Source organism: Notamacropus eugenii, chromosome 5, assembly GCF_028372415.1.
Source record: "Notamacropus eugenii isolate mMacEug1 chromosome 5, mMacEug1.pri_v2, whole genome shotgun sequence".
NCBI classification, from domain to species: domain Eukaryota; kingdom Metazoa; phylum Chordata; class Mammalia; order Diprotodontia; family Macropodidae; genus Notamacropus; species Notamacropus eugenii.
This window is the reverse complement of record NC_092876.1, coordinates 244486997-244631175: the sequence shown is the minus strand read 5'-3', so window position 1 is coordinate 244631175 and position 144179 is coordinate 244486997. Positions and strand designations below refer to the sequence as shown.

The 144179-nt window shown below is 37.2% G+C and overlaps 1 long non-coding RNA gene and 1 pseudogene across 1 annotated transcript; one reads left to right on the top strand and one right to left on the bottom strand.

Annotated features, from left to right (window-relative positions):
• Positions 1 to 23600: 23600 nt before the first annotated feature.
• LOC140507819 (neurofilament light polypeptide pseudogene) lies at positions 23601 to 26153 on the bottom strand (annotated as a pseudogene).
• A 6548-nt stretch (positions 26154 to 32701) lies between these two features.
• On the top strand, positions 32702 to 95607 carry LOC140509117 (uncharacterized). Its single transcript, XR_011968581.1, has 3 exons — positions 32702 to 32873; positions 41619 to 41652; positions 95523 to 95607. It is a non-coding gene; the product is annotated as an uncharacterized lncRNA (long non-coding RNA).
• Positions 95608 to 144179: the final 48572 nt, after the last annotated feature.

Sequence of the window (144179 nt, the reverse complement as noted above, 5' to 3'; positions counted from 1 at the left end):
AGTTAATAACCAACTGCTAGGTTATGTAGACTTCTTGTGTATATGTAATATCTCTGCTAAAAAGTTCTTAATTTTTTTGTGTATATGTTTCACAGTCTCCCTTGGCAGACTGATGAAACTTATGGTGAAGAATAATGTTTTAAAAATGTATAACATAAAATACATAGAATTACAAAGGAAACCAATTAAGGCACAAGCAAGTTGTACAAATATATAAAGGACATTTGAAGTGAACAAAAGGACATGCCATTTTTCCTTTGGTTTCCATGTTTGCTTATCCGGAGAATGGGGAAAAGTTAAGCTTGTTCATAAGATCGTGGACAAAGAGTTGGATAGCAACTCAGAGGTCATTTAATCTAACCTTCCTATTTTACAGATGATGAAAGTGAGACCAAAAAATTAAGTAATTTGTTAAAGCCACATTTGTAGTAAAAATTAGAGGCAGAAATTGAACCCATAACCTTGTTCAATGTCCAGAGCTCTGTTCCCAAACCACAGAACTTCTGAAGAATAATCCAAGAAGAAAAGGCTAACAAAAGAATTCGCTTCCATTTTCTTGTGGTTACCTTTCTGTGGGATTTTCCTTCAGAAGACTGCTTTCCTTTCTCCTTTTTTTCACCATTGTTCTCTTACTTTGTCGGATAACTTGTTGTTTTGAAATAAGGAAAATAGTGTTTGACTTAGAACTACCCACTCTGCCATCCTCCTGGAGTATCTTTCCTTGTCATTGTTATAGAGTTATAATATTAATAATAATCACAACAGCTAGCACTTAGCACCTACTATGTGCCAGGCACTGGGTTAAGTGCTTTAAACATATTATCTCCTTTGATCCTCACAACCCTGGAGGTTATCATCCCCATTTTATAGCTGAGGAAACTGAGGCAAACAGAAGTTAGCTGACAACTAAAGTTACATTGCTAGATATGTAAAAAAGGATTTGAACTCAGGTCTCCCTAACTTCAGGCCCAGCATTCTTTTGACTGTTCTACCTAGCTGCCTTACAAGGTATGTAATCATATTGGGGGCAACATAATCATGATTTTCTTACGAAATTCAATAGTTAAAAGCCCTAGAGCAAGGCCTCTAGCATGTGACATAGCTCTGTTATGAACAATTGTGGTTAAATACGGGCAAGTATTAGGATGAGAAGGTGTGTAGGAGTTGAGTGAATCCTTGTCATTGAAATCATACGCCATTAGACAAAGAGCCTAGAGCACCTTACATATATACATCTAGAATAAAGTTTTTTTCTTTTTTCTTTTTCTTTGAAGGGCATCAACCAATGGAGGAAAATTCCATTTGTCAATCAGTGTACAATTCAATTACTTACATATTTACCGTGTACAGCACACTGTGGGTCATCCTTCATCACAAATCCTTCCTTCCTCCAAAATTTCTTACTAATCTGTGTGAGGGTTAGAGAATGAGAAGAGAAGAGTAGAAGGAAGATTTATGAATAGTCACACATTGTTTTAACCCACAAAATATTTTAAAGCAAAGGCAGAGGATATTTTATGTGTGTATATTTTCATATAAATTATGTTCAGATCCAAGCAGAAGCCACGTTGAGGAGACCCATCATGCCCTTAAACTCAACCTTTTCCAGAATGCCCCAGAAGTTCAAGTGAGAATCTGAAAGGTCTGCTGGGACAAAACAAAAGTTATATTTGAGGAGAAAGACTTGTAGTCATTGGGTTGAAGCCCAGGTTCTGCCAGTTCCTAGCTGTATGCCCTTGAGCAAGTCACAGTGCTGCTTTGGTATCAGTTTCTTCATCTGTAACAAGAGGGGAGTGGATTAGGTGATCTCTAAAGCTCCTTCCAGCTCTGACAGTCTAAAATCCTGCTCCAAAGGCCACACGCATTTTTGTACTTTAAGCAAATGAGCAAAGATTTTTTATGGGTCATTACAAAGCTCTTTATTTTTGGAAGATATAATGCATTAAAAACAAATGGTGCATTTTATTTATTTTTCAGTTTTCCATAAAGCGAGTTTCCTATTGTCTTCTAAGCTATATAGCAGAATGAAGTGTCAGAATGGAAGGAAAATCTTGCTTTGTTCCTTCAAATTTTGCATTTTTCTTTGTTTTTTCCTCCCTCCCTTTCTTTTTTCCTTCTTTCCTTTCTAACTCCCTCCCTTTCTTTTTTCCTTTCCTTTCCTTTCCTTTCCTTTCCTTTCCTTTCCTTTCCTTTCCTTTCCTTTCCTTTCCTTTCCTTTCCTTTCCTTTCCTTTCCTTTCCTTTCCTTTCCTTTCCTTTCCTTTCCTTTCCTTTCCTCTCTCCCCCTCCCCCTCCCTCTCTCCTTCCTTCCTTTCTTCCTCTCTCTTTCCCTTTCTTTCTTTCTTCCTTTCTTCCTCTCTTTTTCCCTTTCTTCCTTTCTTTCTCTCTCTCTTTCTTTCTTTCTTTCCTCCTTCCTTCCTTCCTTCCTTTTTTCTCTCTTTCTTTCTCTTTCTTTCCTTCTTTCTTTCCTTCCTTCCTTCTTTCTTTCTTTCTTTCTTTCTTTCTTTCTTTCTTTCTTTCTTTCTTTCTTTCTTTCTTTCTTTCTTTCTTTCTTTCTTTCTTTCTTTTCCCTTCTGTCCACACATACTTTAACTACACACACACACACACACACAGACACAAATAACATCCACTTAAATAATTCATAATATCAAGGCATAATTAATATAGAAAGAAAAAGAATTAAATAGCAATTAAATTCTTTCAATTTGCTGACAGATTTGCATGGCTTTGTTAAATATTCCTGGATAGCTACTTAAAACATGAGTTAATACTGCTATTAGTTGTTGAAATGTAAAAATGATGTACTTGAGAATTATTTTTACTGGTATTTTCAAGGCAATATCACTAGAAAGAATGGCCCAAGTTCTCACAACAAGTTAGTTGCAGAACTGGGAATAGAACCAGGTCTTTTGCTTCTCTCAGTTCAGTGCTTTTCTCATTCTGCCACACTCATTACCATTATAAATAATATAACTGGGAAAGATAGCAAGATTTTATCTAATTCAGACCCTAAAACCCTCTCTATAGTTATGATGTATTTTTTTTCTGTTTTTCTGAAAAAATGATTAGATTCAAGGACATGAGGAGACTCAACAAAAGCCATATAGCTCATACAAGGTGAAAGGGGAATCATTGTAATACAGGATTCTTTCCATTATACCATACTCCCTCTCCCACTGTTCAGATGTTCTGAAATGAGAAACACAGGACAGCTGCTCCCATGCACAGGATGAAAGTATAGTCACCAGACTCAGACTCCTCTGTAGTCCATTCTGGTTGTGTTGACAAGTTGAGATCTGCTTTTATTTAGGGATAAGGGGGGACAATTATTATGTAACTTGGTTTCACTGATTCTAGAATAATGAAGTAGTCCAGGGCATTACAACAAATGATAATTCTATATGGGGGGAAACAGAGCAGTATAGAAAATCAAGTGTCAACAAGTAAATACTCTTGGGTTCCCATCCTAACTTAATACTATCTGGATGATTTGGAGAAAGTCACTTAGCTTCTTGGAATTCAGTTTCTTTACCTATAAAATGTGGTGGGGCAGCTGTATTTTACTTAGATACTTCAATATGAATGGTAGGATCCGAGAAGATCTCAATAGGCTAAATCACTGGGTTGAATCTAGGAATATGAATTGTATCAGTAATAAAGTAATATTTGGGTTTGAAAAGTAAAACTTACAAGAAAAAGATCCATCACATAGTAAATGGTTCATGGTTAAATATTAGTTTGTCTGAAAAAGATCAGGGGGTTTTAGTGAACTTCAAACTCAACATGAATCAATAATATGATTGTTTTATTTTATAAAGGTAATATGATTTTGGGATGTCCCGAGACACATAGCTTCTAGGAAAAACATGGTGATAATCTTACTATACATTGTCTTGGTCAGATATGTGTTTTGTTCTGGCTACCACTTCTTAGGATTAATAAGCTGAGGAATGTCCAGGGTAGGATATGAGGATGGTGAGTGATGTCAAATCTATGTCATATGAGGATCCCTTGAAGGAACTGGGTACATTTTGCCTATAGAAAAGGAACGTCAGGGGAAACACAATGACCATCTTGAAAAACTATCATGAGGAGGGGTTGACATTGTTCTCCTTGGTCCCAAAGGGCAGAAGTAAGAGCAGTGGGTGAATATTGCAAAGAAGCAAATTTGGGTTTGATATTAGGAATAAAACTTCTCCATCAGAGATATCCAAAAGTGGGAAATACTTCTTTAGGAGAGGGAGTGCCTCCTTACAGGAGGCCTTTAAGCAAAGCTTACATAACCACCTGTTGGATATGTGTCATAGGGCTCCTTTCAGGGTAAAATTTGGACTAGATGGTTTCTGGAATATCTTTGAGCATGGATTCTATGATTCAGTGAATAAATCTGTGATGTCATCATTATGGATATTCCCTTCAATGGTGCAGATTACAAACAGTGCATACTTTCTCATCCTGTGCAATCTGTGCAATTCATATCTGTGTTCTCCTGTAAATAAGCTTTTACATGACAACCTTTAAAGGTTTTAGGACAGCTATCATGCCCCTTTAAGTCTTCTCTGGAAGCTAAAATTACCAGTTCTTTTGACTACCTCTCTTATAGCATGAACCACAATTGTGCTTGTCTTCCTTGATATACTAAACTGCAGATATGGTCTGAGTAGAGTGTAGAGGATGATCATTTCCTTATTTCATTTACTTAGGCCCACTATTCATTGCTCCATTACCTTTTGTGTCACCAACAATTAATTCCTTGGAGATTGTGATGATCTGTGATTCAAAACCATACACCATTAATGGAAGAGTATTTATGTGAAAAATACAGTTATCAATTCAATTTAATTTAACAATTTTTAATTAAGTGCTTACTATATTCAAGGCTATGACTTGGACATTGTAGTTATGAAGAGACAAAACAGTCCTTGCCCTCAAAGAGTTTAATTTCTCCTGGGGAAGGAAAAAATTTAGGAAGCAGGGGTAGCTTTGGAGAAGACACAGAGGCAACATATGAAATATCAGATTCAGGACACAATTGAACCTATTTCCAGCCTTGTTGGAACATAGACTGAATGAACAAAGAATGTAGTTCAGGGTTTGAAATGTCAGATGTAGGAGTTCGTCTTCTTATCTCATAGGTACAGGGAATCACTGAAGGTTTTTGAAAAGGGGAGTGGCATGATCAGTTGTGCATTTAAAAATTATTTTTTATTGCCTCATGGTGGATGGATCAGAGAGTATAAACTGGAAATGAGGAGATCAGTCAGGAGTCTTACAATAGAAGAGGTGAAATGTGATAGGGGTCTGAATGAGGATGGTAGGTATGAGAATGGATGGAAGGGAATTTGATGATAGATAGTGTCAAAAGCAGTAGTGAGATCAAGGAGCATAAGGAGCACAAGAAGGTCATTGGATTTATTAGATAACAGATAACCAGTAACTTTTGATTAGTAGGGAGTAGCTTCAGTAGATTGATGCTACTAGAAGCTTAATTGAAAAGGACTCAGAAATGAAGAGTGGAGGCCTCAAGTGTAGATGAGTAGGAGTTTCACAGTGAACAGGATATATAGGATGTTAGCTTAAAGTGATGGCACAATCAAGTGAAGGTTTAATAAAAGTGTGTGTGTGTATGTGTGTGTGTGTGTGTGTGTGTGTGTGTGTGTGTGAGAGAGAGAGAGAGAGAGAGAGAGAGAGAGACAAAGAGACAGAGAAAGAGAGACAGAGAGAGAGACAGACAAACAGATGGAAAGACAGAGACAAAGAGAGACAGAGACACACAGAGACACAGAGACGTAGAGACAGGGAGAGACCGAGAGAGAGATATCTGAATTTGTTTATGGGAAAAAACAGGAAAAACAAATAGATAGAAGTTAAGATTAGTGAGGGAGAATAACTGGTGGGACAAGTTCTTAGACTAGTTGGAAGGAGATAAACTTGAAGGCACATGAATAAGGGTTGGTCTTGAGTTGGTCTTCAAAGAAAGAAAAAAGGAAGAACGTATGGATGAAGGCATAGAAAGATTTTAAATCATGGATTGGGGAGATGAGACAGTTAAAATGGACAGTCACTATTTTATCAGCAAAGTAGGAAGTGAGAGAGACTTGGGTAATGGTAAATTTAGAGGCTTTAGGAGAGAAAGAAGGTTTGGATCAAAAGTGCAAAGAGTCAATTGGGAAAAAAATAAAAATATTACCATTCTAGTAAAGCTGTTTCAATTGAGTAGGCTCTGTTGATATTGGACACCCTGATATTGGACACATCTTCATTGGTAACATGAAGATGGATGATTGCTGTGATTCAGTGATGAGAATTGGTTGAACATGAATGGAAGGAAGACAATGGGGCAAAGATTAGAATGAATAACCATGTGTAGTTGAACTGATTTACCATAGAATCAAGATTCTGAAGGTAGGGAAGTAAAGCCAGATTATGAACTTCTATTTGGCCTGGGAGATCAGGGAAAGATGGAGAAAGAGGAACTTGTGATGAGGATGAAAAACACATTTTTATTAGGGAGAAATTTAGGATTGTTAAATGTGTTGTTTCATTTCCCAAATGCCCTACAGCTTTCCATTTTCTTCTGATTCAGTTCTGAGCAAAACTCACATTTCATCTAAAGTCACTTTCCACATTACATTTGCTCATGGACTAGCTCAGTAGATTACTATCTGACTGTACTTCCCAGTCTTGATAGCAGACATTCTTCTATTCAATTTGTTCTGTGTAGATTGTTAAATTTATCTCATTTTAGTAGCTATGGGTCTTGCTGAGAAGCCTTTGGAGTGTTCTTGAGTTTGATGCAATTATGTCATCCCCAAAATACAGAGTAGAGGGAAACTTATCACCTATAGGGAATGTTCCATTTGGACTCCACATAGAACACTTCCCATTATTGTAATGAATACCTTTGGATTATCATAATCTATGTTTTTTATGCTTTATGTCATATTGATAATCAGACAATTATTGAAAAAAATTTTTGGTTGAATCTGTCAAAGAACTTTGGGTGATTTTAACATTTGGCTGAGTATACCTTGTTAGAAGAAAGTCTTATTTCTCCCCTGAATCAAATGCTCTGTTATATTAATACTAAGCTAAGCAATGGAATATTGTATTCTCTACGCTGGTCCTAAAATATATAATTTGAGTTAGTGGTCTGCTGTAGAAATTCATCTGGAAAGTCCATCTATTTCATGTTCATATTTTTTCAAAGATACTCTTGATAAATATATAAATCATCCCCTACCCTTCACGATCTAATTGATAAAATATTCACTCCTTTCATGTAGATGGAAAACCATCAATACTTCTCCATTTTGCATGATTGTTACCTATATTCTTCTACATATCCTAACTAGAGGGTCCAACTAATATGCTAGGAACCTTTGTCTAGGTATTTTCTTATTTTATGTATACCAGTAAGGAACTCAGTTTGCCCAGGCCTTATCTAGTGTGGATTTATTTATTTTTTTAATGTTCTACAATCACTACTATAAAACTTAGATTTTTATCCCCCCCATACCTACCGCCCACTACTCCCTTCCCTCCTCAAGATGGCATACAATTCTATATAGGATCTACATATACTTTCCTATTGAATACGTTTTCGCTATAGTCATGCTATGTAGATGAACTAAAATAAATGGAAGAAATCATATAACAAATCAAAATATAATACATACACACACACACACACACACACACACACACACACACACACACACACACACACACACACACACACACACACCCCAACATGATCTGCTACATTCTGCGAATGAATTCCATAGTTCTTTCTCTGAGTGTGGAAGGCATTTTGTCTTAGAAAACCATTGGGAATTTTTTTTTTTTAGGTTCTTGAGCTATTACGAAGTTCCAAGTCTACCAGAAAAAACTCTCGCACACTGGGGTCATTGCTGTGCACAAAGTTCTCCTGGTTCTGCTCTTTTCACTCAGCATCAGATCATTTAAGTCCTTCCAGGCCTCCCTGAAGTCTTCTTTTTCATCGACAACATCATATGGCAACATCATATGATCAAAAAAAGATCATTTTGTAAAATCTTAAACTATGGTTTTTAAAAACTCATTTCATAAATATAGAACACAGGAATGACTAGAATCTATAACCCCTCATGTGAAAAAAGGCAGGATTTTAATTGATTACAACTTCAGTATGAACTAAGTAAGAGTATGACAAACTGTTTAAATAGGCTAATTCCATCAGACCACATTAATAACAGTATAATCTCTATATAAGTATGGAAGCAATAGTTCTAATGATAATTGCATTGGTCAAAGAGGATATTGGCAAACTATGATATATGAGAAATTATTGAAAAAATGAAACTTGTTTTGCCTGTAGAAATTTGGAGGTGGGGTAAGGATAACTATCTTCAAATATTTTAATGTCTCTCATTTAGAAAAGAGATTGGATTCATTTGGTGTAGTTCCACAGGGCAGAAATAGGATTGATAAATGGAAGTTTCAGAGAGGTAGAATTTGACACAATGTAAGGAAGAACTTTCACATAATTAGAGGGTTAGAGCTTTTTGCAAATGAAATATGCAAAGTGATAAGTTCCCCATTCCTGCAAATGGTTAAGCAGGGATTAAATGTTGACCTATCATGGATGTTGTGGAGAAAATTACAGAATTGATTGGGGTGTGGGACAATATGACCTCTAACTTTGAATTCATTTCCAAGGTTTGATGGCTATGTGAATTCACTAACAAGGCACAGCAATTTCTTTGCAAGTACTTAAAAAAAAGTCTGATATGCCTTCATTGTAAACACTGAGGCATCTTGGCAAATAGCACACTTCAATATAGCTTTGTTGAAATAACCTAGATATTCTTAGGTTGTGTGTATAGAAACAGAGTCTATATAGAGAAGAGGTGGAACTTAAAAGCATTTGAGAGGAAAATTCAATAATTATAGAACACTAGGCTGCAAGTAACGTAAGAGACTATTAAGGTTTATAGGTTATTCCTATATTTGACTTTGATAGCCACTATAGGTTGTTATGACTTTGCTTAATGAGCCATTTCATTTTTCATAAGAAAGGAATTTTGAAACCTGTTTCATTTTACTTGGTTTCATTATTATAAAAGGAACATTCTTCTCTTCTTAAATGTTATTTTTTGATCATGACCAGATATTCATTAAGCTAAAATTTTGTCCTACAGGATTTTGAGGTTATACCGTTGGGCCAAGGTAGAAAGAAGTTTAGTGTGAGGTTGGGGCAGGGACGGGGAAGAGAACGACTGATGCTATATAATTGCTTTAATATATTCATATGCCATCATCTTTTACAATATGGGGGTTTAGAATTGGATGAGTTTCAAATAAGTTTGTGTAATGAATAATCTCAGGTGTAGGTCAGTTTCAATGTCTTTTTAAAGATGTTGGATTCAATATCTCAAAATATGTTAAGGTTGGAAGCTGACCAAAATGACTGGCCAAGCAAGCCATTTTCGCAGTTTAAAAGCCCTATTCGTCAATAACAGAGGAAGCACCGAATGACTGGAGATTTTTGGCATGGTGTTACAAAGGTAGTGCTTTGACAATGATTTTCATATATTAGACACCCAGGGGACTGCTGAGTCCCACTTCTGCTTCCAGTGAGAAACAACCCTATGACCTGGGCTGTCTGTGTGCAGGGTTGTGACTACGGCTCCCAGTGTATCTGTACCGGCTGCTTCATCACTTGCCTGTTGCCACAGGACTTTGAGGTATAATAGTACAATGGTATGGGTGATATCTTTTGATTTGTGAGTAAATTGGATTTCAGTGAGGCAGAGTTGCACTAAATCATCAGCCTCACTCTCTCTTCCAGAGTCATCATAGTCTGGTGGCAAGACGGAGTCAAGACAACTGGCAATTGGCTCAGGATGCAGTGGATGACCTTGGCATCTTTGGTGTCTAATTGAGCTCTAAGTGCTCCCCATTGCCTGCTTCAGCTGTCTTCGTGGTCATTGGAACAAATTATTCTCATCCACCCATTCTACCAGGGAAGCCTTCACAAGTTTGGGGTAGATACCCCCCAACTCATCAATGGGTTTGAGACACCTTGGTTACCCTCAAACTGGTTTGGCCCATCTGGTGAAATGGTTCACCAGAGTGTGGCTGCTGTACATGTTACAACTTCTTGGAGCCACAGGTGAGAATTGAGTGAAACAGGTGGACACCAAAGGTGGAAAGAGCCCTGAAAAGGATAGTGGACAATGCTCTCTTGCCTTCCTAGTCACCAATGGAGTGAAACAGGGCTGTGTGCTTGCTCCCATGCTTTTTAGCATGATGTTTTCAGCCATGGTGTCAAATGCTTTCAATGAGGATGAACATGGCATCAGGGTTAACTATCATACTTATGGTATGTTCTTCAATTTGAAAAGGCTACAAGTCAAGACTAAAGTGGAGGGAATGTTGGTGCATGATTTTCTGTTTTCAGGTTATTGTGTACTCAGTGCAGCCTCTGAAGTTGAGATGCAACAAAGTGTGGATCAATTCTCTGCTGCCTGTGCTAATTTTGCCCTAATAATCAACATAAAAAAACAAAGGTACTCCATCAGCTGCCACCACCACACCATCCATACATGGAACCATTAGTTACAACAAATGAAGAAGTTTTGAATGCTGTGGATTAGTTCACTCACCTTGGTGGTGTACTTTCCAGGAATGCATACGTTGACAATGAGGTTGACACTCACATTGCCAGAGCTAGCTCAGTGTTTGAGAGGCTCTGAAGAAAAGTTTGGGAGAGAAGAGGTATTAGACTCACTACCAAACTGAAGGTCTACAGAGCCTTTGTGCTGACCTCATTGCTGTATGGCTGTGAAACATGTACAGTCTACCAGTGCCATGCCTGGAAACTGAATTGCTTCCATTTGAACTACCTTAGGAAGATTCTGAGGATCACCTGGCAGGATAAGGTACCAGACACTGAGGTCCTTGCTTGAGCTAAACTGCCAAGCATTCAAACTATGATTCAGAGAGTGCAACTCTGAAGGGCTGGCCACATTGTTTGAATGCAAAGTGTACACTTGCCAAAAAGACTATTTTATGGAGAACTTGCATGGGGCAAGCAATCACATGGTGGCCAGAAGAAGTGATACAAGGATACTCTTCAAGTCTCTCTCAAGAACTTTGGATTTGATTGTGCAACATGGGAGACACTGGCACAAGACTGTTCAGCATGGCGTGCCCACATCAGAAAAAGTGCTGTGTTCTATGAGCAAAGCAGAATTGAAACAGCACAAAGGAAACATAGGATACACAAATTTGGAATAACCACCCCAAATGTTCACACGGACTATCTGTACCCAATCTGTCTGTGGTAGAGCATTCTGAGCTCATATTGGTCTGATCAGCCACAGTCAACACACTGAAATTTCACTTTATCATGGTAATGTCATTTTGGTCCTCTTTGAGAACAAAGGACAACGACCAACCAGTCATATATTAGAGCTTTCTCTCAAGCAATTAGGGAGGGTATCAGTACAAAAAATGTAGGAGATGGCATGTTTACCAATAGACAAGGGTGAAGTAGGCATAATTAAGAGTTGTCTTAAATGCACCAAAATCTGTAAGACTAAAAACATAGTCAAGAGATTTCACAACTAAAATCTTGCATTGTAGCTAAAAGAAATGACCATTTTCTAATATTTAGTCACTTCCAAACCAGTGGTTTATTTTTAGATCATCAACTTGTTAGAGAAAAAGTAAAAGTCAGTATCAAATTAAAAGAAAAGATATGGATGAAAAGAATATTCAGCTGGTAAATATGATAGTTCAAATGTGACATTTATTGAAACAAGCTAATGATGACAACAAATGGGAAATGGATAAAAGGAAGGACCTTGACTCTGATAATCACCATTTCCTATAGAAATTTAACTGATGTAAATTAATAGTGGATAAAATGCTAGAGTTGGTATTAGGAAAATGGGAGTTCAAATCCCAGCTCAGATACTTATTAGTTTCATTACCCTGGGCAAGTCATCTAATTTCTCACAAACATCTATAAAATGAAAGGGTTGAACTTTGTGTTTATTCAGTCATTTTTCAGTCATGTTACTCTTTGTGACCCCATTCGGGTTTTCTTGGCAAAGATAAGGGAGTGGTTTGCTATTTCTTTCTCATTAACCAATGGGGACACTGAGGAAAACAGGGCTAAGTGACTTGCCCAGTGTCTGAAGCCAAGTTTGAACTCAGATCTGCTTGTCTCCAGGCCTAGCATTTATTCACTGTGCTATCTAGCTGTGCTGAAGGCATTAGACCAGAGCTGGGAAACCTGCGGCCTCAAGGCCGCACATGCCCTCTAGATCCTCAAGTGCAACAGTTTGATTGAACCCAAACTTCACGGAATAAATCCCCTTAACAAAAGGATTTGTTCTGTAAAACTCGGACTCGGTCAAAAGTTTGCATCCAAGGACCTAGAAGGCCACATGTGGCCTCAAGGCTACAGGTTCCCCACTCCTAGGTTAGACTAATCTCGTCACTAGATGGCTTCTAAAGTTTTCTGATACTTCTGGAATAAAATCCTCAATCATTTAAAGTCCTTTATGACCCCAGCCCACTCCTATCTTTCCAGTCTTCTTATAAATTACTCTCCTCTACTCAGGGATCCAGTGACACTTACCCTTGCTCTTCCTCACACTCCACCTCCAGACAACGGGCATTTTCCACTGGCTGTTTCCTATATCTGGAATACTCTATCTCTTCATCTCTTTTCCCCGGCTTCCTTTAAGTCTCAGCTAAGATCCCATGCTCTATAAGAAGCCTTTCACTATCCTTCTTAATGCTAGTGCCATCCCTCTGTTGATTATCTCTGATTTATCCTGTAGATAGTTTGATAGCACATATCTTTCTGAATGCTGTCTCCTCCATGGGACCATGAGTTCTCTGAGAATAGAAAGAATTTTGCCTTTCTTTGTATCTTCAGTGATTAGCACAGTGACAAGAACATAGCAGATACTCAGTAAATGCTGATTTATTTGCTAACTGACTAAAACTGTGATCCTACAATAGGCCATAAGAGTCCAGAAATTACCTTAGCCTTTGACAAACAGAGAGAAATAACAGCTAAGATCAAGATCTGTTCAAGTTATAAACACAACTTGCAAAAACATTTTGGATTACAAATTGCACATCTTGGCTGTGTAGACCTGGACAAAATGCTTAATGTCTCAGCTCTCTGGGTAGCAAGCTCTTTAGGAAGAAACCTCAGAAGTCATGATAGAATAATCCCATCTATACTATCCACAAATTTGTACATTGGGCCTGGAGTTAGGAAGATCTGAATTCAAATCCAGCCTCAGACACTTACTAGCTGTGAAACTCAGGGCAAGTCACTCAATTTCTGTTTGACTCAGTTTCCTCAATTGTAAAATGGAGGTAATAATAACCGTTACCTTAGAGACTTGTTGTAAGGATCAAATGAAACATTTGTAAAGTGCTTAGTAAACTGACTGGTTCATAGTAGGTAATTAAATAAATATTTTAATCCTTTCCTTTCCCCTTCATCCAGACTTTATTGGAAGACATCTAATGATAAGAAAGCCATGACTTTGTGAGGTAGCCCATTCTTCTCCTAAGTTAAGGAGCTTTCTTTCCCTTCTATTAATTTGAATGTCCCCTCTGAAGTGTGTATTTATTGTCCCTCATTCTGCATTCTGGGGCCAAGAGTAACTTTAAATTCTCTTTCTTTATTATAACACTTAAAATGTCTGAAGACATATTTCCTTTTCTTCTTTCCTTTGTAATGAAATGAGATACTGACTGTTAGTGGGAAATGGCATCACACATCCTCAGTGCTCTATACTCTTTCCTCTCTATTAGGGTATATTTTTCTTTGGTTTGTTCTCATCACGTGAAAAATTTAGCACATTATCTGTTATTGCTGTTTATGTTGAAAGGGAGCCAATGAAAACTTAACCGGTTTTAAAGCTATAAAAGCCTGATTTTAGCCGCAGAAGTCAGTCACGGCTGTTGTTTAGGAGATCTGGGGTCTTTGATGATCCCAGCACTAAATTCTGTCTAGTAGCATTCTTCTAAAACCAGGTCCAATTACAGTTAATTATTGGGAGAAAAAAGCCCAGTACTTGAAAGGTGAAGTCTCTTGCCAAAGCAGATGAAGACCAAGTTTGACTACATCTCCAACCACCTCTACAATCTGTTTAACCATTTGGACTAAAATTATCAGGTCAGTTAAGCGAATGGTAAGGCTATTAAAATAACTGGGTTGACATATTTGGACTGAATTAATTTATCTAATTTGGTCAAAATTGTAATTATGGCTAAGAAATTAAATGGATTAAGGACTTGGGAGAGTTAGGTACACCTGGGCAAGGGTCAGTTCTGGTCCAAAGATAAAAAACACTTGCTTACTGTCCATTGTTCTCTCATCACCTCCCATCCCTTCCTTTGAAGTGTAACAATATCCATGTGTTGTGAGGGCCATCCTCAATATGTGGCATGGTAGGGGGAGTCTCATGTGTGTCTCAAAGGGAAACATAATAGTCACCTCCAGTCTCTTGGTCCCCTACCCTTCTCCAAGGAAGATCTTACGTCCTGTCGTGAGGGAAAGCAGGAAGTTGTGACCAGAAACTTGGCCAGTCTGCTCTCCTCTGATGGAGGTAGTACTGGGCTAGAATTACATTAATATGGTCCTTTAAATATTAATAATCTAGAGGATGTGATTTTCAAGTTCAAACTAAATTCTGATTGCTGTCCATTATTGGGGAGAAGCAAGGCCCCAAGACGACTCCCTTTCCACCAAATACTTGTTCATAATGAATACACGTAGCAGTTTTCAAAGAAGTCCATTTATCCAATTCAGTAGCAAAACAGAATTTAGAGAAAGTATACATTGGAGAATATATACCAGACAATACAGAATGAAAGCACTTTTTTACTGGAAATGAGTTAACTCAACTGAATCAGAAGAAAGAGTCCTAGATCTCACCCAAGGGGGTATTCCCGGAAGTCTCTAGTGTAGCAAACTAGTAATAGAGACTGCCAAAACCTCTTACATCTTCCCAGTCTTATCCTTCGGCAACCTGAAATGGGGTTGGCATCTTCCAAGTTCTCTCTGGAAGTCAGAAGTACTCAGTGGGAAGAGACCCAGTGACTCGAAGACAACTGAAATAAAGCTCTCTCTTGCCAATTCTATCCCACTCCTCACTCAAGCCGGGGCATTTATCTCCACCAGTCAGAAGAGAGTCCCATATGAATAGGTTGTGGCACTGAGGTTGCAGAAGTAAATATGGCAGCATTACGGAGATTCTAAACATCCCCTCTGCTAGTCTTTCACCACTTCTCTCTATCTTCCTCCTCCCCACCTCCCATGTGGGAAAAGAAGAGATAACCAAGGACTATGAGATGATTTGCATTTTTATTTGTTCCAGGAGTTGCAATGACCTCCAAATTTCATAGATAATGACCAGCTTTCTGGAGATAAGGCTGTTTGTACTTGGGTAGGTTGGTTTTCAGGAAGTAGATATTGTAGCTGAAAACATATATACTAGAAACCTATCCAAAACCTGCCAGATTTTGTGCTCTGTTGTATTATCTTAACCTCAAAATTCAACTCAACACATATGTGTCTCTGTTTCTATGTCACAGCTGAGCTACCTATCTATCTGTCTGTCTGTCTGTCATCTATCTATCTATCTATCTATCTATCTATCTATCTATCTATCTATCTATCTATCTATCTAGGGAGTTGCCCCTGTAGTATAGGAGGACTCTGCTAGCAGAGAGGTCCTGGGAAGCAGGATAGTCACATGGTATCAGAAAACCTGGATTGGATGATGCCTATTTGTATAATGAAAAAGAAATTAGAGAGGAATTATAATCTGTCACTGTTTGAGTTTTGGTTTCTGCTTGCATTGGTCAATGAGCTTTGGTTCATATGGAGGCACCCAGCAAAGTACTGATCTTACTATTGGGGTAGTATTCTGACTCTGCCTCAGTTACTATGTTGACAACAATCACATTGCTGTAGTTCATGGAAAGTGAACAATTTTTTATGTTGAAATGTTTAAAGACAAGTGATTTTTTTCCACCTACTTTATGTTCTTTAATTATATGATACCATTCAATCTCTCTTTAACCCCTTGCAGTATGGGTTCAGTCCTCATCATTCTGCTGAAAGTCTTTAGCCACTAACAACCATTTTTTTTTTTTGTTTAAATGTAATGAATTTTCTTCAGTGCTCCTTGAATTTTCTATAGCATTTTTCATTTTTGATCATCCTGTCCTTTGGATTCCATAACTCTGGACTCTTTCTTGGCTCACCTACTATTTCTTTCTCTTTTACTGTCCCCTTTGCGGGCTCCTCTTTTTTCTTGTGCCCCGTTCATATGAATATCCCCCAGAGTTTCTGTTTTGGGCCCTTTTCTTTCTCTATGCTTATTCACTGTCAACCTCATCATCCACTTTTGTTGTTCTAATGATCACTGCAGCATAGCTGACTGAGTGAATTCTAGTACTGTATCTCCAGATGCTTACTGGATGTCCTGCCATTATCTCAAGCCGAATTTGTCTAAAAATGACTTATAATTCCTACCCCAAAGACCTGTTCGTCCTCTCAGCTTTTCTGTTTTTGTTAATAGCTCCACTACCTGCTCAGCCATGACGATTAAAAAGTTCAAGGTCATATTTGATTCTTTTCTTGCTTTCTTTATTTCTGCCAACCTCACATTCCAACACTTGCCACTGATGCACCCTCAGAAAAATATGTTGTGTCCATTCCTTTTTCCATAAACTGCTTCAGCCCCAGTCCAGATGCTTATTATCTCTCATCAGGACTATTTTCATAGCCCCTTAACCTGTTCCTCTGTCTTTAGTCTCTAATACTTTTTCACATCATTGCCGGAGTTATCTTTCTAATGATCAGATCAGATCAGATCACTTTCTGCTTAAAACATTTATTGGTTCCCATTTGTTTATAAAATAAAATAAAACACTTTAGCCTTGCAAAGTTCCTTTACAATTAAGTTCAAACCTACCTTTCCTAGAGGCAGCTAGGCAGCATGGTGGACAGAGTGCTGCATCTGGAATTAGGAAGGTTTGAGTTCAAATTCAGCCTGACTCTTAATATCTGAGTGAGCTACTAAACTTCTGTTTTCTGAAACAGGGGTCAATAGCACCCACCTCCCAGGGGTGTTGTGAGGATCAGATAAGATAAATAACGTAAAATGCTTGACACAGTGCCTGGCACAAGGGTGTTTAACAAATACTTGTGTTCTACCTTTCTTTCCTTTGCAGAATTACTACACTTCTTTATAATTAATCTATGCATCAGGCAACCTGGAATGTTCTTTAAACTCCTCCAGTTTTCTTTCACTTCTAATCCATGCCTGGAATGACTTTCCTCAATATCTCCACTTATTGAAATTCTTTCTCTGCCTTGTTTCTAGATTCCCAGTCCCAGCCTCTGGAGCTGTCAAGAGTAATGTAGAGAAACGTGCATTTACCTGACTATTTCACTGAGCATGTGTGGCTCTGGCTAAAGCTTTGGGAATTAGGCTTGCCCACATGCATAGATCTAGTCCAATTCTTTCCTACATCCATGCCCTTATGTACATTAAGTCACCTCCCATTCTCTTCCTATATCAAGATGTTTGCACAGTCACCATTCTGCTCTCACTCCAAAAGTCTTTCAAATGTCAGCCTTCCATGTCCCACCTCAGTTGTTTACTGCAGTTTGCACAGCTTGCACATGCCCAGTCCAGGTCCAAGCTGTGTTGTCTTGGCAACCATCCTATTGCAATGGCTTAACATTGCTTCAGTTCATTCTTATCTCACTCTAGGTTCATTTTCTGGCTTTCTTGTCTTGGATTCTATTGATGTCACACTGTTGTCCTTCTTGTAACTATATACCCATCAATGTCCTATAGGTTAAACTCCTGTGTAAATTTCCAAGATAAAGGACCACATTTCACTTCTTAGCCTGTCTCTCCCAATATCCTTAATATACCATGTCTAAAATCACATATTCCTAGCATGAAACTTACTAGGTTAACACTCAATTGAAGGACCCATTTTCTTATATCCTGAGCCTGGACTATGCTTTTGCTCAGGCTTTTTCTTTACTTAGTTCTTGACTAATTTTGTTCTTTATTTACCATGATATCTTGCTTCAAGGTACAACTCAGGTACTATGTCCTTTAGGAAACTTTCTCTGATACTGTCCAGTAACTTCTCACTTCTCAAGTTTCTCCTTCTTCTGTCTGAACTTCTCCTTTATATTGGATTATACTTATTTGCATATTTGTCTTCTTTTTCGTAAGAGATTGTAAACTTTTTGAGTAAAGGAACTGTATATTCTTCCATGGAAATGTAGGATGGAAAACACTGAATTTGGAATCAGAGGACTTTAGGTTTAAATCCTGCTCCTGCTATGTATTACCTGTGGGAATTAGACAGGTCACTTAACCTTTTAGGACTTTCTAAAATTAAGTGTTAAAGGGGAGAGTTGGAGGAGATAACATTTAAAGTCCCTTCCAAAAATAAAAGCACTATCTCCACATCCACAGTTGAGAAGAGAGGTTGAAAAGGATACAAGCACTGTTAAGCATCTGCTTTGTGCCAGGCGCTGTGCTAATTGCTTTACACATTTGGTATCAAAGATGTTTTGGCCAAGTAGATACCTACCTAAAAGTTTTGTGTTTGAACTGAAGCCCAAGAGATCATCAGTGTGTCCAATTGAGGTGCGTGTTCCTTCCATTCTCAGGAAGGTTAAAATAATTATTATAAAATCACACTGGGCATGTTTGAAGTCCTTGATAACCTATCTAGGAACAATTATGTCAGTTAAAGGAACTGACATCAGAGAGAGCAAACTTGATTGTACCAAATATTGTAAGTGATCCATATTTGAGGCCATAATGTGTATTTTACAAAACACAGAATTTTAGAGATGAAAGTCTTAGGCCTTATAGCCCAACTCATGTCTGACCAAGATGTCCCTGAAAATCACCCCCAAATAAGTGATCAGCTAGTCTCTTGAAGACCTCAAGTAAAGAAAGTTCCATGACTTTCTGAGGAAGCCAATTAGATTTTTGGATAGTTACAGTTGCTAGGAAGTTTTTCTTTACGTTCAGACAAATTTTGCCTCTTGGCAACTTTGACCACTGTCTTCTACTTCTGTTTTCTGAGATCAGCAGAATATATCTAGCCATTTTTCTAATGCCATTGTCTTGCTCAGCAGTGACACAAACTCTCCTTTTACCTTTAAATTGTTCAGTTTGTGGTCTATGAAATTTTATTGTTGCTCTCCTTTTAACATTATTTTCACTTCCCAATCCCTCCCCTTTCCTCACCTGTTAGAACTCTTCCTTACAACAAAGAATTACAGGAAAGTGAGATGAATGAAACCCTCCAGAGACAAAGTTTCTGCGTAATTATAATCGATTTATTAATTCAGCTAGTTGGTAATCAATAAATTGATGGTCAGCGGTTTCTCTCAGTAACCAAAAGTAACCTTAAATCCCCTCTGAAAAGTAACTCCCCTGACAAAAGAAAAGTAATCCTGATTGGTGGACATTTAGTGAGGGGGTGAGCTAAAAGTCTTCAGCTCCTTCTGCTGAGAATGTGGCTTAATTATGTGACTGAACAGCTTTAAAGCATCCATCTCTGTCCTGACCTTTCTGGGGACAAAGGTCAAGGGGTTCCGCCTCCTGGCAAAGGTTTGCCTAGGCCAGGTTCTGTTTAAACTCTAAACAGAATTTAGGTATCCCAGTTGGGTGGTGTCCAATCTAGGAAAAGTTAATGAGCGTGTGCCTTGGGGGCTAGGAGCAAATCTCATCTAAGACCTTCATCAGCTGACTAACCTTTTCGGGAGTTAGGTTTTAACAGAAATAAAAAGGAAAAGGGAGGATCAGAAATTAATAATTAGTTATTAATATAATAGTATATTGTTAATTTCATTCATGAGATAGACAAATCAACACATTAGCCCTAACTCTGAATCTACAATCCACTCATTACCCTTTTTGCCAAGAGGCAGGATGCATGCTTTACCATCTGAAGTCACAATTAGTCGATGAATTAGTCAGAGTTCTGAAGTCCCTCTGTGTTGTTTTTATTTACATGATTATGATCACTATCAAAATAAGATCCTTGTTCTGCTTAATTCACTTCACATCAATTCGTACAAGTCTTATGTAAGTTTCTTCTGACTATATCATTTGTCCCTTTGTGAATCATCAGAAATTGATAGTAGTCATCAGGTCTGACAAGTCTTGAAAAGTTTTCTATCATATCTCAGTTATATATACTATTAACAAAGAAGATCTATATTATGAATTACAAATCAGTAAGCTGCTGCCTTGATAAACTTCATCAAGATGCCACAAACCATCATTTAAAAAATCTCTCTCCCCCTGATTCTTATTGGATGATCAAATCAATAAATCAATTCACCAATCTCTCCTGAAAGCAACTGGGATCTCCATCATTTCCTGATCCTGAAGCAACTGCTTTCTCCCAAGAGGGTACAACTGCCCTTTAAATGGGAAAAGTATTTATTATGTAGGTCTGAGGATTAATGGTCCTCTCTTTTCTTCTTTTTTAATCACATTATTCCACTCTCCAAGACTCTTTCATAGGTCAGTGTTCCCTTCTATCTCTTCAGACCCTTTCCTTTAATTTTTTAAAACTTTATTTAAAAAAACAACCTTATTTTTATTTATTTCATCACAGGTTGTATTTGTCCTTTGTTTTCAAAGAGGACCATGACATCAGGGAAATAATGACTTGACTTGCAGTTCAATTTGATTTGACTGAGGGAGGGCTGTGCAAGGTCATCAGCCTCACTTTTCCCCCCAGAGTCATCTGGGTCCAGTGGCCATCCCTTTACTCACTTCTTAAAGAGGCCTATTCACTGAATTAACTCACTCCCAAAGTGAGTTAACTCACTCAGAGTGAAAACCTGAAAAGGCCTTAGCCTAAAAGGGCCAAGGTCTCCCAGTGCATCCTGGGCTATCTCCAGTTTTCCTGATGAATATTTATTTCATATATACATACATACATATATATATATATATATATATATATATATATATATGCACACACACATATATGTACACATATATACATACATACACAATATACATACATACATGCATATATTTATTTTTGACTTTGAAATATTTTCTGTTTGACTAGGGAGCTTCAGAATTTGACAATAATATTCCTGGGAATTTTCATTTTGGGAATCTCTGGTGGTGATTGGTGGATTCTTTCTTTTAAAAAATTAAGTTATTTTAACCTACTTTTTAAAAAAAATTGAGTTCCAAATTCTCTACTTTCCTCTTAAACCCTAAGTTTTGCTGGGTAGGTTATCTATTTTGGAGGTGATTGGTAGATTCTTTCCATTTCTATTTTACCCTCTGGATCTAAGACATGAGAGCAGTTTTCTTTGATAATTTCTTGAAAGATGACATGGCTCTTTTTTTGATCATGGCTCTCAGGTAGTCCAATAATTCTTAAATTATCTTTCCTTGCTCTATTTTTTCAGGTCAATTGTTTTTCCAGTAAGATATTTCACATTTTCTTCCATCTCACCCTCCTTCTTTTGACTCCATTCTATTGTTTTTTTAACATCTCATAGAGTCATTAGCTTCCACTTGCCAATTCTAATTTTTTAAAAATTGTTTTCTTTAGTGAGCTTTTATACCTTTTTTTTCCATTTGACTTATTCTGATTTTTAAGGTATTATTTTCTTTAGTATTTTTTTGGTGCCTCTTTTACCAAACTGTTAATTCTCTTTTCATGATTTTCTTACAACACTTTCATTTCATTTCTCAATTTTTCCTCTACCAACTCTTATATGCTTCTTCCTCTTCTAGGAATTCTTTTTGGGTGTGGATCTCATTAGCATTTTTCTTTAATGCTTTTTTTGGGTAGCTGTTTTTACATTATTGTCTTCTTCTGATTTTATGTCTTAGTCTTCCCTACCACCACAGCAACTTTTTATGGTCAAATTATTTTTTTGGGTGGAGAGATGTTGTTGGTTGCTCATTTTCCCAGGCTATGTCTTACTTTGAACTTTATGTTAAAGTTGAGTTTTGCACCCCTGGGGGTGAGGAGGCTCTGTCCCAAGCTTTGAGTGTTTTCATGCTGCTGTTTTCAGAGCTAGTTTTGGGTGTCTCCAGGTTTTTGTTGCTTCCAAGGTATTGCAATCCTGGGAGAGATATGGTTAATTCTCTCTTGGGCTGTGCTCTGGTTTTCACTCAGCTAGGTAAATCACAGTCAAATGAACTAGCACTCTCTTTGCCTTTGAAAATGTAATTAGGGCTCCTGCTCCCTTGTGACTGACAAGTGCTCCTCTCTACCCTGTAACTTCAACCCAAAACTTCATATGGGCAATAGAGTTGCCAGTCAGTGCCAACTGTACCCAGTGCCAACAAAAGTCACCTGCAACCTCTTTCCGACCAGCTGTCTGACCACCTTGTTGTCTCTGGCTTGAGAGCTCTTGAAGCTACACCTGTGGCCACTGTTGCCACCATTACTACGTGGGTTTCAAACAGATTTCCATCTTGGTGTTACAGACTTCTGCCAATCTCTTAAGTTTAAGTTTTTTTCTTTAAGTTTTCTTAGGCAAGAAAAATGTTTCACCCCAACTTTTTGTTGGTTCTGTCACTTTAAAATTGGACTTGGGGCATTATTTTAGAGTTGTTTGGAGAAGAATATTGGGAGAGTTAAGCTAGGTGGCTACTCTTAATCTACTATCTAAACTCTAACCCCTTGGTAGATTCTTTCAGTTTCTATTTTACCCCCAGTTGAAGGATGTCTGGGCACTTTTCCTTGACACTTTTTTGAAATATGATATCTAGGTTTTTTCTTTCATTATGGCTTTCAGATAATCCAATAATTGTAAAATTATCTCTCCCTCATCTCCTTTCCAGGTCAGTTTTTTATCCTATGAGATATTTCACATTTTCTTCTATATTTTTCATTCTTTTGAGTTTGTTTTATTGTTTCTCAATATCTCATGGAGTCATTGGCTTCCACTTGCCTAATTCTAATTTTTAAGGAATGATTTTTTTCAGTCAGCTTTTGGCCAATTCTCCCATTTGGCCAGTTATACTTTTTAATAATTATTTTCACCAGTGAATTTTTGTATCTCTTTTTTTCCTTTTGACCAATTCTGTTTTTTAAGGTGCTCTTTTCTTTTTCTTTTATAATGTCATTTCAGGACACTTTATTTGAACATAAGTTGGGATCATTATTTTCTAACCACCAAAGATTTCCAAAGATTTAATTATGTTTTTCATCAAGTTTAACACTTATATCAATGACTTTGTTTATTCATGCTTTTTTTTTATTGTAAATGTCTGAATCATCCATACTACTGTCAACCCAGAATTCATAAGCATGTATCATGTGCAGTCTGGCAGCAAGCCACTAAAGCTATCAAGAAGCACACCAAATACTCTTGCATAGGGGAAGACATTTAGCACAACAACCACTTTTGATCTATGTCATCTCAGTTTTTTTTTTTTAATGTGGTTTCTTATTCTTTACAGCATTCAGTGCTCAACAGATTGCATAGTGGTAGAATTGTTGACCTCATTGGGGGGAAACCTGAAATAGTCAAGGAAAACGGAACTCAACCTTTCTTCTGTTCTCCAGCTTCTTCTGCAGCAGCTCCTTCCTTCTTCTCTCCCTCTTTTTGGGCTTCCTCCTTTCACCGCCCTCTTCTTTCTCACCTTCCTTGTCTTCAGGTTCATCCTTGGTATCTTCTTTCCCTTCACCTCCTTCCTCTTCTCCACTTTCTCGGCCTCCTCTCCTTCAGAGCGGGCTAGTCTTTGGCTTCTTCTGCCTTGGTTGCCTCAATGATCTCTTCCACTTCAATCTGTTCCTCTTGTGAAGGCAGGGGCAGACATCAGGTATGAGCTGGTCTGGAGAGCATTGTAAGGCAAAATGCCCAAAGACCTGGGAGCTCTGGGAGTAGCCTCTGGTGTGACGTCCAGCACTAGTGAAGCTCAGTCTGGTCACTTCACCTTCCAATAATTCCCTGTAGGCTGCACTTACAATATCCAGAACCATCTTCCCGTTGAGCAGATCTGGGTATTCTTTCAAGTATCTCGCCATTTCGCTCTTGGTGCTTCTCAGTTCATTTTACAGTTTGTTAATTGTGTCCTCATGGGCGCGATGTCAGAGATCTGCTTGTCCTCTCGCTCCTGCAGCTTTCTCCAGAGCCTAGTCCGTGCCTCCTCCATGCCTCGTCCAGGGCCTCGACCACGTCTCGATCTCCAGCATCTTGGCCGTGAGCAGGCGGCTGCTCTCCCACACTGCGTTCTTGGCTGCGCTCACAGCGTCGGTGTTCTTGGCAGCGCTCTCGGTGGGCACGGTGAGGCGGCTTTCGAACCAGTCCTCCGCATTTTGCAGGTTCTTGGCCACGTCTCGTACTGAGCCGCAGACAGGTCCATCTCCACGGAGATCAGCTGCTGGATCTGCGCCTGCAGCTCAGCGATCTCTTCCTCGAGCACTTTCTAGAGGAAGGCGATCTCGTCCAGCAGACTGTCGATGCGCAGCTCGAGCTCAGCGCGGGCCAGAGCAGCCGAGTCCGTGCCCTTGTGCGCCTCCATCAGGCGCCCCCCAGAGTCCTCGAGACCACCTCTCAGCACGCCTGCAGGGCGCGCAGGGTCTCCTCCAGGGCATCTCGCTCGCCCCACAGTGCCTGCTTCTGGGCGCTCGCGTCCTCGATGGCGAGCCGCCGGTCTCAGAGAGCGGATTCTGTAGCCGCAGCAGCTCGGCTTCCAGAACCTTGTCCTGCTGCTCCAGTTCGTGGACGTGCCCAAAGAAGCTGGCGAAGCGATCGTTGAACCTTCCCCTGCGTGCGGCTGGACTTGAGGTTGTGGCTGATGGCAGCCACCTGGCTCAGGTGCAAGCTTTCCAGGCTGGCCAGAAGCGACGAGCTGGACGAGTAACTGCGGTGAACGCAGGGCGTCGCAGAGGAGCCAGGAAGCAGAGTAGCTGGAGTAGACCGAGCACGCGGAGCTGCTGTAGCCCCGCGCACCGAGGCGATGCCGCGCTCGTGGGCTTTCGGCAGGGGGCCGGCATAGCGCCTCTTGTACCCCGTGGGGCAGTACGGCCCGTAGCCAGAGGGAGCTCATGCTGCAGGTAGATGAAGTCGGTGGGTCTGCCACCTGGCTGGCCGCCTGCCTGCTGCCAGCATGCCAGGCGGAGACGGAGGAAGGCGAGAGATAGGGAGGAGAGAGGAGGGGAGGAGGACCCGTGGCTGTGCGTGGCAAAGTGTTATTTGCTTCATTATTTTTCGTGCCTCTTCTTAACGAGCTGTTAATTGTCTTTTCATGATTTTCTTTCCTTGTTTTCATTTCTTTGCCTAATTTTCCCTCTATCACTCTTATTTGACTTTGAAGATACTTATAAAATCTCTTCCGGAATATTTGTTGGGCTTGTGTTCGATTCACCATTTTCTTTGAGGCTTTGTTTGTAGCTGTTTTGCCTTCATTGTCTTCTGAGTTTGTGTCTTCCATCTTCCGTGTCTCCATGGTAGCTTTTTATTGTCAGGTTTTTTGTTGTCATCGTTGCTTGCTCCTTTCCCCAACCTTATTTCTTGATTTGGAATTTTATGTTAATGTTGGGCCTCTGCTCCTAGCATGTGTGTGGGATGCGCAGAGGCACTGTCTCAGGCTTCAGGCTTTTTTGGTACTGCTATTTTCAGAGCTTTGTTTCTGAGAGTTTGGAAGTTTTCATTGCTTTCAACGCAGTGTGATGGGGGAGAGGTGTGGTCACTACTCTCCTGGTCTGCATTCTGGTCCTTTCCCAGGAAGGGTCCTCGTGCGCTTGGGACCAGAAATGATACTGTGCCTCAGGGCTTCCACTCCCTTTTGACTGAAAGAATCCCTCTCTGTTCTTGAAATATGATCCAGAAGTGGGAATAGGCAAAGGAGCTGCCAAACAGAGTCTGACCTTGCCTCCAGTGCTGGCACAGGGGCCCCGTATATTCTCTTTCTGATCACTTACCAGATCCCTTTACCACCTGTGGTGTGGCACCAAGAGCGAAATGGTAAGATACTTGAAAGAATATCCAGATCTGCTCAATGGGAACCACCAGATTCCGAAGCTGCAGCTGCTTCAGTTGCTATTACCTAGTTCCACCAGTGGTGTTACCTCCATGTGGACTCTGGGCCAATCTCTACACTCATGCCACAGATTCTGTTTCTGAACTCTAAAATTGCCTTAGGCTGGAAGAATGTTTCACTCTGACCTTTTATAGACTCTGCTACTCTAGAGTTCAATTTGAGGTGTTACCTCTGGAAGATTCCAAGGAGTCCTTGCATCTTGGCTTCACTCCTGGAAGCCACCTTCATCCATTTTTAAAAGAACATTTCACTCTGTCTGAGGTAGTGGTATTTCTCAAATCCCTTTTTCTTCTCTCCCAGGAGGCAGTACAGACTGCACTTTGAACACAGTTATTGAGCCATGAGGGAAATACACATAAACTACACACTTTGTAATGAACTGTGAAATTTTTCTTGCCCTCTGAACTTAAGCTGCAGAATATGGGAAATGATCCCACTACCTCTGTCATATGCAAGCTTTTTTGATTTACAATATTAACTAATTCTCCATCTACAATATCTCTTAGCATCTGAGAGACCTAAAGAATTAACACAGTTTGAAAATGTAATGCTTCCTTCTTTTTTCTTGAAAAAATTAGACATAGGTTGTTAATTTACAATATTTTTCAAAAATCACTTAAAATGGTTGATAGATATTGATACTAGAAGGATGTTCATGGAATACACACACATATGTATGTATACACACGTATACATAAATAATTCATGATAAAATGATAATGTCTCTTTTAGTTGTTCAGGTAATAGTCTTTCTGAAATAATATTTCTCTTTCATGTCAGCCTTTGCTTTTGAGACTCTAAGATCATAGGATCATATACTTGCAACTGGAAGGGACCTTGAAGACCATCCAGTTGAAATTTCTCATTTAACAGATAAGGAAGTGAACTCAAAGAACTTAAAGTGACTTGCCCAAATTCTGTAGACTTAAAGAGACAGAAGTAGACTTTGAAGTCTTCTGACTTCAAATTCAGCTCTCTTTCAAAGGTGTATGGGATATTCAGAGAGGACTAGCACCTCTGGTGTGTGGGCTTATTGAGTCATTTTCAGGGCTGTTCATCTACCTTTGTAAAAAATATATATTTATTTTATTTTATACTTGAGAAATAAAACAAGCATTTCCATAACATAGTAGAATTAAAAAAAAGATGATTGTAGATGAAATTGCAAATCTATTATGTACAACTTGCTCCTCTTTTTAAATATATAATAAAGTTACCATGTAACTTTCTTTTTTCTCTTTATTTTCTTCCCTCCCCCTGCCCCTCCCACAGAAATGGTTACTATTAGACAAATATATGTGTGTATGTATACATATATATGTATATATGTATACATATATAAAACCATTCTGTATATACATGTTTTATCAGTTCTTTCTCTGGATGCAGATGTTGTCTTCCTTCATTTGTTCTTTGTAGTCAATTTGGATATTTTTAAACTCAAAATGACCTTTTCATTCAAATATTGTTGTTACTGTATGCAATCTTTTCTTGGTTCTGCTCATTTCAGTTTTCATTATTTTGTGTAAGCCTATCCATGTTTTACTAAGCTCATCAAGCTCATCATTTCTTAAACCATAGTACTATTCCATTGCAAGCATACACAACTTGTTCAGCCATTCCCCAATTGATGGGCATCCCCACAATTTCCAGTTCTTTACCACCACACAAAGAGCTGTTAAAAGTATTTTTGAACATATGGGTTCTTTTCCTTTTTCCTTAATTATCTTGGGAAACAGACCTAGTAATGGTATTGCTAAGAGGTGCAGCTAACTAAGTTATAACTAGCCAACTAAGAGTTCATTTTATGAAAAAAAAAACACAATAAAATATATAAACCACTGGATAATTTGATTAAAAAAGAGAAGAAAATCAGATCGTTAGTATTAAAAATGAAAAGAGTGCGCAATGAAGATGAAATTAAAGCAAGTATAAGGAATTATTTTGCCTAATTATGTGCCAATAAGTTTAACAATTTAAATGAAGTGGAAGAATCTTTACAAAAATATGAATTGCCTAGATTAGCAGTAGAAGAAATAGAATCTCAAAAGACCTATTTTAGAAAAAAAATAAATTGAACAAGCCATAAATGAGCTTCCTCAGAAAAAAGCACCAGGACCAGATGGATTGACAAGTGAATTTTTATCATACACAACGTTGAACTAATTTCATTATTAAATACATTATTTGGAATGATGCAAAGAAGGATCCCCTCAAACCACTTTTATAAAACAGATATGATACTGGTACCTAAACCAGGAAGAGTAAAAACAGAGAAAAAAAATTATTGATCAACTGAATATGGATGAAAAAAATCCTAATTAGAACACTAGCTAAAAGATTACAACACATTATGACCAAATAGGGTTTATACCAGGAGTGCAGGGATGGTTAAACAGAAGAAAAGCTATTAATATAATTTATTATGTCAATAATAAAAGTCAAACAATCATATAATTATGTCAATAGATACAGAAAAAAGCATCTGATAAAATACAACACTTATTTCTATTAAAAACTTGAAAGTATAGTTGTAAATGGATTTTTACTTAAATTGAAAAAAAAGTATTTACCTAAAACCATCAGCAAATATTATTTATAATGGGGATAAGCTAGGAGCCTTCCCAGTAAGACTGGGTGTGAAATAAGGATTCCACACTGTCACCAATATTGAATTGGAAATTCTAGCAATAGCAATACAAGAAAAAAGAAAGAAATAGAAGGAATCAGAATAAGGAATGAGGTAATAAAACTATCTCTTTTTTTCAGATGCTATAATGATATACTTGGAAAATTGTAAAGACCATGTCCATCTTTCACCTCTCACCTGTGGCTCCAAGAAGCTGTGGCATGCACAATAACCACACTCTTATAAAACCCTCTTGGCAGAAGTTGAGAGGAGCTCGGATTGAGGGTAGCCAAAAGGCTTCAGATCTTTTGGTGAGTTAGGGGGATGTCTACCCCAAGGGTGTGAAGACTTCCCCTGGAAAAATGGAAGGATGACAACAATTTATTCAAATTGCCATGAAGGCGCCTGAAGTGCTTAGAGCTTGGGCAGACATCAAAGATGCCAAGGTCATTCACTGTACCCTGGGCCATTGCCAATACTCCTGACTTCTGTCTTGCCACTGGACTTTGATTGCTCTGGAAGAGAGAGTGAGACGGATGACGTTGTGCAACTCTGCCTTGTTTAAATCCAATTCATGCACAAGTCAAGACATCACCCCATGATGTCTTTGGCTGTCTTCAAAAATGAAGGATGAATAATAATAAATGCTGTCTGAGCAAATTTTTTAAAAATGACATAAAATAACTCTTTCATGTGTTCTCTCCCTTCTTCCCTCACCTTCTGTTTCTAACTGTCTTTTGAGAATTCCTTGGTAACAGTTCTATCTTTCTGACCTTCTGCCACTTTCTTTTCCTTTTCCATACTATCTTACCCTCTTTTATGCTTATCACCACCATTAATCACTGCCTCTGCCTATTCTCTGTTACTATCTGTGATTCTCATGCTTTCAGAAATTTCATTAGGTCTGTCTTGTTCTCTCTCTTCTACTACTTTCTGAGATGAACCACAACTTTCTTCATGATGGTCCTTCTTTCTATGTTGGAAAAACAAAACAACTCATGCATATGTTGTTGTACTATTAAATAGAATGATATTGATCAACTATTTAATGTAGCATTATATGATTTAGCAATTCACATAAATTTGAACCTAAAGATCATTTTAGAAAATAATCTATGCTTACCCACTATGCTGTAGAATCAAGCAACTAATGTACCCACAGATCAGATAGTCTGCTTTTTCATGAAACAACTACAGTTCTTGCTTTACATAAATTCACACTATGGAAATTTAACTGGGCAAAAAGTTCTTAAAGAAATCTCCCCCCAGAAACCTATGTTAACTCTCCTGCCCTTACTTGGAGCTCCACCTACCTCTTCCCCCATAAACAGAAAAACAGAAAAAGAAAAACAAACAAAAAACACCCTCCAAAAGAAAAGAAAAGAATTGAAGAGAGGAGAGGCCACAGCCACCATTGCTGTCAGTGCCCTTGTCAGCTCCCCTTTTCAATCCTCCTTTCCCTGCTTTTGTCTTCTTTCAAAACTCTGTTACTGTGTGTCTCTCTCTCTTCCTCCATCCCCCCCTGTCTGTGTCCATATCCACTTGTCTACCCCTTCTCCCCTTTGAACTATGCACCAGCCCCCTAACTCCATGGTCTGCCACCTCCTTCTTTTTTTCCGTCCTCCCTCCCCACATCTCTGGAGAAATTTGCATTACATAAAATTTGTTTTAGTAGAGGTCTTCAGAATGGTCCACTTATGTAAAGCAAGAACCGTCTGTACCAATAAATTAGGAAGTTGTATCGACAGCAGCTTTGCTTAGTGACAAAATGCAGTAAAAGGCAGAACAAAATAAACAAACATCTATCAGTGGAAGGAAAGTAAATGTGGAAATAGAAAGACGTTGAAGTAAGGTCGTTTTCTGAGTCACTGGAGTGGTTTCATGTCTGCTGCTTGCAAAGCCTTTAGAGTTAGAGAATGTAGTTTTTGGCCATGATTTGTAAAGACAGTACTTGGGAATACTTTCCATTATACTAGAGGATTTCCATACCAACAACAGAGTGCCAAGAGGGCCCAAGCTCTCATAATGAGTTTGTATAAGACCCACTTGAGTTTTACTCACAGTCACAGTAAAAATAAAAAGTCAGGTTACAATACGGTGAAAATGTTTTATCCTTGAGAGCTCAATACAAATACCGTTTTTAGCAAGAGCCATAGGTTAAAATGAATTTTGTCGAAATATCATGGCAATCCAAATGGTAATTGATTTTTAACTGGGTCATCTGTAAAGCAAAAAGTATGCTTTCTTATATAAATCTTATCAACCCTATGGGATACTATGAGCTAAACACTAAAAAAATGACAAAGAGAAGATCTACTTTTGAATTGCAACCAAAATAAACAGAGCAGAGAAATTGATCATTGTGCAGGGCAGACAAAAACAGAACTGCTCTGCTTTTACTTTTTCAATCACCATGGAAAGAAGTGTCATTTACATTTTCCTTCCTTTTATATGACCATAATCATATTTGATACTTCCTGGCATGGCCATTCCAAATTTCCCAACAAGTACCTTTTAAGTTTTCCAAGGTTATGATCATTTTTTCAGAACAGAAATAGAATGATAGCTATATGGAGTCTCACTGTACAGGACTCATCTGTGTTATACTGAATGGACTAGCTGTGTTTAGAGTGTTTCAGGTTCAATGTCAATTTAACAATGCAGTATTTTCAGGAGCTTAAGTATATCCAGAAATTGCTATTATTCAGAAGAAAAATGGGATCCAAGGAGACCATATTACCAGTCTTCAAAGAGTACTTGTTAAAGAATATTATTTTATTTTGGATATTCACTACCATACATGGAAAAAACTTGGGAAAATTTTCATCTACATTTTTATTTAGTGCATGAGGTCCTATTTGATTTAGTTCAACAAGCATTCATTGAGAATCTCTTACATGCCAGATACTATGCCAAGGGCTGAAGATACAAAGATAAAACCAAAGATCCCTGTTCTCAGGGAGCTTATACTCTACTTGAGGAGACTATACATATACAGATAAGGTAAGACAAAATACATACAAACGAAATGCAAAGTAATTCCAAGATGAAAGGTAAAGAACAGTAATAATAAGAAAAGATGAGGAAAGGCACTATGTGTAAGAGAGCCACTGAGCTGAGCTTTGGAAGAAATTAGGAATTCCAGTCAGCAGAGCTGAGAAAGGGGAATGTTTCAGTCATAAAAAGAAGGCTTATTAAAGTCTTAAAACATTGTCCTTAGCGTGAATGTCTGCAAAAATATAATTTCTTTATAAATACACATGTATCCCATAGTATCTTAAGCTGCAGAATAAAAAGAAATGGACTCAATGAAGTGGTTTCTTCCCCTCAAAGAATTAGAACCACTTAGAATTGAATTCCTTTAGATAACTGTTTGTGATTATTAGGGAATTCCCCAAAGTGATTTTTTTGTGAATAATTAATAAAGGTTAGAGAAGGAGATGTCATGAAATGATCAGAACCTAGATATGAAGACCTAGGATGACAAGCCATAGAAATTATTTTTAAAAACTCTCTCTCTAATCCAATTTGAGCTTATCCAGCCATAGCACACTTCACTGTAAAAGAGAGAGGAATGATAAAAGATCAAATCCTTCCACATTAAGTGCTATGACTTGCAATTTATCAGTAGACTTTTGAATTTTAGTTTCTCAGCCTAACATAGAACATAATTTAATCTTTGATTATTCCTTAAATTTAACTTAGAAGGAAAAATATTTTTATGATATGTGATTTTGGTTGTTACAAATGAGATTTAAGTCCTTAAAGGCATTTGGAGTTTTTCTCCTACTGGTGGAAGAAATATGTGGTATTTCTGTATCACAAAGTCATAAAAAAATGGTGATTATTATAGCAAGGTATGTCACAAAGCCATAAGTAGGAATTCTGGTGTCAGGGACAAATTCAGGTTGAGGGTGGAGATAGTATAAAGGTCAATCCACCCCAGACAATCTTGTCATGCTGGCAAATCTCCAGAAAGAGATGGGGTAGGATGCTGCAGATGGAGTCAGGGTGCTTCTGTGGAAGCATTGTGATGTCACATGGTACAAGATACCATGGAAGGCCATGAGGTATGGGAACAAAGAAGCAGAAGATTATCTCCAGTAAGAAGTGCATACCCCAGTGGTTGGTACCCTATAATAATACCCTAGATACTCTCTCTTGGGTTTGGCTCTGGTCTCTCTGTCCTGGTAGTAGCAAAGGGTGCTAGCTTCCTATCCAACGTAGTTGAATTATGCCACAACATTTTGCCATTCTTAAATTATCAACATTATTTATATAGATGTTAACATGACTTGTACTGTCTACTTGGTCTGAAATTCTTAGAATCATAACATTATTTATTGAGTTGGAAGAGAATGTGTGGAAATCATTTAGTCCTCAATCTTTTAAAAAATGAGGAATTTGAGGCCCATAGAACAATGTTCCATTCTTTTCAGAAATAGATCCAACATGCCAACGCTAAGGGATTTGCCTGAAAAAATGGTGGCAGGTCCAATCTTCCTGATATCAAATCCAGTGCCCTTGTTACCAAGCACATTGCTTCAACTTAGAGCCTTCTTTTTTTGGAGGGGGAGGGAGGGTAGGACATGGACAACACAAGTAAGACTTCTCAATTCTTAGGAACTTATATACTATGGAAGAATTACTTTCTAAGACATCCCTGGCAGAAGAAACAGCCAGCACAGAAATATTAATATTTAGAAAAGAATAAGTAACCTACAGTTAAGTGTTTTGCTTTTGACATTGTTATAAATATCAACATTACAATTTATAACATTAGAAAAGGTATCATTCTGATGGTCAGAGTTAATCAGTTCTTGGCAAAATTGGTTTTATTTCAATCTATGCAAAGTTATGAAATTGAATGTTACTTTTGCCTTAATAATTCATTTCTTGTAATCCAGTTGGATCCAATATGGACCCTCTTCTCTTGTCAGTTCAGCTTCATCTTTGTTCTGGAATATGCCCTATTCTTTCCTGCCTCCTCGTCTTTGTTCATATTGTTTGTACGAAAGGATAATGTATTTCATCCTCTTTGTCTAGTCAGAATCTGCCTGACCACTGAATCTTAACTTAGCCTGTATGAAACCTCCTCTTTCAATTATTTTATCTCACTTTCATTTTTCCTTTCTCTGTATTCTGGTAGCATCATACTATCTTGTGTCGTATTATGAGATGGATGTCTCATAGAAGGGTTATGGAAGAGAAAGGTAAGGAGGGAACAAACATATCTTAAGTGCTTACTCTCAGCCAAGTTATGTGCTTCACAAATATCTCATTTGAATCTTACCACAATCGTGTGAAGTAGGTACTATTATTAGCCCCATTTTACTGTTAAAGAAACAGACGCAGATAGAGTAGAAGTGACTTCTCCATGGTCAGACTGATATTAGGAGTTTGAATAGATTCAAATTCAGGTTTTCTTGACTCTAGGCTCAGAGCTCTATCTACTTTATTATCTAGCTATCTAAAAAGACATAAACATAGATACGAAAATAGCACAAGATGAGAAAATATGGATGGGTTGCAATATGCACCATTGGAGGGAGTGTATACATCAGTGAGATTATGGATGCATTGAAGTATTAATGTATTATTGTTTGTTTCATATGAGGCTGCTTTATTTTTCCCAATGAGATTATACATATCCAAAGGTGAAATAACTTTCTAGCTTTTTATTCCATTAAGGACTAGTACATAGTTCAATAATTAATTGTTAAATTAAGTTTAAAAGCAAGTAACAAGGAGGTCCATTCTAGGGGGTGCAGTTGTGCTGGGCAAACTGCCTGAGGAAGTGGAGGAAGGAGGGGGCAGCTGGAGTTGTGGTGGGAGGGAGGAGGGTAGAAAGAATATGGACAATAAGGACAAATTATTTAAGAAAGCAGTTCTGAAGATAACTTACAAGGTTTCAGATTTTTACAGAAAATTCAAAATTAAATTAGTGGAGAAGAAATTCAAGAGAATTTGAAGAAAAGTTGAAGGAGTACAATTTATTTTTTTAATTAACATATTTAATACTCTGTCAATCCAAATACCCAAGATATTTTTTTTAGTTTATTAATTTTATTTTCAGTGTTTGACAATCACTACCCTATAACTTAGATTTCTTTCTCCCTCCCTCTAGTCTACCTTTACCCTCCCTCCTCAAGATGGCATACAGTTTTACATAGGTTCTACACATACATTCCTATTAAATACATTTTCACCACAGTTGTGCTGCATAGAAGAATTGAAATGAATGGGAGAAATCATATAACAAATCAAAATATAATACAAAAGAAAATGATCTGCTACATTCTGGATTGAATTTCATAGTTCTTTCTCTGGATATGGAAGGCATTTTGCCTTAAAAGACCATTGAGAATTATTTTTTTTAAGTCCTTGCATTACAATGAAGTTCCAGAAAAAACTCTTGCACACTGTGGTCGTGGCTGTGCACAAGGTTCTCCTGGTTCTGCTCCTTTCACTCAGCATCAGATTATGTAAGTCTTTCCAGGCCTCCCTGGAGTCTTCCTGTTCATCATTTCTTATAGCGCAATAGTATGAAGGAGTACAATTTAAACTAAAATGGAGAAAGACACTTTGAAGAGGAAATAGGATTGAAGGAAAAGAACTTGGCAAGGTAAGTAAAGGCAAATGAATTGGTAAAGTAAACTGGTAAGTAAAACAAATGAGTGCATCTAGCCAGTGCAGGGCATAGAGCGCTATGCCTGAAGTCAGGAAGACCCATTTTAGCTGTGTGATCCTGGGCAAGTCAATTAACCTTGTTTGCCTCAGTTCCTTATCCATAAAACGAGTTGGAGAAGGAAATGGCAAACTATTCCAATAGTTCCAAAAACTATTCCAAAAGTTCCAAAAACTATTCCAAAAAAATTCCAAAGAAAACCCCTAATGCGGTCACAAAGAGTCAGACATAAATGAAGTGACTGAAAAACAAAAAAATTCAAATGCGCAAAATACAATTAGAAGACAGTCAGACAAGGGAAAAGAAATTTTTGGTGCTTATCCAGATGTTCAGAGACGAACAAAGGGTATAAAGGGCTTAATGGAATCCTTACAAGGTTCGGTGTAAACACACACAAATCATTAAAAAAGAAAAGGTTGAAAGTCTTCATTGGTGTGGAAAGCAGGAGGAATTTGTTTGTTTCTGCCACAAGCACATGATTTCTATGTTCAAAGTGCAAGCTAGTCTCCCTCCCCAAAACGATGGTGAGAGGGCTTGAGAAATGCCTCACCAAACTCTTCAGGGGTGGGGAACCTGTGTCCTTGAAGCCATATGTGGCCTTCTAGGTCCTCAAGTGCAACCCTTTGGATTCAGTCAGAGTTATCAGGGGTGCTTAATTTTTACTAGCAAATAAAACAAAATGAAAAAATGGGCTTCAGTGCAGAGGAGAAAGAATAGAAAAGTAAAGTGCTTTAGAAACCTGGAGAACAGAAGAGTATCTCACAGAAAAGGACAAAAAAATAGTACCATGTACTTAGAGCTGAAAAACAAATTCGAGGAACTTTCTGAAGAATGAGGGAGAGGATCGAAGTAGAAAGCAGCTGCTTGTCTTTCAAGATGAAAGTAGGTCTATTGGTGTTATCGGATAATTATCCAGCAACAGAAAAAGAAAGAAAAGAGCAGCAGAACTTATTGTTGTTCAGGGGGAAATAAGGCAGATATTTGTTGACCTGATTAATGATAATTGTAGCTGATATTTCTATAGAACTTAATATGTTCCAGTCACTGTGCTCAGTGTTTTACATACATACATAGGTATACAGAATATGCTTTATACAAAAGAAATTTGATAGGCAAAATAGACAGTAGAGTTGGCTAGCATATATTATGCAGGTAAATCTATGTAAGGAAATTCAGGAATGAGAGTCAGAGATCCTAGTACAGAGTATTTGGGAGAAGTTGAGTTGAAGGAGAAACAAAAAATTTTTTTTTTTTTAAAAATATATTTTATTGATAATTTTTCTTTTACATAATAAAAATTTCTTTCAGTATCCCTTCTCCTTCCAAAGAGCCATCCCATATAACAAATAATATTTTTTTAAAAAGAAAATTAACAGAAGAGAAAAAGTCAGTGATTAATGAATACATTATAAAACTCTGAGCCTTCCATACCTATGGACCTCTCACCTCTGCAAAAGAGTGGGGTGGAGGGTTTTCTCATATCTGTACTTTGGGGCCATGCTTGCAGAAATGATTTTCTTATGAGATTGTTCTATACACACCTGGAAAGAAATGGGAAATAGATAAAGATCTGAGGAAACAAACCACAAGTCTGGCACGAAATATGCTATATTGATGATATTGGGCATCCCTCCACCACAAGCAGAACAGCTATTACCTTCTTGGTATGACTTCAATAATTTTATCATTACAAAGCTTGAAATGACTAGCAATGGGAAATTCTAATCTGGATCCGCTTACTCCCACCAGGGAGAAACTATTTGCTGGGGGTAAAAATCATGGGAGCTCTGTGAGGGAGAGGGCTTGTTGCAGCAAAGGAGAAAAAAGCTGGGCATAGTCCAACCTGAACCCTAGATCTTAGTAAAACAGAATTCAAGGATTTTGAGGTAGAATAAATAGAATCCTATGGGCTAAAATTCTATATTTGCATCTCAGGAAATAAGCATTTTTATATAAAGTTTTGAATTCCAAATTCTATCCCTCCTACACTCTCTCTTTCCTCTGCCCTTTCCTCACTTCTTTTCTGAGACAGTGAGCAAACAGATATAGGTTATACTCTGGCAATTATTGAAAATATTTTTGGGAAACTCTTAACAATGAAACTCTGGAGACAAATGAGAAAAAATACTAGTAGAGAGAAAAGTTGCCTTTGATGAATTCAAATCCCTTGTCATATGAACTGTATCCCCAGTTACTGAATGCATTTATCAAATCATACTCTGATATTTGAAAGATGATGTACGATGGGAAGGAGACATTTCGATTGCGGGAGACCACGTGCGGTTCCAATTTTTAAACAAGGCAACACTCTAAGTAGAGAACTTTGAATCTGATTCCTGACACAATCTTAAAATTTATTGTTAAAGAGATTTGAGAAGTTGATGACACTTACAAAGAGTCACTATTGCTTCATGGAGACCAGTCCCTTCCAGACTCACCTTAGTTCTTTTTTTTGACAGAGCTAGTTAAGTTAGTGGTTTTGGGGAAGGTGGTAGATACTAGAGACAGTGTCTAGATTTTAGCAAAATGATTAAAAAAGTATTTCATACTATCTTCATGAGAAAGATGGAGACATATGGGCTGGATGGTAAAATAATTAGATGGATTTTGAAATAATTTAGTGACTGTCCTCCAAGTAGTCATTAATGATTTGACATAGACTTAGGAGGGTGTTTCCAGTAAATTGTTTCAGCAACCTGTGCTTCCCACCATGCTACTTAATATTGTTTCAAGCCTTGGATAAGGGCATAGATGGCAGGTTTATGAAATTTTCAGATGACTCAAAGTCAGGAAGAAGTGGATTATCTAAAATGTTCTTGATAGCTAGAATATTGAGCTAAATTTAATAAGATGAAATTTAATAGGGATAAATGTAAAACTTGGATCCAAGAATGGATTTCAAAAGCACAATATAAAAGAGGCTTGGTTAGAAGTTGTTTATTTAAAAGTTACTTAGGAATTTTAGTGGGTTGCAAATTCCATAAGAATTAAAAATAAGATGAGTTAGGAAGAGTGATAGCTGAGGGTATATCGTTAAATGTTTAATGCCAGCTCTCAAAAAAAATGTACAGAAGACACAGTTTTAAGTTTAATTTGCATTGTTGACATGTTTGTCATCACTTTCTTAAATGTAAGCAGTCAATAAAATAATAAAGCAAGCCCTGATTTGTAGTATTTGCTGATTTCTGAGATGTAAGTGCTCATGCTGAAAGTTTGACAGTCAGCTCTTGTGAGCCGGTATGGGCTGTCTCCAGGACATCCCTGGACAGCTTTCAGGAATGAGAATTTAAGAGCTCTTCTATACTTTCTATTATGTTCAGTTCTGGGTGCCACAGTTCATAAAGGACTTTTAGCATCTGGAGGATAACTGGAGTGGTAGAAGACCTGGAATCCAGGTCCTATGAGAATTTGTGGAAGAAACTGGGGATGTTCAACATTTCAAAAGATTATTATGTGGGAGAGAGATGAGATTTCTTCTCTTTGGCCCTGGGGGAAGAACTAGCTGCAATGGATAGAAATGGTAAAGAGGTCAATTTGAGCTTGATATTAGTAGAAATGTCCTTTAAGTCAGGGCCATCCTGTGGTAGAATGTGCTACCCTAGGAGGTTATAGGATCAGAGATCTAGAGATGAAGGGAATAGAAAATCATCTATTCTGACCCCTACATTACAGATGAAGAATATATGAGGCCTAAGGAAGTGAAGGGACTTACCTGAGTTCACACAGGTAGTGTATAGAAGAGATAGAATTTCCACTGGACAGCAATGCCTTTCCAAGGAAAGGACTCTCCTGCATTCAAATACACAAATAGCAGATAGATGATCACTTGTCATTTGCACTATAGTAGAAAGACTACAATATTTGGGGTCATGAAGATCCAGGAAGACTGGGGTTCAATCCTTGCTTCTGCTATGATGTCCTCTGATAAGTCACCTAACTCCTCTGAGTCTTGGTTTAAACATTTCTGAAATGAGTGAGTTGGACACTGGCTCTTCAGGCTTCTTCTAGTTAAAATCTATGATCTTGTGGATGTAATGAGGGGCAGCTAGATGATGCAGTAGATTAAACACAGGGCCTGGATTCAGGAAGACCTGAGTTCAAATATGGCCTCAGACACTTACTAGTTGTGTGAGCCTGGGCAAGTCACCTTAACCCTGTTTGCCTCAGTTTGTAAAATGAACTCAAGAAGGAAATGACAAATCATTCCAGTATCTTTGCCAAGAAAAACCCATGGGGTCACAAAGAGTTGGACATGACTAAAGTAACTGAGCAGCAAGAACCTAATGAACTTTCTTCGGATTGAAGAGTTCTGTGCTTCTGTGGTAAGGGAAGGAGAAAAGAAAGCCAAAGAAAGAACGAAAGAAAGAAATTTAATATCTTGTCTAAAAACAGGCCCATAGTTAAATGATACTGGTTAGATAGGTATCTATCTTTTATATTTTCTTCTTCAGAGACCACCTGAGAAATAGATTACATAATTCCGTTTAGTAATCTATTCCAGGATGTAATAATCCTTGCCTTCAGAAATCCGTTTTAAAATAAGACCCATATCTTTTATCCTCTAGTTTAAACCATTCTTTGTGTCCTTAGTAGAGATAGGAATGGTCGTCAGCCTTTGTTAAATAACTCCCTTCGTAATGAAAGTTTAAGAGGATCATTGTCTTTTATGGGGGAAATTGTTTCAGTTCTGTTATAACTTTTCAATATAGAGTCTGTTTTTAGACCCTTTTACTTAATTATGAACCACAATGACTTTTTCCTCCATTTTATTTTTATTAGGTATTTTGAATAAAATAAACAATAAAAATAAATAAAAGGTGAAAACTGACATGTCCTGCCTTGTAACTTTGGTTACACAAAGCCTCAAGCTCTTTTCTGTTAACAATGAGCGCTGAAAATCAGTATGTGATGTAGTGGGGAAACAGCTGAATTGGATTCAGATTCAGGAAAAGTAGATCTGGGTTCCAGTTTCTGCTCTGCCACTTATTAGCTTTGTGACTCTGGGCAAGTCAGCAGGTCAATCCATCAGCAAACACTAAGTATCCCTCCCATGTGCCGGGTACTCTTCTAAGTGTTGGTAGTCATTAAGGAGATGAGACTAAAGAATGAAAGAATACCTATTGCAAATGAATTTATCTTCTCTGAAGTAGGCTTTGTGGAGCACTTAGAGTGTGGCCAAACCTCGAAGCCACTAAGGTCATCTAGGGCATCCTGGGCCATCTCTACTCATGCTATCTTTTGTCTTGCCACTTGTAATGTTACAGGAATTTGAAGATCTTCCCTGACCCATAATGGGCCTGCTTTGTTTGAGCTTTGGCCCAGCCCACAGCCTGAGTCAATGGAGTAGATGGTGGGAGGATCTAGCTCAGTGGGTGGAACAGAAAGAGAGAGTGAGGCAGAACTGAGGCAGAGCAACTAGCATGAGTGAGAGAGGGTGGAATTTTGCCTAGGGGAGCTTGTTTGTGGGGAAGCTTAACTGAGCAAAGCTTGGGGATGTCAGTGCTCTCTGGATTGGTGAGGTATATTGACTTTCTGGTATCTGAATAAATATCTTGGTTTCATCTTTGAGGAAGAGCGTTTATATTTTGTGAATTTACCCTGGAAATATACATGCATATCCTTAGTGGCTGCTGTGGGTGTCGCATTGGCATTATACACCGGACTTTAATGATTCTGGAAGAGAGACTGAGCTGACAATTTTGTGCAAATCTTCTTAGCTTAAGTCTAATTCACTTGCAAGTCAAATTGGTCATCTTCAAAAATGAAGGATAAACAACAACATTCTAGCATGGAGACAAGTACACAAAACAATCTGTGTGGCATAAAGTTAACAAAAAAACCCAGAGTTGAAGTAATTAAATATAAGGTAGTTTGAGAGGGAGGGCACTAGCATTTGAGGGGAATGGGAAAGGATTCATGCATTAAAGGGTGACTGAGGTATGTCCTAAAGAAAGAGGGGAAATTGTGAGGCAGAAGAGGGGATGGGAATACCTTCCTAACAGGAGCAAAACCACAGAGATGGGAGATGGTGTATCACATCTAAGGAGCAGAGGGAAGGCCAGTTTGACTAAATCCCAAATTGTGGGAGGGAGAGTAATGTCCATGGATGCTGGAAAGAGAGACTGGAGCCAGGTTATGAAGGTCTTGAAAAGTTAACCAACATAGTTTATATTTTATTTTAGAAGCGATATGAAACTACTGGAGTTGACTGAATAGGTGAGTAACATGGTCAGATATGTGCTTAATACAATTTATTTTGGCAGCAGTATATAGGATTTAAATGGAAACTTAAGCCTGGGAGATCAATTAAGAGGCTGCTAAGATAATAATCTAGGCAAGAGATGATAAGGATCTATACAAATGAACATTTTCCAGGTTATTGTCACCCATAATTCTGTGCTGAATGGTTTAGCCAAGAATTGGGGATAAAATGGTCCTTGGGTATCCTTCTGCTGTCATGTGTGGCAGAATCCCTATTTAGTCTGTAGTTTATATGGGTAAAATATAGAAATAGGAACCAGGGAATGAGAGTTCTAATATAGGCCTCACTATTTATAGCTTTACTGGGTGACATTATGCAAGTTACAATCTCTTTTATCTCTCGGTGTCCCTAGTCAAGAGTGGTGCATAAAACATTTAACTTCTTTTAGACAATTTATAGACCTACATTAGAAAAATATACAGGGAAAAAACCTTACTAAACCAAATGATTTTATTTAACAAAATTAAAATCAAACACTCTTAGATATGTAGTAGACATATAAATCTGCAGCCCAGTCCTCATCAAAATATAGTGAGGAATACTGGAGAGATGGACCTGATAGAAAGAGCATACAGAGTGTCTTCCTATCAGAAAAAAGGAAATGCCAGAATTCCAAACTCCATATTATGCACACCATCTACATTGAATTGCAATACTCCCTTGTATCTACTTCAGACAAAAGTTGGGTAGAAAAGACCTGTGACAAAATCACAGAACAATGAGTAATCAACACCAGGTTGAACAATTAAGTCACAAAATAAGTTATCAATGAGAAGAAAGTTAACCTCCTTCCCAAACAGACAATCCTTACTTGATAATTTTGCACCTTTCTTCATAAGTGGAACCCTAGAATGGCAGCCTCAGGTACAGGACACTTGGGAGTCAGTGCCATATCAAAAATATAACTCATGAACCTGTCCCAGTGTGTTTACATTAAGCTAGTGAGAAAAGAAAACCTATATGGTTCAATGAAATAGAAGTTTAACACGATCATAGGAAATTAGGCTACAAGGAAAGATCTGAGTTACTCACAGGGGGATGCTGTCTCATAGTTATCAGCTACCAATGTCAGGGAATGCACAGCTGCAGGGAAATTTGCATGAAGGGACACATGTATGGAGACTACATGTGCCATGGATACACCTACCCAGGACACCCACATAAGGATGAATGTGGTTTGGGCAAGCACTTGACTGGAGTAATACACCTCTGATACTACAGAATACCCTGTGTCTTCTGATGTCTCCGTCTTTGTCTGGTGTAGTGTCTCCACTGTCTATTGTACATGACACCATCTTTGCTGAGGTATTGACCGAGATGTTCTCTGTTTCAATCTGCTGATCTTCCACTAAACAATCTCTTTAGGACTTTTGCTGCAAGTTGATTACTCCTACTCGAATTTGGCTCTTGGTGAGTCTTTTCCTTAGAAGAGACGACTTAGCTCTTATAACCTTACTAGCCTCAGAGTGGGTACTATGACAGCTTTACCTGTCCAGGAAACTGGAACATGTCAATAAAAATCCTCAGAGTAGGAGTAAGGAAATACTTTTGACCACTCCTTCTCTGGCTGCAGTTCTAAGTCCCTGAGCTGAGCCAAGTAACTGACTCATAGTTAAACAATTAATTTTACCTCCTGTCAAATTCTTGGTTATCATCCTGGGTCCTGACAAGCCTTTTCATGAAATCTACCTGATCAAATCACAAAGGATCAATGTAGGACTAGGGCAATGAGATTCTTCTCTTGTCTCCTTCCATCCACCCCATACCTTTTCTGGTTGGTATGCAAATGAAGTTGGAATCAAGAACAAAAGCTCTAGGATGAGATGATCAAGGTGGGCAGCTATGTGGTGCAATGGATAGAGTGTTGAGCCTGAAGTCAGATAGACTCAACTTCCTGAAATCTGGTCTCTGACACTTACTAGCTGTGTGACCCTAGGCAAGTCACTTAAATTTGTTTGCCTCAGTTTTTTTTTAATCCATAAAACGAACTGGAAAAGGAAATGGGAAACCACTCCATTATCTCTGCCAAGAAAATCCCAGATGGAGTCACAAAGAGTTGGACATGACTGAATAACATTAGCAAAAACAAAGATGGCCCAAGCTATCTGCCGCTGCTTTAGAACCTTTGCTCTAAATTTCTGGTTTCATTATGCATCCTTGCCAGTGACAAAATCTGGGGCCCTTGTTTAGTATTCTTGCCCATGGCAAACCTGATTGGTGCTACAACAGTCCTGAGACCACATAACAAAATGACAATATATGTTCTAGTGAGAAGGGGTTTACTTTTTACTTGATAATGTTTGTGAAAGTTTGGGGCTAAAAATGCCATTTACAACTTTGTTCTATGTTTTCGTGGGTAAATGGTTGAAGGGATTGAAGACTCAAGGCTGGCTGCAAAAGTGAAATCTACTTTAATCTACAAGCTGCTAAAAGTTTCTATTAATGACACTCTAATGACATTTTGACCTGTGAGATTTTCTTATTGCTGGCTTGTATAACTGAGAAATTTTTCCTTAATAGTGGCTGAGATTTTTGTTTGTGGGTCCCTAGTGAGAAGAAGCATAATGAACTAAATTTAATATGATTTATTTTTATATAAACCACTGAAACCACCTGGAGGATGCCAAATGTGAAGGTCTGAGACCAACTCAATCCTCCTGTAGAGCCAAATCCATCAGCCCCATTCTGGTTACAGTCTGGAGCTGCTGGAAACCACCTAAATTCTCCAGTTCAAAAATTCAGTAAATTTTTTTGAAGTTAAGTCCTACTTTGTGCTAAGTTCTGGGGACGCAAAGACAAAAATTCAACAACCCCTCTCTTTATATATTCGAGCTTAATCCATAAACTTTCTCCCTGCTAACTTTCTGCAATAAACTGTAAGGGTTTTGTACTTATTAAAAATAAAAATACAGCAAAAACAAGAGGAAACAAACCCAAGATCTAAGCAAAGCTGGACCGAGTCCAAGGCAGATTAAGAAAAAATCACAATCAATACATTTATAGGTCCCTAGAACTGAGAAATTATATTGTATTAAAGTGGAGCAGCTCCCCAGGAGGTGAAGATGAGGGGGAGTTTCTCTACTCTTTCTTCTCTACGGCTAGTAGATCATAGAATCATACACAATACCCTAATGGGTCACTGATACCATTGATTTGGAAATGCAAATCACAGCCCCTCCATCCCCATCCATCCTGTGTGACTCTCTGCCATATCTTCTCAAACCTGTACCACAGGAGGGCCATCCAATATGCTGGAGATCTTCATCTCTTTCTCCTAACATCCTCCTTCTGTTGTCTCTCCACTGATCAAGCCTATCTTTCCTTTCTGTCACAAAATTATTTGATGACATCCTTTATTCCTATTGGTACTCTACTCCTACTCTCTGTTGGTTATGTTTTGCAGCCTGCTCACAGTGATTCAGTGTCTTTTCATTGCCTTCTGTGTGATATTCATTTTCAGTTCTTCAGAGTCAGTGGTGTTCTAGATCTCACCATCAAAATGCAACATTGATAAAATATTGTTTTGGGAAGACTGGCCTTTGCTTTTATGGGAAGCTTGGCATCAATAGAAGTGTTTTCAATTTTCTAAAAACAGTCTGGGCTGTTTTCCTCTTCCTTTTCCACTCATTGTTTGTTTATATTATTCCGGATATACATAATATTGGACAAACTGTTGGGTGTCCATTCAGATTCATGTTGAAATCTGTGCAATAAACATTCTCTATCCATTTGTTCTTTCTTGTGTGGATGGATCATCTAAATTCCCTTGGGTGATTATAAATCTCTTCCAGGAAACTCTGCAATGTCTTGGAATCTGATGCAATAGACACAATGTCATCTGCAAACACAAGAGTCTGGAGAACCTTTTGTTGAGAATGAAACTCATTATTTTATACCTGACTTAATATTTATTGTCATTAGAGGGTCATTGAATAGAGATTTATCTCTATCTATATTTATCTGTCTCTATCTCTATCTATCAACAATTATGTGTCACAGAGAATGAAAAGCTGATCTTGACGTCCGGAAAATCAAAGTTCAAATCTTTCCTTAGACATTTACTACCTCTCTGACTCTGGGCAAGTCACTTAGTCCTGTTTTCCTCAGTTTCCTTAAATGAGCTGGAGAAGGAAATGGCCACCCACTCCAGTATCTTTTCTGAGAAAACCCCAAATGAGTTCACAAAGAATCAGAAATGGCTGAAAACGACTGAACAACTTAATATATGTATGTGTGTGTGTATATATATATATATATATATATATACATATATATATATATAATATTATTATATATGTGTGTATATATGCATATTTGACAATGGACCACAACTTTGTCATATCACAATTGACTCAAAGATGTAGAGGAACAAGAAACCTAATTGCGGTTCTTGTTTGTTGATTAAGGAAAAACATTTGACTTGGTAGAACAAAATGTCTCTTTATAGGAAGGTATAGTAACATCTTCCAAGGAATTCTGAAGTCTTATTTATGAATGGAAGGTACATCCTCTCACTTTGTGTGTAGATGACTCTTATAAATATTTTGTGGATGGGATTATAGGTATATAGTCACTAATTTCTAGGGTTCTTTTGGTCTCTCTCTGTCTCTTGTCTCTCTCTCTGTTTCTTTGTGTCTGTCTCTTTCTGTCTGTCTGTCTGTCTCTCTTTCTGTCTATCTCTCTGTACTATGAGGTGAAAGATTTTTTCCATGCCTTTTATATCTTCTTGTCTTCCAGATACCTTGTCTATTGGTCCCTTAATGCCTTCACAATTGTATCTCTTCCAGTATGAACACCTTTTCTCTATATTTGATCCAACCAGCTTCTTTTTCCATCTCCTTTCCATTTAAAGTCATCTTTACCTCCTCCATGAGCACCTCAGGGACTGTTGTTAATATACAAGTGATGGTTCCACTACCTGTAATAGAGATCTCATTTTGTTGAAATGGTTTTGATAAACCTTTTCCATTTTTTCTTCTGGTAGCAGACCTCCTTCTGTTTTCATCTTCAAATGCCTTTGGGATGATTATACTTAGTTGGGTACCTTGCCAAGTTTTCTTTAAATTAGTTTTGGTTTTCATGTTGTTTTCTGTTTTAGAAGGTGATATTACTTATAACTGTTCATTAACCTTCTTTGTAAAATTTTATAGACAATTTTATGTTCTATCCCAGTGTTTCCTCGGCAGCTAATACTTTTGCCATTTGACAAGCAAGTCAAATGTTTGTTGATAAGGAGCTTTCTGTGCCATTTTGGTCTCCTTGTTGTAGCAATGAATATACTTTTATTTAACTTCTGAATGAAATTATTATAATTGGTGTTGATGCTATTCTGTTAACCATGTCCCATTTTGTTTTTCAGTAGCTTATTTAAATAAGTCAGGGTTACTCTAAATTGCTAATAATTGGAGAAATACACATTGAAAACAACTCTTAGGTCCTACCTTATACCCTTCAGATTGGTAAAATTGACAAAAATTGAAAATGAAAATATTGAATGAGATGTAGGAAAACAGATGTATTAATGTACTATTGGTAGACTTGCAAATTGGTCCAACTATTCTGGAAAACAATTTGGAATTATTCTCCAAAAGCTATTAAGCAATAAATACCCTTTGACCCCATGATACCACTATTAGGTCTATACCCAAAAGACATCAAAGAAAGAGGAAAAGGACACATATGTACAAAATCATTCATAACAACTGTGTTTGTGGTGCCAAAGAATTAGAAACTGAGGGGGCATTCATTAATTGGAGAACAAATGAACAAGCTATGGTAGATGAATATGATGGGATATAAGAAATAATGAAGAGGATAGTTTCAGAGAAACCTGGGAAGACATATTAACTAATAAAGAGTAAAATAAGTAGAATCAGTAGAATAATGTATGCAACATTGTTGCTAAGACAATCAACTTTGAAAGATATAGAAGCTCAGATCAGCATAATTATATTATCTTATTGCCCACTTTCTGACTCCTTACCCTTGGCAGCAGTTTCCCTGGGTACTGGGTCATGAACTTTCTCAGTCTCTTCCCACTAACGGCAATTCATTTTTCAATGACCTCAATTCTCTGCTCCAAGTGAGGGAACAGAACTGGTTTCATATGGATACCAGTCCCTATTCTTTTAGGTCTTGCCAAGTACTCCATATATACACCAGCATGTTATTCCAGTTATCTTTATTCTTCAGTTTTCTTCTTGAATAATGTTGCAACATGGCAGGCTGAGCTTCTACTTTCCTGTCCCTGCATTTCTGAGGTACAGTGTATGTAGAGAGGTGGTAGAGTTGAGTTCTGTTGCAAACCCATGAGTTGGGTTTTGTCATCCTGTCATACTGTAAGGATTGGCGAGGTGAAGATGTTGAGTGAGAACATTATGGATTAGGAATCAGCCCTCTCTGATATTATTTCATTGGGCTATTAATATTTTAGAGTTCTTGAAAAGAGCTAAAATTGCTTTATCTCTTGTTCATTATTCCTATTTTGAAGAGATTGAGAGGTCATGAAGTTAGGAGAAAATGTCTAGTCTTCCATCTTGCTCCATTTCTCTGCCATTGTCACTGAAAAATCAGAAGGGTTCCTCAGAGTACTGAGGGCCATTTTTATTTTTCTTTGTTTAATTGATTGTTATGGCCAAAAAAATCTTCACCAGGTAGCCAGTAACAAAGTCATAGATTTAGAGCTGAAATAGGGCTTAGACTTTATCAAGTCTAACCTTGTCATTTTAGATATGAGGAAATTGAGGTCCATGAAGTGACAGAGGCCCATGGTCACAGAGCTTACAAGTATCTCAGGTGGTATATGAACCCAGTTCTTTCTCATAAGTCCAATACTCTATTGCACCATATTACCTGTCAATTATTCCTAACATCATTCACTCCTCACATCTGCCATACAAAAGCACCACTGTTTTTTGGCAAAAATCCTCCCAATTACTACTCTGTTCTCTCATCCTATCTCACCTGTACCTCTACCCAGTCTCTACCTCTGTCTGTCTATCCCTTCTATGGTCCTTTGGAAACACTTTCTAAAAGTCAATAAATTTACTTTTATCCTAAATCTTTTCTTCATCCTCTTTTTCTATCTTTGTATTAGCTGAAGTCTATTATCTTCTCTAAAGACAGAATGTCCTTATTCCTTTCTATCATGTGAACTGCTCCTCTCATGAGCACAATTCAAAGAACCACAGGAGATACAAAGTTAGAGATCATGGACCTGAGGGCTCTATGGATACTAGTCAGCTTATTCTTTTTAAGACTTAGAGATGTGACTGAATATTTGCTCCAGGTATGGGATATCTTTAGGGTTTGCCTTACTAAGTAGAATATAAACTTAATCTTTAAGTTTCTGCCTATTAAATTCCTTTTAACCAGGCATGATAAATAATTGATGTCCTGTGCCTGGTAAAAATAAAACAAGAACATCAAGAGACAAACTCTAAACATAAGGAAAGAATAAATTCTGAGTGGGATAGATAGACTTCAGAATAGATTTTTAAAATAATTATCATCATTTGATTTACTAGGTTTCCAGAGGTGGGGAAACTGCTGTCCCAGCGTGAAGATAGCCTGATCATTTTGGGAGCAGGAGGCTATGGAAGTGACACCAGGAATGAATTTAATCTGGCCCAGAGAGCTTGATATAGAGTTTTCTCGTTGGTAGTCTGGAGAATGAGGATCAGTGCTTGTGTTAGGAATTGACTTTGGAGTTTTTGCCCCTGAAGTTACCTCCTCTGAACTCACTCTGCTTTGTGTTCCCACAACAACGTTAGACATCTGTTAGCACTGACTGCTCCCACAGCCAGAGACGGTTGTTGATGCTAAGGCTTCTGCTCCACTCTTTATTCCTCCCTGGATCTTTTAATACTAGATCACTAGATCTGGAAAGATGAGCCTCATTCCATCTTCCAGATCTCCTCATTCTGGAGCCTAATTTCATAGCTTGTTATTACAAGAGCATGAACATCTTCCATCCATGTCCATGTCCTTGAGATTGCATCATTCCCAAGCTCTTAGAACCAGTCTATTATCTATGATTTTTCAGTATTGGACAATTTCTATTTCCTGTTCCTCCTCTTTTGACTTTTTATAGGTGGGAAGTGGCTATTACTACTATTATTAAAGAAATTCATGCTATGAGTAGGCTTCAAGTGAGACGCAAAACAATGGGAAAGATTTTTAGGATCTGGATAAATCTATTTGATATGTTACTATATTTAGATATTGGATGGCCTTGAAAAACTCTGAGCTACTCCCTGGAGGGCTTTAAAATTAGTAAGTGCATAGTCCAGGCAGACTTTTTCTCCTGAAAGCAGTAGGGAAGTATGTACTCTCAGTTGTTCTGTTGTTAAGTCTAATTCTGTTATTGTGCCAGGGGACTGCTGTGTTACCTGAAGCCTTTCCCCATTTTCCAGGATATCTGATGTACCTATGAAATATCAGGCATGAACATTAAGTGACCCCATATATGGGGACCTAGAAAAGGGAGTAACCAAGCACAAGTATGTTACATTTTAGCAAGAAAATTTAAACCTGGAAAATAAATAGTAATGATAATGGTTGTTACTTACACAGCACTCTAATGTTTGCAGTGTGTTTTATAGATATTATTTCTTTTAATTCTTTTTAAAAATATACATAATTTATTTATTTTTCAGTTTTCAACATTCATTTCCATAAGAATTAGAATTCCAAATTTTCTCCCCATCTCTCCTCTTCCCCCACCCCAGGACAGTGTGCACTCCAACTACCTCTTTCCCCAATCTGCTCTCCTTTCTATCACTCCCCTTCTTACATCCCCTTCCCCTCTGTTTTCCTGTAGGGCAAAATACATTTCTGCACCCCATTGCCTGTACATCTTATTTCCCAGTTGAATGCAAAAACAATTTTTAACATTCATCTTTAAAGCTCTGAGTTCCAGATTCTCTCCCTTCCTCCCTCCCCACCCATCCTCACTGAGAAAGCAAGCAATTCACTATAGGTTGTACATGTGCAGTCATGCAAAACATGTTGCAGAAGACTAATCACATTTCCCTCTGTATTGTCATGCCTTCCATTTTTTCTACCTTGATCTGTCCTCTAACAATAGTGTTTGTTTCTGATTATTCCTTTCCCTAATTTGCTGTCCCATCTATTATCTTCCCTCTCCTATCCTCTTTCCCCCTGCCTTCCTCAGGGTAAAATAGATTTTCATACCCAATCGAGTGTGTGTTATTCCCTCCTTAAGTCAAATCCCATGACAGTAAGACTCACTTATACCCTTTCATCTCCTCCCTCTTCCCCTTCATTGTAAAAGCTCTTTCTTGCCTCTTTTATGTGAGATGATTTGCTGACATTCTGCCTCTCCCATTTTCTTACTCCTAGTACATTCCACACACAGTAAATTTTGTTTTTTAGGCATTTTCCTTTCATATTCAATTCACCCTGTGCCCTGTCTATGTATGTATGTATATAATCTCTGTCTCTATCTATCAATCAATCTCTCTCTCTCTCTCTCTCTCTTTCTTCACACACACATACACACACATACCCCCATACAACCATATACATACCTACATACACACACACACACACACACACACACACACACACATATATATATACACACCAATACACATCTACATATTCCTTCTAACTATCCTAATACTGAAAAAAGTCTCATGAGTTACAGGTATCTTCTTTCTATGTAAGAATGTAAACACTTTAATGAGTTCCTTTTGGCTTCTCTTTCCTGTTTATATTTTCATGCTTCTCTTGACTCTTATATTTGAAAGTCAAATTTTCTCCTCAGCTCTGGTCTTTTCAACAAGAATGCTTGAAAGTCCTCTGTTTAATCGAAATTCCTTTTTTCCCCTGAAGTATTATACTTGGTTTTGCTGAAAAGGTGATTCTAGGTTTTAATCCTACCTCCTTTGACCTCTGGAATATCATATTCCAAGCCCTTTCATCCCTTAGTGTAGAAGCTGCTAAATCCCGTGTTATCCCGATTGTATTTCCACAATACGTGAATTGTTTCTTTCTGGCTGCTTGTAACATTTTCTGCTTGACCTGGGAACTCTGGAACTTGGTTACAATATTTCCAGGAGTTTTCCTTTTGGGATCTCTTTTAGGAGGTGATTGGTGAATTCTTTCCATTTGTATTTTACCCTCTAGTTCTAGAATATCAGGGCAGTGCTCTTTGATAATTTCTTAGAAGATGATGTCTTGGCTCTGTTTTTGGTCATGATTTTCAGGTAGACAAAGAATTTTAAAATTATCTCTGTTTTCCAGGTCAGTTATTTCTTTAATGAGATATTTCACATTGTCTTCTATTTTTTCATTCTTTTAGTTCTATTTTATATTTTCTTGATTTTTAATAAAGTCATTACCTTCCATCTGCTCCTTTCTAATTTTTAAAGAACTATCTTCTTCAGTGAGCTTTTGGACCTCCTTTTCCATTCGACCATTTCTGCTTTTTAAGGCATTTTTCTCTTCATTGACTTCTTTCACTTCTTTTGCCATTTGAGTTAGTCTGATTTATTTAGTCTTATAGTGTTATTTTCTTCAGCATTTTTGGGTCTCCTTTAGCAAGGTGTTGACACATTTTTCATGATTTTCTTGCATTTCTCTCATTTCTTTTCCCAATTTTTCCTCCACTTCTCTTATTTGATTTTCAAAATCCTTTTTGAGTTCTTCCATGACCTGAGACAATTTCATTTTTTGGGGGGAGGCTTTGGATATAGGAGCCTTGACCTTGATGTCTTCCTCTGAGTTTATGCTTTGATCTTCCCCATCTGAAAGGATGGAAGAAAATACCTTTTTACCAAGAAAGTAACCACCTATGGTCTTATTTTTTCCCTTTTTGCCCATTTTTCCAGCTGATTGCTTGAATTTTGAGTCTGTTGTCAGGTGGAAGGTATACTACCCCAGGCTCCAGAGGTTTTATGCAGCTATTTTCTGAGATATCTCTAGAGACCTGTAAGTTCTCAGCTCCTCCAAAGTGGCATAATCAAAGGAGAGGTGTTTACTCTTCTCCTGACCTGCATTCTTTTCTGCCTTGGAACTGTGAGTAGGATTCCTTCTCCATAGCCATCACTAGCTCTGCCACATCAGTGCTCTTCCTCACCCCAGGACTTCCGCTCAGGACTGAGACCCAGATCAGCAACTTGATTCCCCCACCATCTGTAGTTCAAGAGCTTCAGAAGCAGGCGCTGTGGCAGCAGTGATTGAAGCTACCTTGGAGCTGAGACTGTGGGTGGACCATGCTCCCCTCTCATTCAGGTAAAAGAGCTTTCTCACTGACTTTTGAAGTTGTCTTTGGCGTTTGTGGGTTGAGAAATCTAGAAACTGTAGCAGCTGCCTGTGATTCAGTGCCCTGAAGTGTACTCTGGTCCTATTGGCCAGCATGACCTATGTTGGGCTGGGTTACACTATGCTCAGAGCTGAGTGCAATAGACCCTTCCTATAAACCTTCTAGGTTGTCTTGGGCAGGATATCTGTTTCTTTCTGTCATTTTGTGCCTTCTGCTACTCTGGAATTTGCTTAGAGTCATTTTTTTTACAAGTATTTTAAGGCCTTTAGGGGCAGAGGTCAAGCAGGTCCATGTTTCTACTCTGCCATCTTGGTTCCACCCCTCTCATTTAATTCTTGCAGTAACCTAACGAGGTAGATTATTGTCCCATTTTACAGATGAAGACACTGAGGCTTAGAGAGGTAAATGACTTTCCTAAGGTCATATAATTAGAGTGAGGTGGAATTCCCCTTTTCACATTGACTCTAGTACCTTAGCTAATTATGCTGCAGATGTGAAATGCAGCCACACAGAAAATGTTTTAAATTGGATGCGTCTCTTCACTTGAACATCAACCTGAAGGTGGTTTGTTGCTGCAGGTAGCAACCAAGCAGCTAGTCTCTCTGTTTGTCCTTCCATAAATTTCTTCCTCATAAATCATAATCCCATTTTGCAATGAATGTAGTGGGAAATTTCAGATGCAGGAGAAGATGGTGTATTTGTGAAAAGTCATCTGGTAATGGAAGAAGTGGGGCAACCTGAGGAAGGCATCAGAGCCATTGTGAAATCTGTCAACAACTGGCCTTTAAGCATTGCAGAAGCTCACATGACTTTCACCAGCACACCAATAAGAAACTTTACATATGCCAAATCTGTTATTTTTTTTTATCATTTCATCTTCATAGCACTTTAAGGTTTGCAAAGTGTATTGGTGATAACATTCCTGTACAATTACAGGGGTAGGAGGGATAAGTTGTTTAAACATTCAGAGTCTCTGTTTCTTCTATTTGTCATATAGAGTTCAGAAAGGTTGGACTATCTTCACAAGAATGTCAGTGCTTAGTGCAATGCCTGACACATCATTGGAGCCTAATACTTGCTTGTTCATTTCCCCTTTCTTCCTATCCTCTATGACTTTAATTGGTCTCTTTTGCTGTGGGTGTATTCAATCTTTTGTCTATTTCCCCTGGACTCCAGATTAGCTTAGAATCATAAGATTATTCTTCTTATTTTTCAAGTGAGGAAACTGTTGGTTAAATGATTTGCACAAGACCATATAGGTTATAAGTAACAGGGTTAAAAATCTGAACTCAAGCACTCTGACTTGGATTCCAGTGTTTTTTAATTCCTATTATGCCATGACACCTCTCATGATGCTCCCACAACACCCCTTCTATGCATTAGGGGAATACACACAAAAATATTACAATGTACGTTTGCCCCAACTCTGCATCATTGCTACCCAGACTCATAGAATGAAAGTTGTTTCTGTTTTTTTCCTTCCATAGGTTCCTCTAAATCTATGCTCAGAGACAAGGTCATCCATTCAATTAAATTCAATGCATCAAATATGTATAAAGCATGCAAGGCTCTATGCTAGGTGCTCTGAATAAATATTTTTTTTAAATGGCTAGAATTTATATAGTTCTTTAAGTTTTTCAAAATGCTTTACAAGTATTATTTTATCCTCACAACAACCATGTGAGGTTGTGAGAGTAAAATTATCCTCATTTTGCAAATGAGGAAACTGAGGCAGACAATGATTAACTAGCTTATTTAGGATCACTTATTTAGGTCTGAGTTTGGATACAGATTCAAGTCTTCCTAATTTCAAGACCGATGTTCTCTTCACTGCCTCATCCTTGCTCTCAAGGTGTTTATATTATATTAAGGGATTTTTTTTGATTCCTCATCAATGAATATTTTTTTAATCCCCAGACACAAGAAAATAGAAACACTGATCCTGCAATAACTACATTTTTGTAGTATGGATCAAAAACCAAATTTCATGACCCTGCCAGGTAATTTTGTCAAGTCTCTGAGGAGACTTTGATGGCTGTTAACTCTCCACCCAGCACTCCATAGTTCTTTCTATTGGTCTTAACTGATACGTAGTCCAATAACATAATAGGTGAGAGACAGTCAAAGACATTCCAGATTTAAGCTTTCTTCTCACTCTATGATTATTTGTGGGAACAATGTTCCAGTGGCCATTCTCATGATGGCTATAGTGAAATAAGCATAAATGTGGGAGGCTCCTTCTTGCTCTGGTCCCCATACCTAGTTCTTTTGCATTTTTTGAATGGCTGGTTAGGTGCTACTTCAGTTATCAGTACTTCAGAATAAACTGTTGAATAGAATCTCACAGTTTTAAGAGAATGCTGCAAACCTTTCACTCTGGAGGATGCCACTTAGTCCCATATGGCTTGCACATAATCTGGATTCATTTGTAGTTTGTTTAGTCCTAAAATAAATCCCAAGCATGTTACCTGGAGCTGACAAAGAATGTTTTTCTCCAACTTACACTGCAAGCTGTTGCATTGCAACTGAATTAATGCCTTCCTTATGTAGACAACATATTCTTGTCCATGACATGAAAATCCAAAAATGTCATTAAGGTAAGTAGAGACAAATTGATACAGAAGGTTAAGGAGAACATCATTGAGTAAAGTAGAAATATGACTGGGGTGGTAGACAAACTCCAAAGACCTGATTGGTTATTCACTGAGTTCCCATCTAGGGAAGGAGATTCTTTTCTACTGCACCTCCTCCATAAGTCCATTTTAGTATAAATGCAGGTTCCATTTATTCTTCCCAATGTTTCTTAAATAAGAGATAGGAGAAAATGGTTATTTATTGTTATTGCATTGAGCTCTGTAATCAATACAGAGAAAATGACTTTCTTAGGCACATAAGAAAGATATTCCAGCTGGCAATCAGTATGATTAAATAAAGAAAGGTCTTCAATTTTCCTTGGACGTGTGTCTACAAGATATCACTCTCTTTCTCATTTGGTGCATCATTGATCTATATGATGAAAAATGAAGTGAACAGAGCCAGAAAAACTATATATACAATAACTGCATTAATGTAAATGAAAGAAAGATCAACTCTGAGTAATTATAGTGATCAGTTTTGGACCTGGAGGACAGATAATGAAACCTATATCCCTCCTTTTGACAGAGAAGTCAGAGTCTATGAGGGAAGAATGTTGCATGTATTGTCAAGTGTTATTATTGTTTTGGTTTTTTTGGCTTAACTTTTTCATTGTTTCAAGGGAGGGTTCAACCTGAGGGTTAGGAGGTTATTTGAGTATGGCTTTGATACAAACATGGAAGGCATGGACAAAATTTATTTATGAAAATAAAAATGAATCTGCTCATAGATGGTGTCCCAAGGAAGAGATTGTTTGGACAATAATAATCCTAATGAGGAAATAACTTGCTTTGCTAAATATATTCTGCAAGTTAAGAAACTTTAGAAATATCTCAGTCTTCTGCTTTTTCATTATTATTATTTTTGCCAGCTTCTGAAGAGATCCTTGAACTACTTCTGAATCCAAAAGAAATAGCTCCTACTTGGGTCTATGAAAGATGGAAAAAACGTATTAAACCAACCTATACTCCATTTAGTATGGGCAAGCTATTATAAACACTGCAACTCAAACACCACTATGAAACCATAACACTCATCTGCAGACAGAAGACAATAGGATAAAAGTTGTCCCAGCTACTTTGTTATTGATTATATGCAGGATAACTTTTTCCCTACTGTCTTATTTTTAAAATTATGTTTAATTAAAAATTTTTTAACATTCTTAATAAAAAAATTGAGTTCGAATTTTGCTCCCTCCTGTCTGTTCACCTACCGCACTCCACCACTGAGAAGGCAAACAATATATCTATTATACATGTGAAATTGTGCAAAGTATATTTCCATATTACCCATGTAACAAAAAAAACCCACAAGAAAAATAAAAGTGAGAAAATTATACTTCAATTTGCACTGAGTTCATCATTTCACTCTCTGAAGGTGGATAGAATTTTTTCATCATGAATTCTTTGGAATTGTCTTGGATTATTGCCTTGATCAGAGTAGCTAAGTATTTTACAGTTGATTGTCATTACAATATTGGTGTTACTGTAAACAGTGACCTGCTCACTTCACTTTGCATCAGTTCTCATAGGTCTTCCCATATTTTTTTGAACCACCACTCCAGTCCCATTCAATTCTTATAGCACAATGGTACTCTGTACATATGCCATAACTTGCTCAGCCATTCCCGAATTGAGGAGCATTCCCTCAATTTCCAGTTCTTTGCCACCATAAAAAGAGCTGATATAAATATTTTTGTACATATAGATCCTTTTTCTTTGATCTCCTTGGAGGTACTAGCATTTATCCAGAATAGTTGTACAACTTACAACTCCACCAACAGTTTATTTGTGTACTTATTTTTCCGATCCCCTCAAGCATTTTTCATTTCTGATAGATGTGAAGTGGTATCTCAGAGTTGTTTAACTTGCATTTCTCTAATCGATACTGATTTAGAGTATTTTTTCATATGCTTATAGATAGCTTAGATTTATTTTTTTCTGAATGTTGTCCGGATCCTTTAACCACTCATCAATTGGGGAATGGCTCTTATTTTTATAAACTTGACTCAGTATGCTATATATTTGGAGAATGAAAACTTCGTCAGAGAAACTTGATGTAAATTTTTTTTTTTAATATTTTAGCAAAACGTAGTTTACTTGATTATCCCTTTTAACCAGATCTAATCTGGTTTTTGCTTTTGCTTTGTCTGAAACCATGATTACCAGCCCTGGCATTATGCTTCAGCTGAAGCATAACAGATTCTGCTTCAGCCCCTTATTTTATCCCTGTGTGTATGTCTTTCTGTTTCAAATGTCTCTTATAAACAACATATTGTGGGATTCTAGTTTCTAATCCATGTTGCTGTCTGCTTCTGTTTTATGGGTGAGATTATCCCATTCATATACAGAGTTATTACTAACTGCGTATTTCTCTCCATCCCCTTTTATTTTGTTTATCATTCTCTCTCTCTTTTTAATCCTGTCTCTTCTCTTACCATGGTCTCTTTTAACTCATCCTTCTATCCTTTCTCTTTTCTTTCTCTTTCTACCTCCACAGTTAGGTAAGAAAATACCTCTGACCCATTGTGTATGTTTGTGTGCACATATGTATTCTTCCTTTTTTGAGGGAGTTCTGAAGAAAATGAAGTTCAATCATTGACTGCCACTCCCATTTTCTTGTCAACTGTAAAATCTCTTCCTTGCATTTCTCTTTTATGTAAGATAATTTTCCCCATTATTCCTTTCCCTTCCTTGTTCTTCCTGTACATCTTTCCTTCACATTCCTTCATTTTTTTTTTTTTTTGAGATCAGGCCAACATTATTCATACCCATGGTCTGTGCTTTGTTATTGTGACCAGAGCCTCTGCTCCCTTCTGACCAATCTCATTCACTTCTCTCCACCCTACAACTGTGATGTAGAACTCTGCATGGGCAGTAGAGTTGCAATCATTCTAGATTGTGCCAGTAAATAGTCCCTTATGATCAGTCTTCCATCAGAGTCATGTAACTTATCTTTCCCAGACTAACACTCTTAGTAATATAATCCTCTGATGCACTAGAACTGGAATTTTAACCTTTTTTTAGTGTGTATATTATATACCCCTTTTACCATCTATTAAAGCCTATGGGCCCTTTCTCAGAATAATATTTTTAAATGAATAAAAGAAAATATATAGGATTACAAGAGGAAATAATGTATTGGTACCGAAAATTTCTATCACATGATCCTCTAATATTTGATAGTCACCACCTTTCACAATGAAAATTCTTTTCCACTGTTAATTCTTTGCCACTCTCATTCCTGGGGACTTCATCCCAATCTTGTCCCAGTCCTTATATTTTTCTTCCATCTTCTCCCCCTACACTACTCAGAAACTTACACTTTATCGTGAAAAAAGTCCTTTTTATCCTATCAAGGATGAGGAACCTGAGGCCTTGAGACCACATGTGGCGTTCTAGGCCCTTGGGTGTGGCCTTTTGACTGAGTTAAAGTTTTGCAGAACAAATACTTTTATTAAGGGGATTTGTTCTGTGAAATTTGGATTCAGTTGAAGGGCTGCACTTGAGGACCTAGAGGGTCAAATGTGGCCTTAAGGCCACAGGTTCTTCACCCTTTTTCTCTCATGCTTTCCTTGTGTTCCAGTGCTTCCTATTTTATTGAGAAAGTTGAGGGTGTCACAAACTTTCTTACTCTGCACCTCACAATTACTCTTCATCTTCTTTCATTCACATGTCCTTTGCCCTGAGTCTCAGAGGAGGAAGTGCATCTTCTTTCTAAGTCTAACTTAGTATATATCTTCTTGGTTCCACACTCTCTTATCTCTCTGGTCAGTTTGCTTCATTAGCTTCCTTCTTTTCCTTTGCCCTGTTCTTTAATTTTTGGTACCAACTTCTGTTTACTGTTACATACAAGCTTCTAATTCCTTACAACTGTTTACATAGTACATGTAAACAACATGTTCCTTGATCTTGCCGTCCTCTCAAGCTATCATCCTACTTCTCTCTTCCTTTCTAGTGCTAATTTTCTAGAAGTAGCCTGCACTCATAACTTCTGTTTCTCACCATCCATTCAATCCTCAGCCTTTTGCAAACTTTCAACCCTGCTGCTCTATTAAAATGTTCTTCAAAAATTTCTTAAATTGATGCATTAGATGGCTTTTGCTCAGTCCTTAATCTTTCTACTGATATTCTTGAATACCTCCTATTCTGGATACCTTATCTTCCATTAATTTCCAAGGCACTACTATCTCCTGATTCTCTTCCATGCTGTCTGACTACTGTATCTGTTATCAGTTCATTATCCATCTCCTCCCTCTTAAACACAATTGCCCCATGGTCCTTCTAGGCCCTCTTCTCTCTTTACTTCTTTGATTACTTCCTTCACTACCACAGATTCAAATAGCACCTCTGCGCAGGTGCCTTTATACACACATACATCTATATAATCTATAAATCTCTACCTCATATATCTAAAAGTGGCCCACTAGGCACTCACATTCCATGCCCAGCTCCAAGCTGGGCTTCTTACCCATTTAAAGTTTGAGAACAGGTTGAGATTGTTTCAGCCCCAAGACCTCTAATCATTCACTTGACCAGATATTTTATTGATCTGTCTTTATATATTTCTACCTATCTATATAATTTATACATTTATACATTTAGTTCCAATCACTCTCCTAAGGTCCAGTTGTTCACAGTTAATAGAATGCTGGACATTTCCACCCAGATACCTCATCATTACTTCTAAAGCTGATCTTATCATCTTCTTTCCTCAAACCTAAAGTTTTCTGTTTATGTGGAGTTACCACATCCTCTTATCTTCCTAACCTTGTCACCACAGAATCATCCTTTATTATTCCCTATCATTTATTCCCGTATCCAATCCTTAGCCAAATTCTGTTGGCTAGCTAGTCTGTCAAGTACACTAAGCATAACATATACTCAATAAGTGTGTAAAGATGGGATGGTTCAAAATCCTAATCAGATAGAGTAAACAGGAATTTATTCCAAGTTTATTGAGTGATTCCATCCCAGGGGCAAGACAGGAGGAAAGAAAAGGAGTTGCCAGCAGGTGGCTAAGATTGGGAAAATCAACAAGGAGTCAGGGTAAAATATAACATGAAAGTCCCAGGCAATATCCCCTAAATCAGAGTGTTTTACTTAGTTGTGATGATTGTCTGTAAATTGTTTCAAAATTATGTGACTCTAAATAGGGCAGTTTTAGCAAATGTTCTATACATGTGGCACTCATACATTTTTCATGAATTATTTCTTGAGGTTCAGTATGTTTCCCTCATAGATAAATAGTGTGAGGAAATATCAGATGCACTCTGAACCACACTTATTTTCTCAGATTTCTGGTTTCATTCAATGATTGCTGCAATTAGGTAAGATTATGAGGCTTTCTCTGTTATATCAGTGATTTGAATATAAAATTGTTTTAATTTAAATGAAGATAATTTCCTTAAGAACATCTTTTAACTCTTTAGTTTGTTTTTCTTTTGTTACCATTTATTTTCAAATTACTTAATTATCCCTTTTTAAATAAAGTGCAACTAAGTTAAAATACTTAAATATAAAGCCATTTTACTATGTATTTTGGCTTCTAAAATAACATTTTTTTGGCTTCTAAAATAACATTTAAATGATCAAGATCTCTATGTTAATGGACAAATCAACCTCTTCCTTGCATAGTCTGCTGAAAAGCCAGTTTGCTGTGGGAGGAGTCAGACATGACTGTATAATTTCTTGAGTCAAAATATTTCTTGTTTATAGAAATGACACACAAACTTCATCTTGACAATATCAAACACTTTTGAAACTCAAAAAATTCACTTAGCCCTTTCCATGGTTGTCTAACCCAACAAGATTTTTGGAAAACTCTTGAAAATTGAATTTTTTAATTTTAATCCTATTTAGACTCATGTGTTGTTCATTTGTGTCAGACTCTTCATGACCTGTAGAACATAGCACCCCAATGATCTCCATAGAGTTTTCTTGGCAAAGATACTGGAGCAGTTTGTCATTTCCTTTTCCAGTGGATTAAGACAGAGATTAAATGGTTTGCCCAAGGTAATACAGCCCTGAGTTTGAATTCAGATCTTCCTGAATCCAAGTCCAGCTCTCACCTACTGGGCTACCTACCTGCTTTCATATAGACATAGCCAATCTGGGCCTCAGTGAAATGTTACTAAAAGTTCAAAAGCATATAACTGTGTATGTTTACAAATGAAGGATTTTTTAGGAAACTGTGAGAGAATTAAAATGAATATTTGCAATTCTCACATGAAGAAGACTCAAAGCAGAGTTCTGTCTCTCCCAAAATGAAGATTCTAATTGCATCAGATTTTAAGAGCTATGGATATCATGGAATATATGCTTGGATTGAAAAACTATTTAGATAAGATTCTATGTTATTTCCTCATTATCTCATAAATTATTAAGATATTTTCGAAGGTGTTTATTATTCTAGTTAAAGGAACCACAGACTCTATGCTTGGACAGTCTAGTAAAAAGATGGATAGAAATATCACTGGTTAAAAGGGTCATTGTTGCCTGAGTTGCATTGCTAGAGAATCTGGGTTAAATCATGACAGGTGTAAAGAACTCCAAATCTGGCAGAAGTGGAAAGCATATATATTAAAAGAAATGGATAAATATTTCCAGTCTGGAAACTGAAGCATAATCACACATCTCTTGTGCATCTATCTGTCTGTCTGTCTGTCGTCTGTCTATCCATTCATTCATTTGCTTATTTATTCATCCATTTATTTGTTTGTCTATTCATTTGTTTATTTATGCATCCATTCATCTATCTATTTATTTATCTATCTATCTGTCTATTTGATCAAGCTTTAGGTCTAAGGACAGTGAGTTTAAAATGGAGAGTTAACATTGACTTTATAATGCCTTCTGGTTTCTCTGGTGTTTTGATATTAGATACTAATCAAATTCCAGTCAATTCCTCTGATCAGTTCACCAAATCACAACCTGTAAGACAAATTCTTTACACGATGACCAAAATAATACATTGAGAATGAAATGTGCACTTAGAAAGGATAGGTAAGTGGGAAGAGAGATGAATTCCCTGCTCAATAAATCACAGGCTTTTTGGTTGCTTTCTTTTATAATGTCAGTGTCCAATCTCATACTGCTCCAGATGAGATCTAATTTATGTTCACACCTTTTATGGAAAGATACATGATCAAGAGGGCAGGAGAAAGAGGCTCAGAATCTTCATTCTTCCTGACTCTTCTAAAATATGCCCTCTGACATTAGACTTTTAACTCAACTCAGGCTCATGAAAAATGAGAATTAAGCTTGAAAGACTTTTTTTTTTTTTTTTTTAGGACTAATGATTATTCAGGTAAGTATACCCTACAGAGAGATTAGTTTAACCTTATAAATTACTGCTTATTTCAATCCAGAACTATTTTATTCAGTGTGAATAATGGAGAATGCTACCTTCTGTGATTTTACTGTTGGGCTATATATCTCTGGGGTGGAGGGAGAAAAAAGGAGGGCAGAAAAGAATTTATGTATCTGGCTGATACATCCTGAAACTAGCTTTCAAGGCTAGGTTAATTATTTGGACTACTGGAGATATTTGAAAGATGGCTAATTATAGTGTAATATATTACATATAAGGTAGCCTCCAAAACTATCAGTATATTCTAGTCGTAAAGGAAATGTAACAGCAAGTACATCTGTCTTTTTAAAGAAATGTTTTTGTTTGGCAGGGAGGTAGACTTTTGATTTCTTTTCACCTTAGTCTCTTCTGGTCTTAGAGAGGTTCCTGGTACTCTTAGAGTTTAAATAATTTGTTCATGGCTTTACAGCTAATGTGTGTCAAAAGCAGGTCTTCCTGACTATAAAGCCAGTCCTTTATACCATATTGCCTCTCATTTACTCTAAATAAAATTCTTCTTTAAGCCTAATTAGCAAAGAACTCAAATGATTAGAAAGATGGCAATATTTGCATCATATTAATTTCATGCAGATTTGAAGTCTTAACCCATGTCTGCACATTCAAAGGAAATTATTGTCCAATCAAATTCTTTATCTATGTATCATGTTAAAAATTTTATTAGTGAGAAAATAATAATAGGAGAATGCTTTATAAGAAAAAATGATTTATTTGATAGAAAAATTCCTTATGCAAACATTTTTTACAGCTATAATACTAACTTTGAATTTAAATTACGAAACAAAAGCAGATGATAGATTATGTTGCATTAATTTTTATTTGTGGCGTACGATATGGAGGGAACAAGAAACAATTTCTTTAGCATTTACGCCCATTCTACATTTTAGGTTTTCTAGATTAAATGATTATAATTTGGTTTCTCCTAGACCTTCTAACCAAAAAGAAATCTATCCACACTGCTCTACTTTTAACCAAAGCAGTCACTAAAGTATATCTAGTCCTTATTCCTCTTGTGAATGTTAGTCCTCAATCATCAACTCCCTGCTGGACTTTTCAACCTGATGGCCTCTCAACAGCTCAGCCTCAGCCTATCCCAAACAGAACTTGTTATATTTCTACCCTTACACTTCTCTTTTGATGACATCTCTAGTGCTATTGAGGGTACCACCATTTCTCCCATAACTCAGATTCCTCTTTCCCCCACCCCATCCTCAATTGCAATTGCCATCCCCTTGGAAATTAATAAACCCTTATTGAATTGAATTGAACTAGATCTGCACCAATATTTAAATCATTGATCTGGTTTTCTCTAGTACATCTTAAAATCTTCATGAGACTTAATTTTCTGAATATAGTTAATAAAAAATCTACTCTCCCAAATACTTTGATAGCCTTTATACTTACCTGCATAATTTGAGGACTAGCCATTTGTGGTTACAATTGTGGTTACACTTCTTCTGCCTGTGAAAATCAAAACCCTTTCACAATGTGATAAGATACCTTTTGAGAGTTACTTGGGCCAAAAAAAATTAGTTCTCCTATTGTAAACATGGTGATAGACTCTTTAAATGTATTTAACTGGTCTTTGGACAGCTGGCATATAGTCTACCTCTGACCCTGTGCTCAAAAGGATTTGGTAGGTGAATTTGCACTCCAAAGGAATAATCTTTAAGAATCCAAGTATGCCTTCAGGTCATGATAGGGACTTTGGAGTATGAGACAAGTAGTAGATCTGTTTTACTGAATTTCAACTGTTTCTTTTATATTTCTTTTTGTTATTTTACTGGATTAATGATCTTGTTGATATGGGTTCTCTCGTATGTGGATTCCAGCTTCTTTGTACTTGAGCTTATGTGGTTCTTACTGTCTATCATCAATCCTCATAACCCATCTATCCAATTCACTTTGAACATTGGGTGGGAGCCAGTAAAGCACCCTGGCTGCCCATTTGTTATCTGTCAATCTTATTACATTACAGGTCTGCCTCCTTTTCTGACCATACATTTTTTAAATGATGTTCCTTATTCCACTTCTTGCATATAAGTCATTGTTGGCAATATGGTCCAGCCTACTTCTGCCCTCCACAATATTGCTATTACTCTGAAGGTCATTGACAATTTTTGGAGCTTTTGGGGAAATTGTGGTGTTCCAAGATTGACAGTCTTATAGCATAGCCAAAAACATAGGGTTAAGAAAAGATTATATCATGAAGCAAACTGGGGTCATTGAAAACACTGTTTAATTTCCCAAATGCAATCTGGGCCACTTTCTCTTTTCTATTCAATTCTGAACCTTAACTGTTCATTTGCAATACCTTTCCCAAATACATTATTATGGACCCACTCATATTTGTTTTCTAGATCTATTTGTGCTTCTTTATTTATTCCCTTTTTTGCATGCAGAAACTACTTGGGGATCAGGATGATTCTGCTAGGACTCCTTCATATGGAATTCCTTTGTTAGGATTGAAATAGAATCCAGGGCATATGTACTATTGTTAGATGGACATAAAAGTTTGAAATGCTTGACTGCACACGAGCATTACATTCACTCTAGGGCTCAACATAATCCCCTCATGATTACACCTGGAATACATGAACCTGCCTTGGATCTATGACACTTATGACAAGCTAGAGTCTCTCTCACCTTCTGACTCACATCACTATTGTCCACAGCAAGTCCATCACTCCAACCACAACTTTAACTCTCCATCCATGCTCCATTCTCTAATCATTCAAAATCTACTCTCAATGTTATTGGCTACCCTTATTTCACCAATGATGAGCATCGGGAGATTATCTTGATGCTTCATTTATAGCCCAGGAATTGATCAATAACGTAGCTCAGTTATAAGTCTTCTTGTAGATGCACAGAGATAGACTCTACAGAGTCTATCATATATTTGCTGATAGGCTAACTCAGTGTTCTGATGATCAAGATTCATGTCACAGTCTAAACAAGTGGTATTTTCATCTATTTGTTTTTAAAAAAAACATAATTTATTTATTTTTTAGTTCTCAATATTCACTTCCACAAGAATTTGAAATAAAAAATTTCTCCCCATCTCCACCCCTGCTCCAGGACAGCACGCACCCCATCCACCCCTTCCTCCAGTCTGTCCTCCCTTCTATTACCCACACTTCTTCCATTCCCCATCCCCTCTATTTTCCTGTAGAGCAAAATAGATGTCTATATTCTTTTGCCTGTATATCTTAATTTCCAGTTGCATGTTAAAACAGTTTTTAACATTCATTATTGAAGCTTTGAGTTCCATATTCTCTCCCTTCCTCCCAACTCACTTTCATTGAGATAACAAGCAATTCAATATAGGTTATATATGTGTAACAATGCAAACCACTTCCATAATAGTTATATTGTAAAAGAGTAACCACATTACCCTCTGTCCTAGCCTGCCCTCCATTTATTCCATTCCCTCCCTTGACCTGTCCTTCCACAATAGTGTTTGCTTCTGATTATATTGTTCCCCATTTTGCTGTCCCTTCTATTACCTTACCTCTTCTATCCCCTTCCCCCTTGCCTTCCTGCAGGGTAAAATAGATTTCCATATTCTATTGAGTGTGTTATTCCCTCCTTAAGCCAAATTCCTTGAGAATAAGACTCACTTATTTCCTTTCATCTCCCCCCTCTTCCTCTCCATTGTAAAACCTTTCTTCCCTCTTTTATGTGAGATGATTTGCTACATTCTACCTCTCCCTTTCTTTTACTCCTAGTACATTCCATTCAACAGTAAATTTTATTTTTTTGGGCATTCACCCTTCATATTGAGCTCACTCTGTGCCCTCTGTCTATGTATGTGTATACACACACACCCATACCCCTGCCCTATAAAAAAAAATATATATATATATATATATTCATACACACATATACCCATGTACATATACAAATTTGACACATATATAATATACACATAAATACATACCCATACACACCTACATATATATGTATACATATGTGTATGTTTCTTTGTAGATATACATATATATATATATATATTCCCTCTAACTATGCTAATACTGAAAAAGGTTTTATGAGTTACAAATAACATCTTTCCATGTAAACAGTTCAACTTTAATGAATTTCTTAAGGCTTCTCTTTCCTGTTTACCTTTTCATGTTTCTCTTGATTCTTTTATTTGAGAGTCAAATTTTTTGTTCGGCTCTGGTCTTTTCAACAAGAATGCTTGGAAGTCCTCTATTTCATTGAAATTCCATTTTCTCCCCTGAAGTATTATACTCAGTTTTGCTGGGTAGGTGATTCTTGGTTTTAATCCTATCTCCTTTGACCTCTGGAATATCATATTCTAAGTCCTTTGATCCCTTAAAGTAGAAGCTGCTAAATTCTGTGTTATCCTGATTGTACTTCCACAATACTTGAATTGTTCCTTTCTGGTTGCTTGTAATATTTTCTCCTGGACCTGGGAACTCTGAAATTTGGCTATAATATTCCTAGGAGTTTTCCTTTTGGATCTCTTTCAGGAGGTGATCAGTGAATTCTTTCCATTTCTATTTTACCCTCTGGGTCTAGAATATCAGGGCAGTTTTCCTTGATAATTTCTTGGAAGATAATGTCTAGTCTCTCTTTTTTTTTGGATAATGGTTTTCAAGTAGACAAATAATTTTTAAATTATCTCTTCTGGTTCTATTTTCCAGGTCAGTTGTTTTTTCCAATGAGATATTTCACATTGTCTTCTATTTTTTCATTCTTTTGGTTTTGTTTTAAAATTTCTTGGTTTCTCATAAAGTCATTAACTTCCATCTGCACCATTCTAATTTTTAAAGAACCATTTTCTTCAGTGAGCTTTTGAACCTCCTTTTCCATTTGGCTAATTCTGCTTTTTAAAACATTCTTCTTCTCATTGGCTTTGTTGACCTCTTTTGCCATTTGGGTTAATCTAATTTTAAAGGTGTTGTTTTCTTCAGCATTTTTTTGGGATATCCTTTAGCAAGAAGTTGACTCATTTTTCATGATTTTCTTGCATCATTCTTATTTCTCTTCCCAATTTTTCCTCCACCTCTCTTACTTAATTTTCAAAATACTTTTTGAGCTCTTCCATGGCCTGAGACCATTGCATATTTTTTTGGAGGTTTTGGATGTAGATGCCTTACATTTGATGTCTTTCTCTGATAGTATACTTTGTTCTTCCTTATCAGAAAAGATGTAAGAAAATACCTTTTCACCAAGAAAGTAACCTTCTATAGTCTTATTTTTTCCCTCTTTTTTGGGCATTTTCCCAACCAGTTACTTGACTTTTGAGTTCTGCCTCAAGTGGAGGGTATACTGTAGGGACCTGTAAGTTCTCAGTTCCTCCAAGGTGGGACAATCAAGGGAGAGGAGTTTTCTCCTCTCCTGGTCTGTGCTCTGGTCTGGTAGCAGCCACAAGAATTCTTTTCTGCCCTGGATCTGAGGGTAGGATTTCCTCTCCAGATCCTCTACCAGTTCCCCCATGCCAGTGCTCCTCCTCACCCCAGGACTGCCACTCAGGACTGAGACCCAGATCAGTTGCTCGATTTCCCCAGGTGCAGAATCATGGATAGCAGCTGCAGTTCCCAGATTTCTCAACCCACAAATGCCAAAGACAGCTTTAAAGGTCAGTAAGAGAACTCTTTCACCTGGGTGAGAAACGTGCATGGTCTGCCCCTGCCTTGACCCCAGGCTGGCAGCAGCCACTGTGATAGCAGCATCCACTTTTGGAGAGCTCAACCAAGGCTGGACTGTGCTCTGCTCTGAGCTGGTTTTGATAGACCTTTTCTCAACCTTCCAGGCTGTCTTGGGCTGGAAATTTCACTCTGTTATTTTGTGGCTTCTGCTGCTCTAGAATTTGTTTAGAGTTATTATTTTTTTACAGGCATTTTATGGGCTATAGGGGGAGAGCTAGAGCACATCAGTCTTTTTACTCTGCTATCTTGGCTCCAACCCCCCATCCATTTGTTTTACCTGCATTGTTAAAATAATTTTTTGAGTGATGATAGATCTCATTGAGGAGGTCCTTTTAGTACTAAATAAATCAACCAATCAATCGACAAGTATTTAAGAGTCTTCATTGTGACAGTCTCTTTGCTAGGCACTAGGGATACAAAATAAAAAAATGAAATCATCCCTTTTCTCAAGGAATTTATGTTCTATCACAGCAGTGTTGCATTTATAAAGGTAATTTAGTCATTTTCATTAATAATGCCAGAATTTTCAATAAAATGATGGTCATTTTTTCTGTCTCTCTTAGAAGAAACACCCCTCATGGTGGTGGGCTCACAGTTCAAATACCCTTTGAACAATAGGTGTTCCTGAGGGGTGGCAATCAACTCAGATTGGTTAACAATTAATGAGAAAATGAATATTAAAATGAGAGAGTGGATCATATTACAATAAAGCTTTGGGTCACTAAAATCTTGGTGAAAGAGACATCCATTTTCATATCACCTCTCTGACAAAAGGGAGAATTAACTCTTTCCCAGATCTGTATGGGCAAACACAGTGAGTAGGAAAGCATCCATTAGCCCAAACTTAGAATTTCCTTTTCTCTCTGATTAGATCTTGGTCTGGAGAAATCTCTAGGAGCCATTTCCCACACTGGTTGGTTTCTGGATGAGGAAGTAGAAAATGAAAAAAACCTTTATCCTAATACAATAATTATTAAATACAAGGGAGAAACAATCAGTTCTCACAGCAGAAAATATCTACACATATCAATGTTCATGGAATACATATATAGAGAATGCACATAAAATAAATATTAGGTAGCTAAATAGAAGGTACTTAAAGAGTGAAACCATTAGCAGTTGGATGGAGGGGAGGAGGACCAGAAAAGGCACTGCGTAGAAAGTGGTGTTTGATGTGTATCTTGTAGGGAGTGAGGACTCTACAAAGTTGAGAGGGAGGAGGCAGAATATTCCAGCATGAAGAATGGCTAGGACAAAGGCACATAGATGTGAGGTGGAGTGTCCTCTGTGGGGACCAGAGAGTTCAGTTTGATTGGAGCAACATGTTAGGGAAAAGGGGAATATTCTGGGGATTGATGCAATCACGACACTATCATTTACCAAAAAGAGCTACTGGAACATACCATCCATATAAAATCCCTCTTCCATTTGGATTATGTGCAGAACACTCTGTATGACAGTGATGATTCTTTCTTTCTTTCTTTTTTTTGCAGCAACATCTTTCTGCTTTATTCATCTCTTTATATGCATGGAGCATCATTGAACAGAATAATCCCTTTGGTTGCATAGATCAAAGAACATTGTGCAATTTTAACATATGCCTGAAAAATTTGTTGTTGGAGGAGAACCTTTTGGCCTGTGTTTTGTTCTATGAAATCAAATGATATTTTTTTCTGGTAAACAGACAATAAATACAACAGAATCTTGTATTCTTTTCTTCTTCCAGTCAATTATGTAACAATAAAGATCTAGTCTGCTATTGAAAATCATTTAGGAAAATGTAACCTTTCCCTTCTTGTATTTACCTCAAGGTCACATTTGAAATGTATGAAGATCATTCTCACAAATATTCTTGTGGAGGTGAGAAATTAGAAAACATATTGTCAGTTATTGGTGTCTTCTCCATTTTTTAAACCATCCTTTATTTTTTTCAAATCATTTGATACATTCTCCTTTGACCTAAATATAGATTTCTTCTATTTCTACTTGTTCCAGACAAACTGCTCCCCTCAACTTCTTAATAATCACTAGCACATGCAGAACAATGAGGGACCAAGGTATGAGCATCAGGTGTTGTCTTTCTACTATCATCTCATCGTTGATTAAGATTTTGAGTTTGCAATTTTGAGTATGCAAGGAGAACATTTGAGTTCTATTTCCATTTAGCCACAACTTCCTTATGTCTTCTGGTCTGATATTTTAGTGAAAATGTCAAAATAGGTATGGTTCATTTCCTCAAGTAATATGCCTATTCCTTGGTCGTTGGAGAAAGATTTCACATGTAGAATACCAGCAGTTAAACTAATGTTTTCTAGGTGACCTAAAAACTATGTGATCCTTGGAACTTTTGTTCCCTTGTTCATCATTCTGCCATGATTGTTGAAGAATGGAAGGGGGCTGCACAAAATTGAGGGGACTTTTACATTTTTCTCTTTTTCAAGGATAGCCATGATCAAATAGTCCATCACTTAATAGTTAACCTACTTATGATAGACTGTTTTAAAACTAGTTCTGCTAGTTCTCGAACCCATAGGTTGTCACTTGGGATCTTTCCTGAAGCTTCTTCACCTCTATAGACCTACCTGCAAGAGTGGCTGGCACTAGAACCTAAGGTCACCTTATGAAGAATTATAGTAGGTCTACAATAAAGCCATTTCATTGGAAATATGGTATGGATTAGAAACATTTTAGATAAAACTGAGTGTGTGTGTTCATGCACATGTGTGTGCATGATTTTTTTCTTTGAATTTAGTGTTTCCTGTCAGAACACCGAAATACAAGAGAAAGTCTTAGATCATAATTTTCGTTGATATTTTGGGAGATGGCTACTTTATTTTATAGTTAATCCCCTAAGTTATCCCAGTTGTAAATTTGGTACTTATGAAAATAGCTTTCAGTCTGTGTCTAAACATATGGCAGAGTGTTGCCAAGAATAATTCCAACCATTTGCTTTTGATCAAACTGAACAGTGTGACATGTGTACATAGTGGTGTGACAAGAGTAGGTTATTTCCTGGTATTTGTTAATTGTGTTCCTGTACATCTTGAGAGCTGGTCAGTTTCAGTTTAAAAAAAAATCCAATTGGAAAAGTTCTTGTATCCAGGCTGTTGCTATTCATCAGACAAAGTCTCTCTGACAACTAAGATCTAACTTAGTCAATTACTGTTTCCTGAGGTACCTAATTTAAAGCCAGGAAGTAACTAAGGCACCAAGAGAATCCTTCTTATTGATTACTATTCTTTTTTAGAAAGTACATTGCGATTCCCAGCATTTGGTTTGCCTTGGCATTTAAAAAACAAACAAACAAAACAACTTTCCCAATTGCTTGCAGGAATTTAAAAAGTATTGACTTTGATCTTGTTATTCTAAATTAAAGGACAATAAAGGAAAAGTTATCATAAAAGGAGGCAAGTAAACAGGTCTTTTATGGGTAAAGAGGATGGATTGGAGAAAGATTACCTTATCATGTATGGCTACTTTACATCTTTTTCTCTTTTTCATCAAGGCAGATCTGTCAGAGAAACACATATTTTCAGTTCTGCTCTGGAAGCCATAGACTTTGCTTTAGTATTCATTATGCACAATGTATACAAAATGTAATGAGCCAACTGACTCACACTTTAGTGTCATGCAAATAAAACTTAAACACAAGATAGTCTAACATCCAGAAAAATGTGCATAAAACCACAAAGGCTAAGCATGAGAAAATGGGATGTCTAAGAAATACAATTAACACATGCACTGAGGGCAAGCCAGAGGATTTGGAGACGAGCCATATACAGTATGAAAGCTATATTTACTGGCAAAAAATAAACTAGTTTCAGATTCAGGGAGTGTTCTATTGGGCATCAGTAAATTCAGGAAAGAAGGAGCAGCCCTTTAACTTTATTACTGTAAAATCTCTTTATGCACACTTCATGATAAAATCTCTGGTGTGGGTCAGCCATAGGAGATCAAAAAGAATAAAAGCCCTAATACTGAACAGCAGCATCTCTTGATTTGGGAACACATATAAACTTCCATGAACCCAGGAGAGAATGAATAAGTGCCTAAGGACCTTCCTTCTGGGAAAATGAGACAAGATGATCTTTGAGGATTATTGTAGCTCTAATAGCCTCTAACTCTATGTGCAACCTTCCTCTAGGCTCACTCACCCATTTCACACTGTACTTGAAAGTTAGATTTCTATGGAGGAGAGTATAACTTCTCTTCTCCCAGGTTTCTAGAGTTAATACCGAGGGGATGCAGTTTCTAGTGCTGTCACTCAGAAACCTTCTGTCTAGTGTGCTTCTCAATATTTTTCAACCAATCAATATCAATTAATTTTTATGAAGGGGGTACTTAGTGGAGAGGTTTGGTAAGATTGCATGCTACAAAACACACCAAACTGTGTGTATACTCTCCCCTCTGCATTTATGCATGCAAAAATAAACACCGCCCCCCTTACCCTTCCACACACAAACGTGGTCTCTGGGAAAAGTAGAGTCCACTCTCCCCAGTAAAATACAACAGTTGCTAGTGCCCATGTAGGGAATATACAGGACTAGGGGTAATTCTTAAATCCTGACCCTGAGGATCCTTTTCTCTTTTCACGGAGTCCCAACCAGGCTAACTTTGCGTTGAGTCACTTTGTGATGTGGTACTTTTCAGGGTGGTGATGGTTGCTCCCTTGGCTGGTGGTCATTCCATTGTTGGGCTAGGAAAGCAGGTTGCTTTGCTGCTGTGCTCCTCATCAGTGGACTTGGATGATGCTGCTGGTGGGATCTTCTCTGTCTTTGTTGCATTTCCTGGTCTCACTGGTAATCTGGTCACTCCTCCCTTGGAATACTCATTCACCTAGGATTAGGAAAAAATAACAGAAACAGAGGCTTGGACAGCTTTCCTTTGAAGAATCTTTAACCTCAATATTCCCTGATTCTCCTTTGTTTGAAGTGGCTTGAAAATCCCATAGATTTTACAGAGATGGGGATACTTTTGATTGTGTCAACTATGAATAAAATCACATTGGTAATAATGATTTAATAATAGTCATAATCACATTAGTAATAATTACATAGCACTTTAAGGTTTACAAAATGTCTTACATGTATTATCTCAGCTGAGATTCTTAGCAGCTTTTTGAGGTAGATACTATTATTTAATGAAGTTTATAGATAAAACTGAGGCTGAGAGATTAAAATGATTTGTTCAGTTTTAATAAATGATAACTTCTTGACATCATCTTAGCAATAGAAAATTTTCTTAGTTTTTGCCTATATTTAACTAGGAGCAGCAGCAGTATATTGTAATGCATAGGGATACTAGGCCTGGACTCAGGAAGATATCAATGAAATTCTGCTTCAGATATTAGTTGTGTGACCTTAGGTAAGTCATTTAACTTTTCTTATCCTCAGTTTTCTTGTATGTTAAATACGGGGCTTGGATCCAGTGGCCTCTGAGGTCCTTTCTAGCTCTAAATCTACAACCCTACGATCCTGTATGAAGATTGTCTTTTGCATGCTAAGTCACTTGTGTGGTGTTATTTGATAGTATTAGGAAAGTCCTATATCCCACAATTTCCATGCTATGGAGCTTGCTACTGTACTTGAAATTCCCACATTTACTCACTCAGAATTGCATAATTTCAGAGGATCTCAATAGAAATCAAGTCCAACTGATATCTGAACAAGAATTCCTTCTACAATACATTTGATGAGTAGACCTCCTTTTTGCTTGAAGCTCCTTAGTAATGAGGAGCCCATCACCTCCTGAGGCAGCTCATTTTACTTTCAGATAGCTCTAATGTAGTGATTCTTCAGGTGTTTTGTGTGTGCATGTGTATGTGTGTGTGTTCGTGTGTGTGTGATAGATGAAGTCTATGGACCTCTTCTCAGAATAAGATTTCTAAATGTATAAAATACATAGGTTTACAAAGGAAAGCAATTATATATTTTTTAAAATTAATTTATTTGTTTTCAGTTTTCAACAATCACTTCCATAAGTTTTGAATTTTCTCCCCCTCCCTCTTTGCTCCCTCTCCCAAGATGGCATGCAATCTGATATGAGTTCTACATTCTTATTAAACATATTTTCACATTAGTCATGTTGCATAGAATAATTAAAATGAATGGGAGAAACCATGAGAAAAACCAAGCCAAAACAAAACATAACAAAAGAGAAAATAATCTGCTTCATTTTACATTCCAGCTCTCTATAGTTAGATCCTTGCATTGCTGTGAAGGGCTGTCTATCAGAAACAGTGCTAGAACACTGTGACTCTTACTATGTATGATGTTCTCCTGGTTCTGCTCACTTCACTCAGCATCAGTTCATACAAGTCTTTCCATGTTTTTCTGAAGTCCACCTGTTTGTCCTTTCTTATAGCACAGTAGTGTTCCACTACATTCATGTATCAGAACTTGCTCAGCCATTCCCCAATTGATGGTCATCCCCTCTGTTTCCAGTTCTTGACCATCACAAAAAGAGCTGCTATAAATATTTTTGTACATGTAGGTCCTTTTCACATTTTTATGATCTCTTTGGGATACAGTCCTAGAAGAGATATTGCTGGGTCAAAAGGTATGCACATTTTTATAGCCCTTTGGGCATAGTTCCAAATTAGGAGAGCAATTGTATTGAAATTAAGATCTCATATTTTCTCCCATCTAATTTCACAGATCCCCTGAAATCCATCTACCTAAACCCTGGGAGTCAAAGACTCCTACAATGATTTGTAAGTTTTCTTCCCCCTTATAAGAAGCCTACATTTGTCTCTTCTTTCACACATTGCTTCTGGCTTTCCCCTGCGGGGACAAAGAGAACTGGCATCCTGCTGAGATGAGGGAAATGCAAAGCCCATTCTTCTAAGTAATTCTCTTTCATTTTAATAATGAAAATACTGTAGGAAAAATTAATTTAATTAAGTTTTAAATAAAAATAATTGCAATGATATCTTTAACAGGTGGCTTTGAACTGAAATATGACATGTCAAGATGTTACCAGTCATTAATACTTCAGGTTAAATGACTTTCTCAGACTAGCCCTTCCTTGGTAAGAGATAATGATGGCAGGATAGGTATGTTGATACAAAGGTGGGGAGGGTACAGATAAGTGTATTTAGGGTGGTGAACCAGGGTGAAAAAGCCACACTGGGAGACCTTGGGCATCTGTGGGGCAATATGAGGCCATCAAAAAGAAGGGAGGTCATGCACATAGAGAAGTGGAGGATTACAGTTATGGCCAGCTCTGTTTTATAGGAAACTAAAATATTTGTTATTCACTCAATTTAGTCAAACAACTTGTAAATTCGATGGGAACAAAACATGATATTTTTGACTGAATTGACCAATCCATTTATTATCCATAAATGAACTAGTAACCCTTTGTGGACATAGGCTTAAAAAGCAAACTGCATTTGTGAAATCAAGATGTAATGAAATATAACTCCACATGAAAATACTCCTTTAGAGCTCTCCTACTCTTACTGCACTTTCTTCAAAATGATATTGCAGCATGTTTATGGGCATGAACGATGCATTCCATGAAGCACAAGAGAAATCATCTGTGAGAGCCAAGAGTAAAATGTGCTTTTGCCAATACTGGGCATGTATTTCTGGTTTCTTTAGCATATCTTTGAAATTATTGGTCTGTGACAAGTGAGATGCTGGATATAACTTTTTGGTTACTGAATCTAGGTTGCTGCCTCCACCATCATATCAAAGCACTAGAGTCACTGCAGTTTGACAAATTCAATTCAACAAATATTTACTGATCACCTACTATGTGCAAGGTACTGAAGGATGAAGGAGGCTCTGAAACCATAGCGACATAGTTTAAATGCCACATGATAAAGAGATTATATTAACAAGATTATAACGAGCAAAGGAGGGAGGAAATCATCTGACAAAGTGGGCAAAAACAGGAAAAACAACTTTATGTAAAGGACATCTATCACTTAATCTAGGACTGATGGGAACCCAGACAAAGAAAACTGATTCAACTGTTATTATTTGCAATGTTTCCATAAATTTTTAGAAATTGTGAAAAAAGTTGACCAGTGTTTAAGGTATTAGAACCCAGCAAGTCATCATGAAAAGAGTTTAGTACAAATCCTTTTTTGGAGTTAATTTGATTAAACCAAGGAGTGGTGATGCTGGGGATGTCTGGAGGACGTACTTGTGTTTGGTTGTTCTCTTTGGATCATGTTAGAAGTGGGCCTCAGAATTCAGGAGTTTCCTACTTTGCTATTATTGGTGATTGTGACATCAGAATCAAATCTTATTTCTCCAGCCACTGAAACACTATCTTAGATCCATCTTTTTTACTCAGACACTATGAGGGTCTATCAGTTTCAAAGTTTTTCCTTCTTTCATTTTTCTGGGAAAAGATTGAAGTCACAAAATAAAATGAACTCTATCCTCCTTAGATCTGTGACAGCACCTTTCAAAGAAGGAATTCTGGGGAGGATGGTGCCCCTGCTGCTGTGTTTGCAACTTCTTAAACATCTTGAATTTTTTTTTTCTTCAAATATGCTGAGGTCAGAGAAATAGAAAGCACTCTCTGCCAAATAGTTCTCCTTCATTTTAAAAATGAAAGTGTATTTTAGGGAAAATTGAACCCATATGTCTCTGACTCATTTACATAAAACTATGCAGAATGTTGCATGGTCAAACCATTTGATGTTCAAAAGTTTTTTGAGCCTTTTAATAATTCTGGTAACTTTTTTTCTTTTATAGCCCCCTTCTTTCTAGAATTAATCCAACCTGTTCTACACTAGCACCCCAGGAAGAGCCAAAACATATTTATCCTTAACAGGCAAACAGCAACCACAGGGCTTTGAGTATCTATCTTTCTCTCTCCCACAGCAATTTGCATCAATGGAGAGGAAATGTCTTCTAGGAGGGACTTTTAAAGACTTGTAGCTTTTTAGACACAATAACAAGCTACCTGTCTGGTCAATTAGAGTGGAGGATTAGATAATGGAAGAATAAAATGAAAACCTGTTATCTTACATTGGTTTAAACTAAAATAAGAATGTTTTTTTAAAAGTTATCTTTTGCATATTCTATGACAGGGATTCTCAGTCTAGGGTCCGTGAAAGGGGGTCTGTGAACTCGAGTGAGAAAAAAAGATCACATATTTTAGTGTATTTGATTTCTTTTGTTATTGTATACATTCAAAAACGTTATTCTAAGAAAGAGTCTATAAAGCTGAGCCAACTGCTAAAGGAGTCCTTAATGCACAAAAAACTTAAGGAACCCTATTCTAGAGGCATGTTCCATCCATTAAATTTTGTTTATGACTTGACATCATGGATGTTTAGAATCATGCCATCAAGGTAGGAGATAGGGGGCATAGAAAGGTACATATGCTATCAGATCCAATTAATGTTTAATTCGGTTTTGGTGAACTCTCTTTCAAAAAAATTGTGCGTGGTTTTTTTTTTTTTGTTATAGGGGATGATATACTGATTAGGGGGAAGGGGCATATCTGAAAATAAATGTGAGATAGCAACAAAAAGCATTAATAACTTGTTTTTAAATGAAGGAAAAAGGACATGGGAAAAAGGAAATGGGAAAAAAGAATTTAAATCATAGAGCCACTTTATTTTACAAATAAGGAAGGTGAGGACCAGAGAGTTGGGCCTTACATAGTTACTTAATATCAAAATTAGGCCTCTTAGTCATCTGGTTCTGTCTACTGCTCTTCCCCAACTGCCCCATCCTGCTATTGCTTATTTAGCTTGCAAACCTTTTTTATAAACGCTCCTAATATTTCTCAATAATTAGAAGTGAGATGTAGTCTGTTGAAATACAGACAATCCACTTATGAAGGAATTACTTGAACTTTAAAGGAACATTTCATACGAAGTATGAGAAGGGGACAGGAAAATTTCAGATGATTGTTCTGGCAGATAGTTGACTTCTCTTTTTACACTTGGCTATGTGAACTTATCCCAGCTTTGATGGCACAGAGTTTTCGAGAGCAGAATGCATTGTGTTGCCACATCACCAACGGTACGGGTAAATAGCTGGTTTTTTTTTTTTTTTTACCTTTTGTTTATCCTTAGGACCACTTTCAGCAACATAGATATCTCAACCAAGAGATGGATGGATCTCAATTGCTCATGTAACGTGAAAAATAAAACTGCCAAAAATACTTATCCTGTGCTATCGCAGCCCTAATTATCATACAAGCACATAACAGATTTTATATAGATACCCAAAACTAGGCAATTGCAATTTGGGGGTTGGAGTTGGGGAGGATTAAATGGTGTAGGAAACTCCCAGTGTGGTAATTCTTTCCACAAGTTCATAATAGCACCTCATCTATACATTACCATAAAATTTGCCAGGGGCATTGGAAAGTTAAACCGTTTGCTCATGTTCACATAACGAATACATGCCAGAAAGAGGACTTTAACCCAAGGTTGTCCAGCCTCTAGAGCTGAACCTTTGTCTGCTTGGTAAATCTACCTCTCAATTTAGGCTATAAACAATTGAGGTATCTCAATTCCAAAATCTGGATATTCACAATGGAGAACCACTCCCCAAAATTTTTTTAGTGATTTTCAGTCTATCTGATCATGCCATTTTCTGTGTTGGCTTAACTGGAAGACCTCTACAAACATTGTTGTGTACATACAATGTGTTATTTGATTGACTCAGAGTTAAGAACTGAACCCTTTTGAACCTATCTCATCCCAGTCTGAAGAGGCAAATGGGAACAATACCAAAGTTCAATTTTTGCAATTAGTTTTTTATATCACCCTATCCTTTAAAAGACATTTAACATTGGTGGGGTGTTTAATTGGGAAAATTAATCTGTTCTTGCACATTTAAAAAAGGTTGAATGCATCATGGCTGCTCACTTTGCCCTGGAATAATATTCAAATCAATTTCTGCTTATCTCCCTTCTACATGAGGCCTGTCCTCCTAATGATATTCAGTTTACCAAATATGGCAAGAATTCAGTCTCATCTCGTACATAGCTAGAAAAATCTCTGCAGTACCTGGGCAAATAATTCTTCCCCGTCTTCTCCAAGAGTACTCCTATTTGCAGTGCTCTGTCAATATGCCTGAGTTGTATATGTAAACATTCAAATGATCTGAAATCCCTCTGACACAGGGGGTTCTGCTGGTTGATAATTCATTTCTCATTGTATACTTTGCTACGTGAACTCATCTCTGCTTTGTCGGTCTATTAAGGCTTCGCCAAAAGCAGCCATTTAAGGCATTAATATACAGAATGTTTTGTGTATCTCTTTCATTATCTGTAAGGAATGCAGATAAAAAGCAGGCAGAATTCAAAAGACATAAGCAAATACAAAAGATTTCAAAGATGGAATGCCAGTAAAGGCTTTCCTGAAGTTCATTCATTCTCCAGCCCTCCTTCCCACCCCCACTCCTTAGAGTTAGAAATACTGAGCATTTTAGTTTGTGATCTATTTAAAAGTCTAGCTCCCGAGGCTAGTCTGAAAGGAGACACCTCTTCTCTTTGTGAGAAGCCCAGGAAAAAACAATGTTGGAGTGTATTTAGTCACAAAGCACACCTCTTCAAAAGGAAATGCTCTGAGAAATCCCAGGGAGTTCAACATTAGAGACAAGATAGTTGAAACTAAGAAGACAATCTACACAGACAGACAGACAGACAGACAGACACACACACACACACATACACACACACTATTACAGAATGCATGCCTTTAGCTGCTTGCAAACATCTTTGTTTTTCCGTTATTTCTGTGAAATGGCTAAATGAAGGTTGTGGTGATCCTCTGTGGGGGCTGGGAAGAGAAAAGGTACAACTCACATTAGAGTCTCCCAGAGGTTCCATGATGGAGTGGATCAGGCACTCTCGCTAATGAGACATAGGCTTAATCCAAGTCTTAAAAGGGATTTTTGAAATTTGTAATAACTCTCTCTAATGTCCACAACACTATCTTTTCTCATTTAGTTCCCTTTTCATTAAGCATGTCTATGATGAACACTAATACGTATCACCTAATTTTTATTTAGTTCTATCTCTGAGGAGCTCAGAACTCCCAATGGGTGTTTTTCACCCTTCTCTACCTTATTAATCACATTTATCATTCTGAGATAGGGAAAATAGCCAGGTAATATCATTCCCATTTTATAGACAAGAGCACAGATATTGAAAGTTAAATAACTGACTGAAGGTCATACAGGGAATCTGGGGTAAAGACCAGCATACAAACTGAATCCTTTGGTACATAATTCCCGCTGAATGGAGAGTTGGGGTAATAGGGAAGGGGGAGGAAAACATGTGAGTAAGGTGTCCTTTTTATCCCAGAAGGCACTGCATGTGGCAGTAAAAAAAAACAAAACAAAACAGAAACAAAAACAAAGAGAAACTGTCCCCTAAACATTCTCCTGGCCTCATCCCCCCCAAGCTGTTATTGCTGTGGTACGCGGTAGCTAGATGGTATAATGCACTGAGCGTTGGACCTGGTGTTTGAGAGACCTGAATTCAGATTTGATCTTGGACATCTACTAGTTGTGTGACCCTGGGCAAAGCATTTAACCTTTAGCTGCCTTAGTTCCCTCATCTGTAAAACGAGCATAATGCTACCCACAACCTCCCAGGATTGTTGTATGAATGTAATGAATGTAAGAATGAGAAATTTGTGAAAAGCTTTGCAAATCACAAAGCATTATGTAAATGCTATTGTTTATTATTTTATTTATCATTATTATCTCATCTATGGTCCTTGGGTTGTATATTTCCTTGGAGCAGGTTCCCAGATCCTAGTTGTTCTTCCAGCTGTGACAGGGCAAAGACAACACATGAGTAGATAGGATGTATTTTTTCCTTCTGCTCTCAGGGAAGGCATGAAATGGCAAAGAGAGCTATGAGATGTCAAGGGAAAACCTAAAATCATATTTTACAGTTCTGAAAAGCTGTTGTCATGAGTTTGTCCATAGAGGTAAGTTTTATCTCCTCCTCCCTTCCCACCCTCTGCTTCCATCCATGGTGAACGTTACTCAAGGTTGAATCTGAGGTGCAGCATCCAGTCACTCTTGGCATTATAAAAGTGCAAACTTTCTGCCCATTTCAGCCTGAGTGGATGCATTGCCATGTTTCTGACATCTGACTTCCTCTTTATCTCCTCATGGCAGTGAAAAAGTCCACGCTACAGAGAAGTCTAGATGTACTCAATCTGTACAAAGAAAGAAAGTCTCCCAGCCTATTAAAGTGTGTTTCCTCAAGTTTCCCTGTCTATAATATGCTTGTGACCTTTTTGGCACACATTGTAGGAATAGAAAGGAAAAAATGCATAATCTTTCACCCTGACACTGGGTTGTCTATATCCATCTATTGATACCACTCTATACTCCCAACCACAAAATACAGGGTGTCCTTATTCCCACACATTTTATCTTATTCCTCAACTTTTATATGATTTCTATACATCACACAAAAATCTTACCAAGTAAAGTAAACATCTTTACTCATGCTTTACAGATGTATATTCTTAGATAGTAAACTAGGTAAGGACAGAGGCAATGTCAAAATTGTCTTTGGATCTTTCCCAGAATCCTACACAATAGTTTATGCAAGGGTGACAGGGGCAGAGGGAGGAGGATTGGTCTAGACTTGTGATTTCAGCAATATGAGTCACTCTTAAAATGGAACTGTATTCACTGGGAAGGATCATCAACTCATTTAGAATGTATTGGGGAGATGGAGAGCTGAGAGATTAAGCAATTTGCCTATGATCACATAATTAGTATTTCAGAGTCAGGACTTGAACTGAGATCTCCCTGATTCAGCTTTCTCTCCATTACATAATGTGACTTCTTAGCTTATTAAAAGGAGTACTTAATAAAATGTTATTCGATGAGGAAATAGTTTCCCCAAGGTCACACAATGTATTTTAGTGGCAGAACTAAGATTATAGCACAATTCTAAGAACTACTACCCTGGCATTCTTTTTGTTATATCAGATACATACTCACAGAGGTATATTATATATGTATATGTATGTATATATACATATGTGTATATATTAATGAACACACATAATAACCATCTTCCTTTCCCTTTTTACCATGGTTACTATTACCTCCACTTTCTAGGCAGGTGAAAAATCCAGAATATTTTCAGGTTAAATGAGGCATTCTGGTACCTTGCCAGTACCTCTATGCTCAAATATAGCTTAATTTGTCTTCCCTTCCTGGGATGATACTGCCCAGGGGATGACTCTGAAAGGATATGCACATAGCAGTAGATTTCTTTTTTTAAAAGAACTCTGGAAAGAAGAAAAAGTGGGATGCAGGGACTAATCTGGCTGACAGCATGTGTACTCAAGCAATATTCTCATCCTTGGAGCTAGAGAGGAAGAGTAGTAATCTTTCTGATACTAGTGAGGTACTTGAATAGCCAGAGCTGCCAAGCAAGAAGAGTGTTGTTCCCAGCCTGATGAGCCAGAGCAATCAGTGCAGGACAAGGGGCTAATGGGAAGGACAGCCAAAGGTCCCACAATTGTTTGAGGCATGCAGAGTGATCAGCATACCCCTAGAACTACTGCTGTCTGCCCAAGTCACTCCCATGAGTTAATGCCTCCTTTCCTCTTGCATACCATGAAAGCAGCTTGGGGGATAGGGAAAGGTTTGATTCCAATATTAGGGAGAAGGAAGAGAGTGAGGAGGAATACCATACAGCAGATTGAGTGGGGATTGTGTTTGCTGCAGTTCATGTTACCTGTGTTTGCTTGTGCTTTGATATTACCTCACTTTCCCCAATTAACCTGTTTTGCTTTACTCAAATGAGAAGTCTAAGAAATTTGTTAAAAGTAACTAGATTTAAAACCAAATGAGATAACATGTCCAAGACTCTTTGACACTCTTAAAGTGCTATATGAACTATATAAGGTAACACATAAAACTATATAAATATGTTCTCCTCCTTTTCCTTCTCCTTCTGTTCCTCCTTCTTGTCCTTCTCATTCTCTTCTTCCTTCCTCTCCTCCTCCTCCTTCTTCCTTTTCTTCCTCTCCTCTTCCTCCTTCACAGTGTGATTTGCTAGTATATAGGTGGTATAGTGGATAGAACACCAGTGCAGGAGTCAGGAGGACCTGAGTTCAAATCTCCCCTCAGACACTTGACACTCACTAGCTGTGTGACCTTGGGCAAGTCACTTAACCCCAATCGCCTCATCCTGGGTCATCTCCAGTCACCCTGATGAATATCTGGTCACTGGATTCAGATACTCTGGAGGAGAAGTGAGGCTGGTGACCTGCACAGCCCTCCCTCACTCAAAAAAAAAGTCAACTGCAAGTCATGTCATTATTTCTCTGATGGCGTGGTCTTCTTTGTCAATGAAGGATGATCACACACATAGAGCTAGTATATACAACACAGCTAAGTACTGATCAATGAGAATAAAGAATGCCCCAAAGTGGTCTCCTTATTTGAATTCACAATACATATTTCCATTTGGTTTGAACCAATAGCCGTGCTTTGCATAATTATGGAATCAAACATAACAAATTTGAATATATGCAACAACTTCATGAAATTTATTATTTACACTAATCAGGATCCAGTGGTACAAAAAAAAGCCAATGTGGAATAGCTTGATTCTAGGACCCAAAATGAGATCCAAGGTGTCACAAAAAGTGTCTCCCAATCTCTCTAAGAACCTATCACATTACTACAGCAAGGATTCTGTTATCATACCAATATATTAACTCACTGTGGAGCAACACACTAGATGTTCTGTCTCTCTCTAACCAAAGTGAGGAACCAGAAGGTACCCCCATAAAAATGTGCTGAAACTACTTATAGGACCTAAATTAGTGCTTCTGCTCAAAGTCTAAAAATATAATATGCTCTTCCACTGTAAATAGATTCCCAAGCTTAGTGATTTTTTCTTAGACACCATTTTGATCATGACTGTTCTCGTGTTAACTTGATCCTGAAGAATACTCTAGTTTCCTAGTACTAACTTCAAGGACTGGAGGTCCAGGTTTTTCTTGATAAAATTCCACCTCACCCCATTACCAGAAAGTACTGCTTTTGCTCTGGAAAAGAGCAAATTAATTATTTCTTCATGCACACTTTTTTTGGTTTGCTTTCCTGCTTAAGTGATACTAGAGCCTAAGGATAAATTTGTCATATCAACTGAATACACATCAAATTACATAGAAAAGACTGTATGCAAATCTTTTGTCACTTAAATTGGTTGCTTTTAGAGTTAGATCAAGGAACAGGCTGCCAAAGGCAGGTGCAAAGAACTTGAGGTTAGAACCTATGTATAAAAAAGGTGTTTTAATTAATTTAAGTGAATGAGAAATACAGCCATGTGGTTCCTGGCTCTTTAATGGTATTAGCAAGAACTCCAAGTCAAAGACACCTGGAAAATGAGCTCTCCTTGCAACTTATAGAATTCATTTTTTTTGTTGAAAGTTGAAAACCTTAAGTCCTGTGTTCATATTGGTTTGGTATATCCATTTCCCCATGTAAACACAAATTTCCAAAGAATTTGCTCAGAACCAAGTATGAAATTAAACACAAGGTGGACTTGTTCATCTGTGGAGGAGTGGGGAGTATCAAAAGACTCTTTGGAATGTCTCAATAAAGAATAAGTAAATTTTCTCTCTCTTCACTGGGGAAAACAGCTCTGATCCCCACTTTACCCCATTCATGTAGATGAACTCCAATGGAAGATCTGAGAAAGCAGTAGAAGTGGCTAACGTATCACTTAGAGTTATTGCAAAAAAACACAAAACAATAACTGGAACACCTTTATTGATATACGTGCACACACACACACACACATACACACACACACACACACTCACACACACACACGTTACTATTGTTTACCAGAAGAATTTTCTTTATATCTTCTATTTCTCTACAAAGTATGCCACTTAATGATGCAAACCATTCTATAATTTCTGGAAACATTGGAGGGTTCTTGCAGACTATTTTCCTTTAATTGATGGCTTCTCTGTAAGCCAGAAGACAATGGGCGAGACATTATGCCATTACAGTTTCAACAATTGACCACCAAACTACACTGATACAGATTGTAAAATGGATTGGAGTTGACATATTGAAAAGAATGATACAATTTTGCAAAAGCCAACTCTTGTGGTTATGCCATGAGGAACTGTCCATTTCAGTGATACCTTAAAACAGTAAATTTCTGTTACTATAACTTTGTTGCTATACTTAGGTGCAAGATTATGAAAATACAAATGAGTGCATTTGACGGCTATGTTTACATTGATGGTCTTGTATTACTGGACTGGTGAGTGAGAGGATTTAGCTCTAATGAGGAGACTTACTAAGACAAGGCTTAGAATCTGCAAAATATTTCTTAAAAAGAAATCAAACTATGATCGCAGCATCTACATCTGGAAAAGACCTAAGAGATTAGCTAGGCCTCTCTCCCCACATTTTACAAATAAAGAAACGGAGGCTCTGGTGAATTAAGTAACTTTACTAAGTTTACATAGGCAGTGCGCAGTAGAGATGAGTTTAAAAAAGGTTTCTCTGGTGCTAAATCTAGTATCCTTTCCACTGTATCTCTCCACAAAATAGCGAGAGAGTTTGAGTGAGAAAATAAAGTTTTTAACTGGCCAAGTAAACTCAACCTCACATATATTTATTGAGCACTTGCTATGTATCCAGATATACTGTGTTTATTTACATTAAAATCAGCAATAATGGTAGCTAAACAGTCAGTCAGGGTCAGGAAACAGTATTTCTTCCTTGTCAAATGGGGTACTGGCCATAAGACAACTCAAAGACTACAGTTTATTCATGCTGTCCAGGAAGCTGTATTCTTTTTTAGAAAAAAGAATTAGCAGGAGCTGATGAGCACTTGCCAGGTGGCTAGCAACTCCTGAAGTTGTAGTTTCTAAGAAAATAATAGACAAAGGAGCAGCTAGGTAGTATAATGGACAAAGCATTCTCTTTGGAATCAGGGGAATCTGAGTTCAAATCCAGCCTCAGAAACTTACTGGTTATGTGACCCTGGACAAGTCACTTAACCTTCATTGTCTAAAAAATGCAAAAAAAATAATAGACCAGTACTTGATAGCTCGAAAATATTCTTTCCTCTTTTTACATATAAAAAGCCCTTGCATTCACAGAGATAGGGATTCAGATCCATTTGTGAATTTCCATAATAAAGATGTAGAATGAAAAAGGATAGAGACAGCTATTCACATGGAAGAATTTTTTCCCTTTTACCTCTTTTCTTTTTCCTACTAAAGACCTTACTTTTAATCAAAACTTCTTATCACCAGTACTAATCTTAGCTAGGTATTGATCTGGATAATATAAATGGCACTGAAGTATGAGTTTAACTAGGGTGAGGCAACAGGCACTTTGTCCCAGAAAGGTGGATTTTATAAGTGCTGACAATACTTACAGTCCTTCAGCATCTTAGAAAGAACAGCATTTAGCACCTAATTAACAGCTATGATTAGCTAAAATAGGAATTTATCAGATGCTTATTCTTATTCATCCTTCTCCTCTTCTGGCCTATACTCTAAGAAAGTTCCTCTCTGGTCCACCTCTTCCCCCAACCCCAGCTCGTGGCATCCAGACACATTTCATGACGCTTGTTCCAGTTGTATTTTTATTTTTCTGTACTTGCTCTAGGCCCCAAAATTGCTTCGAACAATTCTGGGGGATAACAAAATAGGCTTGAATCTCTCAGGGGGGTAGTCATATGCATTGAGAGGAATTTCAGGCAGACAATCACAGCTTTGAAGAGGGCAGCTAATGATGCTTCTTACCTACTTTAGGCAGCTGCTCCTTACCTCCAATCTATCTTGTCAAGGGATCAAATAAGCAGAAACAAAATTTTTTAGTAGAAAGCAATTAGTCATTTCCCATGCTTCTCCCACCCCCATTATTATTCAAGGCAGCTGGTGGCACAGTGAATAGATTTCTGCACCTGGAGTTAGGAATACCTGTGATCAAATCCTGCCTGAGACACTTCTTAACTGTGTAACTCCGAGTAAGTCTCTTACCCTCTTTTTCCCTCAGTTTCCTCAACTATACAATGGGGGTCATAATAGAATCTTCCTTCTGACATTGTTGTGAGGATAAAGATAATATTTATAAAACTACTTAGCATAGTGCCTGGTACACAGTAAGCCCTATATAAATGCTTTCCCTCTTTATCCCTTCCCTAGTGCTGTCATTTTTTTAAAAAACAGAATATTCTCCATTATTTTGCATAGGTTAGTGTAGTGAATATTTAAAATGGAGAATGGGGAATCTGAAAATGCAAAATTCTTGTGCATTTCAATATTGAAATCTACAATTATGTTCAATAAAAATGTAATATCTATCATTTCCCTAGAAAATATAATAAAATATCAATTAAAATAGAAGTGAAAAGGTTTTGCTGGCAAAAATGCTGAATGTGGAAAAATATGAATATTATTTCCTATTGTGATTACTATTTATAGTTCAAGAATTTATTATTTCATTGGTGTGAGCATTCCTTCCACTGATAAAATATTAACTCCTCCATATATGGGCAGATGGTATCTTTGAGTTGCTATGTCTGAAAAAAACATTGTTTTACCATTTGATGGCCAACTTCCATGAATTTAGCTAAGGACGCTGGTCCATGGATAATGCAGAGTTAGTCATTGGGTCCATTCCTGAAGTCTTCCTCTCTTGGTAGACCAAGTTTTAGTAAAGTGTGCATCAAATCAGTGTCACTTTTAAGAAACCAGGGAAACTGAGAAGAACCTTAGTGCATTACTTATTCCAGATGATGATCACAAGCTACTAGAATATAAGATTTTCAAGGAACCTCAGGGATTATCCAGCCCAATCCCCACTTTAGCAGGAATCTGCTCTAAAAAATCACAGCCAAGTAGTCATCTGGCCTTAGCTTAAAGACTTCTAGTAGGGATTATTCATCAGCCACATATACCCTCCTAGGCCATCACCAATCATCTCGATTTTTGTCTGCCATTGGACTTTGATGACTCTGGAGGCAAGAGCGAGGTTAATGACTTTGTACAACTTTTTCTCCCTTAAATCAAATTCCATGGCAAGTCAAGATATCATCCCATGATGACATTGATTCTGCTTGAGTAGGAAGGACAAAAACAACATTCCTTCAGCAGTTCATTCTAGTTCTAGATAACTAATTATTTGGAAGTTTTTTAAAAAAAATTCCATTGTCTAAATCTTCCCTTTAAAAGAACAAAACCAAAAAAACTTATACTTCCTCTTTCTAGAAGTAAAATTCCACTTCCACACACTAATAATCATAGCAACTGAAAGTCACATAGTACTTTAAGGTCCCAAAGACTTTACATATATTATCTCATTTAATCATCACAACAACCCTCATTTTGTTTACAACCACTGAAAAAATTTGTTTTCCTTCACTAATTTGTTACAAGAAATTTAATCTTTCCTTGTCTTTTCTTCTTTTTCTTTTCCTCCCCTCCCCTTCCCTATCCTTTTGTCTTCTCCTTCCCTGGGTGTAGAGGTAGAGAAGGACAGAAAATAGATTTCTATTATTATTATTTAAGGAGAGACGAGGAGAGTGCTATGGATATGAACTACTGAGTTGTCTTTCAGATGAGGTCACCGTAGTATTAATTTTACTTAGCTTCTTTGTTAAAATAGCCCTCTGCAAAGTGGGAATCATCTATAAATGTGTTTAATGTAAAAACGAAACACATCACTAATACTTAAAAAAAGAGTTTAAAGCCATATTTGAGCTCAGTTCTTCGTGATTCTAAGTCAGTCTGCTTGATCCTAACTGAAACATTGACTCTACATGTTAGTTCTTTTGGAATACTTAATGACTACTACCTGACTACCATGTACTCCTTAAACTTCTCATCTGTAGGATAAACAACCCAAGTTCCTTTGTCTAATTATATAGCATGATCTCAAAACTTTTCCTCTTGATGAGACATTCTTGACCCAACATCCTTGAATTAAAAAAATGATAACTATTTCAATATAGTTGTTTTCTTTTGTAATCCTACGTATCTTATTTAATGTATTTAAAAATATTATTCTGCGAAGAGTTCCTAGGTTTCATCAGACTGCAAAAGGGGTCCATAACAAAAATGGTTAAGAGTTACTAGAGATACTGTTTAGGTGATCTGTTTCCTTTGTAAACTATCATACTCAGAATTTTCAGTCAGTCAACAAATATTTAGCAAGCACTTACTTTGTGCCAGGAACTGTGTCCACAGCACCTTCTTATATTCTAACAGCAAAGGGAGGAAAAGGGGAAGCATTTTATAAGGCATTTACTATGTACCAAGAATTTTTGGAATCTGACTCTACTGGAAGTGTCAAGCATGAGCTTGCCCACAGCCCATGACACTTCCTAGTGCAACTGCAATCAGATTAAAATGAAATAGGAGAATATTTAGCAAAATAAATAAAAAATTCAATAAAATATAGATAATATCAATAAGTGGTTTTCTAAGTCAATATGTGGCTCATAGGGATCTTTATGCACAGGTTAGTGGTCCCCAATTCTATTTGAGTCTGACACCATTTCTGTAATCAATGAACTTTGTCCATCTGGGAATTGAACAGGCATGCTATCCATGCTATTATTAGTCATTCATAAAAACTGTTAAACAATATAGTGCTAAGGACAGATTTTTGCACTGCTCCCTCCTGCCAGCTATCTATAAATGGTTATTGGTACTCTTTGGGTCTAGTCTTTCAAATAGTTCTGAATACATACATACTAAATGAGCTAAGGTTTAGTATACATCTCTACAACTTGTCACTGGAATAACATGTGAGAGTTTTTAAAAATTTTTGCTGACATTTAACTAAATTATGTTTTCAGCATAGACTCCAATTTTTATTCTGACTCTTTTTTATGAGGCATCCTAACTCAAGTATTCTACCCCTGCAGACTCCCTTTCAGGATGTATTTCTAGGATTTTTGAGCTTTCAGAAATATCCCACTTCTGTCTGGTCATCTAGTGTCCTTCAAGTCAGTATAGTATAATGGATAGGGCAATGAACTTGGAGTCAGAAAAACCTGTGTTCAAAAAGTACCTTAGACACAATATCTGTGTGCTGCTGGGCAAATCACTTGAGTATTTTGTGCCCCAGACCTTGTCTGTAAAATAAAGTGTAGGATTCAGACATTTCTAACCTATGATCCTAAGTCACCCCATAAGAGTCCTGTCAAGTTTGTAATATCAAGTCTCTAAAGCGCAAAAACCGTATTTCATTCTTATACCATCCATAGTGCCTTACATAAAGTAGGTGCTCAATAATATTTATTAAAAGGATGAAAAAGTGGGTCATAGACTCATCCTCAGGGCATGAGAGCTATCTTTCCCTGCTCTGCCAAATTCCTTTATTCCATGAATGTGTCATCACTTCTGATCAAATCTCATGAGGATACTCATTAAAGATGCCCATAAATCATCAGGTATTCAGTGAACAGGGTGAAGAATGTTATGCAAGAAATACAGAAAGGGGTAAACTTCAGGGAAAATCATGAAATAGGTCATTTGTCTCTGGTGGATCTCCTGGAAACCTACCCAAGGCTTCCATTCTCTTTTGTCCTCTTCTCCTGGTACAGCGTCTTCATAATGTACCCTGTCACATTCTTTGAAATTTACCTGTCTGGTATCATCTTTAAAAAGAATAAGGATAGAGGGTGAACCCAAGATGATAAATGTACATTTTAGCAGTAATTTTCTGGACATAATTTCCTCATTATCTAAATCATTAGAAGTTCTAATGGTAGGAATTTTTGGCCTAATAGAAAAGGAGGAAAGAACCACAGTAGGACAATAGGAGAGACATTATGGGACAGTTGGGATCATTGGATCCCCTCAAATTGCACCAAGTTGGAAGCTGTCTACTCCATGATAAGGTAAACTATGCATACATTAATGAAAATTCAATTAATCAAAATAGCCAGCAAACACACCCACATATACATATATAGTAAATGTATACATATCCATAAATGTGCATATACACATATACACACACACACGCACACAGAACATGGTGTAGTGAATGTGTGACCCTGAGAAAGTCATTTAACCTCTCATGACTCTAGACAATTAAAGACTTTAAGTTGCAGAGAAGGTGCCTACCTGCATTGGTATAGGAAGTTCCCCACTGGTACCTCCTTGCACCAATGAAATGACAAGTCTATTAACTATCCTCTTTTTGGAGCACTGGTATGAGTGCGTGTATGTGTGTGTGTGTGTGTGTGTGTGTGTGTGTGTGTGTGTGTGTGTGTGTGTGTGTGTGTGTGTGTATACATGGTTAGGGAGTGCTATACTTATAAGATATAATCACTTTTCCTCAAGGAGTTTGTAATCTATTTGGTATTATAAAAGAAACACACAGAAAATAATTAAAGAGTAGTAAAAAGTTTATAATCAGGTAAAAAAATGCTGTGTCAGAGGCACTAAGTATTTAGCTTCTATGTCTAGGTGCCAGAGGCACAAAAGGCTCAAGTTACTGTTTGTGTGTGTTTTGTTTTTTTTTTTAATATTCTCCTTTATGCGGTTCAACCAGGCCATGCAGAAATCAGAGGAAATTCTCTAAACCAGTGATTCTTAACAATTTTTTTTGTTCCATAATCCTCTTTGGCAGTCTGGTGAAGTCTCTAGACCCCTTCTAAGAACAATGCTTTTAAATGTTTAAAATCAAATACATATAATTGCAAAGGAAACCAATTATACTGAAATACAGTTATTAAAATATTTTTTCAACAAAAGAAATCAGTTCATAGACCCCAGGTTAAGTATTCCCCTAGTATAGACTGTATACCTCAATGAATGGGCACCAGTTTCCCCCAAGGATCCCAACAGATGTAGCTCAGCACTCTTACAGAAGCTGAGGGCTATACTTAGAAAACACCCCCAGATATGAACACAAGCATCTCCCAGAATCATATTGCTAGTCTCAGTCCAACAGAGATACTCTGGTTTCACATTTCCTGACTGCTTGATTCACAGAGATTTGGTTGAGGAGTAAAAGTCATCCCTTCAACAGACATGCAGATGTGTGACAGATTGCTTACAGGTGATAAAAGCCACACCTACCACAGAAGTACAAACAGCACAGGTGGTTGCCATGGCAGCCAAAAAAAAAAAAGAAAAAATCAGCAGGATTGTAGAAGTCAGTACAATCCACTCCCACATAGCAAAGACAAATGCAAAGATAGTTGTTAAGTAGTGGCGATAGCAAGAACATGTGGAAATGCAGAAAAGAAGGAAGAACTAAAACTTCATAGATGGGGCCAGCCCTCTCATGCAAGAGTCCTCTCTTCTGTGAATGTGGGAAAATAAACTGTTACAGGCTAGCAACCTCAATGTTGTGATGTTAGTGAATCAATCTAGATGTCAGATTAAACTCACGTCTTAGTATCATTCCTAGGATGAGACATTGTTGTAGAGAATTTGAGATGATCTCTTAATGAAAAAGAACTGTGGCAATTTCCTCTGTTACTTTCCTGTAGTTAAAATGGCATTTGATAGAGATGAAGGTCAAGTGTGATACTTGAGTTCAAGCTGCAGAAGTACAATATGAGGGAGGAATATTAGCAAGCCACTGACCTAAAAAAATATCTGGACGTTACCTGAAACCAAAAACATTACAAAAAGACAAGTAAAGTCAAAAACTATTTAAAAATGATTAACAATCATTAGCTAAATTGATAAAAGAAAAAGAAAATCAAATGACTTAAATAAAAAATGAAAAAGAGGAAGTCACTTGAGAGAAAATAAAAGGAATAACTAGAACCTACTACATACAAGTATATGTTAGCAAAAGGAAGAACTTAAATGAAATAGGTGATTATTGAGAAAAATGAAAAATACTCAAATTAAAAAACATAATTGTTATCTGAAACATCTCAATTCAGAAGGAATTATGACCTACCAAAGGAAAAAAAAAGCAAGTTCATATGTATTTATAAATGAATTATGTAAATTTTCAAACATATAAAACTGTTGAATAATTAAGAAAAAAGTATTTTTATAGGCGGTTTTGGTCTTGATACTCAAACTAGGGAGAGATAAGTCAGAGAAAGATAATACCAATCTCATTAACGGATATTGATAGAGACTTTAAAAATAAAATCTTAGCAAAGAGACTACATATATATTCACCATGACCAAGTTAAACATTTATACTGAGTATGTGGAGATAGCACAGTACTTGGAAATGAGAAAGCTAAACATACAGAGAAGGAAAACATGTTGACATTAATAACCCCTGCCCACCCAAAAAAAATTCCTGACAAAAGGTAGTACTTATGACTTCTGATTAAGATGGTAATGTGAAAAAATATAGAGAAACTGAGATCTGCCATATAGACCCCAGCAAATATCTGAAAATGACCTCAGAAAGATCAGTGATTTTTTTCCTTTTTGTATTTATAGTTTATTGATTACAAAAGAACATTTGAACAAAATACAGCTTCTAAGATATTCTTTCAATAACAGATCTCCCATGTATACAATAGAAATTCAGCCAATGGTACACTTCTTCCATTGGCAACTGTGCATATCATCGTAAGGTATCTATTTTCAACCATGAAAATAATTAAAACTAAGTATCAAAACACAATGACCTTAAAATGAGTCCAGATCTCTGTATCACAAAACCTTGGCCCACGTTAAAAAACAAACAAACAAACAAAAAAACAATCCCGCAATAAAGTCTATTCAATCACACTGCTCTCACTAAAAATATTACTGATAATTTTGGTAAGAGAAATAAAATAAATTTTAAAAATATTGTTTAATCTTTGTCTCACTCTTTTAAAAATTGCTATTTTTTTGCATGTTTTATTATGTACCTAATACATTGCTATGGTAGTATATGGATTTAATTTATAAATGAGTAAATATATTCTGTCAATAATTACTGGAACTTTTTTTTCCTGATGGGGTAAACAATAAAAAAAAAATGTAGACTGCTTTACTAAAGTATAACTGTCAGTTGAAGCTATAGTCTGTTACCTGATGATAGTCAACTAGCTGAGCATAGCTCTTTAGGTTCAATATATTTTGTAGGAAACAGCATGATGTAGCAGAAAGAACAGTAGTTTTTCAGTCAGAGGACCTAGGCTCAAATTCCAGTTTTGCCAGTAAGTATAGCTAGTATCACTAAATAATTATATTCATTCATTATTCCCATACAAATTTTTCTTTTGGTTGAAATTCAGTTAGTAAATTTCCATTTTCTCCTGATGTCAATTGGCTATTCTTTCAAACTAATTAGAAGGTGTTGCATTTTTATATTTTTAACAATTGTGCTCATATCCTCCTGAAACTCTTATTTGAAAGATATTTAAACAGATTAGAAAAATTCTACTGATAACATTTTTAGATGTGAAGATATGAGAGTTTTTATAGGAGACATAAATTCTTTGGCAATGAAAGGTTAGCTTTTAAATGTCTCCTTAATCATGATAGTTGTATACTACTTAACAAGGCACAATCAACAATTTACAATTGTTTCATCTTTAAAGACAGTAGAGAAAAACCTACAGTTCAAATTATCTTGATTATTCCAAAATGTTTTGGTTAACTTTTGTGATCATTAATTTCCCTCATCATATGATGGATGAGGAACTTGTACATAGTGTGGCAAGAGTCCTCTCTGTCATTTTCCTCTTGTTTGCTTTTGCTGACATTATTAGTAATGTCTTTAGTGTGTGAGTTTTTGCAGTAACATTTTCAAGCCACTTGTATGTTTTATAATATTTAGTCTAGTTAACAGTTAATGTAATCTATAAAACCACTTAACCAGGCAAGTAAAATTGTAATACGTCATTATTCATGTTAAAGTGAATAAAAATGAAACTTCTCTGTCACCTCTCCCTCTTCTTTCAGGATATGTGACATGTAACCATCTGACGTACCGATGGAGTGAGAATAACAATTTCAACTTGTATATTGCTTATCAATAAAATTTAAATTTTTAAAATAATATAAATATGAATAAAATGTCTAGAAGTTTCTTCAGATGTCTCATTATATCATCTTGTTCACACCCTGGGGTACAGGTACCACACTTTAGAGCCTAGTGGCCTTGAAGGATTTGTATTAGACTTGTCTATGGGCTATATTCACTTTTTTTTCTTTATACTTAGGTATCAGTACCTGTACTTTGTCAAAACTCTTTTGATGCATGATTATCTGCAGCCAAGCATGCATAATCTTTGGCCACTTCTGCTGTAGCCTAGAAAATAAGTTCTCTGGTATATTGGTGTATCTATATGAGTTTGTGTGTAGTTCCACTCTTTTTTTATCTCTTTTCTCCTGAATTTCTAATTCAAAAGATCTCTGGCCTTTCATCAGGAATTTTAAGTTTGTTCCATCAAAGGCCAATTTCTCTCCTTGTAGGATTATGCTCAGTTATGTCTGATAGGTTATTCTTGGTTATGAGCTTCTATATTTTGCCTTTTGAAAGACTGATTGTATGGTTTCCTTTCCTTTGTTGTGGTAGCTGCTAACTCTCACGGGGTCCTGATTGTGGCTCCTTGACATTTGAACAATTTCTTTGTGGCTGCTTGCAGTATTTTTTCTTTGACTTGGAAATTCTGGATTCTGGTTATGTTACTGAGAATTTTCATTTTTGGTTTTCTTTTAGGAGGTTACTTGTGGATTCTTTCAGTTTTCATTTTGTCATCTTGTTCTCAGAGATTTGTGAAATTTTCATTTATGATTTCTTGAAATAGTGTATCTATATTTTTATATTTTTCAGACAATCTGATTATTATTAGGTTATTCCTCCTTGAGCTAATTTCCAAATCATTTGCTTTTGATAGAGTATGGCTTGTATTTTGTCTTATTTATTCAATCTTTTGATTTTGTTTTAACTTTTTGTCTCATGGAATAGTTGTTTTCTTTTGGAGTTCAATTTTGGAGTTCAATTCTTGAGTTAAGTTTGGCACCTTATGTTCTAAGGTATTATTCTTTCGCCACATTTTTCTTCCTAGATATTCCATTAGATCTCATGTTTCATTTCTTCCAGAAATTCTTGTGACAAGGACATTATGTTTTCTGAAGTTGTATTTGGACTTAGTGTGGTGTTACTTTCTTCTTCTGGGTTTACCCCTTGGACTTCTTTCAGGCCAAGACATTTCTTTTTGTGTTTCTGATTTTCTTCTCTTGACTCACATCTCCAACCTCTGTTTCTGAATTGCTTTTTGTTTGAATCAAAGTTCATTCCTGAACTCCCTCATGATGTGGATAGGCTGTGCTTGATCCTAAGTTTTGTGGTTCAGGATAGCCACATGTTCTGTAGGAATTGTCTGGCTTATTTGTGTGTTATTGTTTGGGCCTGGATAGCCTAGATGCTAAATTTGTCACAGACTTCCCTGATGGTGGTCTGGCCTTGTCTCATGCTGTGCTTGGGGACCCCATGTCACATAGATTTAGCCACTTCTTATACAAAGGCTTGGGTCAATGTGTTATCCTATGCTGGCCATTGTTGTGTGACTGTCTCCTACCTTGTATGGGGCCCTTAGGTCAAACTATATTGGATCTGGGCACTGATTTGGCCTTATCGCCTGCTATGGATGGTGCCCTTAGGTCAGTTCTCACCATCCAAGATATCAGTGATTCTCCCATCCTTTGGGTGAACTGACTCAAAATATCTGTGACTCCTGCTGAGTAAAATTCTCAGTTACCTCTCCAAACACTGTGTGGCCCCTTTGATTCTCCTGTTGTGCTTCTGCCTGAGAAGCCTTCCATGCTTTCTTTCTATTGTTACTTTTTTGCTTCTTTTGGTGAGCTAAACTACCAACAGCTTTCCCTACCACTTGAGATCCTCCAACTTGCTCTTCTAAAGGAGAGTTTGAATGCTGCAAAAACCAGCCAGCTTCCCTTCCATCTGAGCCTTCTCCTCCAGCAGTTTATCTCTCATTTTACATGTAGTTTGATAACTTGTTACCAAGTCCCAACCTCTCCTACACACCCCTGCCATTTCTTTCCCTTGCTGTATTGATATTCCCTACAAACATCTTTCTAAGACTCTGGGTTCTTCCTTCTGTAGCCTTGGTTCCCAGTTTTCACAAAGCCCTGTGCCTTTAACCCGTTTTCTTGCTAGGGAGGAAAAAAGCAAATCTTCCCACCCCTGGGACATCGATTTTTTCCTCTGTCTCCTCTGCCTTTCTGTCTTCAAATGGAGGTATGATACTTTGTGATCCCATTCCTGTAGCCATTTGTAGTGCCAACATGATAGTCATAGTGCCTATGAATGGCCTATGGCAGCCACACAATTCTGAATCATGAAATGCTGCAGACTCTCCACATAGGAGACAGAACCAAAACACTTATTCAGATACAAGAAAGCCAAATCCACCATAGCAACAAAAATCTATACACAGTAACAATACAGAGGACAACACCATCCCCAAACCTTCCCCCTGCTAGGCTTCCCACAAACCAGCTCCACTAAACAACACAAGCAGGCTCCCTTAAATAAAATCACAAACAAGCTCTTTCACTCATGCTAGCTAGCTGCCTGCTTGCCTGTATCCTTCCTAGCTCTGACTAGACTCTGACCAGTTTCCTCTCAGCTCTGCTCTAGCTCAGCCTTTTCCTATTCCACCCATTCAGCAAACTCCTCCCACTACAAGCTCCATGTGATTCTGGCTCATGTGACTCAGACTTCCATATGACCCAAGCAGGTTACATGAGCCTATTAATGAATGGGAAAGATCTTCCCATTTAAATTACCATTACAATCATTCTACACTAGGCTTGGCTGCAGCCTTGCCCTGTGTCCTATGTTAGATGGTTATAGTTCCCTGAATCTCCCTAAGCTGGGTGTTGATCTGATTTTGTCTCCTCCAGAAAGATCAATGATGGAGAAAATAGAAAAGAAATGGAAGAAGTTTCCCTATTTTATGTAGAACTACACAAAAAGGTGGTAAGAATTTTGTGGGAATAGGTAGAAAAATTTTACCTTGAAAGTCAATGCAAGTAGAAGTAAATGTGGAACCTGTTGAAGGCAGGAAGAAGGTTCAAGCTAGGGAAGGTAGCGAACTCATATTAAGGATCTGAAAGCCAACAACACTGAGGAGGGAAGTCATATAAGGGAAGCCATCAACTGGCTGGAAGCAGGGAATTGTGGGTGGGTTGGGGAAAGATCTTCATTAGGAGGATCTTCATCATGAGCCCCTACAAATGGAGCTACAGCCAGGTCTTCACTTGTAAGAAAAGAAATAGGGATAGAACCAGTGCCCACACATCCTCCTAAGAAGACCAGGCCTGACTGTGCATTCCCCAGAGGAGTAGGAAGCATAGCAGAATAGAGGGCCAGCTCAGGCCCTTGACATTTCCTTCAAGGGGACTATTCAGGATGCCTGAGAGCAACATGGTCTCCAGTATATCATTAGAGCCTACCAGGGCCACAGCAAGAGAAGGAACCAGATCTCAACTGAGAATCATACAAAAATAAGATAGAGGCTGAGTAAAGCCAGAAACCATAGTGGACCATTAGGAGACTGAGACAGAAGTCAGGGATTGAGGCACGATGTGAGCCCCAATACTAGCCATCTCATTGGAATTGACAGCAATGTCTGCAGCCACATTCAGACTACCCAGCAGACAAGTCCAAATAAGACCTACTCAACTCATTCAAGAAAGCCAGAAGTGACTATATCTGAAACCAAGAACTGAAACTGAAAATATCAGTCAATATAAGGAAATACTGAACACAATGAAGAAATGTTGTGTGTTAAGAGAAGCTGAAGAGGTGAAACCCAGAAGAAGAGAGTGACCCTCAGGTAGAGATCCTGAGGGAAAACATGACTTGGCCAGAAGGATGAAAAGAGTGGTCAGAAGAAATGAAATACGTGTTAACAAAGAAAAAAAGATAGCTTTTATTTACTAGCATTTCTATTTGTATTCGGGTACTGAAGAACTGAGCTCATTCTGCCATCTGATTGGAACTCTTTAGGAGAGGATTCTGGGTATAGTTAGGGGGCAAACAGCCTGACACATATAGAGGTGGAAAGTTTGCAGGTCTCAGATTCCAGTGACAATCACCATAATATGATAACAGCTTTTTAGAAGCTGTGATAACCAAGATCTGGCAGATGTAAATACGTTATCACTTCTATTCTGAACGTGAGTTGTCTGTGTAAGAATATAAAAATACTTGGGGAGAAACCAATGAACCCAAAGACTTGATGGCATCAGTGAAAATTGTACAACATTTGTGTGTTTCTGCGTGGGTTCCTGTCAATTAGAAAAGTGTAAAAGTGCTGTATGAGGTCTGAGGAAGAAGAATATTAGTGATAGGGAAGTATACATTAAGGAGGTAAAAACTAAGTTGGAATGGAAAGAAAATTTCACCTTATAAAATTCCACAGATTTGGCACAGTTCTATGCCTGTAGGAAAAGAGAAACTCTCAGAGAAGCCAATGGGTCCAGGATCTATACAAGAATATGAGTAGAAAGTGGAAAGTACTTGGAGTACATAAATCAGGTTCTGAGGAGGTAGGTAGCTAGAGAATCTCCTGCTTCTCTTATTACTGCTGATGAAAATAGATGTTAGCAGAGTTATTTCTTCTCACATTTATTTATTGGCCTTCTACTTTTATCTACCAATGATCTGGTTCAGTTGGGTTTTATATGAATCTCTCTTTGGACTTAGTTCTCCTAGATTTCTTTTTAAGCAATTTTCTGAGGCAATGTTAGCTGGAATCTCCTATAATGGTTTGGTCTTTTTTGGGGGGAATGAGTTATATTCAAAACCAGTGTCACCCTCACCTGTAATTTCTCCTTATTTGGCAAAAATATCCAGTTCTTGATGGCTGAAGTGGTGACTAGGATTTTTCAGATTTATTATTATAACTAGTTGGCATTGATTGAACTCAGTTGAACACAAGAAATTGTGATAATCAATGCTTCATATCCATTCAGTATCTATTGAAATGTAATTTCAATAGATTAAGAATTGTTGTAATCCAAAAGAAAACTCATATTCATCTTTGACATTCCTTTTTTTTTGGAGGCAATTGGAGTTAAGTGACTTGCCCAGCATCACACTTATAGTAAATGTCATGTGTCTGTGGTCAAATTTGAACTCAGGATCTCCTGACTCCAGGGTTGGTGTTCCATCCATTCTACCACCTAACTAACCCTGACATTGATTCTGATGTATTAATGATCTGATTATATGCAGAGATCTCATTCTGAAATAACTGAAATGTGAGTCATCTGTCACTTTTTCACATTAAGGTACAGCTAACTTCATATTTTATTATATTGTTCAGTGCTCAATACATTCAATGCCTTCAAGAGTTCTTCTCTTGAGGAAACCATTCATAATATGCCAGCATAATACATTCAAGTAAGCTATAAGCTTTTGGTCTATTTCAATTTTTGACCTGTAATCACATCGTCCAATATAGCTCTCACTTTTCTCCCTTTGTATTGAAGTCATATAAAATCAAGTTTCCAGTTGATTTACTTTTGGAATTTTTAAAGCTTGTTTTTGAAATGAACAGAAATTCATTTTCTCTCCCTCCCCCTCTCCTTTACCCTTGGAAATAAAAGGAAAGAAAGACAAATTCCTTTTAACAAATATACATAGTCAAGTAAAACAAATATCTTAATCAACTATGTGTGAAAACTATATGTCTCCTGCCAAATAAATCCATCATGTCTCTATCAGGAAATAGACAGCATAATAGAGTTTTTTTTTATTTTTTTCACCTTATGAAACTATTGTTAGTGCATGAACTACAAGTGTCTACATCACAGTTAGTTTATACTAATCATGAGAATTCCAAAGCAATGAGATCAGCGATGTTTCTTATTGTATTTTGCTTCGGCTGCATGGCATAACCAATAGAGCACTGGACTCAGAGTCAGGAAGGCCTGAATTCAAATTCTACCCAACAATTATTAGTTTTGTAACTTTAGGTAAGTCAATTAAGCATCCTGTTCCTTAGTTTCCACATATGCAAAGTATGGGGTTTGGCCTCAATGGCCTCTTAGGTTTTACCATCTCTAAATTATGTTCTTATAGTTCTATGTTAACTTCCTTATTTTCCTCTTGGATGAGACCTCATAGGTCATTGCACAGTTTACTTTCACACTTTTCATATCATCTGGTTTTACTTCTATGAATGTTAGCTGGTCTAATAGTGTGTCAATTCTTTGGTCACTGGAATAAAAATTCATATTGGGGTATTAATAGTAAATTAATATTTGTAGAAAATTTAAGTAGTAGAACACTCCTGGTACCTTCTGCATCTCCTTTTGCCATTTCTGTGGAAACAGTGGAGGCTTCACAAGATGGAAGGTTATTTCATATTTCTCTGAAGGTTGCTACAGCCCCAAATCCCACCATCAGTGTTTGTTTTTGTGGCAGAATTTGCTCATACCTATCAATGTAGTGCCTTGGCAGCAAAAATAGTCCATCATTGGGTCTGTGCTAAAAGCACCTCTCCAACTTGGCAGAACTTTTCAGAGTCTGCACACAATCTCCAATAACCACTTCCATTAAGACATTAAGGTAGGGCTTTTGTGAAAACACAAAATATTGGTGTCAAAGTGAAAGGTTTTTCTATTAATGAGGACTTTAGAATCTTTGAAAGCACTAGACAATTTCCCCAATGTCATCTAGCATGGTATTCTCTAAGTATTCAATCCTGAAAAGTGTCTGTAATATCATATTAAGTAGATTTGATCAATCAGGGCAACTAGATGATATAGTGGATAGAGTGTGGGGCCTGGAGTCAGGAAGACCTGGGATCAAATCTACCTTCAGACACTGACTATCTGTGAGACTCTGGGCAAGTCACTTAGTTTCTGCCTCAGTTTCCTCAACTATAAAATGGGGATAATAATAGCACTCACAGTTGCAGGTTTGTTATGAGAATCAAATCAGATAATATTTATAAAGTGGCACATAGTAGGCACTATCCAAATGCTTATTCCTGCCTCTCTCCCCCCAGCAGAGGGCTTCCTGTACAGTTTTATATCTTATACTGAATGACATGCATTTTTCTTCTGCTTTGTTTTTCTAATGTGAGTGATTAGACTAATTTCTTTTGCACTGCTGTGAATTGCACTGAGGAGGCTTTGTAATATTTATAATCATAATTATAGTATCAGAGCTAGAGAAGATCTTTGAGAGAATATAGTCAAAAGTCTTCATTTTGTAGAGGATAAAACCAAAACCTAGAGAAGCTAGGTCATCTCTCCAAGGTCACAAGAGTAAGAAGTAGAAAAATCAGAATTTGAACCCAGGTCACTTGACTCCAAATCTACTGTTGTTTTCTTTTTCCATTGCAACAAGTCATCTTTTTCATTTTAGTGTGCTGCTCAATTTTTTCAATATAATCTATAGCATGGTATATATGGGAACCATATCATCAATAGAGAATACTTCTTTTGTTTGGATTTTAATATTAGTGTCTTTTTTCTTTGCTTAAATTAAATTTTATTTATCAGTTATCAGGCATTTATTTTTCTTCATCTCACCTTTTCCTTCTTCTTTGAAAAGACAACCCTCCACTCCCTTACCCCCAGCAAATCCTTGTAACAAACAAGCATAGTCGAACAAAAACAAATTCCCATGTTAGCCATGTTCAAAAATGTGTCTCATTCTTCATATTTGTTTCATCCCTTCTTTGTCAGGAGGTGGGAAACATTCTTCATCATTTGTCCTTTGTTATGAAGATTTAAACATAACCTCTTACGTAAACTGATAAATATTATGCCCCAATATAGGCTAATCTTCCAGTACAAATACAAAGAGAAGATATAGCTAGCTTGAAGGCCACAACTAGAAGTTTTGGGCCTGATTAACAGCAGAGACTCTCTGGAAACCTAGGTTGCATGTTTCTTTACTTTGATTCATGCTGATGAATACACGCACATATTTATGTTTTTGGAAGGCTACAAAAATAAATTCCATTGGAAAAATAGCATTTTCTTTAAGGAAAGATACAGAGCTATTTCACATTTCATACTTCAATTTTCCTCACCCGCTGTTTCTGTTACATTAATGTACATAGCATGGTAGACTATGATACATCGTCTTTCAATCTATTGTTCAGTAAATTTTTTTGTGTGCATATTCAATTGCTTTTTTCCATTAAAAATAACAAATTGAATTAGATTGCACATAATCACCATATATTTAAGCATTCCATGGAGCATATGTTGGCTAAATATAGAGAGAAAAAACTTTAAGTTTATTCTGGGATGTCTATGATTATAAGTTATGCTAATAAAACATCACTTAGGTGGGACACCAGGGCTATGAGGAAATAGAGTAGCAGGCCAATAAAAATTTTCATTCGAAGAACAAAAGAAGTGATGACTTAAAATGAACTAGTCATGAATAGCTAATAAAAATGAAAAATATAGCCAAAATTGTTTATAGCAAATTAAGAAAATATGAATTAAAGTAGAGGTTCATCCTGAGTCAGATAGACTGGACAATGTTGTCTGAGAAGACTCATGCTTACCTGTTTCCTAACAAGAAATATAAATAAACAGCTTGTTAAGATAATGCTATCTGACAATGGGATTAGATTTCTGGACCAGAGTGTAAGATACAGGAATGATGGGCTCTTGACTAGGAATGGAATATATCTAAGTAGGACTGAATAAGACTATATCACGTCAGAGACTTGTGGATCTAGTCAGGTGTGCTTCAAACTGAAAATACAGATGGAGGGAGAAAAGTGCTCAGGTACAACTGCTAAGTGAAATACCAAAGGAAGTAGCAGGTGTAACACAGAAAAGTGAACTGTGGTCCATAGGACACAGTATCTGTGATGTGATCTGTAGATGTCTATTAACAAGGCAAAGATTATACTAGTAAACGAAGGGAACTAGAAGTTTGTATCTATTTATTTTTTTCCAATTTATTTATTTTTAGTTTTCAACATTCACTTCCATAGAGGTTTATGACTGAGACTTTGTGGGATGTGACGCTTGACTAGATGTTAGTGGAAGGGCATATATCCTTTGGAAGAAACTGATCAGACAAAAAAACCTGATAAAATAGTATTTTGTATATGAGAAGATGTATTCCCATGTGGAAATTCATAAATAAAACCATGGGGGAGACCATATAGAGAATATCAATGGAAGGAAAAATGGAAATATTGTCAGAATTGCCTGTGGATCACCCAAACAGAAGGAGAAAATGGATGATTAACTGCAAAGCACATCATAAAACTGGTGTGAAACCTGTGAATACTGGTGATGTAGAGATGGGAAGAAGGGGAGAAGACTCTAACTACCCACATATCTATTGGTGGTTTCTTTCTCCTGAAAGCAGAACCAACTTGGAGAATTTTGAATGGTCGTGCTGAATAATTTCAAACCACATGATCTGGACATGGCTCTTAGTAAAAAGATCAAAATGATTGCTGAATTAGAAGTGAGGGCTATCTTGGCAGATTTATTCTGTACCTTACTTTTAAGGTAGAGTTATTCTATAATACAGAATAGCACCAAAATTTGGAGGTCATATTTTCTCAACTGGCTATTTGTTTACCCTTCCTATTAAAGAACAGATACATGTGAATCTTGTAGGATAGAAAGCTCCCTCATTGCAGGTTTTGTCTAAGTGTAGTGCTGCAACATTTAAGAAAGAACCACATCATAGTAGGGCTCTAGTGCTTACCTGGGAACTACTTCCAGATATATGAATTACTAAAGTCATGTGTGAATTGATGGGGGTACGGGGAAGATGTTTTAGGTAGCTGTCAATGGTGGATGGATTAAGAGCCTACTATGTGCAAGGGACCATATATTAGACATGAGGGATATAAAGATAAAAACAGGAATGTTTGTTCTCAAATAGATTAGATTCTCCTAGAGGGATACAGTATATGCACAAATTAGTAAATATAACATAATATAAACAGCCCTAACAAATAGGGTTGGGGGAGGAATGGTAGATAGGAAAGAGATTACGTAAGATCTAGTTGCTAAGATAGACCTTGAGGAGAGCTAAGGTTCTAAATGGCAGAGGTAAGGAGGGAATGCATACTAGGCGTGAGAGACATTGTGTCAGAAGGCATAGAGGTAAGAGATAGAATGTTGGGTGGCAAGAAGGCCTAGAAGATCGTTTTGGTCAGAACACAGAACATGGAAAGAAGAATAAAATATTTAGAAAGATAACCTGGAGTCAGTGTGGGTACTTTTAATGTTAGATGGAGGAGTTTATATTTTTTTCCTGTAGGCAATAGGAAGGTCTTTGAGGTGAAGAGTAATGACCAAACCTGTGTGTTAGGAAGATTATTTTTGCAATTATATGAAGGATGAATTAGAGTGGAGGAAGAATGGAAGCAGGGAAACAGTGGAAACAATTAAGAGACTTTTTCAATAGTTCAAGTGAAAGATAACGAAAGCTGCAATTTGATGGCAGCCATGTGAGTCAAGAGAAAGAAATAGATACAAGAGATGCTAAAATAGAATGGACAAGGCTCGGCAACTTACTGGGGGGAGGGGTAAGGCAGAACGAAGGAGAAGAAACATAATGAATTCGTGGAAGGAATGTTTGAAATAGATTCTGAAGACCTGAATCTGATTCTCTGATCTTTTCTTTATAATCTATGTAGCCTCTGTAATCTTGGGTAACCATTTTATATTTCATTTTCCTTACTTATAAAATAGGGAGTTTAGCAAGATGATCCACAAGCTTCTTTCCTGCTTTAAAATTTTGATTGATTTTGAACCTAGGAAATTGGAAGGATGGTGGTACCCTCAGCTATAGTACTTTGTAACTTTCTTATTCAGTTTTCATATTGTACTCAGTATTAGTGTTTTTTAAGCATGGTTCATATCTCCTACAAAGCTCCTTGCCAGCAGGAACTGGGTCTTATTCATCTTAGCATTACTGCACAGTTCTAAGAGGTTACCAAATCCTTTCTGAGTCATCTATATGCTCTGAAGCTGTGTGACCAACTTACTTTATTTGTCCCCTGCTCCAAAATTTTCTGAAAGGGAATAAAAATCTCAATGAGTTTCAGGTTAGTAAATTCCTTATCATTCTGATCAATCCTTTGAAACTGAAGGAGGACCAAGGGAAGACTACATGTTCTGAAAGGTTGTTCATGAGCCCACAATCTGGTCCTGTTACTTGTGCCTTCTGACTGAGTAGAGGGCTCTAAAGCCTGGGAAACTTTTAAAAGCTTGGTGTGAGTCCTACATGATTTTATGTTGTGGGTAGGGAAAATATAGAGAGCAGGAACATGGGGAGAGTGCTGAAGAAAAAGGCAGCCTTGTAGAGAGAAATTAAATAGGAAGGACTTGGTCATGGCATCCTAAATACTAGTATGTATCTGGAGCATGATGATGGTTATGAGGACTGTGTGAAGAAGCTTCAGTGTGTGTCTGGTCTGAGAAGGGCAGGGGCCAAAGGGGAAGATGACTAAGCAGGGTGCCCTTCAACTCTAAATTTCAACACTGGTAGCATGAGTTTGATTGATTTGGTTACCTCTTTCTCCTGTTACTTTGTGGGGAGAGAAGAATTAGATGGGAGTTGTCTAGTGCTGCCTGAAGGTGTGGAAAAGAGGGATGATCTGTGTTTAGCTTCAGGGAGCATTTACAACCTGATTTAATTCCTTTTTACTTACATGGGTATTCTCTTTTAATTAAATACATTTTGCCTTGGAATTTATGTGTTGTTTATTATAGTCTGGCACAGAGATATATTGGTGGGGACTCAAGCTGTGGTTTTGAATCGTTATGGCTCTAAACCTAGATTCAGCTAGTCTACTACTACCTATTTAGAGATCGTCATAGAATCTTTGAAACCGCTAGAAAAAAAGGGTAGAAAAATAAGTAAAACAAAAACCCACTGAAGCAAAACTATGTGTACGTTACATTATTATGGCAACAAATCAATAATGGTATTACAACGAGTTCTTGTGTAATCAGCTTTTTCTTTCTTTGTTGTTACAGCATTAATCTTAGTGTCATAGAGGGAAACAGGATGGCTCGCAGGACAGGTAATGGGATGCAGAATAGTTTGCCTTCTAGAGGCCATGGGGTCAGCAATTACTGAAAGCTGTCACTCCCTAACAACTGCTTGCTGCTCGGTAGGAAGGAAGTTGATGGCTTCAGCCCATCTCTAACAGCTCAAGTATTCACATCACAGAGTGGCTCCCCAGTCTACTCTTATTGATATTATTCATCAGATCATTTTCTGTTTCCGCCACTGCTGTGCTGGAGGCTTGGAGCATCAGGCATATCTTAGAAACGGAAATCATAAAGCAAAACAAAAATTGGTCCTAACTGGCAGCTGAGACTGAGTGGCCAAAGCTTGGCAGGATGTCACTACCCTGGGTTATCCCAGTTAGAATGGAAACACAATAGTTCAGCGATACACACACTGCTGGTTTCCAAGTCCTGTTTCTTCCATATTGCTAATAATAAAAGGAATCTGCTCATTTAAAAGACTGTGAACTTGGCAGCTTTTGTAAAACTCAAAACTCATTGAAGTATGTATTTTACGCCATCAGAGAAATTGCAGAGTTGGAAGGAACCTCAGAGATATTCTAGTCCAATTCCCACCTAAAGCATGATTACTGGCTGTAGCATTCTGACCCTTCCCCCACAAAAATGCACACTCACAAGCGCTTACCACTTGCTCTCACATCCACACTCTGGGTCTGAAGCTCTCTTCTTAAATGCTCTTTTTTCCCATGAAGATATTACTTGGAAAGGGGGTAAAGGGGAAGCTATCACAACTATGCCAATCAGATATACAGGGTGTTCCAAAAGTCTTTGCTATTAGAGCTTAAAACTATTCCAAGACTTCTGGGACCCCCTGTATATGTCTGCCAGTGGTTTGTTTGTGTGGTCTCCAAAATCCTAAAATCCAAGCCATGGAAAAAAAGATGGTGTCTAAGAGCTTAAAGTGCCTCTGGAATGCATTGGCTCTTCATCAAGTTCAGTACTTCTCTTTCCATGTTCCCACAAATCTAGGCGTAGTCTCTCCACTTTGGGGCTACCAAACCATTGTGTTCCACATTGGCCATATTTTCATTCTGCTTATATATTCATTTGCTTTTTCTTACACACATGCACTTAATTATTCCTAATACTTCTCTCTTTCTCTTTCTCTCTCCCTTCTTCCTCTTTCTACCTTGTTTCCCCCTTCTCCTTTTCCCTTCCCCTGCCTCTCTCTTTCTCCGTTTCTCTGTCTCACTCTCTTTCTCACCCTCTCTCTTCCTCTCCCTCTCCCTTTCCCTCTGCCTGTTTCTGTTATTTACTCTAGAACTACTCCACTCTCCAACACAAACATTACCACTCCCTGCCTTCAACATGTCAAACCCTGATCAGCCTCCTGAAGACAACACTGAGATGCTCTTCTAAAGAGGGCTGCTATATTAGTTATTGTGGACAGCTGAGTGAGTATTGTGTGTTTTTGTCACTGTCTCTTTACACAAGGTTCTCAACGCTGGCTGGGCAAGCCCTCTTCTTTTTCCTAAGGGACAGAGTGAGGGTGTTGCCCTAGGATTCCCACAAGAGAGCTAGAAACCTCTTCCATATGTCCCTAATTAGCCTCATCATGGCTTGTTGGACATTTTCCCACAATTGATGTGTTCATCTATGTTCTTTTCTTCTATGACCTCAGTACCCTCAACTCCAGCTTGCGTCCATTTTTTTACTCTTCTCTTTGCCCTTGCTCTCTCTCAGTACTTCTTACATTTACTCCCTCTCATTCTCAACTCTTTCACTTTCTTTGGATGCTGTCTCTCCCACCATGATCCCAACTTCTACCTTTCAACCCAGACTTACTTCTGCTCTTCTGGTTCCTCATTTCCCCAATACATCTACTCCATTCTAACTAATATCCAATTTTGATTCCTCTTGCCACTATTCCTTAGCTGTTGCATCCCTAAAGTGTTTGAATACAACCAGAAAGGAGCCCCAGAAGTGGCCTCTCTCAGCCTAGACCTATAGGGCTCCATTAATATTCCCAAGTATGAGCCCCCCCATTCAGCTGGCAGCTGCTCAATTCACCCTTCGCTCTCTCTTCATCCCAACCAAATCCAACCTTGGACACAGTCAACCTATCTACTTTGATGATGATGAATCCAGTTTTATGGTAAGGTAGCATAATGGATGAAGCCTTGGGCTTAGAGTCAGAAAAGGTGGAGCTCAAATCTATAATTGGTGTGTGGAAGATCATTTAACCTCTGTGGGTCCTATCTTTAAGATGGAGATAATAATAGGACCTACCTACCAGAATGGTTGTGAATAATGTGATATTTATAAAGGCCTTTGCAAACCTTAAAGCATTACACAAATGCTAACTATTGTTACTATCTTGCTGTTACAGAGGTATTATAGGGGAGTGTCTTGAACCCACCCTTTCTGAGCCTGGTCCTAGATGGAAATATTGTCCATTGAATTTGGAAGTGGGGATGCTATCTACGTCAATGTGCACTACCTAAATTAAGTGCCCCAGTTTCCAAGTGACAAAAGGGGTCTAGGCCAACTAAAAATGGCTGTTTCTTAGGGATTTCATACCTTAGCCTGAACCCTCTTGACTACCCCCAGTGATGCCATACTTATTTGCAGTTTAGCTTCCAAAACACTATTGGGAGAGATGACCTGGGGTCATCTGGAGTGTCAACTGACACCACAAGGTCCCTAAGCTATACAGACCCTAGACTAGGGTCCTTGTTGACAGATACCTCTCAGGCCTTTGGGTCACGTATTCTCTGCCTTGTATAATGTTGTCAGTTATTGTACAATCATAGTTCCATGTTCGCCGGACCCATTGAATTGTTAAGGATAGAAAGTAGCCTTGAGATTCACTACTTCTCCCTTACATCAGTGATTGAATTAGAAATACCTCTTTCTATTTTCAACAACTCTCAAAAGCTTGAACTCACTAGATTACTCCAAATGGGCCCCCAAACTCTGCTGAATCCCTAGGATTGCCCTGACAATGCTGAGTCCTAGCAGGAATCCTGAATATTTCCTTGAATTCCCGTTTAAACTAAGAACATTTTTTAAGCAATGGACTGTTCCCCTTTGAAGGCATTGCCCAATGGAAGATAGTGCCTGTGGTCACCTATGGAGTCAAACTCAAATAAAAATGGGGGCCACCACACTATAAGTAAGAATCTCTGCAGGCACATATCAATCTAGAAAACATGCTAGTCGTTGTGTTCCTTTCCTAACAGTGCTTATATAGTATCAGAGGGGACAACATAACATAAGTCAAAGAAAAGTAAGTAAAACATAATTAGAGGGGCAAGTCCTAGAAGCCAGGGAATTAAAAGGGTCTAATATAGGAGAGGATACAAGCTGAGCTTGGAAGGCAGCTAGGGATTCTTGTATAGCATAGTCTCCATTCCCCTAGTATATAACCACTGTTAGGAAAGGAACAGTTTCTTTTTGTCTTGTAATCCCAATATCTGACACAATGACTAGCATGTAGTGTCTTAGCATCATAGATTGAGAGGTGGGAGGGATATCTTAGAGATGAGTGAGCCCAACATCCTCATTTTACAGATGAGAAAACTGAGCTACAAGGAGGTTAGGGGATCTTTCCAACATTACACAGCTCATCAGTGTCTGAGATAGAATTGGAACCCAACTCTTTCTGACTTCAAGTCAAGTGCCCTATCCACTAAGCTATAGTAAGAAATGCTTATTGACAGATGAAATATTTGTTAATATTAATGATGTGCCAGACATTATGCCAAGCACTGGAGAAATAAAACCAAGAAAATGAGACAGTCCTTACTCTCAAGTATCTTACATCTTGACAGGGGAAGACAAAACTTACAGGGAAGTGAGAAATGGTGGGAAGATCAAGTGCTTGGACAAGGCAGCTGAGCTGAATCTTCTCATAATGTGGTTGCTCCAAATCAATCCATTGACTGACTCCCTGAGCACATTCAGTCACTAGAGTTATGCTACTGTACCTTTAATCATGGTCATATACCACTGCCAGTATCTGGGAACTCTTTAGTACCCAGATTGGCACCAATTTTCGCTCATAAAAATTTATGTTGGTATTTTGCAGAAATAATGGCCACAAATGTGCAAAACTTCTTAGTAATGAACACTTCTTCAGACACAAATGACATGGATTGTATATTGGGCATATTGTGACTGAACATTATGCACACATACACACATTTATGTATTGTGAATGTATTGTGACCCAACATTAAAAAAATACATAAATGAGCTTGCACTATAATTGAAATAATTAATAATAGGCAGCAATAGCATTCATTGAAGGGGATATATAAAATGGTATCTTAAAAATATTAATATTCATGCTGAACATTGACAAATGGAGATTGACTCATACTTTGGAGGAAACATTGAGTCTCACCAATTAAAGAAAAGTGTGACCATAAGGAGGAGAAGGAATGTTTGCAGTAACATCAGGAGAGAATTAAAATGACCAATGACTCCATAGAACTGCCTAAGTAATAATATCTTATTTCTGGATATAATCAAGTCAGAGCAAAACAAGCAGTTAGTATAACATATACTTTCATTCTTCTGTAAATGATTTCTGCAGTCTTCCCTGGGTCTGCTTTTATAGTATTCATTAGTATTCTTTGTGGCAAGTTATTATATCCATTTACATTAGATGTTAAATATTCTAAACCAGAAGGACCCCACCAGTATTGGACAGACAAATGGGAATCTTCATTGTAAAGTTCAGGTTCTGATGAGTGACAAACCACAGCTACAGATGGGAGGACACCAGCTCTGGAAGGAGAGGTGTCTTTTCTACTCCATTCAAAACATATTGGCAGCAACTGCCACATTTCTCAGATACTGGGAGATCTTCTAAGAGATGATCCTAACTCTAGATGAGACTCTGAATCTATTATTATTGTAGACACAGAAGGTGCCTAATAGATACTGCTGCTTTTAGATGAGAGTGCACAATTTGAATGGATAAATGGAGACAGCTAGTCCACATCTTCTACTCATTTTGAGGGGCAACATGGTGTTTTGCAATGGCTCTCAAAGATTTTGGCCTCAGGACCCCTTTACATGCTTAAAAATAATAGAAGACCCTAAAAGAGCTTCTGTTTTTGTGAGTTATACCTATTGATATCATTAGAAATTAAAACATGAATTTTGAAATATTTGAAAATAGTAGACTCGTTATAAACTCATTATGTATTCATATAAATCTTTTGAACAAAAATGTGTATTCTAAAATGAAATTACATAATTTTGTAAATCTCTTTACTATCTTGTTTAGTAGAAGATAGCTGGACTCTCATCTATTTCTGCATTCATTTTGTTGCAATATATTGTTTTGGTTGAAGTATATAAAAAAATCTGGCCTCACACATATAATTGGAAAAGGAAGAAATATTCAATGGACAAATAATATCTCAGTATTATTATGAAAATGGTTTTGAACGTGTAGACATCTTGAAAAGATGTTGAAAATGCCTACGGGTCTGTAGACCACTCATTGAGAACCATTGGCATAGTGGATAGGGGACTGCTCTTGGAGTCAGGAAGATCTGGGATAAAATTCTACCTCAGACAGTTATTTGCTATGTGACCCAGGCAAATCTCTTAACTTGTCTGGGCTTCACTTCCCTCATCTGTCAAATGTTGGGGTTGGATTCAGTCTCTTAGGTCTTCCTATGGTACAGTGGAAGGATCACTGAATTTAATGCCAGAGGACCTAGATTCAGTTCTTGGCTCTTCCACTTAGTATCTATATGACCTTAAAAATCACTTTTTCTTTTTCTGGGTCTCAGTTTCTTTATTTGTAAAAAGAGGGGACTGACTAGATGACTATGATTTTTAATAGTTCTAAATCTATGAGTCTATCTTTCTGAGCATGTAGTTCTAAGTTCAAAGCCCTGTCCTAAGAACTAGGGCTATCAGGTTGAAAAAGACAGTTACTACCCTCAAGGAGTTCGCAATCTAGTATAATAAAGGGGCTCAGATAATGTTAGAAAAAAATCAAAATGTGCTAAGTACCTGAGAGAGGTACAAATTAAGTGCTATGAGAATACTAAAGAGGAAAGTTACTTCTGGTGAGTGTGAATGTATATGTGTGTGTGTGTGTGTGTGTGTGTGTGTGTGTGTGTGTGTATGTAAGAGACAAGAGAAAGAGAAAGAGACAGAGACAGAGAGACAGAGACAGTGACAGATAGAGATACAGAGAGACAGAGAGGAAGACAGAGACAGAGACAGACAGAGACACAGAGACAGAGAGAGACATACATAGAGAGACAGAGAGAGAGAGACAGAGAGAGAGAGAGACAGACAGACAGACACACACACACACACACACACACACACATGCACACACAAAAATAATCTTGGGTTAACTACTTACAAAGAGTACATGACAAAATTGCCAAACTAAACATATTTAGTTTAAGGTTACTTGAATCACGTCCTCCATACTGTGTGAAGTGAAACTGCTAAGATGTCCCAAGGACTGCTGGTAGTGGAGCCAGACATTTTTCTCCATGATTTTGAATGGAAGTAAATTCAAATCAGCTAGTGTCTCAGTCCTATTTAGAGATGATTTTATCAAGCCCATAGACAAAGCAGACTTTGTATTGCCTGCAACTGTTTTGACTTCTCAACTGAGATGGTAAACGCTTTGCCAAATGCATTTTTTTTAATGCGACACAAATGTGAGACACCATTATTGCTGTTGTGCTGGTTGCTATCTCCTCCCTGATTCAAACTTCTTTGTCTCTTTTGTTTTCCATTCTGGGAAGTTGATCCAAGTCTAAGCCCCTCTGCCGGACTGTCCAGCCCCTCCAAAACATGGCCACCATTCCCATCCAGGCTTTCTTTGGATTATCAGCCAATGAATCAATCAAAAATATTGACTCTGAGGCACCTAGGTGGTACAGTGGATAGAGAAATAGGACTAAAGTCAGGAAGATCTGGGTGAGCTCAAATCTGACATGGGATATTTATTAGCTATGTGATTCTGGGAAAATCTTTTAGCCTCTGTTTACCTCATCTGTAAAATGGGGATGATGATACTTACCTCTCAGGTTTGTTGTGAGAATCAAGTGAGATGATAATTGTAAAGTGCATAGGTACCTGACACCTAGTAGATGCTATTTACATGCTAGCTAGTTTTTAGCTACCATTTATTAACTGACTGTATGCTAGGCAATGGGGATACAAGGACAGAGATGAAACGACCTCCGCTTCCAAGGAATTTACATTCTTGGGGAACATATCCTATGGTTTGTTGGGGAATACTGTGCATACACAAATAAGTAAATACTGAAGATATAATAATAGCTAGCACTGGTAAAGCATTTTAAAGTTTGCAGAGCACTTTACATACATTATCTCATTTGATTCCCTTAGCCTTAGAAGTAAAATGCTATCAGTAAGTACCATTATTATCCCATTTTACAGATGAGGCTGAGAGTGGTTAAATGATTTGTCCAGGGCCACACAATTTATAAGTGTCTGAGTTAGGATTTAAACTGAGCTGTTAAGTCCCATATTATATCACCCAGTTGCAAAGAGATTTCAAGAGGAAGATAGTGCTAGTAACACAGGAAAGATTTTATACAGTGGGAACTGTATAAAACTGTATAAAGCCTGAATTGTTTTCTGGAAGAAGCCAGGGCTTTGAAGAGGTCAGCCAGGAAGGAGCGCATTCCAGATTAGTGAAGGCGTGAAGGTAGAAAAATGCAGTATCACCCAACAAGCTCAACAGTGAGGTCAGTTTCATTAGAATGGAGTGTGTGGCTAGATGAATAGTGTGATAAAAAATAGGAAAGGCAGGTGGTAGGTGGGAGCATTGTGGGTGGGTTTTAAATGATGGGTGGAATGGCTTATGTGTTACGTTAGGAATAATAGGGAACCATTCAAAGTGTTTGAGTGTGTGTGTTTGAGGGGTGGCAAAAATGGATGAGGGAGTTATAGCTGCATTTTAGGAGCGTTGATTTGGCAACTGTATAGAGTATGGAACAGGAATAGAGAGACTGGAGTCAGGGAAACCATTTATCAGGTTACTTCACTCACAATGATAAAAGATAGTACTCACTATGTGCCAGGCACTGTGCTAAGTGCTTTGTGATTATTTTTTTATTTGATCTTCACAGCTACCTGAGAGGTAGGTGCTATTATCATCTCCATTTTACAGGTGAGAAAACTGAGACAGGCAGAGGTTATGTGACTTGTCTAGGATGGGACAGATCATAAATGTTTGAGGTCAAATTTGATATCTGATCTCGCTGATTCTTCCCCTATCCATTGATCCCCCTTGGATGCCAGAGTTAGTACAGGTGAGAAGAGACGAGGGCCTGAGCTTGGATGTAGACTGTACGAGTGGAAAGAACAGAAGGGTCCCAGACATAGCATAAAATTAGGAGTGAGAAGATATGACAACTGAATGGATATGAGGGCTGAGGAACAGGTCAAGTAAAAAGTGACAGATAAAGTCATAGGTTTAGAGCTGGTAAGGACCTTAAAGCCCATTCATTCCAATTCCCTTGATTTACAAATGAAGAAACTGAGTCATTGAAAGGTTAGGTGACTTTACCTCGGAAATACTCATATCCTCCACTCATTAAGAGGCAGTAGAGTACAATAGGTGAGGCTCTGGATTTGACGTCAGGAAGGCCTGGGTTTCAATCCTACATCAGATGCTTTCTGTGTGACTCTAGGTAAATGACTCTTGCTGTCAGTTTTCTCTTGTGTGAAATGAAAGAGTTTTAAGATCTCTTCCAGATCTTTAAATCTATGACTAAGAAGCATCTGAAGTGGAAAATGAGTCCCAGCTTATGAAGCTGCATGTCTGGAGGCCTCCAGGTGGCAGAATGGATAGACACTAGGCTTGAAATCAGGAGGATCTGTGTTCAAATGTCACCTCAGATACTTACAAGATGTGTCTCTCCCTGTCAGTCACTTGAGCTCAGTTTGTCTCAGTTTTCTCAACTGTAAAATAATAATAGCACCTAATCCCCAGGATTGTTGTCAGGATCAATGAGATAATATTTGTAAAGTGCTTAGTACAATGCCTGGCACATAGTAAACCTTAAATAAGTGTTTATTTGTTTGCTTCCTGGATGGACAATGATGCCCTCAACTGAAATTAGAAAGTTGGGACAAGGGACAGGTTTGGGAAACAAATAAGACACATTTTCTTAGCATTTTTGAGGGACACTTTTGCTTTGTGATTCTATTATTTTTCTAAAATGGAAATATATACAATAACCTTTTGGGGAACTCTAGCTTGTACAATGAATCTAAGTATAGGTCACTGGGTTTTATACGCTAAATTAAATAAAATAAACGTTCATTAATAAAGACATACATACTTTGCAGTTTCATTACCTGCTTTTTACAGTAAATATTTACGCATCAGCAACTCATTAATTCTCAAGATTCCTGAGAAGCATGTAAGTAGAATTATTCCAGTTTTATATCCTGTTCACTTTGTCTCCTAATTGGTTCAATCGTATTATTTAAAAGTTAAGTTCTTTACTCATCATTTTTTTCTTTTTGGTTTTGTTTTAAGTGATTGTATGATAGGTTTGCATTTTTCCACCCAGGTCTATAACACCATCTTCATTTTACTCTTTGTTCTTCATGCTGTTTTTTGTTTAATCTCTCTCTCTCATTCTCCCTCTCATTCTCTCTCTCTCTCTCTCTCTCTCTCTCTCTCTCTCTCTCTCTCTCTCTCTGTCTCTCTCTCTCTCTCTGTCTCTCTCTCTCTCTCTCTCTCCCCTCTTCTCTCTCTCTTTCCCTCTCTCTCTCTCTCTCTCTCTCTCTGTCTTTCTCTGTCTCTCTCTCTGTCTCTCTGTCTCTGTCTCTGTCTCTGTCTCTCTCTCTCTCTCTCTCTCTCACCATTCTTACTTTCTTGAAGCCCATCTATCCAGCCAGATCACTGATGTGAAAGCAGGACACAGAGATTTTATACATGTTGTACATTTTACATATACAGCCTCAAGTGTTTCATTCTCTGTCATTGATCTGTCTGGTCCTCATTCATTATAATAGGTGACTCCCTCGTAACACTTATGTTTCTGTTTAGAACTAGTCTCTTTATACAATAATGTTGGTTTTGACTGCTCAGTAAATTATATTTGCAGTCTCTCTCTCCTTGATCTTTTTTATTAAAAAAATCTTTCAAATATTCTGGTAGTCTCTTTTCTCATAAACAGTTTCTCATCTGGAATAGAATGGTACTACAGCATAGGAGTACGGGAGACTTCCAAGCAAGGGTTCTGTCCAAGACACCACCAGAATGGGGATTTTGCTACCTTTCCTGTGGCTGCTGACTCACCAAACCAGGAATGGGAACCTTTTCACCCATTAATAGGACAGGAGTTTATAGAATCAGTAATTTAGAGCTAGAAGGGACCTTAGAGGCAAATTTGTCCTGTCCTACCTTTATTTTGTTAAGGGAACAGATGAGGAACTGTGTTTATGTGACTCACCCAAGGGTCACATATTCCCAAGTAGCAAGAATGGTCATTCAAACCCAGGTCCTTAATATTGGAATCCAGGATAATTTCCCTTATATATTTTTAAAAGGAGAAAACAAAAAATAAAAAGGAATGGTCCTACTGTACCTTGCACAAATGAGACTACGTGTGGAACATTATATACAATTTGGTGCTATATCTGTTTTTTATATTACAGGAATTTCCCCATATCTGTTTTTCCCTTATATCTTAGTCCCTAAACTAGCTGTAGGACAGAACTTCAGAGAATGGAAGGTGAGTCACTCCTCAGATCAGCCTGGTGGTCCTTCTCAGACCTCATAAAGTACTTTATTATGGAACTCTTGGAACAATGAAACTGTGTTATATGTTATAGCTGTTATAGTTCAGTCATTCCAGTTGAGTCTACTCTGCATGACCCCATTTGCAATTTTCTTGCACTGAAATGGTTTGCCATTTCCTTCTTCAGCTCAGTTTGCAGATAAGAAAACTGAGGCAAACACAGTTGAGTGACTTGCCCAGGGTCATATAGCTAGTAAGTGTCTGAGGTCAGACTTGAACTTCCTGACTCCTGATTGCCTAACTCCAAGCCTGGGGGCACCTAGCTGCCCTCTATATTACAGTTACCAGGTTTATTTCTTATCCCCCTTCTAGACCATAAACCCCATGTAGACAAAGACTGTCCTAGTGAAACACTGACGTTCCCCAGATCCTTTTATAGTGTTTGCTCAGAAATGTTTGCATTGGTTGTCTTGTTTTATTGAATAAAAGGCAGAGGTGTTTGAATTCACATAGTAGAAAATAGAGAACAACTGACATATTTTGAACAAAAGAGTGACACATCCAGCTAGATTTATGTATTAAAAAAGATGATTATTGTACTGAATTGGAATGCCCTCTCCTACAGCACATACAATAAAACAGAAATGATATGGAGATTAACAATAAGGATGGCATGCATATTTGTGAAGCATTCCATATATTTGTTTCATTACAAGGGAAGGATTTTTTGGGGGATAGGGGGAGACAGATATGGGGAAATTCCTGTTGTATAAAAAACAAATATAGCACCAAAGTGAATACAATGTTCCACATATAGTCTCATTTGTGCAAGGTACAGTGGGACCATTCCATTTTATTTTTTGTTTTCTTCTTTTAAAAATACTTGCCTGCTGTTTTTACATATGACTTGTTTTATTGTTGTAGACACTCATAGCAATGATACCTATTATGCAATCCCATTAACTTTCTTGGCAGCGACATCATGCTGTTGCCCCAGATAGAGCTCATGGTCAAATAATACGCCTGAACTACACGTCAACCAGAAGGACTTTTACCTATGGTGGAGCCAAGGAGATGAATGATGAAGGTATTGATCTATAGCTTGGGCTAGAAAAGGATGATTTAACAGAAGACAGAAGAAAAGCAGAACTGTTCCCCAATTCCTTCATTGTCTCAGCTTTTCTTTTACTAAAGAGACTGATTTTCAGATAGGAGTGTAGTATAAAATATGAGTGTAGTATAAAAATAGTTAAAAGGGAATTGAGACCTGAGCTAAGTATGGAGAAAATAAGAGAACACTTGGATAATATAAATGAGTTTAGTTAATCAGACTTGAATGAGTTATGTCTCAGGCTACTGAAAGAATTCATAGATATAGTTACTAAACCACTGTCTAGCATTTTGAATAATCATAGAGAAAAAGATGCAGCAGAAAGAGGGATCATAGAAGTAGACCTCTAATAAGGGACCTCAGAGGGTATATAGTGTAACCCTTTCATTTTACAGATGGTCAAACTGAAGGTCCAGGTAATTAAGGAACTTTTTCAAAGTATATAATATTGAAAGCAGGACTTGAACCTAGTTCCTCTGACTCTAAGACTAGTTGACTTTCCATAATACCTCAAAGGTTCCTTTATGGAGTGTTGCTATAGGACAGGAAGTGAGTAAATGACATTTTTGGAAATTTTGAAATTTCAAAAAGCAGGGAAGAGGTAAATCATGAATGAATGAGAAAGCATTTATTAAGTGCTTACTATGTGTCAGGAATTGAACTAAGTACTGGAGAAACAAATACAAGAATGTAAAATTGTCCTCATCCTCAAGGAGTTTACATTCTAATGGAGGAATCCAACACATGAAATTGCCCTAGAAAAACTGGAAGAAGAGAAACACTGTAGAGTGTGGTTGGGAAATAAGAAGAAGGCTTGGTTCCGGGCAACATAAGTTGAAATCTTATCTATATGAACCCAGGATGATCTCAAAGTCAGAATGCAAGATTCTGGTGGGAGAAGGGATGAGAAAATTGAAGATGATACATATTTACATACATACATATGCATATATTAGAGGAGAAGGCTCCATAGGAGAAGCAGCTTGACATAGTGGTTATAGTACCAGTTTTGAAGGTATGACAGACCTGGGTTCAAGTCCCACCTCTTACACACATTGACTATGGGACCCTGGGAAAACTATAACTCAGCACTTTGGACAGCTCTCTAAGGCTAGAAGTTACAGGGAAGGTACTGCTCTACATTGGTGATAGGAATAATGGCTAACATTTCCAAAGAACTTATGATGTATCAGGCCTTGTGCTAAGTGCTTTATACATAATATATCATTTGATCCTCCCAACAGTCTTACAATAGAGGGCAGCTAGGTGTCATAGTGGATAGAAAATTGGACTGGGAATCAGGAAGACTCATCTTCCTGATTTCAAATCCAGTAGTAGACACTTACTAGATGTGTGACCCTGAGCAAGTCAGTTAACCCTCAATTTCCTCATCTGCAAAATGAGCTGAAAAGGAAATGGTAAACCATTCTGGTATCTTTGCCAAGAAAACCTCAAATGGGGTCAGAAATAGTGGGACATGACTGAAAAATAGCAACAACCATTCTTACAATGTCCAGTGTGCAGTTGAAGAAACTGAGGCAAACAGAGGTGAAGTGACTTATTCAGGGCCACACAGATATTAAGTGTTTGAGTTCATCTTTAAACTCAAGTCCCCTAACTCTAGGTGTAGTGTTGCATTCATGGAGCCACCTAACTGCATCCTAGGCAGCTTTAACAATCTGTTGTTCTGAAATTGTTAGTAAAGAATGAAGGTATAGAAGGCATGGTTATCTAATTTTCCGATAACTCAAATTTTGGGGAAAAGGCTATTATCTTGGCTGAGGAAATCAACATTTAAAGAAAGATTGGTCAGACTAACAAGATGAAATTTAATAGAGATAAATTAAATATCCATTTAAGTCAAAATAATCAACTGTGCAAGTATTGGAGGGGGAATATGAATACATAGCAGTTCATGTGAAAAAGATCTGGAGGTCTTAGTTTATTTCCAGCTTATTTTGTCAATTCTGTTTCACAGTTTCCAGAAAACCATCATTTTAGGCTACTCCTGTTGTAATAGAATAATAAAGTCCAGAACAAAGGAGATAATAGTTGCATTGTGCTTAGACCACATCTGGAGTAGACATATCTGAAATGGTTCATTTTGCCTGACATATTTTGAAAGTGTCATTGACAAATTTAAGACTTGTATAGGCATGGATGCTAGGATGAAGAGGAGACTGAAAATGATGCCATAAGAAAGCAATTTGAATTAACTTGGAATTCTTAGTAAAAGAGAAAATTCATGGAAAACAATCACTGTTTCACAATGTTTGAAAGGTTGTCATGTTGTTCATAGAGAGGAAGAAATAGGGCCATTGAGTGGGGGCATATTTAGGTTCATTATAAAGAAGAATTTCTAAATAATTAGAGATTTGCAGAAATAGAATGATCCACCTTGGAAGGTTGGATCACTCAAGAGTGAATGGATTCTATCCAAAGCTGGTTGACTACCTTTTAGGAACATAGAAAAGATTTCTGTATTGGGAGCTTGAATAGGTGACCTCTGAAGTCCCATCCAATGGAAAAAAATTCTGTGATTATGGGACTTTTTGAGACAAGGCTCTTAGGAGATGTTGGGGGACCAGTGGTTTGGAAGCAGCAATGCAAACAAGGTGCATGCTAACTCATCTTCACCCTGAGAGTTGAGGGTGGAGTAAGGAAGAAGAGGATTTCCCTCTTCTAGAGTTTCCAGGAAAGTTTATGTTAGGTGAAACTAGGTCTCAATTAGAGGGGGTCAATAAAAGGCATACTAGTGAAAAGTGTAGTGCAGTGATGTCAGGTTTAAATAGAAAGAGGCCACTAAATCATACATAATGATTACTGCATGCCATATATTGATTCAGAAAATCACACATTAACATTATTTATGTTTTGTTGTATTTTTTAGTTAATTTGTTAGACTATTTCCTAAGTACATTTTAATTTCCTTCCAGAGCCCTTGGGAGTGTTATGGGCCTAGCGTTTGATACCTCTGGTGTAGAGATTGTAGAGGAGTTTGCTCACAATAGAACAGTGGTTTCCTAAGTTTAGTGGAAGAATCAGAAGGATGGACAGAATTGGGGTGGATCTGGGAGACTGAGCTAAATGGAAATGAGAGTGTAGAAGAGATAGGTAGCTAGGAAGGGGGAAGTGTGCCTTTGTTGGTAGTCACAAGTAAAAGCAGAGAAGGAAAGAATAGTTCAAGAGGTATGCTGAAGGAATATATTAAGGAAGTTTAAGTATTTTTGTCATTAGAGGTATTCTGATGTTAATTTCCAGGTCTCTGTAGTTTATAGACTCTTTTCTTTTTATGTGATCAGGTTCTAGGTTTCCAAATACTCTGATGGTATGTTTGTATATATGTATGTTAATGTATGTTAGTGTATAAATACATATGTATATTTTAATTTAATCTTCCAGATCCAAACCAAAGTGATGTACCCTCTGTCCCTTGAAAAGGGCAAGATCACTCCAATGCACATCTTTGCTCATACTGTTTCCCTGGTCTAGAAAGTCTTATGCATCAATCCCAAATTCAACCCTCCTTTCAAGGATCAGCTTTAATCCTACTTCTTTCCCCTCCACTCCCTATTTCCCAGCCTCCTCTCTCCTCTTACCCCACACCCCACAATCCAGCTGGCTATGACAATAATCTCTAATGCTTATATGATGCTTTAAGGTTTGTGAAGTGTTGTACCTGTTATCTCACTTAGTCTTCACAAAAACTCTATAACTCAAGTGCTGTTGTTATTTTCCATTCTAAAGATGAAAAAAATAAGTCTAGGATTTTAAGTGACTTGCCCAGGATTGCACAACTGACGAATATCTGAGGTCAAATTTGAACTTGGTTCTTCCTAACTCCAAGTCCAGGCCTCTTATACACTTCACCACCTAGCACTGCTTCTCATCTGCACCATTCGATAGATTTCTTTCTATTTCTTTGTATTGTTAGTTCTGTTTTCATGTAGACATCTAAGTTTTCACATATTGAACTCCTTCACAGATGGTGGGTATACTGTTTTATACAGTCTTTTATAACTTGTTTTGCTTTGCTACTTCTTATTTAGATAAATAAATATCAAAAGTTAAGTTCTATATCTGAAAAGCACTCATTAGGGTCTCATAAAACAAATACATGTGAGTGGGCTCAGGGGAAAACAAATATACAACTTATGTGCTGCTGGTAAGAAGTCATTAGTCCTATATACATGGAGTCTAGGTCATTTGTTATTAAGAAGATACAGCTTATGTAGTAGTATAAGACAGTGTCCTTGTGCATGCACCGATAGCCTCTTTCTCTGCAAAACCATCCAAGGTTCCAATTCAATTCCATTTAATAAGTATTAATTAACCACCTATGTGCCAAGCATTATGCTGAGTGTTGGGAATACAGTGATAAAAGTGAAACAGTCCCTGCTCTCAATGAACTTACATTCTTTTAATTTATACATATACTTGTATATATATATATAATATATATATGAAAGTAGACACAAAATATATGCGAAGTATCTATCTATCTATCTATCATCTATCTATCTATCTATCATCTATCTATCTATCTATCTATCTATCTATCTATCTATCTATCTATCTATCTATCTATCCACTATCGATGAGAGAAAGAAGCTGGGATCAGGAAATGCCTCATGTAGGAAATGGTGCTATAACTCAGCTTTGTGGGAAGTTAGAGATTCCAAGAGACAGACAAGAGGAGATTTCAGGCATGGGAGACATCCTATTCAAAGAAACAGAGATATGGAAGGTTGTATACAAGGAGTGGTAAGTAAGCCAGTTTGACTAAAATATAGAATATGTGAATGGAATATATAAAGTGCAAAAAACTTGGAAAGGTAGACTGGAGTCAAATTGTGAAGATTTTTGAATGCCAAATAGAGAAGATTGTATTTTATCCTAGAACTGAAAGGGAGATGCTGGAGTTTTTTGATCAGTGAAGAAACATGGTCAGACTTGTACATTAGGAAAATCATTTTGACAGTTATGTGGAGGATGGATTGGAGAGGAGAGGGACTATTCACCTCGACATACTCTTCTAGTCAAATTGGTTTCCTTTCTCATCCATGTCCATCTCCCCCCTCCATGCCTTTGCACCACCTGACCTCCATACTTCAAATGCACTTTCTCTTCATTTCTATCATCTCTTACATGAAGATTTTTATTTCCTGAGTCTTTACTTTCCAGTGTCTACCCATTACCTTATAGGTGGACATATTATCCCTCTATCATTATGCAGTGTAGGTTTCTTGACGATGCTGACTGGTTAATTTCTGGTTAACTATCCCCAGTGCCTAGCAAATGGAAAATTACTAAATATTTTTAATTGATAAATGCATGAGATGATGAAGACCTGATGTAGTGAATTGGCCATGTAAGTGGAGAAAATGGACAAATTCAAAAGATACTGCAGAGCTAGAATTAACTTGGTAACTGATTACATATGGAAAGTGAAGGAGATTGAAGAGTTACAGGTGTATGGTTGTTGTGCCATGGACACAAAAAAGGATTTCAGGAAAAGGATAAACTAGATGCAAAAGATAGACTGTAATGCATGTGATAGGTATGGATTATATTCTGGACCTAGTTAGTTTATCTACCTGATAAAATGTCTGACGGTACCTGGCATGGTGTCTTTCACATAGTGGTTTCTCAATAAATATTTGCAGATGGCTTCATGTACTGCTCTTTAAAGGTCTTGCCCCAGGTGTAACCTACCTTGCTCCTCTCTAGTATTCCATGAGTTTACATTGGGCCTTTATGAGCTTGGGCTCAGGAGGCAATTGTAGATTTAGTAGGTACCACTGGCTTTGAAAGGATGATGGGTATTGCGTATAAAGAACTTAGTCCTTTTTTTTATTGTACCACATGGGAAGACACCTGAGGAATATTGCCCAAAAACATGCTCAAACTTGCAAAATTTTTCCAAGTTTATACCAACAATGGACAAGTACTAATAGATATTGAATAAAAATGCTTATCTACAGGTAAATCCTCTAAATTTCTTCCTCTGGCCATTTATGTGATTCAACATTTGAAGGAAAATTATTTTAATGTCTTAATATATGTTGGGTATTAAGGTCAAATTGATTTTCAAAGCTTTCAAGCTAGAGGAAAAACATAATGAGTTGATTTTTTTCTCAATGTAGTTTATTTATAACTTGTCCTGGTGAATATGTTAAGTATCCCATGAACATAAGTAGAGATTGGAGGGATGCCCTCTCTAAAACAACTTTCAACATGAGCACCATTGTAGCAGTATTTGCCAGTGCAATCCAACATGTGCATGCTAGATTAGACTGGATGATGAATTTAAAACAAGTTGGTGCTCTCACTGTGGCCCAAATTAAGTCTTGTTCTAAAGTTGCCATAGCAACATTATCTGTACCAAATGTCCTGCACCAATGAATAACTGGAAATGTTTTCTGTTACTTAGAAAAAAATTACATTGATATTAATTTCTCATCCTCTATTGTATAGAATGCATGCTGCTTATGCAAATTTTTTAAAAAATCAGCAAAACTCCTGAATAGATGCACTTTGTAGATATTACATAATTACAAAGACAAATGCCAGAAGAATTCCAGGGAGAAATGACCTGAGTGGTAGTCAGACAAACAGAAAAGAATTGAAGGAGGAAACATTTTGTAGTAACTTCAAAGCATTAGGATTAGCTCTTGCCATCTTGGTATGTGCAAATTTCCAACTTCCTGTACCACTAGGTATTCTCCTCAATACTTTAGAAAGTTAAGCAATTCTTAATACTATTCTATTTAGAGATAAGGCAAAGCACAGCTATATCAAGGGGCAACTCTCTTTTAAACTTACAAACAACACAGCAGGACGCAGAGAAATGCTGCTATCCACTCCCCGTCAGGACCATAAGGCTTCCCTAAAGAGCCTCTCTTTATTTCACCTACAATAACCATCATGGTACAGTGAAACACCAGGCAGAGATGTCTTTATTTCTGGGAATTCTTTTAAATTGAGTCTATCAATAAATGATTCTCATAAGAAAACACTACTAAGTATTATGCCATTTAGGCAAAATAAAGATACATGTAAATTGGAAGAGAAAAATAATGAACAATATACTATATATTGGCTAATAACCTGTGAATTCATACTCTATGTAGTTTCATTCAACAATTTCAGTGCTAATTATTTTTTTGCATTTTGGAAATGCTTTTTCTCTCGATGTAAATTTAATTCCAAAACACCATTTCATGCTTCATTATCCCTGAATGAGAGTTGCCTTTGGCCCTTTCTTCATTTGTGAATCATGGGTTGTATCACTAAGTGTATTATTCTAAGCAGCTTGGGCAGGTAGGTACTCATTTTTTGGTTTATTTATTTTAAAAATTGACCCTTCCGTTTTCCATGAAGCAAATATAACACTGAACATTGAAACAGACACTGCAAACTTTGGTAGAGAAGATGAAAAACATGAAAAGTGTGACATAGTGGTATGTGTATGTGTGTATGCGTGCATGTGTGTATGTGTGTTTGTGTGTGTGCGTGTGTGATGCTCAGAAATGGACACATGCAAAATAGATACCCTTAGGTTGTGGTAGCATTCTTTCCACTTTTCTATCTACCATTGACTGGCCATGAGGACAATGACTAAAATGTACTATTTTTATAGAGGGAAGAGTGAAGTGAATAGGATAAGGGTTTTTAATAATTTATGTGGAAGAATAGGTAAAATGCAATAAATCTCTGTCTTCTCTTAGGCATGGAACATACTCATTATCAGACTGAGGGTAGCAATGCCATTCCTATGATGGCTTCCTGACATCTACAAGATCAAACCTAAATAGATGCTTCTATTTAGTATTCATTTTTCTCCACCAATAGCTTCAATTTTGATCTATCCTATCTCATCTTTCTCTAGGAACTAATAACATCTTCTTGCTCTAGTGACACTAGTCTTCTTATCATCATTTGCAATATTATTCTGATACCCAGTTATGAATGTTAGCTTATGCTTCATATGAGGTATGCCTTCTACCATTTTTCCCCATCATTCTAAATCATATCCTTCTCTTAGTTAGAAACATTCCCTGACTAACTTCATCCCATAGTAATCATTCTTTTCTTATGTGTTATCTTAACACACTCAATTTCCCCCCATTAAATCAGACATGTAGATATTTTATAACAAGTGGAAGAAACTTGATATTTTTCAGTAAATTATTAAAAGGTGCATCAAATCTAATATGTAAGAAATATCTAGAAATGAAAAAAGTCATCCGGATTAGAAAACCAAAATAATAAATATTGCTTAAACTATGACATAGAGCTGAACATAATAGTCCTTTGAATCAGCTTGTATATATCTACATACATGCTACAGTTTGTTCTTGTGAGAACTGGGTGACAGACAGGTGGACACCAAAAGTGGGTGAGCAGCCCTGAAAAGGGCTTGGCAACCCTCAAACCTCACACCAGAGGGGCTAGTCCTTTTTAGATACCCCATATAATGTTTCAGCAAATCCTCACACCAGAGGTACTTGTCCTCTCTAAGCACCCCATATGATGTTCTACCAGCCATCATACATCACTCTGAATCCTGAACCATCATGACTTTAAAAGAATCAAAATTATAAGTAATGTCCAAAAGACAAGATAAGTATATATACTGAACCTAACTTAGGCTGAATAATATTATGAAGTACAATAAAAAGACATTATTGAGGAAATGTATAATTAGAAAAGAAGATGAATCAAGTATATAGTGAGTATGAAAAGTAGGAGATGAAGAGCGGAAGGAGCACACTGACAACTCTGACAAATAGTAAAAGCAGCAGAGAAAGCTTCCAGTATATTGAGAATCCTTTAGGGACAAATATGAACATCAGTGGCATGAGAATGCATAGCAAAATCATAGCAACTTAGAATTTGAACTGAGGGGATGGGAACAATCCTATTTAGGAGATTGTCCAACCCCTTCATTTTACAGACAGGGATATAGAAGGAAAGAGGAGTCATGTGACCTTCCTAAGGTCACACAGGTAAGAGCTTGTGATCTGCATTACTCAGCTACCTTCCTTGTTATTTCCTGAATGTGACATTCTCTATGGCAGTTCCTAAGTTGCCCCTTATGCCTGAAATATACTTCTTCCTTGCTTCCTATTATCTTAGAATACCAGCTTTCTTCATCACTCTGTTCATGATAAAGAAATATATTGAAAGTTTAAAAGTAAAAAGAAATGAGAGAGGTCAAAGACTTACAGAGTACAGAGAAGTTTTATGTTCCTGTATCATGAATGTAGTCTTGGAGAAGGAATTACTGAGCATGGTTTCCCTTCCTTGCATACATGAGATTTCTAATCTACATACATACAAATATGTATACACGTGTATGTACACATGCATAGAGATAAACTTTTCCAGATCTCTGATTTCATCGGTACAGAGAATTCCCAGTAGGGAACAATATCTACCTACCTAGATCTACAACTGTTCTGCAACTTAAAGAGAGTTGCGTGGGTCATTAAAAGGTTAATAGACTTTCCCAGAGTCACACATCAAGTATATGTAAGAGATGGAAGTTTGAACAATGGTCTTCCTGACGCTGAGGCCAGCACTTTATCCATGGTGATTATATTGTTATGGACAGAAAACTAGTTCCTGAAATAAGAACTCCTGAATCCATCATCTATGTAGAGTTAGAGAAACTGATCAAAATCAATATTAAATAAGAAAACACAAAAAAGATGTATCCATCTGAGGTGACTCCAACTTTCTAAATAAAATATTGAAGCTGCAAATATGAGAAATGGATAAAAGAACCGATATAGGTGCACATTATTGCAATTTCGCAAGAAATTTGCACTGTAATCATCTCATTATGCATGATAAAGATGTTTGTCACTGTCTTGGAAGATGTCCATTACAGAAGCCAAAGTGAGGAGGAACTCCCTGAGAATAGATAAGTCCTCCCAGTGTTCCTCTTAGCAGATGGCGCTGTGTTAATTTTAAAAACCAAGAGAACACTTAAATATGAAAAACAAACAGGTATATGAGGGAATCCCAGGGTCATAATTACACAAATGAGTTCAACCTGACTATCCCTACAGGGAGATAAAATAGATAAAGAAGGCCTATTACGCAGACTATATGTATATCTAGTCCAGTATCTTGGACTACACTACTCATAAATGATAAATTGACTCCAGAACCGAACAGGAGGTATAGAACAGGCTGCAATTTCCTTTGATAAATTGCACAGTACTTTTTTAATGGCCCCCCCAATCTGTTTCCTAGAGTAAAAGTCCATTTATAAACAGTATTTTTTTTCCTGGTGATTCTGTATTATTGTGAGTGAAGGAAAAGCACTATCTATTAGAAAAAAATCCAATACCAGACACTTTTGACAATAAGTTTGGTAATATAGATTGAAAATTGGTAACATCAAATCCATTTTCTTCCTATATGACATAAATATGCATACACACATATATAGAAACATATGCACACACATATATGTATGTATGTAAGTATGTCTGTTCCCTATTGTCTTTGAGCTTTTATGCCTCCAAATTAATTTTATCATTTTCATAGGACCAAAAATTTAGGTGCTATAAATGCCATCTATCCAATCCTTTCATTTTATAGATGAGGGAACTTAAACTCAATGAGTTTATATAACTTGCCCATAGTCACACAGCTAATTAAATGTTAGCAAACGGTTCTGACCACAGGTCTTTCTGACTTCAAGGCCAGTAATTTATCCACTATATTATGCCTCCCCCATTCTTCCCCCCTTCTGTCTAGTTCTATAAAATATCTGGAAGGAGATTAAATTTTTTTCTGGTCAAAATAAAAACATTAATATATTCAGAATTTGCTACTGAAAGATATGTAAAATAAAGATATGTAAAATACCAATCCTGGTATACAGAGTACATAAATCCTGCCTTTTTAGTTTAATTTTTACTGTGGTTCAAATTCATCTGCATACTAAGTCAGAGTGGATCTTGGGAGTGTCAGAGTATCTGAGGTCCAAGCTGGATCAGGAGCCTTTGATCTCTAACCTCAAATTTTAATTTCTTTCCATTTTTATTATTAGCAACAGTTTGTAATTTAATTGGTTTAGGGAACTTCTCATGAGGAAATGTGACTGTTCTGCAATTTACAGTTTTTGAGATTTGAGTGAGGTGGATTGTCCCCAAGATGTTGTGATTTGGTCACAGTCACATAACCAGAACATATCAGGTCTTTCAAACTGTAAATATGTCTTTCATCCACAGTACTGTGGCTTCTCTCTCTTTGCTAAGTTCCTTAATATCCTTCTAATGAGAATTTCAGTTTGTGTTCAATGTGATCTTATTTTTAAAATAAATTTTTAAAGTCATCAAGCTTGCTATGGTCATTCACACATTAGGGTGAATTATTCACTCAGATTGTTTTCTTCTTACTAACTAATTGAGATTTGCTGAAATCACTGGGGGTGTAGGGATAGGAGGTTTTTTCCACTGAAGATCACTTTTGTCAGTACAAGCATGCTTGGTCTTGCTACTGTAGTGGGGGATCTGGCCAGCATGCAAGCGGTGGATGTCTAGGGAGTCTGGAGATAGCTACATTAAAAGTTGGAAAATCGCCAAAGTAAAACTGCCTTCTTCAAATTTTTGCTTAGGGTTGGCCCAGTGCTAAATAAAATAAAATAAATTTATTCTTCACCATCTGGGGGAGGGAGAATTACCATAAGGGAAGACAGATACGTTGTCTGTATTACTCTATCCTGCCCTTGATAATATATTGTCTTAGAGCTATTGTCTAGTTGTTTCTTGGATAGAATATCTCATTTCAACTTCCTTTGTATTCCCTGAGGTACCAAGTACAAGACAATGCATGTACTTAATAAATGCTTGTAGGATTGAACTAAACCAAACTGAGAAAAGACATGGGATTCAGTGGGCACAAAAAGTACCAATTTTCTCCAAATTACAATATAATGTGTAAAAGAAAAGGCCTTTGGATATATTTGGGGATGTATTGATGTGTTTGACACCTGATGGCTTTCAGAATGAGACATATAAGAAAGACATTTATATAAAATCTGAGTTTTAAGCAGAGATTTTATTAGATTTCCTTAATGAGAGTGTGTCTTGCTTTAGCAGAGAATTTCAGAAGCTTTATTCTTAGGCATTAGAAACATTCTTGACTTTTATTCAAAACAATATGTTTAAGTTATTAGAGAATCCATTACATTCACATAGCTGGTGGATTGGATTCCTGGTCAAGAAAAAAGAATGGCTACTCCACTGATATGTTTAAAATGTGACATTTTTGTGATTATCGTAATTACTGCTTCTCGGTATTTAGACTTCTTTTTTCAGTATAGTAAGATTTTCAATGGTTTTATCATTTAAGATTCTTTCTTGTTCAAAAAACTTATCCTTTATTCTAGAGTTTCTAGCGTTATAGATTCAAGTATATCTACATAATTGTAATTTTATAGGGAAAGAACATTCGGGTGTATCTCAACACTGAGCAGTCTTTCTAGGTTCCCTTTCTTAAAAAAAAAACATATCATTTTTATTGATGCTTTCTGTTTTTCTATCATTCATTTCCAAATTCATCCCTATTCATTGAGTGCCCCTTAGTAAAAAAGATTTAAAAAGAGGAAAACTAGGAGCTCCACATAACAAACCAACATAATTACCTTACCTGACAGAATGCAGACGTGTGTAATTTCCTACCTCTTCAATGAAATGAGATAATACATGTAAAATGTTCTGTAAACTTTATAAGAATATGTGACACTATTTATTATCTCAATTTTTTCCAGGTCCAAACTTGATCATTATTATTACATAGAATTCAGTTTACATAGAATTCAGTTGTAGGGTTTTTGTTTTGTTTTCATTTGCATTCATAATCATGTACATTATTTTCCTGGTTCAGTTTTCATTGTACATCAGTGAATGGGTCCTCACATTCTTCTCTGAATTCTTCATGTTTGCCATTTCTCAAGGTGAGATAATATTCCATTGCATGTAGTTAGTATAATTTGGTTAATTATTTTCCAATTAATGTGGGCACCTATTTGTTTCCAGTTCTTTTCTGCCACAAAAGTGAGTTTACATCCTTTTACACCTTCCTAACAGACTTCGCTATCCCACTCACCACAATGACTTTTCCATTCCAAATAATTTCAACCTTTCTCAAACCTCCCCATGGCTCCCTCTTTCCAACTTCCTCATGTGTGAACTTTACTTCATATTTCACTAAAAAAATTGAGGGCATTCACAGAAAGCTCTTTCTTCTTCCCTGTTCCTCATCTCACATCACTCAGATGCCTTCTGCCAATATCTCCCCTTCCATCTTGTTTTGCATGAAGAGATACCTTTTTACTTGCCAAAGTGGCCTTCTCTACATCCTTCCTTCCTTCCTTCCTTCCTTCCTTCCTTCCTTCCTTCCTTCCTTCCTTCCTTCCTTCCTTCCTTCCTTCCTTCCTTCCTTCCTTCCTTCCTTTCTCTCTCTTTGCACTTATTCATATGTTTTCCAGTGAAGCTGGAGAAAATTACGAAACTATGCTAATTGGATATTCTACAACTTTATCTTATGTGATTGCAACTGGGAATTCACTGCTACAAGGCAATCACTTCACACTTTCCTAATTGACTCCTAGTTCAACTCGCTACAGTGACTTTTCTATTCCAAACAATTTCATCCCTTCTCAAACCTTCCATGCCTCTGCCTCCCTGACACCTTCATTCTCTCATGTGAGAACTTCAATTCATATTTCACTTAAAAAAATTGAGGCCATTCCCAAAGAGCTAGCTCCTTTCCCCCACTTGTACTTTGTTTCACATCACTCAGATGCCTTCTGCCACTATTTTCCTTTTCACCACTGTTTCATATGAAGAGGTGCCCTTTCTCCCTTCCAAGGCTAACCCCTCTATATGGTCAAGTGATCCATTCCATCTTATCTTCTCCAACATCTCCTCTAACACTTCCATTTTCTCACTTGTCTTCATTCTGTCTACTGGCTCTTTTCCTACTACCAACAAACATCTATGTTTCCCCCATCCTCAAAAACCCTTGCTTGATCTGACTATCCCCACTGGCTATGGTCCCATATCTCTCCTTACTTTTTAAGCTAAACTTCTTATAAAGGCCACCTACAATTGATGTCTTTACTTCCTTTTCTCTCACTGTCTTTACAATCTGGCTTCATCATTTAATCAAACTTACTCTCTCCAAAGTAACTAAACAACATCTTAGTTGTCAAATCTGTTCTCATATTTCTTGACTTCTCTCTATCCTTTGACACTGTCAGCCATCATTTTTTCCTTGACACTCTCTTCTCTTGAAGTCTGTGTGACATTAATCTCTCTTGGTTCTCCTCTTGCCTGTCAGACCACTCCTCACTCTGCACACAGGGCTCTTTCCTGGGTATTCTCCTCTTCTTTCTCTGTACTACTTCAGATGATGATGATCTCAACATCTCCATGAATTCAACTACTATCTCTATGCTACTCTCTCAAATACATTTATCCAGTTCTAATCTCCTTGCTGAGCTCCAGTCTCAAATTCCCAATTGACTATTGGAAATGTTTAGCTTGATATCCTGTAGCCATCTTAAACTTAACATGTTGAAAATTGTATTCATTATCTTTCCTCTCAACCACCTGTCTTTAAATTTACTTTATTTTTAACTTATGGAATAAAACAATTATTTCTATAACACAATACAATAAGAAAATAATTGCACATGAAACTGTAAATCTACTATGCACAACTTGTTATTTCTTTCAAATATGCAACATGATTATCATGTAAATTTTTTTCTTTCCTCTCTTTCCCCTGCCCTAGAGATGGCTAACATTAGACACAAATAGGTATATATATATATGTGTGTGTGTGTGTGTGTGTGTGTGTGTGTGTGTGTGTGCAGTGTGCATATATATGTATGTATACATACACACATATACACATATATATATATGTAAAATTATTCTGTACATACTTCTATTTATCAGTTCTTTCTCTGGATGCAGATAATGTCTTTCTTCATATGTCCTTAATAGTTTACCTGGATGTTTATAATAGTCAAAATAACGTATTCACTCAAAGTCATTCTTAGAGCAATATTGCTGTTACTGAACACAAAGTTCTCTTGGTTCTGTTCATTTTGCTCTTCTTTATTATGTGTAAGTCTTTCCATGTTTTTCTAAGGTCACTGAGATAATTTCTTATAGCACAACAGTATTCCAACACCATCATATACCATCATATACCCCAACTTAACTTCCATATTGCTTCTATATTCCTCCCAGTCACTTGCAACCTAGGCATCATGCTTGATTCCTTACTCTCACTCCCCAGATCCAATTTGTTGTCAAGTCTTTTACATTTTACCTTCAAAATATCTCTTGTATCTTCTTTCCCTTGTGTCTTCTGACATTGCCACCACCCTGATACCGGCCCTCTTACCTTATGCTTGGACTATTGCAATAGACTGCTGGCTTGCCTCCCTGCCACAAATCTCTTCACATCCTATTTAATCGTCCTCTCAGCTGTCAAAGTGGTCTTACTAAAGCGAAGGTCTGACCATGTTGCCGTCCTCAATAAACTTCAATGGCCTTCTCTCACCTATAAGATCAAATATAACATTCTTTGTCTGGTGTTTAAAACTCCCCACAACCTCCCCCCTCCTCTCTACTTTCCAGATTCCTATACCTTATGCCACTACCGACCCATCATCAAGTATTTGGCATTCCAATGACACCAACCTCCTTGTTGTTCTTTGCAGAAAATGCTCCATTTCCTGACTCTGAACATTTGCACCAACTTTTCCCCTTGTCCAGAACTCTCTCCCTTCTCATCTCCACCTCCCAGCTTCCCTGGTTTCCTTGATGTCCCTGTTAAAAATCTGACCTTTTATAATAAGAAGAACAGCTAGCACTTATATAGTATAGTATCTACTCCGCAGCCTCCACCGTGCTATGTGCTTTACACATGTTATCTCATCTGATTTTCACAACATCCTTGGGATGTAGGTCTGTTATTATCCCATCTTGTAGCTGAGGGAAACTGAGCTTAAGTGTCTTTGTTCACACAGTTTGTAAGTGTCTGAGTGATTGGAACTCAGACCTTCTGATTCCAGGCCCGACACTATTCACTGCACCACCTAGCTGCCTGTTTTACAGAAAACCTTGCCTGATTCCCCTTCATTCTGGTGCTTTCCCTCTGTTGATTATCTCCAACTTGTCCTGTATACAGCTTCTTTATACCTAATTCTTTGCATGCCATCTTCCCCCTTTAGACTATAATCTCTTTGAGTACAAGGACTGCCTTTTGCCTTTCTTTATATATTTCTAGCACTGGGATCTGGAGCTTAGTAGGCACTTAGTAAATATTTACTTACTGATTAACTGAGGAAAGAGTAGCCTAACCCATGTTGTGAGGGAAGGGATCAACCCTGACCTGTCACAAACTGTTGGCCAAGTTGGCTGAATAGAGGCCCTTACTCCCTTTCTCAAACTATTGGAACTTTTACCTTCCCAGGCTTCCCTGTACCCCTCCCAGACCTGAGTCTCTTCTCACTGCTACAGTTTGTCATCTCTGCCTTTGGCTCTGATAAGACAATTTACTTTCATTAATAACTTGTTAAAGGGGTTTCTCAGCACACTAACACTTTCTTTATGAACAATTATACATTATTGTTCATCCCCAGGCAAGTCGGTGAATTGCCCCAGTGCACGTGACTCTATGCTGTCTCTTCTACTGGCATCTAGGTTAAATGACTTTATATACGTCCCAAAGTAAAACTAACTGTGAATGTTAATTAAATATGGATAAACAAGATCTGTGTCTAGCCCATTAGGAGAGATAGATGGGCCCTGGATCCCACATTCAAACTGGGACCCTTGGCATTCTTGGCTGTTCTATTTACTTATTATCTGTGTGACTATGGGACTCAGAGCCTAGGTTTCCTCACCTGCAAAACTGATAGGATTAAACTATATGACCTACCTTTATTGTCCCTTCCATTCTATATTTCTCATCAATATGATTTGGGTTGGAGGTCAAAGGTTTAATTCTTTTTTATTCAATTCAATTCAATTCGGTCAAAGAGTTATAGGTCCTATCATGAATCTCATATTTGGCTATAGTAATCAACATTTTTATTCAAGTGAAGTTAGGTTAAAAGGAATAATAATACATTTACATAACATTTTAAAGTTCTCAAAACACTTTACCTGAAAACTTTGTGAAGTAATGTAAATGTTTTGTCAGTTTTATAAATGAGAAAACTGAGGCTCAAAAGGCTGTGACTTTTTCCACAGTTGTACAGCTAGTAAAAAGATAACCAGACACTGGTGATTTAGCTCCAATTTTGGTGTCTGCTTTGCTATTCCATATGCCTCATTAACAATAACAAACTTTACTAATTTCCTAATATGTGTAGAACAGCTTGCCAGATGTTAACGAAGAAATACAAATACTTAGTACCTGCACTCAATAATCAATCAATCAATTAAACAGCAAGTATTTATTAAATACTTACTATATGCCAGTGCCCTAAGACCTGTGGATAGAAAGCAAAAGTAAAGCCTGGAACTTACAGTTTAGGAGAGGAATGAGGACCAACTTGGAAGAGGAAAGAAGTTGATAAATTAAACTAAATTCAACAATCATTTATTAAGTATCTATTACGTATAAGGCATTGAGTTAAATTAAAGTCAAATAGTTCTTGTCCTCAAGAAGCTTAGATTCTACTACTACTACTACTACTATGCTACTAAAACTGCTACTACTACTACTACTATGCTAGTACTACTACCACTGCTGCTGCTACTGCAAATTCAGCTGAAGGGTGAGGAGAAAATGAAAAGAAAAAAAAGCCCACCTACTTTGCCTTGGTGACAGTTGGGGACTTCAGTGGGGTTGACCCTGCTAGTGAACCTTGGGTCCTCTGTAACACTAGATGTCACTTTTCAGCACTGACAGCCCAAGAACTGCACAGTTACTCAGAAAATGTTAAATGACCCAGAGAGATGCTTCTAAAACTTCAGCTACAAACTCAACAGGATTTATATGAGTTTATGGACAATAACTTCATGGGATAGGAAGGCAGGGATGATTTACCATCTATACCGCTAGGAAGAACATACCTACAGCATGAAGTCCCATATCCATTATAGTATTTGAAAGGGTCAAATTTGTATCTAGTTTAAAAGCAACCTGTTTATGGTGTCCTGAAACCAAAGCCACAAGAGTCTACGCATCAACAAGGATTTAATAGCTATCTGCTATGTGTCAGATATTAGGTATAAAAAGACAAAAGTAAAACTGACCCTGAGTTCAAGGAGCTTACATTCTATCAAAGGAGACAACATGAGTGTGTGCACACGTGTGCATAAATAAATATATATATAATGTATGTTGTATGGCATAGCTTAACATATACATACATGTACATATTAGGTAATACAGTGGATAGGGTCATGGGCCTGGAGTCAGGAAGACTCATCTTCCATGATACAAATCTGGCCGCAGATATTTACTAGCTCTATGTGACCCTGGGCAAGTCACTTAACCTTCTTTGCCTCCATTTCTTCATCTGTAAAATGACTTTGAGAAGGAAATGACAAACTACTTTAGGATTTTTGCCAAGAAAACCCCAAATGAGATATGAAGAGCCAAACGCAACTGAAAAATGACTCCACAACAAAAATATGTAGGTACAAAATTTCTCTTCCCTACATCTCTGTTCCTCCATTTTTTCCAGGCCCGCACCAGTTGCTTCATCGAAGCCTTCCCTGATCTATTGTCCTACTTCTTATCATCCAAGCCCAGTGAAACTGATTGCTCCCTCTTCAGATTTTTCGTAATGCTTTGTCTGGACTTATACTTTTTGTTTATCTTATTCCCCACCCCATTCATCATAGTTACTTGTGTAAGTCTTCTCCCTACTAGATTATAAGATCCTTCAGAGCAGAGCGTGTGTCATAAACAGCTTAGCACAAAGTTTTGTAAATAGCTGGTACTTAATAAGTGCTGGCGAATTAAATTAAATTGAACTTTCACCAAAACCTGCGTTGTAAGTTGGGATATTTTTTTTCCTATCCTTTATGTCAGAATTTTTTTTTCCTATCATTTAATGATCCCCTGATATCCCATTTATTCTGAAAAGTTTTCATTGATCAGAGATGAGCTAACAACCAGCAGAGAAATCCTTGTAGAGTGTTCTGCAAATAATAAGTGCTCAACATATGTTTGGTTACAGGCCTTTCACCCTATTTTGCTTGGATGTGGAACTCTAGACTATTCTACCTGTCCTCCCCTCAATTGCATAATTAATCTTTCCTCCCACTCCTACAGTGTACTTACTCTTGACCTTTGTAGACTATAAATGCTATTAAAATCTAATTTTTAATACCATTTTAAAAAGAGATACCATTAAAAAAAGATTTAAAAAACTTAAGTGTTATAGTGGAAGGAGCACTGGATATAGTGTGAAAAAGAAAGATAATCTTTTAAATGGTAGAAGAAACAGTGAGGAAAATGTCATTCTGGATTTGATTTTGACCAAAAAGAGAAATTAGTTTTGAAGTGTATATACTAGCTCTATGTGTGTGTTCATCCTTCGCTGCTGAAGAAGACCATGCCATCAGAGAAATAATGACATAACTTGCACTTGACTTTGTTTTGAGTGAGAGAGGGCTGTGCAGGTCACCAACTTCACTTCTCCTCCAGAGCCATCTGAATCCTGTGACCAGATATTCATCAGGATGACTGGAGATGACCCAGGATGAGGCAATTGGGGTTAAGTGACTTGCCCAAGGTCACACAGCTAGTGAGTGTCAAGTGGCTGAGATGAGATGTGAACTCAGGTCCTCCTGACTCCTGCACTGGTGCTCTATCCACTGCACCATCTAGCTGCCCTATAGGATCATGTATTTAAAACGGGAAGTCATTTCAGAGCTTACTTAGTCCATCTCCCACATTTTATAGATGAGGAAACTAAGGTCCAAAAAGATTCAGTAATTTGCCCAAAGTCATACACATCATGACAAAACCAGGATTTGAATCCAGGTCATCTGATCTGTCTACCACTCTGAAAAACAATGGAAATCCTGGGGTAAAGGAATGGTTTCATCTTAGTATTCAGGGTGGAGAAAGATCAAAACACAGTGCTGAGGTTGGCATTTAGTGACAGTGAATATCTAAGGAAGGAGAAGGCAAAGTTCTATGGCCTAAAATTGTACAAGAGGAATCAGCTCATGAAGGAAGGGAAGGTAAAAAGAATAAAATTCTTAATATGCAAATAAAATAGCTCCAATGAAGAAGAACAGAAGAATCTGTCCAAAGAGAACTGCCAAAACAAAGGAAAACAACACAGAAAGATTTCAAATGTCTGATCAAGGTGACACCTAATTGTAACTTCAGAGGGGTAATGGTAAAGAATGTCTCTTATCTCTAGACAAATGAGTTATAGACTATTGGTGTAGCATGAGATGTATCTTTCTAGATACTGCAAAAGTACTGATCTATTTTCCTTAGCTGTACATATTAAAAGGGAAGGTTCTATGGTAAAGGTGAGTGAACCATCAGGAAGCTCCAATAAAAAAGAAGAAAACCAAAAAACATAAAAAGATCAAGTAATATGGAATTCATTGAACAACTTGGATTTTTAGAAAGACTTGAGGATGATAAAATAAGGGAAAGACTTGAATGTATACACAAAATATGTTAAGATTCTTGCTATAAAATGTTAGGATTACTGAAGTTAGGATTACAGAATGAATGAAGGGTAGAGATGACTGCTTAGGACAACAAAAAGGATTTTTAACTATGCTGTGGAGAAGAGGAGGAGCACAAAGGTTGTATAACTGATGCTCAGGATGATTGGGAAAATAGTAGATGAAGAAAATGAAGAACTACTCAGTTCTTCCATTTTCTCTGGAAAGGAGAATGATCATTGGGCTAGAAAGGACATAACAAAAATAGTTAGTAGGAAACTGAAACCAATAGTAAGGCTGTAACAAGAAAACATGTAGTTAGTTACATTCTGGGAGTTCAAGTCAAATAGCTACATCTGGGAATAACAAATGTATTATCAGATGTGATTTCTGAGAGAATAGAGGCAAAAATACTGGAGCATCTGAGACTCAGACGCTAGCTCTGTCGCTTACATGACCTTGGGCAAGTTATTTAAAATCTCTGGGTCTCATTTTCCTAATCTGTAAAATGAGGATTGGTTTAGAGTACTTCTAAGGTTCTTTACATTTATAATTTTATGATCCGTTATCAATAATCTTTGAAAGTTTGTGGAAAATGAGGTTCTACTACAGGACTGAATAAAGGCATACATTGTCCCAATTTTCAAAGGAGATAATAGCTAAGTTAAGGGAACATGGTTTCACTTCTTGACAAAACTCAAGATCATATTATTTAAAATTAAATTTGATTTTTTTTAAATGAAGATCTGCCTTTTCTCCCTCTTACCTCCTCCATTTTTCCTGAGAAAGTAAGAAAAACAAATGCCTGTTACAAACATGTATAATCAAATAAAATAAATTCCTTCATTGGCCATGCCTAAAAAGATCATATTTCAATCAAAACTCATCAAACTCTGAGTCTGTTACTTCTCTATCAAGGGATGAATATCTTGTTTTATCACAATTCCTCTGGAATTGTTATTGGTCATTAAATTATCAGAGTTCCTAGATTGTTGTTATCTATATCATTCTCTTGGTTCTGCTTACTTTACTTTGGATCAATCTATGCACATCTCAAGTTTCTCTAAATCTATCTCCTTCATGGTTTCTTATAGTGCAGTTATATTTTATCACACTCACACATTCACATACCATACTATAATTTACCCAGCCATTTTCACAATTTTGGCATTACTATTCTAATTCTTTGCCACCACAAAAAGAACTGCTGTAAATATTTGTGTACATATTAGTGAGTCCCTTTCCTCTTTTTTTGATCTCTTTAGAGTATAGATCTGGTAGTGATATCCCTGGGTCAAAGGGCATGTGTAGTTTAGTAGTTATTTGTAGTTCTAAATTCCTTTCCAGAATGGCTGGACCAGTTCACAGCTATACCAGTTGTGCTTTTATGTATCTGTTTTTTCATAGACCCGCCAGAATTTGACATTTTTCTTTCTTTCAGCTTTACCAATGTGATGGGTGTAAGTTGGAACCTCAGGGATGTTTTATATACATTTCTTTGGTTATTATTCAGAACATTTCTTCCTCTGACCACTACTTGCTCTTATCATTTATCAACCAGGTAATGACTGACTCTAATAAATTTGAATCAATTCCTTCATCAGAAAAACTTGCAGCAAAACAGATTCACCTGTTTCTCTTTTAATTTTAGTTGCATGGATTTTGTTTGTATGTAAGGGAAAGGAAGGGAGAGAAAGGTATAAAAGAAAATAGGGGAGGAGTGAAAAAAGGGAGGGAAGATTAAGTGAGTCAATGGCCAGAAACAAAACAGAATTTTGAAAAGGGACAGGGTAAAATGAGAAAAAGAGAAGGAAAGACAACTTTTTGATTGTATGTAAGTAAAATCGTCTATTTTATCTTTTGTTACTCTGTGTTTGTTCTTTGACCCACTGATTCTTTAGAATTATATTATTTAGTTTCCAATTAATTTTTAATCTATGTTTCCATGGCCCTTTATTGAATGAAATTTTTTATTTTCATTACAGTCTGAAAGGGAGGCACTTAATAGTTCTGCTTTTCTTCACTTGGTGAGTTTTTTATGCCCTAATACCTGGTCAATTTTGTGAAGGTGTCATGTACAGCTGGAAGAAAGGTATTCCTTTACAATCTTTTAAAATTTTCTCCAGATGTCTGATATATTCAACTCTTTAAAAATCCTACTCATTTCCTTAACTTCTTTCTCATTCATCTGATGTTTAGATGTATCTAGTTCTGAGAGTAGAAAGTTGAGATCCCCTGCTAGCATAGCTTCCTATAATTCATTTAACATTTTCTTAAAGAATTTGGATGCTATGTTATTTGATGTCTCTGTGTTTATTATTAGATCAATAATAAGATATAGCAAATTTACAATTTGCAATACAATGGAGCGAAATGTAACTTCTCTGATTACGTGTTTAAATTAGTTATGTTTTAGTTTTGTTTTTTCTCTGATCATAATTACTGCTTTTTTTTTTTTTTACTTCAGTCAAAGCATAATAGATTCTGCTCCAGCCCTTTTAGTTCACTATGTGTGTTTCTGTTTCAAAAGTGTTTCTTGTAAACAACATATTGCTGGATTCTGGCTTTTAATCCATTCTGCTATCCACTTCCATCATACCATTCACACTCACAGTTAGGATTATTAACAGTGTATTTCCTGCTATCTCATTTTCTTTTGTCTTTCCTTCTCTTTTTCTCATTTTACTCTGTCTCTTTTCAAAAGTCTGTTTTGTTTCTGACCATTGACTCACTTAATCTTCCCTCCTTTTTTTCACTCCTCCCCTAATTTCCTTTATACCTTTCTCCCCCTTCCTTTCCCTATTGGGTAAGAGATTTCTATGCCTTATTGAGTGTACACACACATACACATACATACACACACACACACACACACACACACACATACACTCACAATTTCCCTCTCTTTGATCCAATTCTTATGAGATTGAGGTTTAAGTATTGCCCCCTTCCCCATTTTACTTTCCACTGTAAAAGCTCTTGCTTACATGCCCCTCTTTTTGTGACATAATTTCACCTATTCTCCCTCTCCTTTCATCTTTCATCCAGTAAATCTCTTCTATTTAGTTTAGTTATTTCTTTAAATAACAAAGGGCGGTAGTGAGACCCCTTTTCTTTCCACTTTTAATTGCCACAGTAATCCCCTTGAGATTCTTGACCTTTTGCTCTTACAGATATATTTTGTTGTTATTTTTTTCTAGCTCTGTAAAGTAACTTCTTCAATAGTTTGATTGATATGACACTGAATAAGTAAATTAAGTAGTATTGTATTTTTTATTGTATTTTCTTGGCTTAATCATGAACAGTAAATATTTCATCAATTATTTAGATATGTATTTGTGTCTAGAATATTATGAATTTGTGTTAATTTCGTCTTCTTTCTGTTTCAGCAGGTAGATTCCCAAGTATTTCATATTTACTGTAGTTACTGTCAATGGAATTCTACTTTCCATTTCTTTTCATGGGATTTTGTGGGTAATACACAAAAATGCTGATGATTCATGTTGATTTTATTTTATATCCTGAAATTTTGATGAAATTATTATTTCAGTTAGTTTTAAATTGACTGTCTAGGGATCTCTAAGTATATCATCATATCATTTTTTAAAAAATGATAATTTTGTTTCCCCTTTACCTTGCACCTATGTTTATTTCTTCCATTTCTTTTTCTTATCTTATTGAAATAACAAACATTTTTACCACTATTTAAAATAGTAATGGTGATAACTGACTTTCTTGTTTTATTCCTGTTCTTATTGCAAAGGGCTCTAGTTTATCCTCATTACAGATAATGCTGGATCTTTGGTTTAGATACTATTTATCATATTAAGCAAAAATTTTGTATATTTCTATGTTTTCTAATTTAAAAAATAGAATTGGGATTATATTTTGTCAAAAGCTTTTTTTCCGTATCTATTGATATAATCACGTTTGTTGTTGTTGTTAATGTAGTGAAATTTGTTTAGAATGTTATTAGTATTGAATGAACCCTGCATTTCTAGAATGAGTG